Here is a 138759-nt window from a genome sequence, read left to right as displayed (position 1 = left end):
CCCCAGAGCTCCCCAGGACCCGGCCACCCCTCCCGTCACCCCGGAGCCCCCCAGGACCCGGCCACCCTCCCGTCACCCCGGAGCCCCCCAGGACCCCAGAGCTCCCCAGGACCCGGCCACCCTCCTGTCACCCCAGAGCTCCCCAGGACCCGGCCACCCTCCTGTCACCCCAGAGCTCCCCAGGACCCGGCCACCCTCCCGTCACCCCAGAGCTCCCCAGGACCCGGCCACCCTCCTGTCACCCCAGAGCTCCCCAGGACCCGGCCACCCTCCTGTCACCCCAGAGCTCCCCAGGACCCGGCCACCCTCCCGTCACCCCGGAGGCTGCCCCGAGGCCGGGGTCGGGACTGGACGGGATGGGCTCGGGTCTGGGGGGCCGGGCTCCCCACGCTCCTACCCAGAGGCCGAGGGTTCGAGTCCCCGGGGTGCAGGGAGCCCTGGCGAGCCCCCCACCCCCTGCCTGCCTCCCGGGTGACTTGGAGGAGGAGGGGGAGGGGGAGGAGGGGGAGGGGGAGGATCACGACGGGATCGCCCTGCCCCCCGCGCGCTCCCGACACGCGCGCGCCCGGCGGTATTTTTAGAAACCTCTCCTGGGGGGGCGGGGGAGGGGGAGGGGGAGGAGGAGGACGGGGAGGAGGGGGGAGGAGGAGGGGAGGGGGATGAGGAGGAGGGGGAGCTGGAGGAGCAGTGGGTCTGAAATCCAGACCCCGGGCAGAATGGCCGGCAGCTCCGGGAGGGGGGCGGAGAACAGGGGGGGGAGGACAGGGGGGGAGGACAGGGGGGGAGGACAGGGGGAGCCCGCCGGCCCCCGCTCCGCCGCCCCCGCCGCCCCCGCCGCCCCCCTCCGCCCCCCGCCGCCCGTGGGAGCCGCCGGCTGTGAAGAGGCCCGCGTGGGTTCTCGGGGTCCGCGGGGTCCCCGGCGCCCCCGCCCGGCCCCGGCGGCGGAGTCGGGGGGGAGGGGAGGATCCCGGATCGGGGGCTCCGGGGTGGAGGACGGGGTGGAGGTCGGGCCCGGCTCCCCCGCTCACCTCGGCGCCGTCGGCCGCGCTCTCCCGCCATCTTCCTCCGCAGCAGCAGGCAGCGGGACGAGTGCCTCATGCCCATAAGACCGGCGGGACGGGGACGGGGACGGGGACGGGGAGGAGGAGGGCAGGACGGGGATGGGGAGGACGAGCGGAGGACCGGGGGGAGGACGGTGACCCCGCGCTCGCCCCCCTCGCTCCGGCCCGGCGCCCCCCGCCCGCCCGCCCGCCCCCGAGGGCGCCCGGACCCCGCGGCCGGCAGCAACCCGCGGGCCGGGGCAGCGCGGGCGCCCGCTCGCCGCCGCCGCCGCCGCCTCCTCCTCCCGGTCTTCCTCCTCCCCTCCTCCTCCTCCCTGTCTTCCTCCTCCTCCTCCTCCTCCTCCTCTCCGCTCCTCTCTCGCCTCGTCTCGCTCTCTGTCAACTTCTGCGCTCGCCGGCTGCGCCTCCCTCCTCCCCTCCCTCCTCCCCTCCCCCCTCCCTCTCCCTCCTCCCCTCCCTCCTCCCCTCCCCCCTCCCTCTCCCTCCTCCCCTCCCTCCTCCCTCTCCCTCTCCCTCGGTGGGATGGGACGGGGGGCGGAGGTTCGGGGAGCGGCGGGCGCGCGGCGGCGCGGGCCCAGGGCCGAGGTCGGGGGTCGGCGTGGGGTGTGGGGTCGTGGGGTCGTGGGGTCGGGGGTCGTGGGATCGTGGGGTCGGGGGTCGTGGGGTCGTGGGGTCGGGGGTCGTGGGGTCGGGGGTCGGGGGTCGTGGGGTCGTGGGGTCGGGGGTCGTGGGGTCGGGGGTCGTGGGGTCGTGGGGTCGGGGGTCGGGGGGTCGGGGGCTCCCGCGGGGATGCGGAGGCCGGCGTCGTCGACGTGGACCGGGCCGGGGCCGCGGCGGGGGGGGGGGGGGGGGGGGGGGCGGAGGTCAGAGGTGATCCAGACGCCGCCCCGCGAGCAGAGCCCAGCCGCCCCCCCCCCCCCCCCCCCCCGGCCTCTTGGGCTCCGGCCTGGCGCTGCCCGCAGAGCACAGCTCGGCGCCCCCAGCTCCTCAGTGGTTCATGTGTGCGCATGTGCGTGCGTGCGTGCGCACGTGTGTGCCTGTGTGCGCATGTGCGTGCCTGTGTGCGCATGTGCGTGCGTGCGTGCGCACGTGTGTGCCTGTGTGCGCATGTGCGTGCGTGCGTGCGTGCGTGCGTGCGCACGTGCGTGCCTGTGTGCGCATGTGCGTGCGTGCGTGCGCACGTGTGTGCCTGTGTGCGCATGTGCGTGCGTGCGTGCGCACGTGTGTGCCTGTGTGCGCATGTGCGTGCGTGTGCACGTGTGTGCGCGTGCGTGTCTGTGTGCTCGTGTGTGCGCGTGTGCACGCGTGCGTGCTCGTGCCCGTGTGCTCGTGTGTGCACGCGTGCGTGTCGGTGTGCGTGCTCGTGTCCGTGTGCTCGTGCCCGTGTGCTCGTGTGTGCACGCGTGCGTGTCGGCGTGCGCGCCCCGGCCCAGCTCTTGGGCTCTGCGGGGGCCCGCGGCGTCCAGGGCCCGCTGCACCGCCGGCCCGGCCGCCCACCCCGCGCCCCGGGCGCCCGGGGGAAGCAGCGCGAGGCCGGGCGCGGTGCAGCGCCAGCCTTCGAGACCCGGGCCAGGCGTTCGGCGGCGTGGAGGACGGGGCCTCCGACGCCCTTCACCGCCGCGCGGCGCGGCCGGTGGAGGCTCGCAGGGCTCCTCCCGGGTCTGAGCTCCGTCCACCCGCCTCAGGGCCGGGCCAGGGCGCGGCGGTGACACGCGGGCCTTGAATGGAGGCAGGGAGGGAGCCTGGGGGGACAGAGGGGCCCTGTGACTGCCCCTCTCAGGGCCTGCAAACCCGGCTCTCCCTCCTCACCTCCCCGCCCCCCCACCCTGCGCAGGCTGGGCGCTGGCCTTGCTTTCTGCATTTCACACCAGCTAACACCAGGTTGGGCTCTGAACCCTTCCCACCCCCCCCACACCCTGGGACCCTTTCCTTTTGTCTGTGACTCAGGTAGGCACTGTTTGGCCACTTGTGTTGCACGTGCACAGCCCCCCCCTCAGGAAGGCCCCGGGACCCTTGCACGTCCACTCACCAAGGGCTTCTCCGTCGAGAGCTCTCCCCGGTCAACGGCCGAAAGCCTAGAGCTCGTCCTGCTGACGCCACTGGAGTCCCGGGGGTGCAGGCGTGCGCCCCCCAACAACCCCACAGGGCCTCCTCTTCTCTTCCCTCCTTGCCCAAACTCTTTCCTCTTCGGGATGGGGCAGCCACCTCTCTTCCCGAGCCACGACGCCCACTTTGCACAGCACATGCTGACCTGGCGTCGCCAAAGACCCCTCGAGGCTGCCCCGGCCCCTGCCTGGGACTTGGTGAACGTCACTTCTAGGTCATGGACCCTCCAGGTGTCAAAAGAATGAATCTCTAATGGTGGAAGGCCAGGCGCCCGGGGCCCCCCTGAGCTTCACCGTTTGAAATCCCATTCTACCAAGGTGCAATTCTAACCACACCACCCCGTCACCCCCAAATTTGCTCCCTTTGCGAACGAGAAGAAATGAAGAGCCCCGGGGCCCGTGGGTCCACCTCAGAATTCCCCTGTCTGCGCACACCGCGTTGGGCCACGGCTTGCAGGCTTGTCACGTGTGGCTGGGGGAGGCAGGGCCCGCACCCGTGCGCGTGGAAGGGCGTGGTGGGGTGGCAGGGACGGATTCTCCGGGTGTCTTGTTTTGCAGCAGAAGCCAGTTCCCCCTCCGGGCCTCCCCGTCCACTGCCCTCAGCCATCAATTTCTTCTGGAAGCCCAGAGGCTTTTGTCTAAGGAGGCAGAGAGCCCTGGCAGGCCACGCACGCAGGCCACGCACACAGGCCACGCACGCAGGCCACACACGCAGGCCACAGCAGGCTCCTGAAGCAGAGAGGCCTCCTGTGCTCTGGGTAGAGGTAGAAGGAGGCCTTTCTTGGGGTTCCCCCCGATCCCAGATCTGCTGACACAGAACCTTTCATGGTCAAAACAAGAGATATGGCAAGGACCCTCCATGACCTAACCTCGGGTCCCTTCCCCAGCCGCAGGCCGGCTTTCCTCCTAATGTCATCTCCTCCGCCCCCTCCCCTCCTCTCCCCCTTCCCTCCCTCCCGGTCTCCCTCAGCTCAGCAGAGCACTGGACAACCTAAGCTTGGCCAGCCTTGTTCCCTTTGAGCAGATTTCCTCCATGGTGGCTTTCTCTGTGGCTTCTCAGCAGGCGACGCCGACAGGACCCTGGGGATCGTTTCATCTTGCTCGGGGGGGGGGGCCTCATCTCCTCCCTGTGGGATGGGGGTGTCCGCATGACCTGGCCAGCGCCCGGGCTCACCCTCTGGCTTCGCCCCACGCCCCCTGTGACTCTGAGTTTTCTTGTGCATGTATTTAGTTCCGGCCCCTCTCTCTGCTTCCCCCTCCCCCTCCCCAGTTCCTTGTCCTGGGTTCTGTTTCCTGCACATTCCTGGGGAGTCCTCCGTGTCCCCCCCCACACCATTGCCCCCCCCCGTCGTTTCTACGTCAGGCCATCTCCGGGCACCCCCAGCCACGGGCGCTGTCTTGGGGCGCTGCCGGCCGTGGCTTCCCGAGTTGGAGGGCCTGGCACGGGGGCCCCCGGGGTCTTCTGGGGGAGACCGTGGGTCACCGGCCAGGCCTCTCCAGGATCCACCTTGCCTGGACCCCTCCTGGCTCTCGTGTGCCAAGGCCGCTCGGCCTGGGCCCTGGCAGCACTGCTTCCGGGAGGGGGCCCGGGCCATTGTCACTTAATCCTCAGAGGTCCTGTCCCGCACTCCAGGCATTCCTGCTGCAGGGAGGGCCTCCTCTGGTCACCCGCCGGGGGGCTTTCCATTTTAAATTCTTCTACACTTGCGCAATGGCTGTCGCCTCATTCACTTAGCAGCCCTGGCTGGGCACTCGCCATTCGAGGGAATGCAGAACTTCGTAGGGTCTTAGGGACCCCCTCGACCCCCTCCCTGGGCTGGCCGGGGAGAGCAGGCAGACCCGCCCGTGCCCGCCTTCGGGGAGACTCCGAGGTGCGGGTGAAGAGGCCATCTTGCTTTACCACCCCTGGGGGTGAAACAAGGTTTTCAGAGATTCTGCCACTCGGCTTCATCCAACAAATCAAAATCAAAACAGAATTAAAAACCCACCCTGACTGGCTTTCTGCAGCCTAGGGGACCCTGAATGGCTCCTCGGGTGGGGCGGGCTGGCACCCAGGGAGGGATGGAGACACGGACGGACCCACGGACACGAGGGGGCCAGGAACAGAGACCTCAGTGCAACAACCACAAAGAATGGGATTCTACCAGCGGGTGCGAGTCAAAAAAGGAATACACACACACACAGACACACACACACACACACACACACACACACAGACACACACACAGACACACACACACACACACACACACACACAGAGCGCCCTTCCTGTCCACTCAGCCAGACCCAAATCCATCCTCCAGCCAACAAAATTAGAGGGACGAGCCCCCCCCCCCAAATGCACATGGAAACGTCGGGAGTGGGGGCACCCTTGGTGGGTAGCCCCAACATCCGCCAGAGACCACAGCAAAACCCAGAAGGGGCCACGCCGTGCCACCTGAGCAGCGTGGCCCCGTGGCCTGGCAAGCCCCGTCCCCTCTGCTGCCAGGAAAATTCAGGGGAGGAGAGGACAGTCTGTTCAACAAATGGCTGGGCTGCCGGATGCCCCTCTGCCAAGGGGTGGGTTTGATAACCTGGCCTCACCGCCATGCACCCCAAAATCAAATCAAGCTGGGGAGCCAAGTGTGAACCCAGGAACTAAAAATGGCGATGCTGGCCACGAGGAGGCCTCCCGTCCCGAGTTCCCGAGCAGGAGTCTACAAGAAAGAAACTCGAGCTTCTCCCGCCGTCACAATCCATTCTTTGTGTTCTCCGAGGGCACAACCAAAGAAAATGACCCAATAGACGGGAGGGAAAGGGCTGGAAGCCTTTGTTGTCTAGTCAGGGAATCATCCAAGAAAAACATCACTTTTAAAACGAGACTTGGGGCGGGGGGGACCCCCCAATTCTCAGGAGGCATGTCTGTTAAGAAGAAAAAGCAGGCGTGCACGACCAAGAAAATACAGGTATTTCCGTCGTTCGGAGCATGCCTGTGTGATGGGTCCAGTCGCGTTTCAGAGGTACAACGACAGCCAGCAACAATGTGGGGGAGCTGCGAGGCTCTCTTATGAGTGCTGACAGGAGCGCAGAGGGCGTACCCCGCTTAGGGGAAGAGAGGTGGGGCAGGAGAAGTCAAAACGAGTTGGATAAGTTTCTCAAAATAAAGTTGCCTCCACTCAAGAGAAATGAAAATATGGGTTCTGCGTCCCATCTGCCATCTAATAGCAAAAGCAAATGGCAACGCCCCCTCCCCTCAAAAGTGCTGTTTAAAAAAAGAAAGAAAGGTGACAACGACGAGGAAGGACATTTAAAAAAAAATTAAAATAGCATCAAAAAGAATGATCAGTATCCTGGCACAGATAAACCTTGAAAACATTACACTAAGTGAGGGGACGCGCGACAGAACCTGCAGACACACAGGTCTATAGGAATGTGTATGTATGAATGAATGAAGCATGGAGAACCGACCTGGCACTCGCCAGGAAAACCACGACGCGCGCGCGTGCGTGTGTGTGTGTGTGTGTGCACGCGCGTGTGTGTGTGTGTGAGTGTGTGTGTGCTTCTCAGCCATAGGACTCTTCTAATGCTGCACCACTCTTTCCGTCACTCACCCCCCCCTTCCTGGCCCCGAGGTCCAATCACATTTCATTCTGTGGTTGGAGGCGTGGCTATGGTGGTATAGAATACCAGCCAATGAGCAGAAGCATCAGATACCAAGTTCGAGTCCCAGTGTCTTCCCTGTCAGATCTTGGATTGGGGGGGGCGTGGAGATGGGGGGGGGGACCCACGCCTGTCATTTATGTTGACATCTCATATCGTCCCACCTTCTGCCTCAAGCCGGCTGGGTGCACAGAGCAAGGCACGGGGGCAGGCAGATGGGTCGCGGTTAGGAAGGGCGGGCAGTTGGGTTCTCCGTTCTTTGGCTCGGCTGCCCCGACTATTTCCCGTCTGTGAGAAATAAACGCCCAGGCACCAGAAGAAAATGAACAAAACCCGAGTGGCACCGCAAACAAACGAGGTGTGTCCCCCCCCCCCCCACACACACACACAATTTCGGTTTTCTCACATACGAAGAGACTGGTTTCTTCTAAAGGTCTCCGAAAAACATTCCAGTAAAAATGAAGGTGAAGACGCGAGAAAGTCTTCTGTGGGGACTCAGGCCTGGCGTCTGAGTCAAGGTAAATGAAGCAAAATGAACCCCCCCATACCCCCCAATCCTGCACTCCCTGCCCTCTGCCTGGTCCCTTCCTGTCCCCTCGTGGGCAGCGCCATAGCTTTTATGTCATTTCTCTCTCAAGGCCCAGCCAGTGGTGTAGCTCCCAGGAGCTTCTTACACTGGTTAAATACACGAATGAATGATTGGATGAATGAGGGAATGAATGAATGAGTGAGTGAGCAAAGGGACAGGTCCTTGCCTCCCGTGCCTTTCTTTCACTGTTCCAGGCAGGTAAACGGGTCTGGATGGACAGCGGAGCTTTCTAGAAGGCCAGGGCTCGCAGAGCGTCCCAGGGAGAGGCGTTCTCGCTTGCGAGAAGTGCCTGGCTGACTGGCAAGGCTGCGGGCGTCTGCGGCCCTGGTGGCACAGCCTGAGGCCAGCGTCCCCTTCTGAGAGGGGTCGGGCGCCTCACTGACACCTCCCTAGTTCACTGTTTATGTTTAAGTCCCAGCTGGTCGCCAAGCTTCCTTCAAGTGCAGGCTCAGACTCCTTGAGAGACCCAGGAGCTGCCATGGTTCAATGGAAGGCGGACGGGGGGCGGGCTGCAGGCTCAGCCCCCTTTCTTCCGGACACCCCAATAGGAATCGCCCCAGACACGCACCTTAGGGCCTGAAGACACCCAAGCCAAATGTCGACGGCTCATCGGCCATCCGTGCCGGGCCCCCAAGCCTCTCACGATGTTTGAGTATCAAGTGGACCCTGGGGATGGCGGGGAACCCCATTTTAACCCCCCCCCAGCTTCTCACCCTCAACACCGGCAAATGCGTCTTCCCACCCCATTTCTTAGCAAAGTAGGAGATGACTTTAAATCTCTGGCCTAAAGAAACCAAATCCATCATGCCGGCACCCCCGCCCCCCCGACGGACAGACAGACAGACAGAGACACACACACACACACACACACTCCGGGAGCCCACAGGGCCCAGAACAGAGTGAGCATAACCAACAAGAGTGTTCTGGGGCACTGGGCCAGCGGCCTGCCCACCCCCTGCTCCCCAAGATTCAGCATTTTGCTCCGGCCGGGAGCAGAGCCCCCTTCCCAGGTCTCAGAGCCCACCCAGGGCCCTCCATGGGGGACCAAGACAAGATGAAGACCCAAGGCCCCGCCAGTGACCCCCGAGGGACAGAGGTGCTGTCCTCTGTACGTATTGGGGTGCCCTGGCATTGGGGTGGGACTTTGAATCCCAGGGGAGGCCTGACACTCTGTGCTCCAAAGAGAAGCAGAAAAAAATACACAAGAGACGTGTCCCCCACGGCGCCGGGCTCGGGGATACAAAGGTAAATAAGACATGACCCTGGCTCTCGAGACACCCCAGGCAGGGACGGGCACCGGAGATGCCCGCTGGGCGTGTGGGGGGGGCCCGGGGTGGGCGGGCTTTGGGCAGCATGGAGTGGGGGTGGGCAGTGGCTGGGTGGTGACACTGGGGGTGGGGGGAGCCCTGGAGAAGACAACGCCATCCATGTTTTCCAGAACCTTCTCTGGAAAGGCAGCTCGGGGCGGGGGTGGGGGGTCCCCAGGCTGCAGAGTCTGGGGGTGGCCGAGGGTGGATGAAAGGGTCAGAGAGCCAGAAGTGTGTTTAGAGGCCTGTGGGGCAGGGGTGAGGAGGGGCGAGGGGAGGGGGCGCTGCCGCGGGCCCCCCACCCCATGGGAAGCTGCACCTGTGCAGCCCTCGGCCAGGGCCCCATCGGGAGCCAAGAAGGGGCCCTGAGTGGGGCCTGGGGGCAGTGGAGGAGCGGGAAGAGGGGGCGCTGTCAAGATTAAGGCACCCCAGCTGGGGGGGGAGGGCGGGCCTTGACACCCCCTTCTCCTGCCCAGCTCCCCCTGGCATCCAGCCCCACGCCGGCTCTTGGACCTCCCTGCCTCTTGGCTTTCTGACCCACACACTTGGACTCTGACAGTGAGCCTTCGTGGACGGGGGGGGGGGAGTTCGGGGCGCCTCTCTCAGGACGGAGGCTTTGAATCCGCCTCCTCCCCCAAGGCCTCCTCCCATCCCAGCTCTGGTCAGTGCGGCATTCCTACCTCCCCGTGTGGGGTCGTTGGGGGGGGGCAGTCCCCCTCCCCCACAGCCACGGGGGTGGGGGGGTCCCCACAGGACCCGGGCTCCCTCGATGGCCTGGACCCCCGCCACCCTCCCCAAGAGGGCACTGCCCTGATTTTACAGCTGAGAAAAGGGAGGCCCCCCGGGGTCCTCTCCCATGGTCCCCAAGGGACTGGGGCCGGGAGCTCGCGTTGTCATTCATTCATTCGCTCATTCATTCCCGGGCCTCGGGGCGTGCGCGTGGAGAGGGTGGCGGGGAGGGGGGAGCAGGCTGCTTACAACCTCACTTGTGGAATTGTAACCTCCGTACAACCACCTGGCACCGAGAACCAGCGCCTGGCATGGCGCGTCCTGCTTCTACGTGGGGAGGAGGATGGAGGGAAGGAACGCTTGCCTTCGTGCTCTCCAGTGCCAGCAAGGAGAAGAGGAAGAGCGAGCGGGGGGGACCCCCCCGGCAGGCCCTGTCCCACGAGCGTGTCCGTGGTTGCCAGCCCCGTGGAGGGAACCGTGTATCTGTGGACTCGGCTTGCTCATTTCCAGACCCATCCTTGCCCCCAAATAAACCCCCTTTCAACTAAGGCACCCCAACGAGGGCCTCTGCACCCCCAAGAAGAACATGACAATGTGGGGGGGCCGAGGGCAGGGGTGGTGGCCCCCCCCTCAGAGCTCTTCACATTTCTGTTCTGCTCTACCCTGCTTCTCCCTGACAAGAGTTCAAAGCCAGCGTGGGCTGCAGGCCCAGGCTGGCCAAGGCCCCCGCCAGGGCCCCATGGCGACCTCTTCCTTCTCTAGAAAGAAAGCGGCGTAGTTTTCCCCAGCCCAGGGCCCAGGAACCCGTCCCCCGTGGGGGCCCCGCCGGCCCGCATCCCATCGGGCAGCCCCGTCCACGTCCTAGCTCCAAAAATGGTGATTGAAAAAAAGTACACACAACCCCGAGCCCCCCCACTTTCCTGTCCCAAAGCCTGCCTCCGGGGTCAGGGCTAGCCGCCCCCCCAAGTCTCCAGGGCCGCCCCCCCACCCAGAGCCACCCTCTCACCTGGAGGGGATACACCAGCACCCCCTGAGCCCCCCCTTTCCGTAGGAGGCCTGTGGGGTCTCTTGGAGAAAGAAAGAAAAGAAGGTCACAGGGCTGTCTGTGCAGCATCCTGGAGACGGGAGCCTTGAACACACAGCCGCTCGGCTAAGCTGGGGGCGTCTGGGGGGGCGCAGGAGAGGGGCTTTGTCGGTCTGCTCCCCCCCACCCGCACCCCATCATCCCGTTTCCAGCTGGCATCAGAGAGGGGTTCTATCTCCTTCAAATTCTCTTCTCCATTGCTTCCGCCCCAGGCCCGCCTCCAGCCTGGCCAGGTCTGGTGGGTAGAGCCCGGGGTGGGGGGCTCACTGGGTGTTTGGGGGGGGAAGGGAACCATGTCCTAATCCACTTTGCGTCCTTCTGAGCCCCCAGAAGGAGAAGCGGGGCGGGGGGCTTTGCTTGTAGACAGAAGCCCCTCGTCCCGGGACGGTTCCCCACAAATAACATCAAATATCACCTACACCCTGTTTACTCTTTGAAAAAAATATCGCACTCAGGAACCGTTTCTTCCCCTCTCCCTCCCACCCGGACGGAGGTGGGGGGTGTATAGATTTGGGTTTTTTTTTCCCAAATCTATTTTGTTTTTCCTCATCACCCTTCTTCCCTATTTCAAGGTCCCATCTGGACCCCAAAACGAACCGTATGATTCAGGAGCCATGCTTCCCTGGGCGCCTGGGGTTCTGACGGGCGTAGACAATCTCACTGGGCCTCAGCATTGCACGTCTGTGCTTTTGGGCCCCGTGGAGGAAACGGAGGTCCCCCTGAGAGCTAGCTGGAACCCATCACGGTTTAAATTTTATTTGTAAGTGGGGAGGAACTCATGGGAAGCCTGTGTCTACCCTTTCTGGGAGCCACGTTTGAAGTGAGCTGACTTTTCACCTGCCCACCCGCGTCTATTTTTCCTCATTTATTTTGGGGGGGTAGTGGTGTTGAACTCGGGGCCCCAAGCCTGCTGGAGTGCCAGCCTTGTGGGCAGAGGGTCTGGGGGAGAGTGGCCTGGCCCTGAGTTCAAGCTCTACCGCCAGCACACAAAGGAGGAATTTCACGACAACTTGGGTGGGTTTTGTGTTTCGTTTTGTGCACATTATACACAATCACTTTTCTTTTTTTTTAATCCATTGGAAAAAGCAAACTCCGCTTGGGGGGGGGGCCGGTAAAGGTCTTAGCGGATGACAAGACGGGTTAAAACTTGCCAGGTTGTACGGCTTTTTTCTTGTTTACGACTTGAAGTGGATACTGCTTCCATGACTTATTTAAGGACCATGTAGAAATATAAAGCTATCTTGGGCTCGCGGGTGTGGGGGGGCTACAGCTCTCCTCTCCCATTCTCTCCCCTCCCCACCCCGCCCTTTAGGTCCTTGAAGAAGAAGAAAAAAATTAATTGCAGACCAAAACTACTTCTTGCTGTTCCCATGGGGGGAACAGCCTCTGTGCCCGGAATAAAAGACACCAGCCCGTGATGCTTTCTTTCAAGCGCCTCAGTTTATCATTGAGGTTGTTTCCAGAGACTGATTATTAAAAAAAAAAATGCACACGGATCTATAAGTGTCATTGCTTGATATGTCTGTCCGGGTTTTTCAATGCCACTCTACAGATAGTGCCAAGACAGAGAAGTCAATCATTTGTCCTGCCATAAAAGAGCCACACAAGGTGGTAGCCCACAAGAAGCCACGTTAAGATGAGCCCCCCCCCCAAGAGGCCAGTCACGCAGGGCCAGCCACAAGAGGTCACGCAGGGCCAGCCACAAGAGGCCACGAAAGGCTGGCCAGAAGAGGCCACGTTCCGTGGGAAATGCAGGAGGCCAGCCACAGGCTTTGGCCGAGCCTTCAACCGTCATCAAGAGCTAGATGGCCCGAGACTAACTGCGTCTCCCGCCCCCCACCCAGCACACACAGACACAGGTAGACTTTTTGTTTCACCTGGCCAGCAGGGAACATCTTTACCTGGAAAGCATTTATGTATCTTTCAGAAGAGTAAAGAGCCGGTGAGAGGGTTCACCCACGGCCAGGCCTGGTGACTGATTCACGGGCTGGACTTCTGAGCCCATCAGCGACCTCACTCAGGCCCCCGACGGCCAGAGAGCCCCCACCCCTCACCCCGGGGGGGGGGGAACCACCTGAGAGTCAGCCTAAACTCTCAAGTTTTCAGGGAGGAGGAAGAAGGTCTGAAAAAGGGAAAGTGACTTGTTCAAGGTCACACAGCAAATTAGTGGCAATGTCCATGTCTGGGTCCCCTGCAGGCAGCCTGCCTGACCTCTCCGAGCACCCCTCTGTCCACTGTCCCCTGCCCCTGGGGAGAGCCCCTTTCTGCATAGGCAGGGCCAGCCCCTTATGGGGAAGAAAATGTCTTCCCTGGGGCACTTGAATTAAATTGCCAGTGTCTCTTCTGGCCCAGAAAATGGATGGCGGACAACCTGAAGCATTTGCGTTTGGCCCCAGCCAAGAGACACAGGGTAAATGGAGGATTTTTTTTGGGGGGATGGGGGACCGTTAGCCTGAACACCCACAGCTGAGACGGGACATTCCTCTGCACGATCTTTCAGGAGCCACGGCCACCGGGCCCCTCTGCCACCCCGAAAGCCTTTTGGCCTTGAAAACTATCAATAGAAAAAAAGAGAACAACCAAGTAGCAAGATTCTCAAGTCAGTACTCAAGGCCGCCCTCTGGGATCGGGGGGGGGGGGGGCTGCCCCAGCCTCAGGTGACCAATTTTGTAAGCCCATGTGGTCAGACTCTAGAAAGCACTGCTCCCCCTTTTCTGTCCCTCCTTAGCTCAAATCTGCTACTTTTCTCTCCACCCCGGCCCACGGCCCACTTGAAATCCACGGTGCAGACAGAAGGGTTGGTTTGTTCATTTTTTAAAACTCCACACCCCCCCCCAACACACACAAATGACGTCTACCCTCCGCTGCGGGGCGTCTGGGAAGAATCAAGTACTACAGAAGAGAAAATAGCTGATGTTTGGGGGGGGGGTCAGCCTGGGAAGTGGGGGGAGCGGGGGGGGTGATGGATGGATGGAAAGATGGCCTCAAGTGAACCCAAGCTGGAAAACTCAAATGGCAGACGAGGACAAACCCGACGCCACCTCTTCTGCTTGGAGGGTTGGGGAATGGGGAGCCTCTCAAGTACCCACTCGTGTGCATGGCTCCCTCCCACGGTGCCTCAGGTAGAAAAAGTGGTAGCCCCCCTCATCTTTCTCCTACCACGAAGGCTCTATGACGGCTGAGGGGACGGGGTCAACTGTACTTCTCCTGGGAGGGTTGGGGAGGGGGGGTCCCCAGGATCCCCCCCACTCCGGGCGGGGGTTGCAGGCAGGACTCGTGTGTCAGAGACACAGACAATCCTGGAGACAGGAGCTAGCTCTAGACAGGATCAAAGGACCCGGAAAATAATGCTTCCACCCAAGCAGAGTTTTGTCCCCCCCCTTCTTCGTTCTCCCTCTCTCAGCCACCAAAAGAGTCAAGAGTAAAAGAAACATAAAGCTTTCCAAGGGACCAGCTTTCCAAACAAAAGAAAGTAAAATAAAAAATATATATATTTGTCAGGGGACGAAAAGAGAATTTTTTTTATCCAAGCCCAAGTGCTCAACTCAAAGCAACTATAACCTTCCTTGATATTTTCCTCTACTAACAACCTCCATTCAGCCCAGACCCACAGCCAGACGGGGCCTGCCTGCCACGAGAGACCAAGGCTTCATCTTCTTCCAGGCAGTCACCATCTGGAAAAAACTCTCACGGCGGCTTCATCACCAGCACCATCACAAAGCCACCAGGGTGTGATCAATCTGTCACCATAACCCTAAAAGCTGGTCTTCATCTCTTTTGTTTTTAAACCCCTTTCCCTGGACTTGTACCCCCAAAAGGAACGGTTTCCTGCAGTTGTGGCATTCTTTCTCATCTTCTCCCACCTCACCTGCAGCTACAACTGGAAGAATCCGGGAGAAAGGCCGGACCAGGTCTGTCTAATATAGGGATGTGTTTGACTGAAAAATAGCGACGACCATGCTCCCCCCAGAGTCCCAGCTTCCCCCTGTCTGCTCCCCCTCTCCCTCTCTTGCTCTCTGTCTTTATTCCTCACCATACTAGTCAATCTGCACACTCAGCCCCAGATAAAGTCAATGGCTCCGAAGAGGGGAATAATCAGGTCGTTTGAGCTTTGAACTTCCACGCCAAGCGCCCCGGGCTGTGGCCACAGAGGAGAACCCGGGACCCCCATCCGTGACCTCAGCCCCGGGAGGGGGGGCCGTTAATTCCGTTGGGAGGGACAGTTGATGGGAGGTGCAGCAGAGGATGCTGGGAGGGTTTTTCAGGCCAGCAAACTGTCCCTTCGGGACCCTGGCCCTGACTTGAGGGGCTCCGAGGATGGGGAGACCCAGGGGTGTTGGCCAAGAACGCCAAAACTTCTTGTTAGTCTTTGGTTTCCACATCCTTCTCCCCCCTCACCCCCCAAAATCACTCTTTAATAGTAGAGCAATCTAACTTTTCTTCCGTTTGTGTCTCCCCCCCCCCGCCACTCCCAATTCCTTCCTGGGGAGGGGGTAGAGAAGGATTCACGGAGAAGAAGTGGCGTAGAGAAACTTCAGGGGTGACTTTGTGGGGTTTGGGGGGGTCCTCACATTTCTCGGCGGGATGTCTCGGGCAGGCGCATTCTCCATCCAGACGGGGCAAGGCAATATTCGTGAGCCAATCTCAATAGCTGAATGCTTTCCTTTAAAACCCCAAAACCATGTGTACACATATTCTGGAAGATTCCTTCCCCGGCGGCCAGCTTCAGAGGCCCTGAAACTCAGCATTCTAGGGGACGATTTCAATCTCCGCCTAGTAAAAAGGAGGTGAGATAAAACCAGCCCTGCCTGGGGATCCCCCTCCCTCCCCGACAGCCTCCTCACCTTCCTTCTTGTTTCTCTTCCACTTGGGGATGAAAATCCCCATCCTCGTGGCAGGAAAAGAGGGGGTGTCACTGCTGTGACTCTTGAGATGCTTTCTGGGGTGCCTTGGCTTTTTCCGCTGAGAGCGGGGCGGGTGTTTGACTCTCCGGGTTCCCCCCATTTCTTCCTAGACGTGAGACTTTGGACAAATTACTTAACCTCTCTAAACCTCAATTTCCTTGGTCTGTAAAATGTGGGTCTTGTCGGATCCAAGCACCAAAATGCAGTGTCCGGAATGGACTGGAGGCTCAGTGAAATGGGTTGAATGGCGTCCTCCCGGCTCACCGTGCTCCCCCCGCTCCTCCCCGCCAACCCTGTGTCCCTACAACCCCAAACTTTCAGAGCATTGTCAGGAACGACTGGGGAGCAGAAAGACATCCCCCAAAAAATAAACCTGTACCGTAGTGGACAGATCTCTTAAGAGCAGGCCCTACGGCTCGACCTGCTGCCTGGCCTTTTGAGAAGCAAACAAGGAAAAATGGCGGTGTGGGGGGGACCCGGCAGCCCGTGCGATTTCCTGGAGAAGGGCAGGGGTGGGGACTCAACTGGGGACCCTCTAAAAGACAAGGATTTTCAGCCGGCCAGTGTGTGGGCCGTCCACAGTGGTCTCCCGTTGAGTGGGGGGGGGTCTCCCAGAGCGGGGGCTGTGACCCCCCCAGCACAGGCAGGGAGACCACGAGGCCACCAAAGGCGACTGTGATTGTCTGACTTGGGGTTGGAAGGATCCTAAGGGAAAAAAAAAATTAAAAGACACACACACACTCAGACAAGTAATGTAAAATGTCATGGCTTGGCCTGGGGGGGAGGGGTCAGAGGACTTGGGGGAGGGGGCGGGGCCCCCCTCTCAAACTCATCATCAACACCCTCTGCAATGTCGTGTGTGCCTCACCCCAGCTCCCACCGTGTCTCTCTCTCTCTCTCTCTCTCTCTCTCTCTCTCTCTCTCTCTCTCTCTCTCTCTCTCAAGATGGGGGAAGGTGGACAGTGGGCTTTGTTTCCCCCCTCCCCCCACCCTCCTTCTCTATTTAAACCTAAAGCTCATGTCATAATCTGGAGGGGGGCTGAGTGTCTCCCCTCCTTCCGCTGGCATCAGGGGGCTCCATAAATCGCTTTTCTCTACCCTTCTACCACTGAAACCTCTTCAAGTGGGCGTTCGGGGGGTGCAGGGGGCCAGGGGTGGCAGGTTGGCTCTCCCTACCAGGCAGACCTGTAGCCAGTGGACTCACGACATCTTCTCGACATTTTATTTTTTGCATCAGGCTGTAGCGGCCGGGGTGGACGGGGGTGATTACCATTCTGTAAGGAGACCCCCCGACCCCAGGCCAAGGCGGAGGGGGGCGGTGTGTGGACAAGGCCCTTCACCAGCCTGGGCAAAAAGTTAGTGAGAGCCTCCCCTCAACCACTGAGGGGGCCGCCCGAAGCCCAGAGAGGAGGAGGATTGGGGTCCAGGCCAGGGAGGGAAATGTAAAAAATTTAAATAAAAAGCAAGCAAGACCCTGTCCCAAAAATAACTAAAGGAGAAAAGGGCTAAAGGCGGTGCGGGGCCTCCCTGCCAGCGCCAGGCCCAGCAAGGTGCCCACCGCCCCTGCACAGGGCCCCGGGGTTTGACTTGCCTGGCCAAGCTGGGCCCGGGGCCCGGGGTCGGGGGTCAGGGGATGGTGGGGGGCTGCCCTATTTTATCCAGGAAGGCCAAGGCTGCCTCTGACCCCAAAGGTCAATGTCAAACAGGTGTCTAAGGGAGACTGGAAAAGGGCTGGCACCGAGGCCCCTGCTGGGTCCCCAAGCCCTCCGGGGCCCTAATTCTCAGGGTGCATCAGGGCCACAGTCCCAGGGGGGGTCATGTAAGGATCCTCGCCACCGAGGTAGTTTTCTCAACAGAAGACGGAGAGACATCTCCAGGTTGGAAGAGTTTTTCTCCTGTCTAAGCTTGGGCCTCCCTCCCTGCTCCCCTCCAGTGTGGGCCGGAGGTGTGGGGAGGGCCAGCGATGGCTGGCCAGGGGCTGCCAGGACCCCCCAAGACGGCTCTGTTATAAGTGGATCAAAGCTCAAAGCAGTGGCGTTTCTCATCATTAGGAGATACCCTCCCCCCCAGACAAGTGGGGGACAGGGAGGGGCTGCGGGGTTCACCCACCCCCATTGCTGATTCAGCTCCCTCTCCTTCCCCCCCCCCGCTGGGGTCCCTGGGGGGGGGGGAGGTTCGATCCCTTCTCAGCTGAACCTTACTGTTCTTTAGTCTGCCCCCCTCCCTCATCCACCCCTGGGGTACCCCACGAAGGCCTGGGACTCCCCCTCCACCCCACTCCCCTTTCTGGAACATTCTGAAGAGGCATGAATGGGGGGGATGCCGTCCTTTGCTTTATTATATCTTTTCACGTCGAAAATGGGTGTGTGATCTACCAAGAGATTCAATACATTTTTATCAGAGGGCTCTGCCCCCTGTATCGTCACCCCAGCAGGCACGGTGGTGGGGAGGGAGGGGGAGGGGAGGGGGAGGGCAGGAGAGGGGGGCTGGGATTGGGGCAGTAGTGTTTATTACACTCATTTTACAGATGAGAAAGTAGGTTCAGAGAAGTTAAGAATTCCCGGGGGGGCAGCCCCCCCATCCTGTCCCAGGCCCCCCCGCAACCCCTCCATCTCCTGTGTCACTGATTGGAGGAGGAGGGGGGACCCCCAGGGTCTGCTATCTTCAAAGTGGAAATGCTGTCCTCCCCTCCCGCCCCGCCTGGCGGCCCTGTCGAGCCAGTGTGAGGGGCTGGGGGGGGGGTCGGGGTCACCGTCACACCCAGCAGAGGCCCTGCCCCTCCCCCTGAGCCCCCGCCCCCCACCTCTGTGGCCAGCGCTGGAGGCCAACAGGCAGATGCAGGGAGAAGGGGATGGAGGCGGAAATGAGGGCTGCCGGGACCAGCGCCCCCTTATCCAAGGCTTCTATGGGAACCAGAGGACCCCGACAGCTCCCGGGGTGGGGGGCAGATGAGGAATCTCCGTGCTGCTCTGTGGAAAGCTGAGCACAGTCCCCCCACCCCCCCATGAGACGTGGATAAATGCTGTTAGCCTGGCTGCCTCTGCACCCCCCACCAGGCTTGGTGTGAATCTCCCCCCACCCCGCCCTGGCCCCCAGGCCCAGGTTGCCATGCTCTGTACACTGTGGCACCATCAGGCTGGTACCCAGGCCCACAGCAGCCACTGTGAGGCCTGACAGCAGAGTCGGGCCACGACCCACACCCAGGGCCCCAGACACAGCCAAGCCGCAAAGAGAAGCTCGCCAGCCAAAGAAAACCCCCCAAAACCCCACTGCGGAGCCAGGCGTGGGCTGGCTGGCAGGAGCCGGCCACCAGAGGGGCGGGGGGGGCTCTGGACCCCCCCCAGTCTCTTCACAAGTCCTGACAATAAGCCCCCTGTGACCCACACACCCTAATTTTTCTTCGCCGTCTGTTATTACCCATAAAGGGCACACACCGGGTGGCCAGGAGGGAGCTAGAGGCCCAAACTGCATTCTGCCACAGACCAGAGGCCACGGGCCACGCCGAGCAAGGCATGGCGTCTGTCCAGGCCCCGAGGGGGCCCACGCCCTCCACCTGGGCGGCCTCCCTGCCACCACCACCCTCCCGTTCTTGGCTCAAAGATATTCCCCCCCCCGAGGCCCCAGCAAAGCCACCTGGGCTTGCATGTCGTGTCAGGACACCCCCCGTGGAAAGCAAGACCTCGGAGATCAGAAAACACGTCCCCCGCCTCCTCAGAGCCCCAGAGCGGAGACTCCAAATGACCTTTGAGGTCCCTTACTCTGTAGCCTGTCTGGTGTCTCCATCCATGACCTACCCAGTACCTGTCTGGTGGCCTGTCCAGTGGGCCAGCCAGTGGCCTGTTCAGTAGCCTATTCTGTAGCCTGTCCGTGGCCTGGCGGGTGGCTCTACCCAGTACCTGTCTGGTGGCCTGTCTCTAGTGGCCTGTCCAGTGGCCTGTCGGTGGCCTGTAGGGTGGCTCTACCCAGTGGCCTGTCTGGTGAGCCATCCCGTGGCCTGTCTGGTGGCCTGTCCATGGCCTGTCTACATGCCCAGCTGGCCCTTGCAAAATGCTGCTCTTCAGGTTCTGCCAGCGAATTAATTAGTGGCCACTGAGGCTGGAGGGCTGGGGAGGGGGGCCTGGAGCTTTTGAAGGGAGTGAGGCCCGTGGAACAGAGCTAGAGGAGGCAACGTGAGAGCCAGGCCAAGGGGCAGGCTGTGGACCCCCGCCCCGGCTCAGTTTACCTCCCTCGGCGTCCACCCTCCTCCCACCGGGCCACTTGAGGCAAACACCCCAGAGTGGCCGTCCACGCCAGCCGGGCCAAGGTTCTCCTGTTTCTCTCCAACGGGACTGGAAGCCAGGGCCGGCCCGTGGGAGCGTTCCTCTCCTCCAGCCCCACCCGCTCCGTCCCAGCAGGCCCCAGTCCTTCCAGGACACGTCTCCCATGATGACCCTGCAGAAACCACGGGGGAAGGCGGGACACGCCCGATGGATTCCCAAGCCGTTTAATCTCAGGAGCATGGGGCCCCCGTGCGTGGTGTGACGTCCACGCCCTCTTCAGCCCTCTCCATCCTGGGTGGAAACAACCCCGCGGCAACTCCCAGTGGGGTTCTGAGCCACCTTGCAGACCCCAAAGTCCTCTTGTGGGGGTCAGCACGGCCAAAACTATTTTCATAATAAAGCGGAGATGCCCCAGCCTGGGCCACCAAGCTGACACGGCAGTGTGGGGCAGGAAATGTGGCTGAGTGGCACTCCGGTGGCCCGGCACACGCAGGGAGCCGCTGAGCTCCCAGGGCCCTGGCCACGGAATACCCAGCCTTGTCCTTGAACAATGTCTAGTCTCTGATTCTGCAGACTTTGGTATTTGGTAGTCATTTTCTCAAAAGCGAGCGAGCGAGCAGCGACGGGGTGGGGGGGCCTCGTTCAAGCGTTGCTGTTTGACTCTTTTTGTTGTTGTTGTTTTTGCCCTTGATAAAAACCCAAGCTTGCAAACACAAATTCAAATTTGGAAAAGTGGGCCTTGCCCCCCCCCCACCCACCCCCGGCGGCCGCCAAAGGTCGGAGAAGCGAGACAGGACCAGTGCATGAGGTCGACAAACGTCCACAAAAAGAGGCGGGGGTGGGGGTGAGAGATCCAGCTCCAGTCCAAGAGCCCCTGCCCGGCGTGCCGCGGACGGGCGGGGGGAAGAAGCCACAGCCTGCACGTGGCCGCCATCACTCGCCACGGGCCACTGCGTGGCCACTGGAGCAGGGCTGAAATGTCACCCTGAGCGGCAGGCCCCACGCACACCACAGGCGGGAGCCCCCCCCTTCTCCCTCCACCCCCCTACCCCACTTTGTCCACTCACAACCAGGGAAAAAGCGGGGGGGGGGAGGAAAGGGGGTGCCACAGGCGGCGGGCGCAGGAAAGCCAGCTGCGGAAGAGACCGCTCTCCTCACTTTAATTCTTGTTTCAAGGAAGAAGAAGACGAAGGAGGAGGAGGAGGAGGAGGAGGAGGGGGGGGGAGCAAAAGGGCCCTTGAGTGCCTGCAGGCCTGCCAGGGAGACTAACACTACCCTCAAATCAAGGAATCGTTGCTTCATGTTGGCATGAAAGACACTCACAGAAGGCCTTGCTGGGTACGACGGCAGCCATGAATGGGTACAATCCATCCAAACAAAAGCTTCCTGGCGTCCTCCGGAGCCGCCTGCCTCTGTAAAGGGTTCCAAGACCAACGGGCTCAGCGAGACCCCACGGGGCGTGGACCAGCCCTGCCTGTACACACACACAGCGCTGGGAGACGGGGTGTGGGGGGGGCTGGGTGCCAGAGGTGCCAACCCCGCCATGGCTAAAAACAACAACAAAAAGATCAGGTGTCCTTTCCAAACAGCTTACTGTCTAGAAGGGAAGAGAGACATGGTCGGAGCTGCCGTTCAAACATGAGTACAAAGGATGGGTCCAGGCAGAGGGGGCTCTGAGCTGGGGGAGGGGGTGCAGGAGGGATTTGGGGGGCTCATGGGACAGAGAAAGCCACCCCTGAGCTGTGTCTTGAAGGATGAGTAGGGATTTTGTCACCCAGCACAAGGGACACGGACAGGGCAGCCGTGGCCACCATGTGGCCTAATTTGGAGGTGGAGCCACGGGGACACTGTGGGGGGGGCGTGTGGGTCTGTTCACGCCTGCACCAAAGCTGTCTGCCGTCTCTAGGAACAAGGGAAGAAACACAGGAGGGAGGGCCTGGCCTTGAAGCAGAGTCGAGCGAGTTCAGAACCCCGGGCCTCTCCTGGCCTGCTCTTTCTCTGATTCCCAGGCATATTGGTTGTGTGGCTGCTGGATCTTCCGGGTCCTTCCTTTCTGGGGGGGGTAGATTTTCCCCCCCTCCATGCCTTGCAGCCCCCCCTCCCCCGGGCTCACAGGCCCTGCCCGCTGTGAGGGCGCTGGCAGGGCGGAAGGCTCTTTCCGTGGCACGAAAGCGGAAAGGGGGCAGAGAAAAGGCCATTCTCCTAACCTGACAGACAGCCTGGTGGCAGAGACTGCCCGTCTGTCTGTCTGTCTGACCCACAGCTGGGGCCTCTCATTCCAGGGGAAGGGGGACGATTACAAGTGGGTGATTTCACGGACAGGAGAGGATGATGGGGGAGGGGGGCCAAGCATGCAGGGCCAGGTGGCCTGTCCCAGCCTGTCCTCCGGGTCCCTGGGCAGGCAGGCAGAGCCCAGAGGCCGGCCATATGTCCCCTCGAGGGCTGGGGCCAGCAGCGAGCACACGCGGGGGGGGGGGGGGGTCTCCTTGGCCTCGCAGCCCGAACCCACAAATCACCACCGATGGTGTAACAGATGGACCTTGCACTCCCCCCCCCCGGGACCAAAGGCCATACGTGGGTGCCATGGTTGCCCATGGTGTCTGAGCCCTAGACACGGGGGGGTGCCCACCGGCAGCGCCTCCCAACCCTCCCAACCCCTCCTGGCACCCCCAGGAGCTGGCCAGAGAACAGCACCCAGAGGGCTGGCCTGGTCAGCAGCGGCTGAGCCCATCCGGGATAAATACCCAGGGATTGGGGTTCTTCCCACGCCAGACCCACGCCGTGGGCGCGGGCTGAGTCAGGAGCTGTTTGATGGGGAGAGGCCGGGCCCAGGGGCTCCCTCAGGCCCCCTCGCCCCAAGAGAAGCCCCTTGTGCTTAGCTGGGGGTCCCACGCCGACACCCCCACCGCAGCGTCCACTGCACCCCCAGGTTGTGTGGTGGCCCAGGGGTGCCAGCTCCGCTCCTGGCATCAGACAGAGGCTCCCTTCCTGGCACTCACCCTCTACAATCTCTCTTCCACCAAGACGCCTGCACTGCGCACAATAAAAATAAATCCTGAAAAGCCCGGGCTGGGAAGCCCGGCTCCGTCCAAACACTCAGAGGACGCCTGGGCCTCCTTTACCCAGGGCCAAGCACGGGTTCTTTCCGGGCCATCCGGCCCCCTGATGGGGGGCGGCAGGGCTTTGCAGCTAGGACAGAAGTGTTCCCTGGAGTAAGACGGGAAGCCCTCTGATAAGAAAGGAAATGGATCTGAGTGTGTGATCACACCCCCTGAGGGGAGCAGCGTGAAAACCCACAGGCCTCTCTGAAGGCTGAAGCAGTGCCTGGCATGGTACAGCGCGGGGCGGGGGGGGGGGGTTCCCCGCGTGGACGGGACCAGGAGGGACCGTGGGGGCCCAGGGGCCGCCGAGGCCCGGCCTCCCTCCCCCGAGGGCAGGTGGGGAATGAAGAGCAGAAATGTAAAGAAGCCCCTGAAGAGGAGTGGGGTGAGGGGCAGGACAAGGGGGGCTTATTTAGAGGTGATCTCGACCGGGCGGGAGTGGCTCTACAGGGAAAGGAAGTGGAGGATTCAGGGAGCTGGGGGGGGGGGGGAAGGGGGAGTCTTGAAGTGGAGAAGAGAAGCAAGGCAAATGTGGGGGTCAGGACAACGAAGCCCACTGAGGATCGTGGCGGGCTGGGGATCCAGGGACAGTGGCTTGGCCTTTGGCGTAGTTTGTTTTTTTTTTTTAAGCTCTCCTCCCTGGGGAGCCTCTGCCCCCAGCACAGGGCCGCAGGCTCTAGGTCACCTGGGATGAGGGGTGACCAATGGGTGGCCTCACGTGACGCCTGTGAGGGACTCGCAGACGAGTCTGTCCAGCTCGAATCTGTCCTTTTGCCTCTCAGAAAGAAACAAAAGGAAAGAAAAAGTAAAAAAAAAAAGCATTGTATTTCTCGGTAGCTATGGGCAGAGCAGAGTGAAAACACGGCCTCCAGGCCCGGCACTCTCAGCACAGGAACCCCAGCCCCCCCTTTCCCCATCCCACCCTCTGTGGAAGGAGGGGGAGGGAGAGGACGGGGTGGAGGGAGGACCACGGGGCAATCAGCCCCCCCCATCCGACTGGATTTTTAGATCCTGGCTCCAGGTGCAGGGTCCAGGGCAGACGGGATGGATGGAGGGACGGATGGACGGAGGGACGGATGGACGGAGGGACGGAGGGAGGCAGGGACGGGCGCTGCCCCTGCCCTGCTGTTTTCTTGTCATTTCACAGTTGTAACTATCTCCACCGGCCTGTTTGGGGACAGGTTGAAGTCCCAGGCCTGGGCCTTGTGGAGGAGACAGGCAGGGCATTGCCCCGGGCCGGTCAGCTGGGGGCCAGGAAGGCCCGAGGGGGGCAACTCCAGGAGGGGAGGGGGGAGGCAGCAAAGGGGTGGCCCAGAGGGGCTCCCCGGGGGGGAGGAGTGGCATTACAGAAGAGTGACCGCCCTGGGTACCCCGACACTGCCCCAGGCCGCCTGGCCACGCGAGGGCAGGAAACCCAAAGGAGGAGAAGCAGGTAATGGAAGACTCAGGGAAGGCCAGGCCGGGGGCGGGGCCAGGCCGCGGCGGGGCGGGGCCAGGCGGGGGCGGGGCTCTGGCCCGTGGGGCGGGGCTCCGGTATAGGAGCATGCTCTTGGAGGTGGGCGTGGCTTGAGCGCCGGGGCGTGGTTCTGGCCCGTGGGGCGTGGCTTAAGCACCGGGGCGTGGCTCTGGCGCGAGGAGGCGTGGCTCTGGCGCGGACGTGCCCGCCGTGTGGGCGTGGCTTGCCCTCTGGGGCGTGGTTTAAGGGGTAAGGGGCGTGCCTCGAGTGACGGGGCCCTGAGCTCAAGCCCCAGGGCCGCCCCCCACCCACGCGACCGGCGCTGAAATGTAGAATGGAGGTGGATGCGGAGGGCGGCGCCCGGGGCCTGAGCGCTGGTGGGAATGGACCTGCGAAGGAAGAAAACCAGCGTTCTCTTGCTCTTCTTCCACGACGGCGGCCCTGGCTCGGCGACCCTCGTCGGGTCCCTTGCCAGCCTCAGGGTACGGCGGGATCCCGGTGCCCGGGACACAGGCCACAGGGCCGGGCTGGAGCGGGGCCGGAGCCGGGCTCGGCGGAGGTGCCGGCCCGTCAGCCCTCCGCCCTCCCGGGTGAGCGAGCGCCCTCGAAGGGGCTCACCGCGCACGCGCACGCAGCATGGAGGGGGGTGGCTGAGAGGCGGGCGGGGCTCGGGGAGCCGGTATAGGCGTGGCTAAGGGTGGGGCGTGGCTAAGGAAGGGGTGTGGATCGCCGGGTGGGCGTGGCTCGGGAGGCGGTCTGGCTAAAGGGGTGGGGCGTGGCTTGGCGTGGGTGTGGCCGAGGAGGCGAGCGCGGGTGGGTTGGCGGGTGTGGCTCGGTGGGCGTGGCTACGGCAGGGGGGTCGGGTCGGCGGGCGGGGCGGGGCTTTGCTGGGTGGGCGTGGCCTGCGGGGCTGACCTCGGCACCGGGCAGGCGGGCGGGCGGGCGGGCGGTCCCGGGCGGCCCCGGCTCTCCCCTCCCCTACAAAGGCTCGTCCTCACCCCAGGACCGTCCCCGCACCGCCCGGGCCGGCGGCAACCGGTGTAAAGCGGCCGGTGAGGCGGCCGGGGGCCCAGGTCGGGGCCTGCGGAAGGAAGGAGCCCGGCACGGTGCCCCCTCCCAGCCCAGCGGCCCCCCAAACCCGGGCCGCCCGCCCCACGCCAGGAGGGGCAGCGGGGGCCGTGGGAAGCTGAGCCGCCTGTCCGTCTCAGAGGCGGCCCATGTCAGAGACCAAGGAGTTAAATGGAACAAAACAAAGACCCTCTAGCCTTGAGCAAATCGCATCTGGTTGAGTCATCTGCACAAAATACTTCTCGGAATAACCGCAGGTGGTTGCTTGGGTTAGCACAACGGCCAAAAGAGCAGCCTGACCCACCCCTAACCTTGAGACTTCTCCTTCTTGTTATCACAGAAACTCTCCATCCCCCCCCCCTCTATACTCCCTTCCTTACACTCAGGGTATATAAACCCTGCTTTACTTTTAATAAATGAGACCTTGACGCGACTCAGATTGTCTCTGTCTTTCTTTATGCGCCTGGTCTCCTTCCTCTCTTTCCCCCATTGGTTTTCTTCTTTCAGGAGGTGCCTCTTCGAGCCGCATGAATAGCTGAACCCGCGGGTCGGGAGAAGTGGCGCCCAACGTGGGGCTCGAAGCACGGTGACCTACCGGACGGCGTGGAGAACAGGGGACCCCGATTATATTAAGGTAGAGACGCCCACACCGCATCGCTCGTGCACCGTGGGAGAGTCTTGAGGTAAGTTCTGCCGTCCCATCAACCATGAGCAAAGCGTTATCAAAAGAGGTTTTATTTATAAAAAGAAATGAAAGGATCACTTAGGGAGAGAGGAATAAGAGTTAAAAAGAAAGATTTGGTAAAATTCTTTTGTTTTGTTGAAAGAAAAATATGTCACTAAAACCTTATAAAAATATTTATCCTATTATTCCTAAGACTTCTCCTGATAATGGCAGGCTCAACCCCCCCTCTGAGGTGGAGCTAGAGGAGGAGGCAGCGCATTATGAGGAAGAAAGATATGGCCCTTTTCCTCTTCCCCAAGTTTCTGCAGCTACACAGACTCCAGAGATAAGGGCCCTTCACTGGCCCACCCCTCCCCCCTATCCAGACACCTCTCTCCCGTCAGCCCCACCATAGGAAATGGTGAGATCATTCTCTGTTCCTCCGGAGGTGCAAGGTCTCCTTAAATCCAAAGACTCTCTCTTGAAACAAGTGACAGAATTAAAAAACGTGCTTCATTTAAAAAGAGAGTTAAGGGACCTCACTTTGCAAATTCATGATTTACAAATGGATCTTATTGGGGAAGCCATGACTACCCCCCATGCCTCGGGTAACAAGTCCGCTAAAACACCCTCGGCCTCAAAGAGCCGCAATAGTAGACTCAGATCCGGGGCGCAAACTGTTTCCTTCTCCTTCCCCGTAATTACTCGCTCTAACACTCAACCTCGGGAACAAGAGGGGGAGGGAGGAGAAGCGGGAGAGGAGGAGGCAGACACCACCAGAAGGCAGGAGGAGGGACAAAACCTAGATTCCTCTGCCTCCGAGGAGGAAGGGGGTGATCAGGAGGAGGCAAGGAGAAATTCTCAAATTACATATAGGAGACTGACGTTTAAACAAATTAAAGAATTGCATTCGGCTGTTAAGAATTATGGAATTAACGCCCCTTTTACTTTAACAGTACTGGAGGGCCTCGGGGGTGAGGGACATTTATTGCCTCTTGAGTGGCACAAGATTGTACAGTCTGTTTTAACCAGGAGTCAATATCTAACCTGGAAAGCTAAATTTATAAATAGGGCAAAAAATCAAGCTATTACCAATAAAAAACATACACAAATGGCTTCATGGTCTTCTGATAAAATTTCAGGAAGGGGCAAATTTGCCTCAGAGGAAAAACAACAAAAACTCCCTACAGGAATATTAACCCAGACTGCTCAGGCTGCCCTGGCCGCCTGGAGAGCAGTGCCTGCTGCAGGAGCGGTTACTACCTCTCTTTCCAGGGTAGTACAAGGCAATAATGAACCATATTCTCAATTCGGTGCCAGACTGTTAGAAGCAGCTGAAAGAATATTAGGTGAGGTAGATACAGATGATATTATAGTTAGACAGTTGGCCATAGAAAATGCTAATGCAGCCTGTAAAGCTGCTTTAAGAGACAAAACAAAGACCCTAGATTTAAATGGTATGATTAAAATTTACAATGATGTGGATTCCTTTAAACATAAAATGTCTAAATCTATTAATTTGGCCATTGGAGCCATACTCCAAAACCAGACTCCACCTTCAGGAAAACTAGGACAAATATCTAGCCCTAAAAACTGTTTTAAATGTGGACAAATTGGACATTTTGCTAGAGAATGCCCTGGAACTATTAAACAACCCAACGTTCCTGGGACGATTCCCCTCTCCCTTCCCCCTGGCCTTTGTCCTAAATGCAAAAGAGGCCGTCACTGGGCTAGAGAGTGCCGGTCCAAGACCGATATAAATGGCCAGCCTTTATCTGTGGTCTCGGGAAACGGGCTACGGGCCCCAGTAGGGGGCCCTACCTACCCACCACGACAACCAATGACCCCTCCCGCCCAAAATCTGCCTCTGATGCAAACATCGCTGACTCAGACTTGTTCCGAGCCACTGCAGGCAGCGCAGGACTGGACCTCTGTTCCTCCACCACCAGAATTATAACTCCAGAAAAAGGAACAGTTGTTATAAACTCTGGAAGGTTCGGGCCTCCCCCGCCAGAAATGTTTTTTCTTATTATAGGCCGAGCTTCAAGCTCACTGCAAGGACTCTCTGTCATTCCCTCGGTGGTTGACACTGATTATTCAGGCGAATTAAAAATTTTAGTTCATGCCTCTCAAGGCCCTCTTGCCATATCGGCAGGCCAACGCATTGCACAAGCCCTCCCTCTGCCCATAACAGGACAGTTCCCATATAAGCATCCCCAGCGTGGCAATTCTACCCCAGGATCAACAGATATATTTTGGGTACATCAATTGACAGAATCTCGACCAACTTTAAAACTTTTTTTGGAAGGAAAACAATTCCTGGGTCTTTTAAATACAGGGGCCGATGCTACTGTCATTGCAAAACAACATTGGCCTATCTCTTGGCCTCTGGAACCCACCGCTACCCATCTAAAAGGTATTGGGCAGACTCAAAATACACTCCAGAGTTCTAAAATATTAACATGGACAGACCCAAAGGGAAACATTGGGACAGTTAAACCTTTTGTGGTGGACGGACTCCCTGTAAATCTATGGGGAAGAGATATAATGACCCAAATGGGAGTTATCATGTTCAGTCCTAATAAGACTGTGACTAACATGATGCTCAAGTCTGGATATTTGCCAAAAAAAGGGCTGGAAAAGCATGAACAAGGAATTAGTCACCCAATTATACCCACCCCTAAATGGGATAGAAAAGGTCTTGGGACCGACCTTTTTTCCTAAAGACCACTGCTCCCCCTGCACTCCAAGCCGATAAAATAACTTGGAAATCTGACAATCCAGTTTGGATAGACCAGTGGTCCATGCCTCAAAAAAAGGTTCAGGCTGCTCTTCAGTTGGTGCAAAAACAATTAGAGCAGGGACATCTTAAACCTTCTACCTCTCCCTGAAATACTCCCATATTTGTTATAAAAAAGAAAAATGGGAGTTGGAGGTTACTGCAGGATCTAAGGAAAATTAATAAAACCATGGCACCCATGGGAGCCCTACAACCTGGACTGCCCTCTCCCACAGCTATCCCTAAAGAATATTTTAAAATTGTAATAGATATAAAAGACTGTTTTTTCTCCATTCCCCTCAATCCTGGAGATTGTAAAAGATTTGCCTTTTCCATACCCATGATAAACCATAAAGGCCCTAATCCCCGCTTTCAATGGCGAGTGTTGCCACAGGGTATGGCTAATTCTCCCACTCTTTGTCAAAAATTTGTGGCTCAATCCATAGACCCAATTCGTGTTCAATACCCTCATATATATATTATACATTATATGAATGACCTATTAATTACTGCCAAACTAGAAATGGAGGCACATCAAGTGACTCAAAAAATAGTTATTGCTTTACAAGACAGAGGACTTTTTATCTCCCCAGAAAAAATTCAAACTTGCTATCCCTTCTTGTTCCTGGGTTTTCAATTAGAACCCTCTTTAATATATGCTCAAAAAATTCAAATCAAAAGAAATAAGCTAAATTGTCTAAATGATTTCCAAAAACTCCTTGGAGACATTAATTGGCTACGTCCTCACCTTAAATTAACCACAGGAGATCTCAAACCCCTGTTTAATATTCTACAGGGAGATTCTGACCCTTCCTCCCCCAGAAAACTTACGCCCGAAGCTGAAAAAGCCCTAATAAAGTTAGAGGAGGCCATTACACAACAAAATATAGGTTACTTCAACCCCTCCTTGACCCTTTATTTAATCATTTTTGCCACAGAATTTACACCCACCGGTTTATTATGGCAAAAAAACGTGCCCCTGTTATGGATTCATGCCTCCGCCTCTCAGTCCAAGGTACTCCCCTCCTACCCCTCTTTGGTCTCCCAACTTATTTTTCTGGGGCTCAAGACTTCTGTCAGATATTTTGGCAAGGATCCTGATATCATAATCACCCCTTACTCTAAGGAACAAATTAATTGGTTACAACAAAGACAAGATGATTGGACTGTTTTATGCACTGGGTTCCAGGGTAGCTTTGATACTCACATGCCCAGCGACAGACTTATTCAATTCCTTAATATCACTCCTTTCGTTTTTCTAAAAAATACCTTGATAAAGCCCATTCCCAATACTTTGAGCATCTTTATTGATGGTTCAAAAAATGGAAAAGCTTCATATGTTATTAATAATGTTTCCCACTTTGTAAATACTTCCTTTAAATCTGCTCAGTTAGTAGAATTATTTGCTGCGCTTTGTGTTTTTCGGTTATTAAAGACCCACCCTTTTAATCTGTTTTCGGATAGCCATTATGTTGTTAGAGCTTTACAAGTTTTAGAAATGGTTCCGGTTATTCAGCCTACTACACCTACTTTTCAATTATTTTTTGAATTGCAAAAACTTATTAGACAACGTTCGTACCCTTTCTTTGTAGGACATATTCGTGCTCATTCTGGCCTACCTGGGCCACTAACCCGGGGCAATGAATTAGCTGACTTGGCAACCCAAATAGTTACCTTATCTCAAACAGTTAATCCGGTGACCCTTGCACAAGAGGCCCATGCTGTTCACCACCTTAATGCTCATACCCTGCGCTTAAAATTTAAAATTACTAGAGAACAGGCAAGACAAATTGTTAAAAACCGCAGAAATTGCCTAACCCTGCTCCCTGAACCCCATGTAGGTGTAAACCCTAGAGGGCTCATACCTGGACAACTTTGGCAAATGGATGTTACTCATGTCCCCTCCTTTGGAAGGTTAAAATATGTACATGTTACCATTGATACCTTTAGTGGATTTATTTGTGCCTCTACTCATTTAGGGGAGGCCACAAAAGATGTTATAAACCATCTCCTATATGTTTTTTCTGTCATGGGACAACCCCAAACTATAAAGACGGACAATGGGCCCGGATATACCAGTCAAAAGTTCAAACAATTTTGCTCCCAAATGAGCATAAAACATATTACTGGAATCCCCTACAACCCCCAAGGACAAGGAATAGTGGAAAGGGCTCATCAGACTTTAAAAAACACCCTCTTTAAACTTGCCTCACAAGAAACATTATATTCCCTTAAAGGAAACTATAAGACTTTGCTATTACATGCTCTCTTTGTTTTAAACTTTTTAACCCTTGACGCTGATGGCAAATCTGCCGCAGAACGCCTTTGGCATCCCACCACACAAACAGACTACGCCCAGGCCCTATGGAAAGACCCACTGACGGGAATATGGAATGGCCCTGACCCACCATTATCTGGGGAAAAGAATCAGCTTGCATTTATAATTCTAAAGAAGGGGGAGCTAGATGGTTGCCTGAAAGATTAATAAAACCATATAATAAACAATAAAGCCATATAATTAATTCCAGGGTGGCGCCTGAGAACAAAAATATTTTTCTTTTACAGGTCAACTGCCGCAGACCGACTCAGCGGGAATGCGGAGAGACCAAGTCTGGATTCACAGGTCAGGAAAGGATTCGGCGATGACAGACAGACACAAACGCAAGGGAGGTTTGAAATCTGCTGCGAAGTTTTACTTGTTGAATGTGAGATTATATACAGTCAAAGTAGGAGTAGTTTCTTTCAGTTGGCATAAGGTCAAAAGATTACAATCACGTTTAAGAATGGTTACAGGGTACATTTTTCTGAGTAGAAAAGAAACTTCTCCCTTCATTCTAAGAAGCCATGGTTAATAAGTCAGACATTATGGTTAGGCGTCATCCGCCTTGGCATTAATCACTATTAGCTTTGTTTACCATCTGTTTTCTAGTTCTTCCTATGATTCTGTTTCTAAGTTAGTAATTATTACCCTGTGCCAGGAATTGTAAAACCTTAAACCTAAGAGTCCATTGTTGCTGTTCAGTTAGAGCACACCACGGTGCTCTAGCCCTTCTAATCCTTTCCCATGTGATTCATTAGGTACTTGTGACATTTACACAAGTAATGCAGACGCATTAAAGGCATATTCAGGTAAACTAACATTTATTACTAATTCAGAGATCATGTTTTCCGTTTAGTTTCTAATTCTGTCTTATTATTAATAGAATGCATTGAGGTCATCAAGGCTGCTGTGGGTATGTCTTGCGCCAGAGTAGCCAGGCATGCACTTTTAGTTCCTGGAGCATCTAGTCGCTCAATTAATTGTTTAGGCCAGTAGCTGGCACAGAATATTACTGCCATACCATCAACTATCAGAAATGAAAAGAGTGATAAAAGAATCCCAGCACCCAGCATTATGAGCATTCCACGCATATGCCCCGGTCTCTGCCAGGAACCTCCAGGAGGCCTGATCACCATTGGTGCGAACCTCAGGACTGGCAGCCATTCAAGCTCTTTCTGCTCCATGCTGCACAGACTCCACTGGAGTGGGTGTGGCAGTTCCCCGTTTTTTATTTTTTAAGTGATATGCGTAGAAGTCACGTTCAATGGTGTGCAGGGAAGTTAAAATAATTCTGAAGATAATAGGAAATATTAATAAAATGATGATTAGGACAGTAATACCTACACCAAGAAAAATAAAATATTGAATCCAATCCAAGGGATTCAAGTCTTTAAGATAAAGTTGTGGAGAGAGTAGAAATGTCCCAGGACTCCAAGTGCTGTTGACTCATGGCTGTAATTTGCTGCTGTAAGGTAACCATATCATAGGTAAGATTTGTATTTTTCCAGACACTTAATAAATGAGACGCCCATACGGAGTTATGCCTTTTAAAGTAAAACAAATAGGTAAAGTATTAGACCTCCCCTCATAATTGACGTAAGAGGAGGTATTATGGCCAAAATGAAAAGTTGGAGATTCCTCCAAGATGTCAGAAACATTAATTATAACCTTAATATATTCTGAGTTTTCCCAGCCTACTGGATGTAAAGGCAGAGGCTTTGGAATATAAGTCCAGTAACTTTGTGCTGAGGTCACCGGGGAGTTCACAGTAAGGAGAGATAATAATGCTAAAAGGAGAGTTAATGCAGTCTTTGGCTGATGGGTTGTTTTTAGTAATGTTTCCGCTTCATGTAGAAGATGATGAAGATCTTTTGGAGGGCGAGGTGTGCTCTGCTGCGGTTGGAGTGAGAGACGGGCCATCCACGCATTCGGCGGAAGAGTTGCTTCTGCTTTCGTTTTTGTCTTCGGGACATTTTTAGTCGCTGCGGGCTGGATGAGTCTGTCTGGAATCCAGATGGGAGTCTCGGCATCCTGGGCTGCAGACATCCCGGACCCGGTGTGTCTGTCTCTCTTCTATTTTTTCTTAGTTCTTGCCCCCTATTTCAGGAACCCCAATCTGCGAACCCTGGTTTGTTGCCGGCTGGCCCTGGCAACTGGCACCTGAACAGGGACTTTGCTTTGTCCGGGCAGGCTCAAAGTTGCGGCTATTAGATTAATGAGTCCTACAAAAGGCCATGTTACTCCAATTAAAGCAACAAGGTGGTCAACTCAGAAATAGTCTAAGTATGATCTTACCTGGAACCTGGTAAGAGCCAAAATTACATTTGAATAAGGGTTTCTGACCTTCTCCATGGGCCTGCTGGAGATTGCTATAAAGTAATTTACAAGAGTAAGTTGAAATAGCAATTAAGTAACCATTTTGATAGTCCTAATTTTCCTTGTTTCTTTTTTTTTTTTTTTTTTTTTTTTTTTTAACCAAAACTTTAGGACAACTTTACTTTTAAATTTTGTTCAGAAACCATTTCTACTTTTCTTTAACTTTTACACTTTGTAACTTAAACTCTTAACACTTTGGTCTTTATTTGCATTTGAAAAACATTTAAGGCTAAAGGAATTCCCTTTGCCTCCAGGCCCCCTAGGGCCCAGGTCACTCCCTTTGCCTTTAGAAGAGGCTTTTTGTTTTATTCTGCAGTTTAGATTATTACTGCCTAGAACTCCATCAACAGTTTAAACTCAAATGACAGTTTTTCCCTAATGCAAGAATTACAAACATCAGTGCACCAAAAGTTATCATCAGACTTCCAGTGTCAGTCTGCAAGAAAAGACAGATAGGCAAAGTTTCTGACATTAATGAACAATTTTACATTTAAATTTCTAATACATGTCTCCAAACTTTAAAGGTAATAAATCCCAAATTCCCTAATACCTCTGGCTTAAACAGGATACAATGTTTACAATGTAAACAGCTCTAAGTATTACAAAACCAGATTTTTTTTTTTTCTCCAGGTCTTTAGAAAAGTACTTTTTACCAATTTCTCTTTAAACCAATGTAATAATCCTTTGAGACATTGTAAAACATTCAAACCTAATATTTTTTTTTGAAGTTTTAAGTTTAGATTTACCCAATTGTCTTTGTGTTTAAGTATAAATTTATCCATTGTTTTATACAGCATGCTGACAATTTAACCTTGAACATGTTCACTCACTCATTCACATACATTCATACTCAAAAATCATAAAGCGCGCAAAAATAATATCGGCCGTTCATTTTCCGGAAGTTTGTGTCAAGAGAGTTTTGCTAATTTTACTCTTACAGGTGAGAACCAGGTTCAAAACAAAACTTTTTGCAAGGCAACTTAGCTGGAATTTATTTTTCCAGGGCTTGTTACAACTGCAGACATGGGGGAGCGGCCATGCTAGGCCCAGAAATGTTCAAATAAATAACAAGGATGTGTGCTTGAGTATGCACAGAAAAACCATAAGGATCCATACTTAAAAATGGTACCAATTTTAAAGACAAAACTGGACAAGGAAGAATATGTGACACGAACAAGACAGAGAAACGGAGACTTTTAAATAATCAGACATTGACATATAACAAGAAAATTGGACTCAATCAGATACACTTAACACAAAAAACATGAGCTCAAATGAATGTTTTCACCAAACAGTTATTTTTAGATTTAGACATGTCTTACTGGTGGGACTCTCAGGTATGCCTTGTTATTGACAAGAAACTCAGAAGGGGAGGGGGGGGTCAAGGCGTCCCTTGACCACCCAGGCCTCTGTTTTAGGCCCACAGTGCAGCTGCTTTATTAAGGGCTCGAGGAGAATTAGGGGCAGAATCACCCTGTAACAATTCAAAGAGTGGCTTTAATTCTCCAGTAGATAATTTTAGTTGAGGTCTTATCCAATTGATATTTCCTAAAACCTTTTGTAAGTCATTTAGTGTAAGTAGAGAATCCCTGCAAATCTGTAATTTTTGTGACGTTATTTTTTGTTCATGAATAACATGCCCTAGATATTTTATAGGTAACTGGTATTGAATTTTGTCAGGAGTGACAACTAGTCCATTATTCTGCAATGATTCTAATAATAAAATTAAAGACTCCTGTAATTCCCCATAAATTTTTGCTGCAAGTAAAATATTATCCATATAATGAATTAGATAAACATTAGGAAATTGTTGTCTTACTGGTTCAATAGCATTGGCCACAAATTTTTGACATAACGTAGGACTATTTTTCATTCCTTGAGGTAACACTTTCCATTGATATCTTTTGTAGGGTCTTATAAAATTTACTGATGGTACACTGAATGCAAATTTCTTACAATTCTCAGGATGTAATTTTATTGTAAAGAAGTAGTCTTGTAAATTTATAACTGTAATTTTCCAATCTTTTGGAATTGTTACTGGATTTGGCAGCCCTGGTTGCAATGCGCCCATGTCATGCATGGTTGCATTTACTGCTCTTAAATCTTGTAATAATTTCCATTTACCAGATTTCTTTTTTATGGCAAAGATAGGAGTATTCCAGGGACTAGTAGTCTCCTCCAAATGTCCTGAGTTTAACTGTTTTTGAACAATAGTTTCTATGGCCTGTATTTTTTCTAGGGTAAGGGGCCATTGATTAAGCCATACAGGCTCTTCAGATTTCCAAGATATTTGATCTGCAAATAATGTAGCCTCAATGGCCCCTATGAAAAATATTGTTCATCAATGTCTGAATCTGTAAATAGCTTAACATTCATTTCTGTCATTATGTCTCTTCCCCATAAGGAGAAGGGCAATGAGGGAATGTCATAAGGATGGATGGTTCCCTTTTTCCCATCCACTTCCCAGCGTAGGAGTTCTGCACTTTTTGCTACATTAGAAGCCATTCCCAATCCCTGTAATGAAGAGGAAGTTTTTATTACTGGCCAAGCTTGAGGCCAATCTTTTCCTGCAATACAAGTCTTATCTGCTCCTGTATCTAAAATACCCTTAAAAGTTTTTCCATTGATTTTTACAGACAGAAAAGGCCTATCCTTTCCTATTTCCATAACCCAAGCTACTGTATTAGTTGACCCGAAAGAGCCCTGACCTCTTTCCTTTGACAACTCTGGATTAGGTAATTTTAAATAAGGAAGCAAAAGTAATTGTGCTATTCTTTGTCCTTTTCTTAGGACTACTGTTCCTTTAACAGTTTTAGCCATGATTTTAATTTCTCCAGTAAAGTCAGAATTGATCACTCCGGGAAGCACTTCAATCCCCAATTTAAAGTTAGAACTTCGTCCCAGTAACAATCCTGTAATTCCTGAGGGTAGAGTTCCTTGAACCTAAGTAGGCACCAATTGAACCCCATCTTCCACAGACAGGATTACATCCTTGCCTACCACTACATCTAAGCCTGCACTTCCTGGACTGGCTCTAGGCAAATTATGTATTGTGAATTCTGGAGCCTCTGGGTTAAGGGCCTGACTGTTGGCCTTGCCCTCCTTTTCCTCTCTTGTATCGGGGCTGAGAGGCTGCCCCTTTTCTAGTTTTTTGATTCCTTGACTTCTTCTTCTACTTTACTTCCGTATTTGCAGAATTTTGATTTACATTTATTTTTCCAATGCCTTCCTCTCTGGCATTGGGGACATATTCCTGGAGGATTCTTTTTGTATGTTCCTCCCTGTTTTTTGCTAGAGCAATCCTTTTTCATATGTCCTGATTCTCCACATTCAAAACAAGTAGGTTGAGGCCCTTTCTTAGATCCTCCACCCCCATATGTCTGCTTGACATATGAATGAAACGTTTGACCTTTCATAGCTGCCGCGTAGGCCATTCCTTGCACTACCGCGGGTGAGGCGTCAGCACATGCTTTTACATAGTCTTGCAATGAACCTGTTTTCCTTAAAGGACGAATGAGGTCTTGGCAGAGTGTGTAAAATTCTCTGCCTGTAGCACCCGAGACTTTTAGACCTCGTTCTGTTAACATGTGCTTGAGAACTGAAACAAAAAGTTTCTGTCCTTTAGTTCCTGATCGCCCCATGGTTAATCTTACTCACCCTTCACCAGTCTCCCTTGTTTTACTGGCGGGACTGCAGTTCCCTTGGTGAGAGCCTATCCACTCCTTGGAAAAAGAGAAAAGAAAGGATAAAGTGTTACCTGTCCAGTCAGGTCCCTGTTCGGGCGCCACTTGCCGCAGACCGACTCAGCGGGAATGCGGAGAGACCAAGTCTGGATTCACAGGTCAGGAATGGATTCGGCGATGACAGACAGACACAAACGCAAGGGAGGTTCGAAATCTGCTGCGAAGTTTTACTTGTTGAATGTGAGATTATATACAGTCAAAGTAGGAGTAGTTTCTTTCAGTTGGCATAAGGTCAAAAGATTACAATCACGTTTAAGAATGGTTACAGGGTACATTTTTCTGAGTAGAAAAGAAACTTCTCCCTTCATTCTAAGAAGCCATGGTTAATAAGTCAGACATTATGGTTAGGCGTCATCCGCCTTGGCATTAATCACTATTAGCTTTGTTTACCATCTGTTTTCTAGTTCTTCCTATGATTCTGTTTCTAAGTTAGTAATTATTACCCTGTGCCAGGAATTGTAAAACCTTAAACCTAAGAGTCCATTGTTGCTGTTCAGTTAGAGCACACCACGGTGCTCTAGCCCTTCTAATCCTTTCCCATGTGATTCATTAGGTACTTGTGACATTTACACAAGTAATGCAGACGCATTAAAGGCATATTCAGGTAAACTAACATTTATTACTAATTCAGAGATCATGTTTTCCGTTTAGTTTCTAATTCTGTCTTATTATTAATAGAATGCATTGAGGTCATTAAGGCTGCTGTGGGTATGTCTTGCGCCAGAGTAGCCGGGCATGCACTTTTAGTTCCTGGAGCATCTAGTCGCTCAATTAATTGTTTAGGCCAGTAGCTGGCACAGAATATTACTGCCATACCATCAACTATCAGAAATGAAAAGAGTGATAAAAGAATCCCAGCACCCAGCATTATGAGCATTCCACGCATATGTCCCGGTCTCTGCCAGGGACCTCCAGGAGGCCTGATCACCATTGGTGCGAACCTCAGGACTGGCAGCCATTCAAGCTCTTTCTGCTCCATGCTGCACAGACTCCACTGGAGTGGGTGTGGCAGTCAACAACCATGATGATGAGGCCTTCCCCGTCATCACTCCGCATGATGCTATTGACGGTGATGCTCTCTGGCAGAAGTTGTCCTCCAAAATCGACGAGGATTAGACTTACTTTTTCTACAGCAAGGAGGCTTATGCGCGGCTTTAAAGGAAAAATGCTGCGTATTTGTAGATAGAACAGGACTTGTTAAGGATAGCTTAGAAAAAATTACAGCTAGCCTAGAAAAGCGAAAAAGAGAAAGGGAAAAACAAGAATCTTGGTATCAAAATTGGTTCTCCACATCTCCCTGGCTATCAACTCTTTTACCCTCCCTCTTGGGCCCCCTTGTGGGACTTCTCCTCCTAATTTCTTTTGGCCCTTGGGCTTTTCAGCGCCTTACGCGATTTATAAAAAATCAAATTGATTCTGCCTTTTCCAAAAACTCAATCTCGGTGCATTATCATCGCTTAGAGGCTCAGGATGACCCTGTAGGGTCCGAAACAAGCACTCCCGAAAGAGGGCTCCAGTTTCATACACTTCTTGGCTGATAAACCCCAAGCGGCTAGAGAGCATCCAATGACGGGATTATTATGGAGCTTACCCTGGGTGGCACAACATACAGAGGCCGTCGAGGCCGGCTCAACAAGGCATGTTGCCAGGAGTAAGGGTCCCTCCATATAGCCTAAGACAGGGTGTTCTCTCCACCTATAAAGACCTTGTTCTTTAAAGGAAAGGGGGAATTGTCAGAGACCAAGGAGTTAAATGGAACAAAACAAAGACCCTCTAGCCTTGAGCAAATCGCATCTGGTTGAGTCATCTGCACAAAATATTTCTCGGAATAACCGCAGGTGGTTGCTTGGGTTAGCACAATGGCCAAAAGAGCAGCCTGACCCACCCCTAACCTTGAGACTTCTCCTTCTTGTTATCACAGAAACTCTCCATCCCCCCCCCCCCTATACTCCCTTCCTTACACTCAGGGTATATAAACCCTGCTTTACTTTTAATAAATGAGACCTTGACGCGACTCAGATTGTCTCTGTCTTTCTTTATGCGCCTGGTCTCCTTCCTCTCTTTCCCCCATTGGTTTTCTTCTTTCAGGAGGTGCCTCTTCCAGCCGCATGAATAGCTGAACCCGCGGGTCAGGAGAGGCCCAGACCCCGAGCCCATCCAGGAAGCAAGAGGGACGACGAGGCCAGAGAGAGGAGATGGCGAGGGTGGGGTGCACAGTGGGGACCCCCACCGGGAGGCTGAGACCTGAGGATGTCAGTTCACAGCCAGCCTGGCAGGAAGAGCCGGGAGTGGACGGCGCCCGGCCCGGTGCGGGCCCAGGTCAGGACTGCACCAGAGAACTCGATAGAGCCCAGGCGGCAGAACAGGCTGGAAGAGGCTGGCAGGCCTGCGACACCGAGGCAGGCGGGCTGGGAACTACAGCGGCCTGCTGAGACCCTGCTGGACCACCGGCTGGCATGGCCTCCCCTTGGGGTCTCCACCCCACTGCGGGTGCCGCACATTACACAAGTGCGGTGAACCACAGGAGGAAGACAATCATTAACTCACTTCTGAATGGAAGAGGAGTTGTGGGAATGGATGGAGGATGGATGGGTGGATGGGTACATGGATGGATGGATGGACAGACGGACGGATGGATGGATGGATGGATGGATATATGGATGGTTGGATGGATAGATACATGGATAGATACATGGTGGATGGCTAGATGGCTAGCTGGCTGGCTGGCTGGATGGATGGATGGTTGGATACATGGATGGATGCATGGATGAATGGATGAATGGATGGATGGATAGATCGATTGGCTGATTGATTGTTGATAGATGAGCAAACAAAAGAATGGAGGTCAGTTCTGTTATAAATAATTTAAGAAGCAAAATAAAAAGCTCCCTAGAATTCCTCTACACTGGCAGTTTTGGTTCCTGGAAGAGTTACACAGACAAAAAGAGCTTTAAATGCCTGGAATGACTAAAAAAATATATAAAAGAATATTAAAAAAAAGACAAAGCCAAGCTTAGTTATGGGATAACTGAAAACAGTATTTGAGTGAGGCAACTTACATTCATTGCCCAATATTTTAATTTTTCTCTAATCATATCTTTTCCTCGATAGTATATAGCCTAGGTTATAATTAAGACATAGCCCAGTACTTAAAGTGTTGATCTAATAAAGAGTTTTCTCCTCAGGAGAAGGGAAACACCGAGGCTGAATCACGCCTTTGGCTTCTCACCATCCCCATGTACACTCATCTCCGCTGAAATTGAGTTCCCTCTGAGGGGGGCCACCCTGGCCCTGAACCCCGCTTCTGTGATCTCCCAGAACAGGACACAGTGCTGTCCTGTTGTCTCTTTAAAAGATAAACAACTCTAACTAAATCCAGTGCTGGGAGCGTGGCCCAGTGGTAGAGTTGCTGGCCTAGCATGCAGGAAGCCCTGGGCTCAAGTCCTCGGTGCCACAGACACGGAAAAAGTGAGAAGTGGCACAGTGGCTCAGGTGGTAGAGTGCTAGCCTTGAGAAAGCTCAAGAGCCCTGAGTTCAAGCGCCAGGACTGGGAAAAAAAAAAAAACCAACTAAATACAGATGAAAGGTCTGGGGACATGGTCCAGCATCCCATCTGCCTAAGGCCTCGAACCCTGGGAAAGTAGAGATCACATGAGCTGCCTTGCAAAGAACCCTCTTCCAGCCTGAATGCGTCCAGACTGACATTTCCACTCTACCCTCCATCCCTGCAGGCCTGGCCTCCCCCCCGCCCGCTCCCTCCCCCTCCCTCCGCAGGCCTGGCCTCCCCCCCTCTTCCTCCCCCTCCCTCCGCAGTCCCTGGATGGCTTGCTGGAGCGGAGCTGTGGACATGTGTTTGCAATTGGAGAGCCTTAACGACCTGGGTTTCGGGAAATGTGGGGTTGGGGAGCCAGCCAGGTCCCCTGGCAGCCCGGCTGGGCTGGGGGGAGACGGGGAGGGGGCTCCCCTCAGGAGAAGGTTCTAGGCTGGGGCTTCACCACATCAGAAGGCCAGGCACGACTTCTCTGTTTCTGCTTCTCTTATGTGGGCTCGAGAGAGACAACGCCCCAAGTGCCCTGGTCCTGGTCCCCCCAGGTCCCCCCACACCCTCCCTCCTCCTCCTCTTCCTCCCCTCCCTACTCCCTCCTGCACTGAGGTTTGAACTCAGGGCTGGCACTTGTTAGCCAGGTGATCTGAGCCAGGCCTCCGGCCTGTCTTATTGCTCATTATTTTTCAGCTAGAGTGTTTTGTTGTTGTTGTTGTTTGTGGTTCTTTATGGTCAGGGGCTGGCTTTAACAGCTGGCCTCCTCCCTTCCCCTCTCTTTCCCCCCTCCCCCCTCCCCTCCCCTCCCCTCCCCTCCCCCTCCTTCCCCTCCCCTCCCCCTCCTTCCCCTCCCTCCCCCTCCTTCCCTTCCCCTGCCCTCTCCTCTCCTCTCTCCCCTCCCCTCTCCTTCCTCCCTTCCCAAACCTCCTTCCCCTCCTCTGCCCTCCCCTCCCCAAAAGCTCCCCCACCCTCAGCATTTCTCCAGCACCAGGGAGGAGCTGAGGGGAGGTCTGAGGGGGGCAGGGCTGGCCCCCCTCCTGTCCCACGCCCCCTCCAGCCCCACCAGGCTCACAGGTCCCAGCCAGCCGGCAGGATCGGGGCTGTGCTGGGCTCCACCTCCCAGAAACTCCAGACAAAGAGCAGCCAGCGGAAAGTGGGGCGCCCACGGGAAAGTGGGGCTCAGAGGCCGCCTCCCCACCTGGGCTCCCCCCACACCCCACGTCCTCCCCTTCCACCCTGGTGAGTGCCTCGGGGCCGGGTCCTCTGCTGTGGCCTTGGGGACAGACCCCCCCCCATGCCCCAGCTGCTGTGGTCAGCCTTGGCCTGGGGTGCAGGGCTGCACCCCTCCTCCCAAATCCGCCCTCTGTGCGGCTGGGGGGGCGGCGGGGGAGCGTGGGGTGTGCAGCCCGGAGAAGCCGAAGCCGCTGGCCAGGTTCCCTGAGGTTCAGGGTGCAGGGATGGAGGCAGCGGGCCTGCCTGCCTGTCTGTCTGTCCAAGCTGACTGTCCCTCTGTCCCAGAGCCCCTGATGTTCTGGGGTGCAGAATTAGAGGCCCAGGTTGGCCTGCCTGTCCATCTGTCTGCCTGTTTGCCTGCTGTCTGTCTGTCTGGGCTGGCTGTCCCTCTGTCCCTGAGGTTCTGGGGTACAGGATTGAGGTAGTGGGTCTTTCTGTCTTTCTGTCCGTCCATCCTGTGTCCTGAGCCCCTGTGTTTTTGGGGTACGTGCTGGACAGCCCTGGCACCCTCGTGCAGTGTGGAAGGTTCATGGACGGGGGCCCCCGTGTGGCCTGGTCCGGGGAGGGGCAGGGGGTTCCCGGGGGGGCAGCGAGCTGGGAGGGGTTGTGGGAAGACGGGGAAGTTTCTGGAAAGCCAAGTGTGGAGGCGGAGGGGCGGCCATGCGGTCTGCGTCCAGTCGTGGGTGGCCCGGGCGGCTCCTGCTGGTCTCCTGGGCTCAGGGGCTCTGCGTGCCGGCTGGGCACTGCTCTGCTGGGGGGGGGGGGCTGTGCTGATTTGGGGGGCGGGGGGCAGGCGGTGGTTTGGTCTGTCTGTGTTTGAGGAGGGGACTCAGCTGCTCCTCCTTCCTGGGATACAGCTGTCTGTCCGTCCATCTCCCTGGTCTGTCCATCTGTCTCTCTGTCCACCTGTCTGTCTGTGGCAGGTCTGTGGGTGTGGAATCCACGCCCAAGCCTGTGTGTCTTCGGGGTGTCTGTGTGGAGGGCCCTGGCCACCCAGCTTTGCGGGGACCCCGCTGGGCCCCACAGGTTTGGGGGGGTCCAGCCGCCCTCCCGCCCTCAGGGACAGGAGGGATTGGCTCTGAAGGAGCCGGGCCAGGCACTGGGGTCCCAGGCTGAAAGTCGGGGTGCTTGGGGTTCTGAAGTCTGGGGGCCTCAGGCCTTGGTCGGGGGCCAGGAGGCCACAAGGCGATGGGCAGCCAGGCGGGGGGACCATGCGTGCGTGACAGTGACCCCGGGGACCGTGCGTGACTCCCGCTAGGGAGGGTCTCTGGCCAGCTGGGAACCCCTGGGGCGCCTGCCCTCCTCCCGCCTCCACCCAAGAACAACTCCCCTTCCCCACCCCTCCCCCCGTCCCCCGCCATCCTGGGCCAAGGGAGCTCTGGGGCCCCCGCCGGAGGGAATCTCCATCCTGTCACCCGTGTGGCCGGCTGTCTGGGGGGGTTGTTCTTCGGGGCTTTCCTGTGCCTGTGTGGCGCTGGCCTTTCCTGGCCTCCTGCCCTGCTCTCGCTGCAGGCAGGAGGGCTCCTCGGCCTGGGCCGGCCTCCAGCCCAGATCCTCCCTTCTCAGCCTCCCTCGGAGTGGGCGGCAGCAGCCCTGGCTCCCCGAGAGTTCTCCAGAACGCCCGCTGGTGAGCTTGATCTTTGAGAAAAGGCAGAATTCAGCGTTGATGACCATGTATGCATTAAGTGGAGTCAGGTGGCCAGGTGCCTTCATTTGCATACATGCATATGCATGAGGTGCTCCTTGAATATGCTAATAAGGGGCCCGGGAGCAGGAATCAGGGGCCCGGCTCTGTGCTCCTGTCCACCAGTCCCGGGGCTTGAACTCAGGGCTGGCCCTGTCCCCTCTCCACCATAGGGCCCGGTGGGTGAGGCCCTGGGTCCCCGAATCCCCCCCCCCCCCGCGGGACTGCACTGAGCGGCCTGTCCTCCGCAGGCCTTGCCACCATGGTGCCCTCCAAGGCCCCTCAGGACGACTGGCCCAGAGTCTACCTGAAGTCCCTGCTCTTCCTCTTCAACTTCTTCTTCTGGGTAGGTGGCTGCTGGAAACCCGGCCAGTCAGGAGCACTGGGCCCGGAGTCCAGGCCGGTCCTGGACACGGCCCGAGGGCCAGGACAGGGAGGGGCGGGAGCCGAGGTGCTGCACACCAACGCTCTCCCATGATCCTTTAGAAGTTCCTTGCCCAACTTTGGCTGTGCCCCCTACCCCGCCCTAACCCCCTGGGGCTGCACTTGAAGACTGAGCCCCCAGGCCATAAGGAGGTTAGCTGAGATCTAAGAGTGGGGCCTAACCTTGAGCTGGGGGCGGGGGAGGGACAGGGAAGGGGAGGGAGAAGAGCGAGATGGAGACACTCAGCCGGGATCTGCAGCTCACGAGGTCTGAGGATCAAGGTTTGGAGACCTTGCCCTGGCTTCCTGAAAAGCAGGCCCTCCACGCCTTTGAGCAGTGCCTCCAGCCCCTCGCCTGGGGCCCAGACCTGTGGGGCTTTGCTTTATGTTTATTAACCTAGTGCGCGTGGCAGGCGCTCTGCCACCTGAGCCACAGCTCCTCTTCCGGTTTTCTGGAGGTTCATGGGAGATCAGAATCTCCTGGACTTTCCTGCCCAGGCTGGCTTTGAACCTCGATCCTCAGATCTCAGCCTCCTGAGGGGCTGGGGTGACAGGCGGGAGGCACCGTCGCTGTCTGCCTGGGCTTAATGAAAGAGGAGCCGTTAATTCTTCCTTCGTCCCTGGCACAGGCCAGGCCAGACCCTCCTGGAAGGTTCTCTGGAGGCCAGGCACGCGCGTGGCAGGCAGCTGCGGACTGACCCGTGTCCCCGTGTCCCTGCAGGTGGCAGGGGCCGTGGTCCTGGCAGTGGGCGTGTGGACGCTGCTGGAGAGAAGCAGCTACCTCGGGGCCCTGGCTTCTGGCACTTTCTCCGCCTCGGCCTACATCCTCATCCTGGCGGGCTCCCTGGTGCTGGCGGCCGGCTTCCTGGGTTTCGGGGCGATCACCCGGGAGCAGAGGAGCTGCCTGTCCACCGTGAGTCACCCCCAGGCCCCAGAGGGGCTCCCCAGAAATGAGACGGGCATCAAGGGCACGGAGGAAGGCTTAGGATCCCAGCGCCCCGGCTCCCCAAAGGGCCAGGGTGGAAAGGAAGGGGAGGCGGGGAGAACCTTGCTGGGCTTAGCAAGGAGGCTACAGCACCCCAAGTCTCTAGGAAAAGTCGAGCTGTCCCACTTCACCCCCACCTTCCAGCATACACCGCCCATTCACAGCAGGGCCTTGCACCCGTCCGGGGGGTTGGGGGGGCCGGGAGGGGGAAACAGGGGACCTAGGCTTGGCCCAGCCCGGCCCCCTCTCCCCAGCGCGACCCAGTTTTCTGCCCTGGATAGAAGAGCTGCGCACGCACATGCAGGGCTGTAATTATGTCCGGAGGGAGCTGGGGGGACGGGACAGCGGGAAGCTGGGTCCTGGGGGCCGCCAGGCACAGAGATGGGCTCAGGGGCCTCGCAGGGGCTCTGGATCTTCACATGAGAAGGCAGCATAGTTTCCACAGACGTCATCCGTTTGCGGGGCTCTCCAGTGTTTAGTTATTTACCCAGTCCCGGGACTTGAACTCAGGGCCTGGACGCTGTCCCTGAGCCTCCTTTTGCTCCAGTCTAGTGCTCTACCTCCTGAGCCACAGCGCCACTTTGGCTTTTTGGTGGTTCACTGGAGATCAGTCGCATGCGCTTTCCCGCCCCGGGCTGACTTTGAACCCCGATCCTTAGATCTCAGCCTCCTGAGCAGTTGGGGTGACAGGCGGGGGCGTCCGTGGCCCCCTGATGGGCTATTTTTTTGGAGCGTGGAATTCAGGCCGGACAGAGATGGAGATGGAGGCTCCGCACAAAAGTGGGTCTGCGGGAAGCCGTTCTCTTTCTTTTTATATAAACCATGTATTTTTAGGGGACCGGTACCCTAGAAACCTGCTTTCTGCTGGGGAGGAAGAGGCCGTTCACCCTGGCGCTTGTGTCGGAGGACACTGCAGGCGGGGAGCCGTCGGGGCGGCCTTGTCCCTGTCCCCGGGACCCTGTCCCCGGGACCCTGTCCCTGTCATGGCCAGCTGGGTGCGGGTTGGGGTTGGGGCGTCCCTCGCAGGGCTGGCCGTGAGCCGCGGTGGCCCTGGGCTCTGCGTCCTCGGGAGGAGCTGGGGTGACGGCGAGGCCTGGCTGGGCTCTGGCGCTGACCGCCAGCCCCGTCCCGCCTCCCCAGTACCTGTGCCTGCTCCTGGTGGTCTTCCTGGTGGAGCTGGTGGCCGGGGTCCTGGCCCACGTGTACTACCAGAGGGTGAGTGGGAGAGCGCGGCCCTGGAAATCCCCACGCCCTGGACCCCCTCCCCCCGGAACCCCTGAATCCCCGCACCCCTGACCCCCCGACCCCCCTGATCCCCAACCCCCCTGATCCCCAACCCCTCGACCCCCTGACCCCCCTGATCCCTGACCCCCCGACCCCTTGACCCCCTGACCCCCCTGAACCCCCGGCCCCCTGACCCCCGGACCCCCTGATCCCCAACCCCTCGACCCCCTGACCCCCTGACCCCCCTGATCCCCAATCCCCCGACCCCCTGACCCCCTGAACCCCCTGATCCCTGACCCCCCCGACCCCCTGATCCCCCCGACCCCCTGACCCCCGACCCTGATCCCCAACCCCCCTGACCCCCTGACCCCCCTGACCCCCGATCCCCCTGACCCTCCTGACCCCCGACCCTTGACCCCCTGACCCCCGACCCACCTGACCTCCCGCGTCCCCCGCAGCTGAGTGAGGAGCTGAAGCAGCGCCTGAGCCTCGCCCTGGCCCAGGACTACGGGCAACCGCGGGCCTCGGCCCTGACGGCCTCCGTGGACCGCCTGCAGCAGGACGTGAGCCCCGCGGGCCTCCCGGCCACGCCCCTCCCCGGCCACGCCCCCACCACTGGACACGCCCCTCCCCGGCCGCGCCCAGGCCCTACACACCCTTCCCCGACCACTCCCACAAACGGCCACGCCCCTCAGCACCGCTGGCCACGCCCAGGCCCTACATACCCTCCAGACCACGCCCACAACGGACCACGCCCCTCCCGGGCACGTCCACAGCCGGCCACGCCCACAACACATTTACGCCCAGGCCCCACCCCTTCCCCTGGACCGCTCCTTCCATGGCTCTGCCCCCACCAGGCCACGCCCCTCCCAGGCCCCGCCCCGGCCCCGCCCCCGCCGTGGCCAGAGCCTCCTCCCCTCAGTCTCCATCACCCCAGCCCCTTCCTCTCCCTCCAGTTCAAGTGCTGCGGGAGTGACAGCTGGGTGGACTGGCAGCACAGCGCCTACATCCTGTCAGCAGAGGCTGAGGGCCGCGGGGTGCCTGACAGCTGCTGCAAGACGGTGGTGGGGGGCTGCGGCCGGCGCCTGCACCCCTCCAACATCTACAGCGTGGAGGTGAGGGTCCGTGGGGGGGGCAAGGCAGAGCCCAGGCCCCGGAGGCCGCGTGCCCTCGGCCCAGGGGCAGCTGGGGTGTCTGGGGACCCCCCCTCCCCGGGGACACCCCTCCCGGGGCACCCGAGACCCCCGCCCCGGTGCAGGCCCACCAGGTAGCCCCCGCCTCTCTCTGCAGGGAGGCTGCAAGGCCAAACTGGAGCAGTTCCTGGCCGACCACCTGCTGCTCGTGGGGGCCGTGGGCATCGGGGTGGCCTGTCTGCAGGTGAGTGGGGTTCGGGGTGCCTCCCCTGAGCTGACGCCCCCGTCCCGGACCGCACTGACTTGACCCAGCAGGAGAAGCCCCGCCAGTGCTCACCGGCTCTGCCCACCACCCCTCAGACTCAAATCCCCGGGGCTGAGAGCTGAGGATGGCGGTTGGAGGCCAGCCTGGGCGGGAAGGCCCATGAGACTGTGATGGCCAGTCAACCACCAGAAAATGGGAAGCGGGGCTGTGGCTCGAGTGGTAGAGCGCCAGCCCCGAGCGAAAGAGCTCAGGGATGGCGAGCGCCCAGGCCATGAGTTCAAGACCCAACGACATCAGCAGCGACAAATCCCCAGGGCGCTGTGGCCTGTGCCGCCTGCCCAGGCGGGCTCTGAACCTCAGCCTCCTCAGTTTTCTTGTTTCCGCCCCTGTGGCCATGCCTGGGGCGGGAGTGCCCTCTGCCGGCCAGCGCTGGGCACGGGCGGCCCAGCCCAGGACCTGCAGGGATCCTGCCTGAGCTTCCTCTTCCTGGTTTTTTTTCGGGGCATGCAGCAGGGCTGGGGCTGGAACTCAGGGCTTTGCCTTCTGGCTTGCCCAGGGCTGGCGCTCTGCCATTCCAGTTGCGTCTCCACCTCTGGCTTTCTGCTGGTTGAGTGACTTGGTGTCAGCCCCTGGGGCTGGCTTTGAACCGCGGTCCTCAGATCTCAGCCTCCTGAGCAGGCGTGAGCTGCCAGCTGTTCCCAGCTTCACTTACGATTTAGTATATTCTTCTTTCTGCCCATCATGGGTCTTGAACTCGGGGCCGAGGTGCTGTCCCTGAGCTCTTTCACTCAGGGCTGGCGCTCTAGCAGGCTGAGCCGCAGCCCCACTTCCCATTTTCTGGAGGTTGACTGGCCATCGGAGCCTCACGGACTTTCCCGCCCAGGCTGGCTTTGAACCGCGATCCTGGGCTCTCATGGCTGGGAGGAGAGGCGAGAGACCCTGGGCCAGGAGGAGGGGTCTCTGTCGATGCAGAGTGACCCCCGGGCCACACAGCCACGGCGCCCGGCTGGGGTCCCCCGTGGACTCGGTGGCCGCGCTGACCCGCTGTCCCCGCAGGTGTGCGGGATGATCCTCGCGTGCTGCCTGCACCGCCAGCTGCAGCCGCCCTCCTGCTGACCCGGCCCACACCCCGCGTCCCTGCACCCCAACTCCACCGTGCGCCCCACTCCTCCATCCTGAGATCTCAGGATCCCAAATCCAGCTCCCAGCCCCCCTGGGTCCCCTCGGCAGGGCACGAAGGTGCTCAAGGCTGGAGCTCTACCACTTGAGCCACAGCCCCCGCTCCTGGCTTTGTGCCGGTTTCTTGGAGACAGGCACCTCGCAGACCTATCTAGCTGGGCTGGCTTCGAACTGTCACCCCAGTGACTTGAGAGGCTGAGATGTGAGGATCGCAGTTCCCAGCCAGCCCGGGCAGGAAAGTCCAGGAGACTCTGATCTCCAGTTATCCACCAGAAAACCAGACACGGCGCCGTGGCTCAAGTGGTAGAGCGCCAGCCTGGAGTTGAAGAGCTCAGGGACGGCGCCCGGGCCCCCAGTTCAAGCCCCACAACTGACAAAAGGAAGACGAAGGGCTTTTTTTCCCCCCCCGTGTTTTTATTCCTGCTTGTCAGTGTTATTCAGGGTCCAATGAGGAATTGAACGTTAAATTGTCCTAGAAGCTAGAAAAAAGTTTTTTTTCAAGATTTGGACTGAGAGAATGAGGGGTGAGATTATCTAAAAAGAAATGTTATGTAACTGTAACCCTCTGTACATATGCTTTATAATAACAATAAAACCATATATATACATATATTACTTTGAGGACGGTAAGAAAATTAGACTAAGGAACCCTTTTGGGGAAATTGAACTATTTGTGAATGTATGGATGGGAATCTGACTGCTTTATCTTCGTTTCAGAGCTGCGATCAGGAAGTTTCTATCTTAGTATCATCCATGGCACTGTCTCTGCCTCTGTCTCTTGTCTCTGTCTCTGACAAGGGGCTCCTCGGGTGTCTCAGTAATTTACCTCAGTCGTCTGTGGGGGACAGGGTGGGGACCCCCACACTGGACATTGAGTCCACGAATTCCCAGAATCCTGGAATCCCCCCCCCAAAAAAAACTGGGTCCCAAGTATTCACCCCAGGACCCAAACACCATGTCAGCATGGGTCTGAAGAATGTGTGTGTGTGTGTGTGTGTGTGAAAGAGGGGGGAGAGGGAGAGATCTTAGAGCTCTAGACAATCTCAAGCTGTGATTAAACTCAGCCAGATCTGATGGCTCAATCAAGCTCAGAGTGGCTCAGACCTCCCTCCCCACCCTACCCCCAGCCCCTCCCCACTGAGCCATGGACGAAACACCACCAGGAGACACTGGCTTTGTGCTCTGAACACGTTATCCGTTTTTATTGAAAAACATGCTAAAAACAGAGTATTGGATAAAGCCAGGGTTGGGTTGGGGAGTGGTGGGCCGGGCGTGGCAAGCAGAAAGTGCATCGGAAACCAACAGGGAGAGGGGGCAATGGGGGGGGAGAGGAGGGTGGGCGGCCCCCCTCCTGACTGTTAGCACCTCCACCAGTAGGTGGGCAGGGCGGGAGGGGGCCTCAGTTTCCCCAAGGCCAAGATGCAGACCCAGCCTGGCGGGGAGAAGCCTGTGATGCTCTGGGTCACAGGGGTGGGGGGTGGGGAGGCTCGGGAGAGCCTGGCACCCCCAATTCCTGCTGCTGTCACCCAGGGGCAGTGCTCAGGCCAACGGCTGTGGGAAATGCCCACCCGGAAGTCAGCAGTGAGCCCTGCTTCTCGGGTCACACATCAGCATGCAGCCTCACCTGGTGGGATTCGAACCCGGGGAGGTGGGGCGGGGCCTGAGCCACCCCCCTGGTGAGGCAAGACGGGGTGGGTGCCTTCTTGGACACCCCAGAAACTCAGGACTGGCAGGGAGGGAGGCCGGGGCGCCCTGCCCCACCCCACACCCTGAGCTTTTGCTGTTGACATTTGTAAGCATTTAACAACTGCAGCACAACTCTGCACACCCCAGCTGCGCCCTGCACCCCACCCAGGCCTGTGCCCCGAGTGTGACCCATCCTTCTCACCCCTGACGGCCTCCGCCCCCAACCCAAGCCAGAGAGCACTCCTGGCTGGACTTAGGGCAGATGGCAGAGGGACCGGCGGAAGGGCTGTCTGGGAAGATGGAGGCCCAGGAGCCCCTGGGCAGCTGGGCTTTCCCTTCCCTCCTCCACGCCAACCCCTGCCTCTTCCCTGCCAGGACCTGGGCCCACGGAGACACCAGAGGCCCCGAACGTGCAGCCCCTTCCGGAACCTGGGGTCCCGGGGAGGGAGAAGCCCGGGAGTACCAGAGCCCAGGAATGTGTGAGGAGCCCGGCCGACGCCTGCACAGGGGTTGGGGGGGTGGGGGGTGTCTGGAAGTCACTGGACGGCGGGGGGCGGGGGGCAGAGGGCAGCGCCACAGCAGCTCAGGCCGTGCTCCTGGAAGGCATTTCGCCGGCCCCCCTATCCCCAAGGACCCCCCCCCCCACTGGGCCTGGCTGTGCCCCTTCCCCCTGGGAGCCCCGCATGGGCTCAGGGGACCCCGCCCTCCCCTGCCCTCCCCCACAGGGGAAGGAACCAGCGACAGATGAGAAAGTCACCTACGTGTCAGAACATTCCTGAAGCCCCGAGTCAGGGGAAGTTTAGAAAACACAAACGCAGCCGAGTCCCGGTCAGGCGGGAGAGGCCCCGGCGGGTCGGTGTCTCCAGCACGGGTGGAGGACGGCCGCGGGCAGGGGCAGGGCTGGCCCGGGCCGAGCTCACCCAGCGTCTTTGGCAAGTGTGCAGATGCGAGAGCCGGGAAGCCCCGATGCCCGGCCTCCTCCCGAGCCTCCAGCCTCCGAGGCCCGGGCCGGGCAGCTCTGGCGTCTCCCAGGCGCCGCGGGCAGGGCCGGCGCTCAGGCGTCGTACTTCTTCCCGGTGCGGCGGGTGTGCTGGAACAGCGTCATGGAGAAGGCCATGCCGAGGACCTGGAGGGCCAGGGGCGGCTCAGGGAGGAGGGGCCCGGGCCCCGAATCCGAGTCCCGCCAGCCTCGAGGACCCCGGTGAGTCCTGAAGTCCCCCCAGCCCTGGGGACCCCGGTGAGTCCTGAAGTCCCCCCAGCCCCGGGGACCCCGGTGAATCCTGAAGTCCCTCCAGCCCCGGGGACCCCGGTGAGTCCTGAAGTCCCTCCAGCCCCGGGGACCCCGGTGAGTCCTGAAGTCCCTCCAGCCCCGGGGACCCCGGTGAGTCCTGAAGTCCCTCCAGCCCTGGGGACCCCGGTGAGTCCTGAAGTCCCCCCAGCCCCGGGGACCCCGGTGAGTCCTGAAGTCCCCCCAGCCCCGGGGACCCCGGTGAATCCTGAAGTCCCTCCAGCCCCGGGGACCCCGGTGAGTCCTGAAGTCCCTCCAGCCCCGGGGACCTCGGTGAGTCCTGAAGTCCCCCCAGCCCCGGGGACCCCGGTGAGTCCTGAAGTCCCCCCAGCCCCGGGGACCCCGGTGAGTCCTCCCTGGGGCCTGGGCCCGGGCCTGGCCCCCCGGCGGGGCCTCACCTGCAGGATGAGCACGCACATGCCCACGGCCCCCAGCGCGTGCCGGTTGTCCTCAAACCACAGCTTCATCTTCTCGTAGCAGCCCTGGGAGGAAGCCAGGCCGAGGTCCTGGGTGAGGGCGGGCCCCGCACCGGGCCGGCGTGTGGAGGGGGCGGGGGGGGGCGGAGGGGGAGCGGGGGGGGGGGCCCTCACCGTCCTCCACAGCGGCGTGGTGGCGTTGCGCCCGCAGCCCTGGGCGTTCTCCACGCAGCAGCGGTCGGGGACCGTGTTCTCCCCGAGCACCGGGAACCAGTCCGTGTGGTCCGAGACGCCGCAGCAGCGCATCTGCGGGGACAGGGACGGGGACAGCGGGTGGTGAGGTGGGGCGGGCTGGGGGCCAGCGCCGGGGACCAGCGCTGGGGACCAGACCCGCGGCCCTGCCGGGCCCCGCCCCTCCCGCCGGCCCCGCCCCCACCTCGGCCTGGATGATGTTCCAGGCGTTCCGGAGCCCCGCCCCTCCCAGGCCCCGCCCCTCCCGCGGAGCCCCGCCCCCACCTCGGCCTGGATGATGTTCCAGGCGTTCCGGAGCCCCGCCCCTCCCCTCCAGGCCCCGCCCCTCCCCTCCAGGCCCCGCCCCCACCTCGGCCTGGATGATGTTCCAGGCGTTCCGGAGCCCCACGTTGTTGTCCGTGTTGTAGAGCATCAGCCCTTCCTTCAGGTCCTGCTTGGCGTTCTCGCTCACCTGGCGGGCAGGTCCAGCGTGAGCCGGGGAGGCCTCTGGGGTGTGTGTGTGGGGGGTCGCCCCCCGCCTCGGGATCCTCCCCCCCGCCCCGGATCCCCCTACCCCACAGGGATTCCCCCCTGCTTGGGGATCCCCCCTCCCCCCTGGATTCCCCTCTCCCCCATGATCTCCCCCCCCCCCCGGCCGCCCTCCCCGCCTCACCTTGTCCATGTAGACGAAGAAGAGGATGAGCAGGATGAGCTCCGCCAGGAGGACCACCAACAGGACGATGAAAAACTGTCGAGAACACGTCCCGTGTGGGCCGGGATGACCGGACCCGGGACACCCCCCCCCCCCCGGGCACCAGAGACCCCTCACTAGCCGAGGCCTGAGGACCAACTTGGGGCAGGTGCTGGCCGGGCCTGGCCGGCCGGGGGGCGGTGGGGGACGGGGTCCCGCGTGGGGTCCACTCACGCTGAGCAGCAGGCACTTGTTCTCCTTGATGGCCCCCAGGCAGCCCAGGAAGCCGGTCACCATGACGACAGTGCCCAGGAGGATGACCAGGTTGGCCGCGGAGAGCGAGGGGAAGCTGGGCGAGAAGGTGGCGAAGTTGCCCTGGGACACCGAGAGCCAGATGCCAACTCCCAGCAGCCCGCAGCCGCAGAGCTGGGGGAGGAGAAAGAGGAGGGGGAGAGGAGGGGGGTCAGGTCACCACCAGGCCGGCACAGCCCCCACCCCAGCCTGAGGCGCAGAAGAGGGGGGGACCTCACTCTGCAAGATCAGAGCGAGAACCACGCGACCATCCCTGCGCCGCAGCGGAGCTGAGGATCCAGGTTCAAAGCCAGCCCCGGGGCCTGCGAGAAAGCCCATCACAGCCTCAGCTCCAACGAACCAACCCAGACAGACAGAAGTGGGGCTGTGGCTCAAGGGGTCCAGCCTGGAGTCCTGAGTTCAAGCCCCAGGACCAGCGCCCCCCGCCCCCCAGACTCGCCTGCCCTTCCCGGGCCATGCCCTGGCTGCGACAGTCCACACGCAGGATCTCACACGCACACACACACGCCCGCCGCCCCGGTCTGGGCATCTGCAGGCTCTGTGCCCATTCCCAGCCCTGGCCCTGTCCAGCTCCTGGGGGCCCGGGTGTCACCCCGGAGGGAGCCGCTAGATGGCACTCTGGCCGCACGTTCTCCATGCACGAACTCCCAGCCCGGCTGACCACGGGACTTTCTCCACCCGGCCAGTCCCGGGCTGCTGCCGAGTCAATTTCCCTTTCATTAATCACGCCGGGAAGTCCACTGAAGGTTGATTGCTCTAAAAAGCCAGACCCTGGAGTGAGGACCCGGAAAAGGCGCTGGCAGTCTCTGGAGTGGGCACTATGGGGGGGTGGAGAGGAGTTGTGAGTCCCCCCTCCACCTCCCTCCATCACCCTCCCAGGAAGGCCAGGGGCGCCTCTGAGGGTGGCAGGGCTAGCCGCTTCTCCCACCTGGCACTCCAGGCCCCACGCCACCCAGATGTCAGCCAGTGCCCTGCCCCAATCCTGTGTCCACCTGGGCATCCTGATTCCCCAGGGGGGCCACACCTCCTCTCCACGCTGCAGGGCACAGTGGGGGACCCTGGGACCCCCCCTCCCCCGCTGTCTCTAAAGCTATGGAAGCTGGTGGGGTGGCCCTGCTCCCAGCCCTCTGCCCATAGCACTCCCTGCCGTCTAGGCCTGTGGCTCAGTGGCATTTCATGAAGTAGTGGATATGGGAGATAAAAGAGCAAAATCCAAACATCCCAGCCTGACACGCCGGCTGTGAGCTCGCCTGGCCCCGGGAGACTGAGGACAGCGCAGGACACTGGGGTGGCCACCCTGCCCCAAGGGTCCCCCCGACCCTCGGGGAGGGACGGCTGGTGGCGTCTCCTAATCTAGCCTAGACCCCAGCAATGTTCTCAGTCAGTTTGTGCAGGATTTAAAGCTGAATGCCATGAGTCCTTGGGGTCATTTTGGGGGGTTCCTGTGTCTATTGGGTGATTGCTCTACTACTGGGGGGGGGGCCAGCCCTGTTGCTTTCACTTGTTTCTCAGTGAGGGTCTTGTGTTTCTCCAAAGCTGGCCTGGGAAGCAGATCCTTCCGTCTCAGCCTTCGGAGCCGGGATTACAGGCGTGTATCACCACACCCCTGGCCCTTCTTTATTGGAATCTTTCCTTTTTTTCCCCTCAAGTTTCTTCACAACTCCACTTGGCAGTCTCAACACCCTGACTTTATAGGTGACAGGAATATCACACCCCCATTTCAGGGGCCCCATTTGCCTCCAAATAAACATTACATAACACAATCTGCATATCAACAACCTAGTTACATTTTGATGATGATTCGGGAAGGGGGAGGTGGTTCTAAGACAATCCTTACACTCTGCCACACACAACACAGGAGATACGTCTGGAGGCTGCACTTAACACACACGCTTACCTCACCCCTTTGCACATTGCCTTTATAATATTTTTTTTAAATTACAGCTCACGCCTGTCATCCCAGCTACTCAGGAGGCTGAGATCTGGGGATCAAGGTTCAAAGCCAGCCTGGGCACAAAAGGACCTGAGACTCTTCTCTCCAATTAACCTCTAGAAAACGGGAAGTGGGACTTGGCTCAAGGGTAGGGCGGTAGCTTGAGCTGAAGGGCTCAGGGACAGCGTCCAGGCCCAGAGTTCAAGTCCCACAATCAACCAAAAAAAAAGAGAGAGCAAAATGTAAAATAAAAGCACCGGATTTAGGAGATTCTTCTGGCCACTGCCCAGGCCAGCAGGGAGGACTGAGCTGGGGTGGGTGTGGAGGAAGGACCTCTGGCCGGCGGAATCCTTTGCCTCCGAGTACCTGTGTCATTGTGCACCTGCATCTTTTCTGGGTATGTGGTACTTCATATGCCTGCTAGGCAAGGAAGGGCTTCACCGTGGAGCCTCCTTCCCCGCCCCTGGTGTTTGCATTTCTGCGGTGGATTTAATGGTGCCCACCCCCTATGGCTCTCATCAGAATTAAATGAGATTTGGGAAAATAAAACTACCCAGCAGTGTGCCTTGTGTAAAGCTGAGTGCGAGAATGGATTTTGGCGCCGGCCCCCCAGCCATCTCTCAGGAGGTGGTGGAGTGGGGGGGGGGGTGAGGCAGAGCCAGGAGTGGCAGCAGGGGCACAGGGGTCCCATGCTAGGCCACCCACCACGCCCCGTGGCCGCCCTGCCCCTTTCCCCCCCCCCCACGTGAGTCCTCACAGCACGCTGTGGTCCCCAGCCGCCCATCTCCGGGAGATGGCTCTGCTTTCCCGACTTGTAACGAGCTTTCTTTTGGCAGGGAGCCGCAGCTGTCTGCGCTCTGGACTGTAAAACAAGTTTTCATCAATAAATTAAGATAAGCGGAAAGCCGGCTCCGGAGGAGGCGGGCCGGGGCGGGCCAGGCCCATCGGTGACCCAGGACCCTGGCCGAGTCCAAAGTTAGGTCGGCCCTCCAGGGGCTGGAAAGTGTCCTGACTGCTCCAGTCCCCCCCCCCCCCCGTGGCGGGGTAGTAGGCCCCCGGGTCCCCCATAACCATCGCGCTGCAGCGGATGAGCCAAATTCACCCAGCCACTTGTCTAGCCAATTCCTGGATCTACAAAACCTCCTCCAAAAATAAAAACAGAGAGCCGGCCATTCACGCCTGTCTTCTCAGCTACCCAGGAGACTGAAATCTGAGGCTCCAGGTTCAAAACCAGCCCAGACAGTAAAAGTCCGTGAGACTCTCCAACAAACCACTAAAGAAAAGGCAGACGTGGAGCTGTGACTCAAGTGGCCCAGCCTTGAGTGAAAAAGCTCAGGGCCAGCAGCCAGGCCCCAAGTTCAAGTCCCAGGACCCCCCCCATTAAAGAATAACCCCACAGAGAGCCTGCTCTTCAGCCTGAACCCCAAACACATCTGCCTACCATGCTCACACACACACACACACACACACACACACACACACACACACACACACACAGATCAGAAGACCGAGGACGTTCAGGGCCCAGTGACATAAAATCAAGATTACTAATTATCCTCCAACCTGGCTGTGAGTGGGATTGATTTTGTGCTGGGGCGGGTGGAGGCCTCTGGGCTCAGTCCGAGAGGAAGCTGAGTGGGGTTCAGAAACACTGATAAGAGCAAAAACCAAAAATAAAATAAAATAAAAAACAATGGCTACACGTTTTCATATGAGAACCAGGAATACATTTGCACTTGTTTTGCTTATTCCACAGAAACCAGGGGAAAGAGAGGGAGAGAGGAGTGCAGGGGGAGAGGTGGGGGGCCAGTGCAGAGCAGAATGCAGACACTAGCATTTTGTGGCTAGTCTCTCAGAAGCACTTTTTGTTTTGTGTGTGTGTGTGTGTGTGTGTGTGTGTGTGCACTGGAGATCTGGGCACTGTCCTTGAGCTTTTTTACTCAGGGCTGGTACTCAACCACTTGAGTCACAGCTTCACTTTGGACTTTTTGCTGGCTGGTTGGAGATAAAGGTCTCATGGACGTTTGTGCCCAAACTGGCTTTGAACCGTGATCCTTAGATCTCAGCCTCCCGAGCAACTGATAGCACAGGTGTGAACATATGTGCCCAGCTCAAAACAACATTTGTAAGCAGAGAAACGGGGTACGGACTCCAGGACACCCACAAAAGAGGCGTGTGGCCCATCCAGGGGCAGCGTGGCGTCTACAGAACCGATGTGATCCTGCAGGTGCCCAGAGAGCCACCGGTGTGGGCCCCGTGTGTGGTGGACGCCAGGACCCCCTGGAACTGGCCTAGTCTCTGACTCCCTCCTGGATTCCCTTCTCCAGAAAAACAGACAATGGGAGTGGCCTGTCATGATCCGAGGACCGAGGTTCAAAGCCAGCCCTGGCAGGGAAGTCCGTGAGACTCTGATCTCCAGAAAACCACACGTGGTGCTGTGGCTCGAAGTGACAGAGAGCCAGCCTTGAGCTGAAGAGCTCGGGGACGGCGGTGCGCACGCCCCGAGTTCAAGCCCCACCGACGACAAAAAAGAAAGAAGTTGGATATGGGGTACAACCTCCCTGCAGCCTTGGGAGGGGTTCAGAGGAAAAAGCCAGGACAGGTCCCAGGGCCTGGGAGAATGGAGGAGCCAAGGCCCAGCCAGGCCAGCTTTTGGCTGTGGATTGCAGGGGGCCAGGGAAGGCATGGAGGACCTCTGGGGCCTCTGTGGCCTTAGGTGACACAGAGGAGTCTGCAGAGCGCAGAGTGGGGGCGCTGTGGGCATGCCAACCACGCTGGGCCTGGCCCTGGCCAGGGCACTCTCGAAACGGCCGGCTCCCGGAGGCCGCCCTCCTGCCCTGTCATCCGCTATTTATACACACCACCAGGGCTCCCTGTGGCCTCGCGGGCTCGGCCCCACCACTGCGCCTGCGCCAGGTGCCAGGTGCCATCCCGGGCCTGGGTAAGCCACAGCATGGCTGTGCCGAGCTGTCCTGTGCGGGCAGCGCCCTCAGAACACCTGGGCTCCATCCCAGCTACTCAGGAGGCTGAGATGTCAGGATTGCAGGTTCCAAGCCAGCCTGGGAAGTTTGTAAGACTCATCTCCAATGAAGCAGCAAAAAAAAAGAAAAAAAAAAAAGGCAGAAGTGGGGGCTATGTTCAAGTGGTAGAGCACCAGCCGTGAGCAAGAAAGTTCAGGGACAGAGCCCAGGCGGAATTCCAGCCTCGGTACCAGGGAGGGAGAGACGGAGACGGAGAGAACGATTCTTCCATTCGGCCTGAACCCAGGGCCTGGGCGCTGTCCCTCAGCTTCTCTCTGCTCAAGGCTAGCTCCACTTCCGGCCTTTTCTGAGGCCCTCACTGGAGATAGGAATCTCACCGACCTTCCTGTCCAGGCTGGCTTTGAACTGTGATCCTCAGCTCTCAGCCTCCCGCAGTGAGTTTGTTCCGAGCACTGGTCAGACGCCACCGGGACTGACCAAGGAGTCCTACCCTCCTCGTCACTTTTCTTTTGGGGTAGCCAGAGAGGTGACGTCACAAAAATGGTGATTAGGAGAAGGAGCGAGTGGCTGAGAAGCGTTTAATAATAGAGCCGGGCGGGGCACAGCTCCGTTTCTTTTGCAGTTGCCCGCTGCCAGTCAGCTGCTGGTTCAAATCCAGATCGGCCCCGGGCGGCGTCTCCTCAGGTCAGCTCCTGCGTGGCCACCACTACCGTGGGGTGAGGCCCCCACCCCCATGGCCTCTATGAAAAGCCCAGCGCATGCCCCATTTCTGGCTGTTCTGCTGACTGCAGGCTCAGAGCCTGGGCGCTGTCCCTGAGCTCCTTTTGCTCAAGGCTGACACTTTACCATTTTTTTTTTCTTTGCCAGTCCTGGGACTTGAACTCAGGGCCTGAGCGCTGGCCTTGGACTTTTCTCAAGGCTAGAGCTCTACCACTTGAGCCGCAGCACCACTTCTGGCTTTTGTTTTTTAATGTATGTGGTCCTGAGGAATCAAACCCAGGTCTTTGTGAATGCTAGGCCAGCACTCTACCACTAGGCCACGCTCCCGGCCCCTCTACCATTTTTTGAGCCACAGCTCCACTTCTACTTTTCTGGGGGTTCATTGGAGGTCAGAGTCCCACAGGCTTTCCTGCCGGGCTGGCTTTGAACCCTGATCCTCAGTAGCTGGGGTGACAGGCCAGAGCTTCTTTTCCTTTTTCTTGGCTAGCACTGAGGCTTGAACTCGGGGTCTCGCTCGCCCTTCTCCCTCACAGCTGGGTACATTACCACTTGAGCCATGCCTCTTGTTCTAGCTTTTTGCTCGTTCACTCGTTTTCCTCTCTATGGGGCCAGGTGTCCCTCGGGGGCCAGCTCAGTGTGGACCCACTTTTCGGATGGCAAGAACCCACAGGGCGGTGGGGGGAGGGCTCTCACTGGGTCTCAGAGTCCCAGGACAGCCCCTGGCCCACCCGAGACGGGCCTCCGTGAGCCCCCTGCTCTGCCTGCTCTGCTCCAGGAGGGTGTGTTAAGTAGGCCACGGGAAACCTGCCAAGCCCTAACACCCTGGGCTTACATTTCTGGCTGCGTACCATAGAGCCCTGGCTGGGGGAAGGATTCCCAACCGACAGCTGACTCCAGCTGTGGTGGGGACGGGGCCAGCCCTGGGCATGCAGGAGGCTATAAAAGGGCATGGGCGGGGGGGGGGGGGGGGGGGGGGAAGGAGGGATGATCGGGGGAGGGGGAGCACGGGTGGGGGGCCCTGTGGAGGGGCGGGGCTTCCGCTGGCTCCGTGGGAACCCTTACACCACAGGCATGCCAGCACCTGCCGGATAAACATTCCTGCCGGCCGATTCCAGGTCCAGGTCCCAGGCCTGGACCCCGCCAGCCACACTTCCCCAGCTGGCCCGAGGGGCCGCCCGGAGGCAGAGGCAGGCACTAAGGGCGGCTCTGCAGGGCGGATGTGAGGATGGACCGGAGGACACAGAGCCACGCCTCGATGCCGGTCCCCCCGCCCTGCGCCAGGCCCTCGGCCGGCCGTGGTCCCCACCACGTCCCGCTCCCCCTGCCCCCCCATCCACGGCAAGTGAGCACGGAGGGGCCGCCCTGGACTCTCCTCAACCTGCACCGCGCGCCCGGCCCTGCGAGGCCACGGGGACTGCGGACACTGCCCTGGGTCCCTCTGTCCTCAAAGCCAAAGGTGACCTTGGCCACGGCACCACCAATACCACCAATACCACCACCACCAATACCAACAATATCACCACCACCAACAATACTACCAACAACACCAATACCACCACCACCACCAACACCAACAATATCACACTACCACCAATACCAACACCACCAACACCTATACGAACATCACCACCAATACCAACACCAACACCACCAATATCACACTACCACCAATACCAACACCACCAACACCTATACGAACATCACCACCAATACCAACACCAACATTACCAACAATATCACCACCAACAACACTACCACCACCACCAACACCAATACCAACAATATCACCACCACTACCACCACCACCATCACCACCACCACCATCAACAACAACCCTGCCCCAGGAGGGGTGCGTGGGCCCCTTGGGAGGAGAGGGGGGGCGCTGGGTTTCAGTTCCACTGTCTCTGCACCCCTCTGCTCGTCCCGTGGCCGCCGCTGATGACCCGCTAGCTCCATAGCCACAAACACACTGGTCTTTAGAAGAACCAGCTTCCTGCCCGGAATTCCAGCTGCTCACAAGGTGGTGCCAGAGCCCTGCCTGCCTCCAGCACACATCCCCGCAGGGAGAAAGCCCGTGCCCGTGGCCTGCCCGTGGCCTGCTGCGGCTGGCACTGCTGGCTTCTGAGACCGGCTGGAACGTGGGAGCAGGGTGGCTTCCTGTGTGTCCATTGCCCGTCCATCAGGAGGGGTCAGGGTCCCATCCTCAGGGCACCCCACATAATCCCAATGGCAGGTGGAAAGGTGAGGGGTCACTCAGCGCTCCTCACCACACGCAGCGCTCGTGGCCACGATAGGGAGGGGTGGGGAATGAGCGCCACAGAACCAGCGGGGGGCCCCGGGGGCCCGTGGGGTGGAGGGGTGCGCAAGCCTCCGCGGCCCCAGCTCCCACAGAGGGGATCCTGACACACCGACCTTGCGGGGCTGGGCTGCGGGAGGCCCGTGAAGCCACGCCGCTCAGCCCGGCCCGGGCCACCGCGTGGAATTCAGCCCATAATGGCCTAAACGCGGGCACCTGCCAACATTCCAGGCGGAGCAGGGCTCCCCACGCCCGCGGATTCAAATGAAGACGTCCAGCCTGGCACCCGCCTGGCACCCCAGCTACTCAAGAGGCTGAGATCCGAGGATCAAGGTTCAAAGCCAGCCCGAGGGCAGGACGGTCCCTGAGCCACTCTGATCTCCAATCATAACCAGCCAGGAGTGGAGCCAGGGCTCAAAGCCGCACAGCGCCACGCTTGAACACAGGAGCTTGGGGGACACCAAGTCCAGGACCGGCCACGCAGGCTCACACAAAGACACAAGGCGGAGGAGGGACGAGAAATGTCAGCTACAGGGACCCAGCAAGCTGAGGACCCGGGCGAGGCAGACACAGAGGCCCAACACGGCATGGCAGAGGCCAAAGAGCAGAGCCGTGTTTCCACCAAGGGCCCCGGGGCGCCCGTCAGCCTGCCAGTGTCCACCCAGGAGGAGGGGCTCCTGCAGGTCAGGACGCCGTGGGTCCCTGCCCCGACTCCCCCCACACGCACATACCTTGGGCCCGTCTCTGCCTGGCACGGCCAGGGAAGGGTGCCAAAGGGATTTTCTCAGTGGCCCAGGGATTTCCTCTCTCTGACCCTGCCTTGCCCAGCAGAGTGGGGTTCAGCCTCAGCTCAGGGCCTGTCCCCCGGCTCAGGGCCTGTCTTCCACAAACCAGTGGCCTGCAATGGAAGCCAATCATTGCCTCTGCTCCTGGGCAGGTCCTCGTGGGTTGACAGCAGCTGCCAGTCCAGCCCCGGTGCCCAGGAGTGGAGCAGGGCAGGACAGATGCGTGGACAGAGTCCCGAGCCCCACCAACACTACTTCCTCTGCAGGCGTGGGCTGCAGAGCTGTGACCCCTGGCACTGATAAGACAGCTGGACTTCTTGGAGTCCCATTCCTGGGAAGTCCTGCCAGATGTCTGCCCACCTGCTTCCTCCCAAGGTAAACGAAGCTCCGGCCCCGTCCTGCTGCAGGTGACCGTGGCAGCTCACGGCAGCCAGGCCACGCAGGGAACAAGGTCACCTCAAGGACAAAGCCTCACCAAGCCTCACTCCGCCACCCAGGACAGCAAACCCAGAAAGCAGTCCCAGATATCCTTCCTGCCCCCCCCCCACTGCACCTCCAAACATCCTTCCTGCCCCCCCCACACACACACTGGGCACCTCCCTCTGGCAGAGCACGGAGAGCGGAAACCGGGCTGGCACCTCCCCGGGCCTCTCGTAGTGCAGGAAACGTGCGCTGGTCCAGGCACCTGCTCGGCTGCTTGGCTGCCCGGGTCGGAGGGCTGAGCGCGGTCCAGAACCAAGTTCTGCCAGCGGGAACCCGGACGGGCCAGCGCAGCCAGGGGGGGACTGTGGGCCTCTGGGGACTCTCTGCTTCCCAAAAGGCCTTCTCACTGCCTCCCCCCGCACCCCCGCCTGGCAGCCTCGGGATCTGGCTCCCCTACCCCCTCTCCCACCATGACGAAGGAGGCCCTCTGGTCCCCTTCGCTAGGTCGCTAGGTCGGGTCGCCATCTGGCCAGGCCATCCCCACATCCCTCCCCGCCCCAGGGCAGGGACCCAGCAGGGCAGGGGTGGGGCCGGCTCAGGAGCAAGCAGCAAGGCCCAGCCTCCAGCCCCTCACCTTCTGCCATAGTGTAGAGAAATAACAGGATGGATTATCTCCAGGCCTTGGTGGGGGGGTAAGAGGGGGTCCAGTTCGCTTCTCCAGGGGGTACCTGCATGAATGACAACCCCCCATGAAAAGATGGGAGTCTTGCCCGGCGCCTGAAATCCCAGCCACTCAGGAGGCTGAGATCTGAGGGTTGTAGTTCGAGGCCAGGCTGGACAGGAGAGTCCGAGAGTCTCCGATCTCCAATGAACCACCAGAAATCCGGAAGTGGAGCTGTGGCTCACGTGGTGAAGCGCCGGCCTTGGGTGAAAGGACAGCGCCCGGGCCCTGAGTTCGATCCCCACAGCCGACAACCACAGCCTAGGCTTCCAGAGGGCAGGGCTAGCGGGCACAGGGGACAGGGGTGGCCAGGCAGAGATGGCACCAGCCCCAAATGGCCCCGAGCCCTGTCACCTGTGCCCTGGCTGCTGGCCGGACTGGACGGCCCGCCTCTGAGATCACAGGAAATCAATGGGTCTTCAGTGGCTCCCCCCCCCCCCCCCCGTCAGCACGGGCCAAGCCCGCTCGTGCAGGGGCCCGGGAGGACGGCAGAGGCAGGCCTGGCCCCACTCCCCTGAGCGGTGCCAGGCAGGCCAGGGGTTCGATGGCAAAGGAGAAAACACCCTGTCCACCGCGGAGTCTGGCCTCCCCTAAGCTTTGTCCAGGACTCCCGAGGGCACCAGGGAAGCTTCCAGATGCAACTTGGCCTTTGGGGGACAATCACTGATCCCCAGGAGCTAGGGAGTCCTGAGGGGGGGGGGAGCTTGGGACCCCAGAGGTGGTGGGGAGGAGGAAGAAGAGGGCAGAGTCTCCTTTCCCTGGGTAGCTGCCGGCTCCACCCAGGAGAGGAGGAAGGAATGGTCAGATATTCAGAGAAACTTCCAGGGCTCACCTGCTTGACCCCCCTCCACACACAAGGGACAGTGGGGAGGGGGCGGGGAGGGGGAGCTCTACCCTCCACAGACTTCAGCTTGCCAGCCAGGCCTTGGCACGGCCAGAAACATTCCATTCTATACTAAGCCAATGACTTATGCCACGCTGCCATGCCAGAGTGCCAGGCTGGCAGAACCCTGCCACCTCCCCCGGGGCCCCTGGGCACAAGGTCCAGGGCCTGTGGCGTACCCACCAGTGACCCCAGCTGGAGCCTGGACTCAGAATGTCAGCAACCTCACCCGCAGACAGGGCCGGAGCCGGAGGCTGGTCAGCCCGACCATCTTTTAGCCAGGCACATTTAGGGCTCACAGCCTCAAATCTTGCCTGCTTAGGGGGTGGAGATCTGGAAAACCTCAGTCTGAAAAGCCAGGGCAGGCAGAAAAGCCCGGTAAAAAGAAACAATGAGTTGGGCCTAGTGGTAGAGTGCTTGCTTGTCTAGCATTCCTCAGTGCCACAGACACAGAAAAAGCCAGAAATGGTGCTGTGGCTCAAGTGGTAGAACACCAGCTAAGCAAATAAGCAACTTGAGCAAAAAGCACAAGGCCCCGAGTTCCAATCCCAGAACAAGCCAAAACATAAGAGATGTTTTTGTTTTTGTTTTTTTTTTAAATCAGGAACATGAATAAAACCCCAACGCTTTGCACAAGTAACAAACGCTTTTATCGTTCGAAGCCAGCCGAGGCAGACAGATCCGTGACTCATCTCCAATGAACTAGCAAAAAGCCAAAAGCAGAGGTGTGGCTCACATGGTAGAAAACCAGCTGAGCAAGCACGAGGCCTCGCGTCTACACAGCACAGCAGCGCTGCCAAAACATAAAAATAAAAATGACAGAGAAAGTAATGAGTACACTGTGACTGGGAAGCAAGGGCATGCCAAGAATGTCACGCTTGGTGACGGAAGGCACAGGGCGAGACTCACACACCCTGCCTCGGACAGATACCAGCCCGCCTGCCTGCTGCCCCTCTCAGGCCCGCGGTGACCACATCCCCCCCACCCTTCTCTCTGCTCATTCTCTTTTCTGGTGCCGATCCCAGGACTTGGATCGGGCCCTGGGCTCTGTCCCCGAGCTTCTAGAGTCTCCAGAACTCTCGACACGCACCTGCCCCCGCTCTCTGCTCCCGTGCCCGAGTGAACGGTGCCAGCCATCGGCCTTCAGACCCTCGCCGTGCCACCCAGCCAAAGCTGTTTAGACACCCGAGCTTCCCAGAGACACAGGTTCTAGCCTATTCTATTTACTTGTATTTAATTTTATTTCTTGTACCAGTCCTGTGGCTTGAACTCAAGGCCTGAGTGCTCTCCCTGCGTTTTGTCACTCAAGGCTGGCACTCTACTGTATGAGCCACCGCTTGAACTCAGGGCCTGGGCACTGTCCCTGGACTTTCTCAAGGCTTGTGCTCTAACACGGCACCACTTCTGACTTTTTCTGTGTGTGTGGTACCAAGGAATCAAACCCACTGGGCCACGCTCCTGGCCCCCTGCTTTTCTTTTCCCTGCTTTGGTAGTTCACTGGAGGTGAGTCTCCTGGACTTTCCTGCCTCAGCCGGCTTTGAACCCCGATCCTCGGATCTCAGCTCCTGAGTAGCAGAGATGGCAGGCCGAGCCCCAGCTCAGTTTAACCTGGCACAGGACTTCAGCCCGTTCCCTCAGCGCGGGGTGAACTGTAGTGGCCAGGTACATGTTGTGAATTAAGGCTGGCATGGGTGGGATCGCCGCTACAGAGCCCCCAAATCACACAAGAGTGGGAGCCAAAGCCCTGCCCTGGAGGGGTGTGGGAGTGAGGACAGAGCAGCCAGAATCGGGGGACCAGTGACCCCCCCTGCTCCGTCACCCACCACACTCCGGACCCAAGTGCACTGGCCAGATCAGAGGGCAGGCCGGGGGCCCGCAGGTGGGGGGGGCACAGGCACCCCTCAGACCCTCGACGCCCCAGGATGGGATCTAAATGTCAATTTCCCAGCTCCGGCAGGGCCTCCCTTCCCCTCCTCCCCCATCTTGGCTAAACAGTTCATCTTTTTTTATAGGCCCTTGGCAGAGGCTTGGGGATGAGACGGTAGCTGGGTAGGTTGGGTTTGTGAGGACATCCCAACTCATGACACAAGCGCACACACACACACACACACACACACACACACACACACACACACACACACACACACACACACACACACACACACACACACACACACACACACACACACACACACACACACACACACACACACACACCAGCCAGCCACTGCTGCTTCCTGAGCTGCAGCTCCAGGCCTCCAGGCTGGGGACAGTGTGAGGACATCCCAACTCATGACACAAGCGCACACACACACACACACACACACACACACACACACACACACACACACACACACACCAGCCAGCCACTGCTGCTTCCTGAGCTGCAGCTCCAGGCCTCCAGGCTGGGGACAGGGGCCTCACGGACTCGAGGGAATGAAGCAAAGACTGCATCCTGCACCATCATGAAGATTTTCACCCGAGCCCAGCCTGTTGCTCAACGCCTGGAACCCCTAGTTAGTCCGGAGGCTGAGATCTGTGGATCGCAGGTTAAAGCTAGCCCGGGCAGAAAGATCTTCAAGGCTCTCATCTCCAGTGGACTAACGAAAAGCCAGAGGCAGGGTGCCAGCCTTGAGCAAAAGGGCCTCGTGAGAGCACGAGTTCCTGAGTTCAAGATCCACAGCACACAAACACCAGAGAAAATAGATGCTAATACAGCTCAAAAGCAAGTCAATGTGTAGAAAGAGCCATTATACAAGGAAATAGAGGAGTGCTAACATTACCAAAAAAGGCCAAAGACTGGTAGAATGAGAGAGAGAGAGAGAGAGAGAGAGAGAGAGAGAGAGAGAGAGAGAGAGAGAGAGAGAGAGAGAGAGAGAGAGAGCGCGCGCAAGCGCCCACCCCAGCCCTGCAGTGACAATCCCTTGCTGTGGGGTGGGGCTGGGATCTGGTCTCCTGTCTTTCTCCTAACCCACTGGCACCCTTGTCTTTATCAGATGCCACCTGAGTAATCAATCACTTGCCATGCTTGCTAATTTACCAAATGAGTAATCAAAGCTGACTGAGGAGGCCCGGAACTCGGGGAGGGAGCCCGTGGTCGGCTGCCAGGAGGAACGGATGCAGGATGGTGGAGGGGGAGAGCAGACACAGCTCTGGGCCACCACGACGTGGACTCCCAGGGCCTGGTGGATGTGGAAAGCATGCACAGGGTGGAGGGCCGGTGGCCTGGGTGTCAGGGCCCTGTCTCTGTGGTTGTATCCCCTAGTACCCCCACCCCCGCTCCGGGCAGGGGTCCACCCACAGACCTTCCGGGATCGGGGTCCAGAAAGGGCCCGGGGATCTTCTGGAGGGTTCAGACAGAAAGCCCCAGTGGTTAGGTCCACAGGGAGAGGAAGGTGTGTGGCACACAGGCCGCTGAGCCCCCTGGACCCCACGCCCCTGGGTCTGAAATAGACCCAACTACAGGCCTGGCACAGCCCAGACCAGGCCCAGCCCGGGGGACACCCCCACCTCCGGCCACATGTGGGCTTGAGGCCACGAGCAGAGACTCGCCGACTCCTGTGCTGGCCTTGTGCTGCATTTCATCTGCTCCCTACCGAACCACCCTCAGCCTTGCCCCACTGTGGCCTCTGTTTCCCCCGCCAGCATGCAGGGCTTGCAGGCAGAGGCCGGAAGCTGGGGTTCGATGTTGGCCTCGGGGTGCCTGCCCAGCGGAACGCATCACCACAGCCCCAATCATAGCATACGCAGTTGGGGGCGGGGGGGCTTCCCTTGTGTTTCTGTAGACTGCAGGCAATTGCTGCTGAGGGAGGGAGGGAGAGAGGGAGGGAGGGAGGGGGGAAGGGGGGGCACAGGAAGGGGGGCTGGAAAACAGGCGTGAGTCAGGTGCGAGCAAGCTGGGCAGCATTGCTCATCTCCCCACAATGGGGGGGGGCAGGCCACCCTCCCACAGGGACCAGTCTTGGCTCTGGCTGTCTGGACACTAGGCCCCCAGCTCTGCAGCTGCACAGAAAACCTGCCTTCTTCCATGGAAGGGGCTGCACCTTGCGTGGGGCCCGTGGTCTCTGCTGCAGGGGCGTGGCTGGCCTCCACGTCCCCCGTGAGTGAGATGGGGGGGGCGTCCCGTCCCCCAGATGCCCTCACCTCCACTCTTCCCTGGCCAGGAAAAGCAAGCCACAGCCCCTAACCCGACACCCAGCACCAAACTGGGTGCCTTCCTGGCCCCCCTGCTCACTTCAGACGCAGCTTATGAGGTGACCGGCTGGGGTCTGAGTCCCGTCCCAAGAGCTCACACGCCCTGTGAGAGGAAAGAGAGAGGTGCGGGGAAGCAGTGCTCACACCACGACGGGGAATGAATGGTGGTAAATGAGCGGTGGGGGACGAATGCAAGAACGTGGCGAGTGAGTAAATGGAGGTGAAGGAATGTAAAAGACACCGGTCCTGGGGTTTGGGCGTGGGCTTTCCCTGTGTGGATGAGGACCGGGGCCCATGCCCCACGTGTGCAAATGTCACCCGCGATAACTCCACATCCTGGGTAGAGCCAACCTGGCAGAAAAAGCAGCTCCTAATTTGTAAGCAACACTGGGTGACATAAATCACACGACCAGAGGCGACGCCACGGTCGCATGCTAATGGACGGTTAATAGACAACGGAGGGTGGCGGGGGCGCGGGGGCCCTGCAAGCCATCACCAGACCTTCCATGGCCTTTGTGGCAGTGCCATGAAAACAGGGTGGCCTCACCGTATGGCACACCTAAGACACCAGGCTGGAAGTGCACTGGGAAAAGCCCAGGAAAGGTCAGCTGTCGCCTGCCTCGGTGTCCCCTGCCTCGGTGACGATGCCACCTGGGCAGGGGTCGAGCTGCTGGCTGACAGTGCACGTTCAGATCCTGCGCTTGCACAGAGCCATCTGTGGGGACACATGTCACAGTCACCATCCACAAGAGAAGACAGACAGGACCCGGGGAGTCAGAACGCATCTGCTGGGCACAAACCGCAGTTCGAGGCTCACAGCCACCATTGGGGGCCCCCAGACCCTACATGTGGCTCCCCCCGCCATGACACAATGCTGTGCCACACATCGTAGGCCACCAGACACCCGACTGAGGCTCCATGAAGCCTTGACGCCTGCAGGCCCGGGGCCTCTATGCCTGACCCCGTCTGGGGTTTCCAGACGGACTGCCGGAGGGGTGGGGAGAGGGATACCCAGAGATTTCTTTTTTTTTTTTTTTTGCAATGACCTAAATTCTAACCAGAAGCCCTTGTTAGTGGCAGGAGAGCTGAAAACGCAGCAGCTGGCGAGGTCTTAATCAGCAAGGAGAGTGGCCCGGGGCAGAGCCAGGGCCATCTGAGGGGGGCCCCCCTCCCTGCCCCCCTGCACCCTCTGGGACCCACTTTTATCTTCTCCTCCATCCCACCCTTTCGGGGCGCCAGTCTTTCTGCAGCCCCCCTCGGAAGGCCAGGTGAGGATTCAGGGCCCTGGCAGCCGTGACCATGCATGGTCAGAACTGGCTAATGTGGGCTGTCACTCAGAGGGCTCGGGGAGAAGTTTCCAGGCTGTTTTGATGTGCAGCCTGCCTTACGCTTACAGGCATGCACGTGTGCGCACACACACACACACGCACACAGAGCTGCAAAGTCCAAGCACTGGGCAGCCGGCCAAGCTGTGAGCTCAGCTCTCCTCCCACCCCTCTTCCGTCCCTGCCTGGAGGAAGCTGGGAAGGGGTGGGAGGTCCGGCGTAAACTCATCCTTGGAACAGAGCGCCAAAGCACAGCCCGGCGAAAACAAGCGCCCCAAGGAGGGAGTGGGGGGCTGAGGACGGAAAGCAGGCACCCACATGAGGCCTGCCCTGCCAGCCAGGGGCGTGCCACCCACCCTGGCCCCGTGTTCGGCCCCTGTGGGACTCCCCGACCAGCACACCCATCCATCAGATGCCACAGACAGCTGGCTGGGCACAGCCTCTTCACGCCGGCTCCTGTGGGCAAGGCGACAGCCCTGGCCGAACCTCACCCACGGGGGGTAGCTCGGGGACCTCCTGACTCCATGACAGCTGGGCACGGTGCCATCTGGACACTGGACTCTGTAACTCCGTTTCCATAAAGTCAAAGGCCACCCCTGGGGAGGGCGGGGGGCTGGCCTCCGTGTCCACTCTGCCCAGCAAGCACCCCGGGGAGGGCTGGTTTCCTCATCTCTGGGGGAATCCAGAGAAGAGGACCCACGAAAAGCTGGTCCACAGCAAGGCCTGCTCGCCTGGCCCTCGGGACTCACTCCCCACAGCCACGCCCACTGCACCTGCTAGCCCCGCCCTGTGCCCTGCCCATCATACCATAAGCCTTCTAGCCCCGCCCATGCCACATAACCCACATGCTCTGCCCCCAGGGTCTGCGAGGCACACCCCCCCCCACAGCCCCCAGCCCTCTCGCACACCTCGGCTGCTGAATCAGAAGCCATCACCGCCTGCCAGTTTCCAGTGTCCCCAGGGCAGATAAACTCAAGCAAGCAAATTTGCGCCAATGCCTGTCGATGCAAGCGCCTGAAACCATGGCGGGGAGACGAGCCCTGGGGCTGAATGGGGTCAGGGATGCCCTGATGAGACTGAGGGGGTCTCCCAGGCCCCCTTGAGGGGACACTAGGGCCCACCAGAGCCCCCTGTGCATGTCTGAGCTGCCCAGGAGTGGGGGTTCCCAGAGATGCTGAACTTCAGGGGCGCCTCTGCAGACAGCTGCCGTGGGGCAGCGGCCACGTTTGGGGGGGGGCTTGGCAAAGCCACTTCTTCCTCCCACCCCTCTTGCCAAAATTCCACATCAAGCTGCCATCCAAGCGATTAAGGTGTTAACTGCTACATGAAATCCCCTCAGACCGGGGCTTCGGGCTGTGTCACAGTGACCAGAGGCACGCCTGTGGTCACACTACGCAGGGACCCCTCAGAAGACCCAGCCAGAGCACAGGTAGAGCGGCATACGACCAAACGGCACACACTGGACCCCTCCTTTCCCGGTGACCCTCGAAAGGGGAGCTCAGGAGGTCAGGGGCCAGTCCTGGAGAGTCCTCCCTCCTCCTCCTCCTCCTCTGGGGACAGAAGAGAAACAAGCCCGGTCCCTCACGCACATGGATAGAATGTGCTGGGACATCTGTCCTCTCTCTCACTCTTGCCAGGAGCAGACTGAAGCCACCTTGGCAATGTCAGGGTTGGGGGGGGGGTGGACCGACCCCCCTCCTGCTCAAGTGCCTCCCCCCCCACCATCCTCGTCACAAAAAGGGGCCAGGCAACCTTGAACTTGAAGCTGGGAGTTGAGCAGAGATGTTGGTGGGGTTGGCTGGTTTGCTTTTTTTTTTCCAGCAGGGTGGCACAGCCTGGGACAGGAGATGAGGGGGGAGGGGAGGGGGGGCGGGAGGCAGGGCAGAGGAGGGAGAGAAGGTGATGGAAGAATCCTGAGGAGGATTTGGGAAAGGGGCTGGCGTCCCACAAGGCAGCCCCCCCCGCCATCACCAGCTCCCCGGAAGTGACAGCCCCCCCTCGACCCCGCCATGGGAGGGGGTGTGGTGGTCAAGGTTCTGCTTCCTACAGACCTGAGGTGACAAATTCTCCCTACACAGTGTCTCGCCAGGGGACGCTGGGGTCCCCAAGTCATGGAGATGTATCTAAATGTAAGCCAGGCGAGGAGCCAGTCCTGTCTGGGGGTGGGGGAGAGGCCTCCTCACCCCAGGCCTCAGTGTCCCCCCCCCCCGCCCCGTGAGACAGGAATCACCATTGGTCCAGGACCTGCTGAGCGGCCAAGACAGAAGGAAACATCTGTCACCCCAGCCACTCGGGAGGCCGAGATCTGAGGGTCACAGTTCAAAGCCAGCCGTGGGAAGGAAAGTGTGTGATACTCTCATGCCCCATCATCAAAAATAAATAAATAAATAACTGGAAGTGGAGCAGTGGCTCAAGTGGTAGGGCACCAGCCTGAAGCAAAAACAAACAAAAGCTCGAGGGCAGTGTCCAGGCCCTGAGTTCAAGTTCAAGTCCCAAGACTGGTACAAGACTATGGCTAAACAAGACCTCGGCCACAAACAGAGCCCCAGGCTGGACAGGGACTTGCCATGCAGCCAGCCTGCAGCATGCCCAGGACACATGCGGTGGGTGGGGGGGTCCACATGGACCCTGGCCCTCTCCAGGCAACGGGGGGGGGGGGCAGGCCCCGCCCTCGCCCCACAGGCGGGGAAGAGATGGGGACTCATTGGTGGGGTTGCATCTTGTCAATCTTCCACCCACAGCTCCCGATTCAGACAGGCAGTCCCACGGGAAGCTTTTCCGTGGCATCTCAGACCCCTCCTTCTGGCAGGGATGGGGAGGGAGAGAGGGGGGAGGGAGGGGGGAGCCCACCCCGCGCTCTGAGGCTGCCATAAATGGTAATGCACGGTGCCCCTCTAGGGAAGCACTGCCTCCCTCCCCTCCTCCCTGCCCCCTCCCCACCGCCCCCTCCAGAACCCCAGGGACAGTCACACTGCGCCCTAAATGGCTGAGACGCTGCAGAGCTCAGCCCAGGTCTTACCGCCCGCAAGCTAGCACTCCTGACTTGGGGGTCACACCAGGCCTCGAAGAGCCAAGACCTGAGGGCTCGAGGCCTCACCCCAGTTTCCCGAGGGACCCCTGGAAACAGGCTGAGCCCTCCCCTACAGCCCGCAAGGTGCCCGTCCACCACCAAGCAGGTTTGACCAGGCCACTCAAACACGCACATTTTCACATTTCCTCCCCCCAGGCGTGGAGACGTGGCGCTCTGAGCCGGGCACGACAGCTCACACCCACAATCCCAGCTACTCAGGAGGCTGAGAGCTGAGGGTTGAGGTTCAAAGCCAGCCCGCGCACGAAACGTCCGTGGGATTCTGATCTCGGACGAGCCAGCGAGAAGCCAGAGTGGAGCTGTGGTTCAGCGTGGTAGGACGCTAGCTTTGGAACCTCAGGGACCCCGAGTTCAAACCCCAGGATTGGCACAGGCACGTGTGTGCGTGCAACACACACTCTACCCACGCTCAGCAGGACGTGACCCGAATCCCCGGAAGGCACCAGAGCACACGCAATCATGCCACAGAACACAGCTGGCCACTGACAATGACGCGGGCACGGGTGGTGAGTGGGTCAGAAAAACCTAATGTGGAATCCACTACCGTCTTTACTCGCTTCCTGCCTGCATGCGGGGCCTTGCACTTGACAGGCCAGCTGTCCACCCCCCGGGACACACAGTGTCTCCCAGATGTGGGAACTCGGCCTGTCACCCCAGCAACTCAGCAGTCCCTGCGTGGCCCTGACTGTCGTGGACCACAAACTGGGCAGCTGGCTGGGTGAGAAGTGACTTCAGCTCCCCGAGTCACCCAGGGCTGGTGTGGGGGGGGGTACGGGGGGGTCCTTCATTCTCCACCTCGGTGCAGACCATCTGCTTAGCTCTGGACTCTGGCCGCCCCTGCCAGCCCCCCACCCACCCCTGCCACTTCTGCCGAGAGATTAGCTTTCAAATGTGAGCTGGGACAAAGCTGGCTCAGGGGACTTAACTCTGCCCAGAGGGTTTAGCCCAGCTTCAAAGCTTCCTAACTGGAAGCAAACAAGCAGGCATATCAAAGTGGGAAGGGAGAGGCCGGAAGGAGGGGGGAGGATAACCAGGGGGACAGGCTACCACACAAACAAGACCTGCCACTGCAGTCACCCACCAGAGAAAACCCGAGCCCTTTCCCAGACCCTCGGGCCACCTCCCCCCCACACACACTGCCTCCAGAATGACTTGTTTTCTATCTCCTCCCCCCAGTTCTCTCACCTGCTCTCCTAGTCACATCTAATCACACACTCCTATGCATCCGTCAAAGCCCCAGGGCCACCTGCCCACTGGGGTATCTCCGTATGGGGTCTCTATGGAGCAGATTCATTACACCTGCAGGCTGGAACAGTTGTGAACCTTGAGCAGCTGAATGGCATGGCTCACGGACCACCAGGACGCCCAGTCTGGGTCTGCAATGGAATGCTGGCCCCTCTCCTAGCAGTTCAGTGTTCAAATGTCGGGCACAGGATGGGGCAGGTCAGATGACCTGTCCGTTCCGTGACTTCCTGGCTTTGGAAAGCTGACCGGCTCCTGCCTGTCCTCACCAACTGGCGGCTCTGTGCACACACAGCGGGCATTCAGCAAATAGCTGGGGCGTGAGGGAATGGGCTCGATTCGGGCCCCGTCACCCCAGGAAGCTGCACAGGGCCCAGGACGCCCAGCCCGAGGCCAAGTTCAGCCAAGGGCGGCCAGGCTGGGGCCGAGGAGGTGGGGGCAAGGTGCTCTGGGGGGCCTCCTGGGTCAGGCCCCAGGGGCCGGGTCTCCCCTCCTCCTCCTCCCGCCTCCAGACTGACACCCACGCCAGCTCCGACACGATTTAAAAATAGACAGACGAGGAAGTTTAATTTTTAATGGTTTGGGAAGGAAGTGAGCACAGGGCTGGCGTTCTCGTATGGCCATGTTCCAGGGGGGTCTCGGGCGGGGGGGTCGCCTGGGCCTTACTCTTGTCCCTGAACAGACAGATCCTACACCTATACACACACACACCAGGGAGCCAGCCTGCACCCCCACAGCACTCGGGGAAAGCCCCAGGCCCGGTTCACCTGGACCCCAACTCATCACCAAAGACACTCACAGACTCCAGGGTGGCCCAGCCAGAATGATCGCGATTTGGGGTCCGGAGAAAAGCCCCCCCTTACAGCACACCCCGATACACAACCTGCTCTCTCAGCCAAGGGTGCTGAGCCCCCTTGGCCTTGATGGGAACACACGGCTACATGTCCTGCCCCCCCCACCCCCAGAATCCCAGCCCCACCAAGGCCCTGGGCAGAGCTGGGGAAGCAGGGGATGGGTGAAGGTCCCCACGATGTTTCCACTGGAGGGGAAATGGCTGAGACGGGTTTGGCTGGTGGAAACTCTGTGTGTGTGTGTGTGTGTGCTGGTTCTAGGGCTTGAACTCAGGGCCTGGGTGCTGTCCCTGAGGGTTTGTGGGGGGGGTTGGGGAGGTCAGGGGAGTTGCCAGTCCTGTCCTCTAGGCTCCATTTAGTGCTCTATTACTTGGAGCCACAGAGCCCCTTCCGGCTTTTTCTGTGATTGCCTGGAGATCAGCGTCTCACAGACTCTCCTGCCCGGGCTGGCTTTGAACCTCGATCCTCAGATCTCGGCCTCCTGAGTAGCTGGGATGACGGGCGTGAGGCACTGTGCCTGGCTCCCTGGAGCTTTTTTACTCAAGACTCGTGCTCTTCCACTGGAGCCAGGGCTCCATTTCTGGGTATTTTTGGTGCTGGACTGGGTATAGGAGCCCCAGGGTCTTCCCAGCCTGAGATCCCTGGCTCTTGGCCTCCTGAGGTGCTTGGGTCCCGGGAGCCTGGCGGCAGGGGAAAGCGCTATCCCAATTCAGGCCTCCTGCCTCTGTCCTCCAAGAAGCCAGCTCCACCTGCCTCTGACCCTGAGATGAGGATGCAGGGGACAGACAGGAGGGCGCTGGGCCGGGAGTAACCACCGACACCATCCCCAGCAGGCCTGAGGACAGGCAGCCCTCTCTGGGCCCCAGCTCCCACGGTGCACTGCCGGCAGGGCCCGTGCCAGCCTGAGCAGACCTGGACCCCTACCAGCAGGCAGGCCGGCGCCCAGAAGCCTGGAGGCACCTGCCCTTTTCCAGTGAGGAGGAGGAGGAGGAGGAGGAGCGTTGGCATCCTGGCTCCGCCTTCCGGCCGGCCTCTGCTGACGTCACCCAGGCCCTGACCAATGCCAGGACCCCTGAGGCTCCGCCCAGCGGCCAGGAGGCAGGCGCTGGCCGGGCTGCCTTGAAGGCTGCAGTCTGAGGTCTGCAGCGCCCAGGGGATCTGTGCCCACCCTCCCACCCCTGCCCCTGCTCCAGCAGGCAGGGGGTGTGGCAGGAGCCCTGGGGCTTAGAGGATTAGCCAGGTCAGGCAGATTGCCTACTGACTGCAGGTCTCAAGTTCAACCCAAGGCCTCAGAAAGGCCTCCTTTGGGGATCAGGACTGACGATGGCTCCTGACCCCACCTCCTCATTTCTGCTCAGTAGGCTCCTCCCTGGTCCCCTTCCTGCACCCCAGGCTGATGAGTACCTGCCTGGGGTGGGGGGGTACAGAGCCACACCTCCCACCAAATCCTGGCTAGCACCTGGCTGCCTCTGCCCCTCCGCCACCCAGCCAGCGCTCAAAAGCCAGTGTGCGTCTTTCTCTGGCCGCTGCCCGTGGTGGCCAGGGCCCACGTGCTGCCACACCTCGAGATGGCTGCCACCGGCAGGCTCCCGGCCTTCCCGGCCCCTATAGGATCGGGACAGTTAGGGATCAACTCCTCCGCTGACAGCCCAGCTGGCGCCTTATACGAGGACAGACCGCAGAGGAAAAGCCTCTCGGCCCCTCGCTCCTGAGACCAGAGGCTCTGTGTCTTTGTCACAGGCGCTTTCACAGCTGGCACGCCCCGTTGTTCTGGGGACTCGAGTTCGGAACCCCCTACCCACCACACCGCACCGCACGGACTCGCGGCCCTAACCCCACGCATCCACCCGCAGCAGACACACGACCGTAGGCCCGGGCAGCGAGCAGGGCACAGCCACCTGCCCCAGTGCCTAGCAGGTCCCCTCCACGCTGGAGCCACCTGGGGGCTCCGGGCAGTCGTTCCACCTGAGGCCAGCAGGGGGCGGGGTGGGGGTGGGGAGAGCGCCCCCCTCCACCCCAGTCACTGAGGCAGGCAGGACAAGGAGCAGACCCTGGGGTCCCCGTACTGACAGGAGGTGGGGAGTGGAGCCAAGAAGAAAGGGGGGGGGGACAAACACTGCAACTACAGAAAAAGGTCAGAGAAGAGGCCGCATGCATCAGAGCGCCAGCATCCACGTGGCCCCGGGCACAGGGAAGGCGACACCGCTGACAGATGCTGGCGCAGGAGTGGTGGGGCGGAAGCCACAAAACCATTCTTGTCATTCCTAGAGAGCTCCCCGGTCTTCCTCGCCCCCCCCCCAAAGCCCCAGCCCACCGCAGGGCACAGCCTCACAGCAGCGGCCTGGCCTGCCAGGGCCGACGCTCCACTCATCCCGGCCACAAACTCTTTGGAAGAGATAAGAGGCACACCCAGCTATGGCGGTGAGGGGGGGTCCCCTCTCAGCCCGGCTGTACATTGCAGAGCCCCAAACTTAAGTAACCCAAGGTCACACAAGAGTCTAATTCAGACCACACAGACCGGCTTCCTCTGTCTCACCAAGGGGTGGGGGAAATATCTCCTTTTACGGGAAGGTCACCCCTCTTCTACACACCCGGGCACCCCCAAAAGTTTCTCAGGGAAAGTGTCCAGATGCACACAAAAGCCCGACACGAGTGCACACGGTTTTCGGGCTAGCAGTGTGTCCTGCTCGCCCCCCCCCGCCCCCGGGGCCAGGCGTGGAGAGCTGGCCAGCCTCCAGCGGCAGGACAGACCCGAGGGGCCGCGCCAGACATCTGCGCTGACCCATCTGGGCAGGGACCCCCAGAGAGATGATGGCTCCAACCAACTTTTCCATCCCATTTCCCTAAGCGCCTCTTGTGCGAGCCTCCAGACCCCACCCCGGGGAGGAGGTGCATACTCCGGGATTCCTCAGTCTTTCCTCTAGGAAGATGACGGGAGAGACAAAAAACTAGCTCAGCAAGGACGAGGCTTGCTGCCCCGTCCACTGCAATCCCTCAAACGCAGCGAGGCCGTCACCGGATGGGGAGGCCTGGCCCCCTCCACTCCCCTCCTCATGTGCCCCCAGCCCCGGTGCAGCCCCAGGACACCAGAGGCCCCCGTGCCCACTGCTGCAGAGCCCCGGGCCGGGCACCTGCGCGTGGGTTTCCCTATGCGGGCAAACTTTGCTGGGCTCCTGAGAGGCTTCCCGCGAGAAATCTTCCCCCAAGGAGTGTGCACGGGGTGGGAGGGGAGGAGGAGGAGGAGGGGAGGAGGAAGAGGAGGAAGAAGGGAGGAGGAGGAGGATGGGGAAGAGGGGGAGGAGGAGGAGGGAAGAGGAGGAGAAGGAGGAGAGGGAGGAGGAGGGGAGGAGGAAGGAGGGAGAGGAGGAGGAGAGGGGAGAGAAGGAGGAGGAGAGGGAAGAGGAAGAGGAGGAGGAGGAGGAGGAGGAGAAGGAGGAAGAAGGAAGAGGAGGAGGAGGAGAGGAAGGAGGAGGGGGAGAAGAGGAGGAAGAGGAGGAGGAGGAGGAGGAGGAGGAGGAGGAGGAGTAGGGGAGGAGGAGGAGGAGGAGGAGTAGGGGAGGAAGAGGACCAGGAGGAGGAGGAGGGGGAGGAGGAGAGGAAGAAGAGGAGGAGGACCAGGAGGAGGAGCAGGGGGAGGAGGAGGAGGGGGAGGAGGAGGAGGAGGGGGAGGAGGAGCAGGAGGAGGAGGAGGGGAGGGGGAAGAGGAGCGGATGAGGAGGGAGAGGAGGAGCAGGGGGAGGAGGAGGAGGGGAGGAGGAGGGAGAGGAGGAGGAGGGGATGAGGAGGGGGAGGAGGAAGAGGGGATGAGGAGGGGGAGGAGGAGGAGGGGATGAGGAGGGAGAGGAGGAGCAGGAGGAGGAGGAGGGGATGAGGAGGGGATGAGGAGGAGCAGGAGGAGGAGGAGGAGAGGATGAGGAGGGGATGAGGAGGAGGAGGGGAGGGGGAGGAGCAGGAGAAGGAGCAGGGGGAGGGGGAGGAGGGGATGAGGAGGGGATGAGGAGGGAGAGGAGGAGCAGGGGGAGGAGGAGGGGAAGAGGAGGGGATGAGGAGGGGATGAGGAGGGAGAGGAGGAGCAGGAGGAGGAGGGGATGAGGAGGGGATGAGGAGGGAGAGGAGGAGCAGGAGGATGAGGAGGGGATGAGGAGGGGATGAGGAGGGGATGAGGAAGGAGAGGAGGAGCAGGAGGAGGGGGGGATGAGGAGGGGATGAGGAGGGAGAGGAGGAGCAGGAGGATGAGGAGGGGATGAGGAGGGGATGAGGAGGAGCAGGAGGAGGAGGAGGAGAGGATGAGGAGGGGATGAGGAGGAGGAGGGGAGGGGGAGGAGCAGGAGAAGGAGCAGGGGGAGGGGGAGGAGGGGATGAGGAGGGGATGAGGAGGGAGAGGAGGAGCAGGGGGAGGAGGAGGGGAAGAGGAGGGGATGAGGAGGGGATGAGGAGGGAGAGGAGGAGCAGGAGGAGGAGGGGATGAGGAGGGGATGAGGAGGGAGAGGAGGAGCAGGAGGATGAGGAGGGGATGAGGAGGGGATGAGGAGGGGATGAGGAAGGAGAGGAGGAGCAGGAGGAGGGGGGGATGAGGAGGGGATGAGGAGGGAGAGGAGGAGCAGGAGGATGAGGAGGGGATGAGGAGGGGATGAGGAGGAGCAGGAGGAGGAGGAGAGGATGAGGAGGGGATGAGGAGGAACAGGAGGAGGAGGATGAGGAGGGGATGAGGAGGGGATGAGGAGGGAGAGGAGGAGCAGGAGGAGCAGGAGCAGGAGGAGCAGGGGGAGGAGGAGGAGGGGATGAGGAGGGAGAGGAGGAGGAGGAGGGGAGGAGCAGGGGGAGGATGAGGAGGGGATGAGGAGGGGATGAGAGGATGAGCAGGGGGAGCAGGGGGAGGAAGAGGAGGAGGAGCAGGAGGAGGAGGAGCAGGGGAGGATGAGGAGGGGATGGAGGAGGAGGGGGCGCAGGGGGAGGCCCGGCGGCGGCGGCGGCGCGCACTCACCCAGAAGGCCAGGTTGAAGAGGAACATCGCGTACTTGAGGCAGCAGAGGCAGCCCCGCGCCATGCTGCACTTCTTGAATTCTAGGAGGAACACAAAGGACAGGTCCAGGTAAAACACCACGTACTTGCCGCGGCCTCCGCCGCCGCCGCCCGCCGGGCCCGGGGCGGCCGCGGCTCCGGGGCGGCCGGGGCCCCGCGCGCCCGCCGAGCCGTAGAAGGCGCCGGCGCTGAAGCCGCGGCCGGCGGGGCGGCCCGGGCCCGACGGCGCGGCCGCCTCCGAGTCCTTGCTGTCCAGCGACGGGCTGCGGCGGATCGAGTCCTCGCTACTCGACTTCTCCATGCTCGCCGCGGGCCGGGGCGGCGCGGGGGCCGGGGGGCATCGCTCCCGGGCCGGGCGGCGGGGCGGCGGGGCGGCGGGGCGCGCGGCTCGCCCGGGCGCGCCTGCTCCTCCTCCTCCTCCTCCTCCTCCTCCTCGGCTCGGCGGGAGGACGGGCGGGCGGGCGGGCGGCGGGGCGGGAGAGCCGCGGACCGGCGGCGACGGCACCGCGGGGCTCGCGCTGTGAGAAATCCCGCCCGGCCCCGCCGGGGCCGCCGGCCGGCCTGGCCCCGCCCCCGGCCCCGCCCCCCGAGGCCCCGCCCCCGGCCGCGGCCGCCAATGGGCGCGCGGGGTGCGCGGCGCGGGCTCCGCCCCTCCCGCCCCGCCCCGCCCCCTCCGCGTCTTTCCCAGGATCCGGGCCTCGCGCCCGGCAAATGTCAAGGGCTCCGGGCCGGGGGGGCGGGGCGGGGCGGGAGGGGCGGGGCGCGGAAGGACGCCGCGCACGAGGGTCCCGCGGAGGCCCCGCCCCCTCCCCGCAGCGCCCACGGCGCACGCGCGGCCCCGCAGGCCAGCGGCCCGGGGTCCCCGGGGTCCCCGGGGTGGCCCCGACCCCCTGCCCGGCCCTCCCGCAGGGCTGAGCTCCCCCCTCCACCTCCGGGCGGACCAGGACCTCGGGCCCCAGCCGGGCCGGGACACCGCAGGGCGCAGGTGACCGGGCCCGGGAGCGGGGGGCGGGGGCCCAGGCGGGGCCCGGCCTGGCTTCACCCCCGGAGCCCCTTCCCGGCTCAGGGCCCACCCGAGACCGCAGCCCCTGGGAACGGTCCCGGTGGGCTCCGAGGTCCTCCGCAGACGGAGGCCGGGGGAGGGGTTTCCGCCGCAGCGCCAGGTCCCCCCTGACTCCGGGTCCCTGGGCCTCAAGGCCCCCCCCTGACTCCGGGTCCCTGGGCCTCAAGGCCCCCCCCTGACTCCGGGGTCCCTGGGCCTCAAGGCCCCCCCCTGACTCCGGGTCCCTGGGCCTCAAGGCCCCCCCCTGACTCCGGGGTCCCTGGGCCTCAAGGCCCCCCCCTGACTCCGGGGTCCCTGGGCCTCAAGGCCCCCCTCCTGACTCCGGGGTCCCTGGGCCTCAAGGCCCCCCCCTGACTCCGGGGTCCCTGGGCCTCAAGGCCCCCCTCCTGACTCCGGGGTCCCTGGGCCTCAAGGCCCCCCCCTGACTCCGGGGTCCCTGGGCCTCAAGGCCCCCCCCTGACTCCGGGTCCCTGGACCTCAAGGCCCCCCCCTGACTCCGGGTCCCTGGGCCTCAAGGCCCCCCCCCCCCTGACTCCGGGTCCCTGGGTCCCTGGGCCTCAAGGCCCCCCCCTGACTCCGGGTCCCTGGACCTCAAGGCCCCCCCCTGACTCCGGGTCCCTGGGCCTCAAGGCCCCCCTCCTGACTCTGGGTCCCTGGACCTCAAGGCCCCCCCCCCTGACTCCGGGTCCCTGGGTCCCTGGGCCTCAAGGCCCCCCCCTGACTCCGGGGTCCCTGGGCCTCAAGGCCCCCCCCTGACTCCGGGTCCCTGGACCTCAAGGCCCTCCCTCCTGACTCCGGGTCCCTGGGTCCCTGGACCTCAAGGCCCCCCTCCTGACTCCGGGGTCCCTGGGCCTCAAGGCCCTCCCTCCTGACTCCCGGTCCCTGGGTCCCTGGGCCTCAAGGCCCCCCCCTGACTCCGGGGTCCCTGGGCCTCAAGGCCCCCCCCTGACTCCGGGGTCCCTGGGCCTCAAGGCCCCCCTCCTGACTCCGGGTCCCTGGACCTCAAGGCCCCCCCCTGACTCCGGGTCCCTGGGCCTCAAGGCCCCCCTCCTGACTCTGGGTCCCTGGACCTCAAGGCCCCCCCCCCCTGACTCCGGGTCCCTGGGTCCCTGGGCCTCAAGGCCCCCCCCTGACTCCGGGGTCCCTGGGCCTCAAGGCCCCCCCCTGACTCCGGGTCCCTGGACCTCAAGGCCCCCCCCCTGACTCCGGGTCCCTGGGTCCCTGGGCCTCAAGGCCCCCCCCTGACTCCGGGGTCCCTGGGCCTCAAGGCCCCCCTCCTGACTCCGGGGTCCCTGGGCCTCAAGGCCCCCCCCCTGACTCCGGGTCCCTGGACCTCAAGGCCCCCCCCTGACTCCGGGTCCCTGGGCCTCAAGGCCCCCCTCCTGACTCTGGGTCCCTGGACCTCAAGGCCCCCCCCCCCTGACTCCGGGTCCCTGGGTCCCTGGGCCTCAAGGCCCCCCCCTGACTCCGGGGTCCCTGGGCCTCAAGGCCCCCCCCTGACTCCGGGTCCCTGGACCTCAAAGCCCCCCTCCTGACTCCGGGGTCCCTGGGCCTCAAGGCCCCCCCTAATGACTCCAGGGTCCCTGAACCTCGGCTTCTGGGGGGGGGGGCTGAGATCTGAGGATCATGGTTCAAAGCCAAGCCTGGGCAAGAAAGTCTCTTCCCTTCAACTAACCAGCCAAAAGCCAGAAAGGAGAAAAAGCTCAAGGATAACGCCCCAGGATCAGCACAAAATGAATTAATTTCCCAACCACCCCCTAGACATAGGAATGGCCGTTTTGGGTCATTTGTCTCCCTTGGGAATCTTCCAGTCCGATGGAGTCGTTTTTGGAGGGTGGGGGGTACTGGGATTTGAACTCAAGGTCTCCGGTCTGCTGAGCGGTGTTGGACAGCCACGCCCGGGTCCTGGTCTAACACCCTCTCAGGGTGCCAGGCACCGTGGGGAGCAGGGCGCACGCCCGTCCTGTTTCAGGACTTGGACACTGGGAAGCTGGGGGCACCCCAGGGTGTGTGTGTGACACAGCCCCCCACCTCCTCAGGCCTGCCTCCCCTGCCCCTCTCCCTTGGAGGTGAACAAAGCTAGCAGGCACCAGAGGGGAGCCCCGCACCCCCTCACCCCACCCCACGGGTCCTGACTCTCCAGGAAGTGCTTCCACTGCTCATGAACAGGGCGGGGGGGGGGGGTCCCTGGCTAGAGGAGCAGGGGGACACCTGGAAAACACTCATGAAGTCTAGCTAGGCAGGGCGGCAGGGAAAGAGCTGCGGGTAAGCACATGGCTTAGGGGCTGCTCCTGACCTGGGGTTTGCTTCCGTGGAGGAGGTGCAGGGGTGAGGGTATGTGGCAAAGGGAGGGGGGCTTCCTCCAGGGAAGAGGGAGGAAGGAAGAAGGGGAGAAAGGGGGGAGGGAGGGAGAAAGAAGGGAAAAAGGGAGGGAGGAAGAAGGAAGGAAGGCAGGAGAGAGGGGGGAAGGAGGGAGGGAGGGAGGGAGGGAGGGAAGGAAGGACTTCCAGTCCTGCAGGAAAAGAATCTCTTCATGGGGCTTGAGTGCGAGTGGCCCCAGGAGCTGGGCCCTAGATAGAGGTGTGGTTTGAACCTGCCGCCCCCAGCCCCGCATCCCAAATCCCCAAGTAGCCCCATCTTTCCTCCTCAGGGCGGTGAGGGGGCCTGAGCATGGGAGGCGCAGTGGGGGACGGTGGGCCCGGGAGGAGAAGGGAGGCATTTGTCGCGGTACTTATCTGGGAGGGCAGGTGGCTGGCGGAGGGCGAGATAAGGCAGAGGGTGACAGAGCAGGCGGTTTATTGCTATGCACCAGCGGAAATGTACTGACCCAGCAAATCCAATCTTCGTGAGGCGCCGTGGAGGATGCAGGCCAGGCCCACGATGCACGCCAGCTGACCCAGCATCCAGCCGGCCTCAGGCCGGGGCCCTTCTCCTGCCTGCCCGTCCCCTCCCAGTCCACCCGGCCTGGAAGCTACGGGGGCGGGGGGAAGGGGGGGAGGAAGAGGAGGAGGAAGAAAAGGTCATAAGGCGACTAAAGCAGTGATGTCTACAGTTAAGGAGGGGGAGATGCTGGGCACCGTGGCTCCCGCCTGGCATCCCAGCCACTCGGGAGGCTGAGCACATCAAAGTCCAGCTTGGCCACCTGGGCAGGAGACTTGTGGTTGTTTGAGCCCAGGACACAGGACACAGGAGCTGACTGAATGGATACACGGACAAGTGGATGAACAAATGAATACGCACAGAATGAATGAATGCACGCACGTAGAATGAATGAATGCAGGAATGAATGAATGAATGATACATCCTCCACCAGAAGACCGTGTTCAAACCCACCATCTCACAGGCCCTGTGGATTTCCACAGTGCTCACCCAGGCCCGTCGGGCCTCTGGGGGGATTCTTAGGAGTAGAAAAGCCAGGATCGGGGCGGCACTGCCCATGGCCAAGAGAATTCACTGTGTGTGCGTGTGCGTGTGCGTGTCTCAGTACTAAGGGTTAAACTCCAGGGCCTGAGTGCTTGCCGTCTCTTTTCCTCTCAAGGCTGGTGTTCTACCGTTTGAACCATCCATAACTCCACTTGCGACTTTTTGCTGCCCAAGTGGATGTAAGAACCCCACAGACTTTCCTGTCCCGGCTGGCTCTGGGCGGCGAGCCTGGGATCTCAGCTTCCCCAGGAGCTGGGACGGCAGGCGTGAGCGCTGGCGCCCAGCCTACTCCATACATCTTGAAGGCACAGATGAATGAATGAGGTGTCGGGGCGCTCTGGGCCCCGGCGTCCAGGGTCAGCAGGGCCGGGCCGGCCCCTGCGTTCACGGAGGCCAGCTCACACTGCTATTTTAAGCCCTGCGGGCCGGGCAGGAGTACAGAGCAGGCCAGTGGCCCGGGTAGGAAGGAGAGAAGCTGATTCACTATGGAATCTGACCTGGGGAGCCCCCGGTGGGTGATGGGTCACCCCACTGCTGGCCCTGCTCTGCAGGGCCCGGAAACTGCCAGTTCACACCCTTCCAGCCACCGCCGTCGCCGCCGCCGCCACCCCCACCACAGATGGGAAAAGCCCACCAGATTCCATTTCTGAATGTGACACCCCCGTCCCCCCAGGGTCCACAGCAAAGTGGACACCTAGCCCCAGCCGGCCAGCCCTGGACCCTCCAGTGAGAGCCCACAGAATCCTTCCTTACTCTCCAGGTGCCCCATGACAGAATGCACGCTGAGGAGGGGGTCCGTTCTGGCCACTGAGTCCCGTCCCCTCCCCCACATACACACCCAGCACTGACTGGTTTCACAGCCACACTTCACGGCCAGGCATGGATGTCCACGCCTGTCGTCCCAGCTACTCAGGAGGCTGAGAGCCGAGCATTCAAGCCCTAGGACCAGCGTCCAAAAATAAAGAGCCATTTGGCCATGAGCTAGCCTCATGAGTTGTCGCCGTGGCTACGTTTCTGTTGACATCACTGGACACCAAAACTGAGACTGAAGAGCGGAGAATGGAGAGGCCCGCGGGGGCAGCGGCCACGAGCTTCTGTGCAGCCAGTTCCAGACTAGTTGAGGATCTGAGGACCGTGCATTCAAAGCCCATGGGACTCTTACCTCCAATGAGCTCCTCAGAAAAGGCCAGACGTGGCGCTGGCGCTCAAAATGGTAGAGCACAAAGAGGCTCAGGGACAGTGCTCAGGCCCTGAGTTCAAGCCCCTGGACCGATGACAAGCCAAAAAAAAAAAAGAAAACGAAGAAAAGAAAAAGTAGATTCTCCACTGCACTGCACGGCAGTCCTCGCACATACGTGTACAGACGCATGCTCTGGTGTGTCTGTGAACTTTGGCTCTACCACCTTGAGCCACAGTACCAGTTCCGGTTTTTTGGTGGTACACAGATTTTCCTGCCTAGGCTGGCTTTGAACCACGATCCTCAGCCCCCAGTTGTCCCTATCCTACCTGCAGAAGGGGATGTCAGCACTCACAAAGGAGCCTAATGAAGAGAAATGAGGGGGTAGAGAGAGGGAAGGCACCACTTTGGGAGCCTTCTAGAGCCTTCTCTCCATCCCGGGCAGGTGAGTGGAGCACGGACCGTCCAGACTCTGCCTCTGTCTGCTCTCCGGTTCGCGCTAATAACCCTGCAGAGCCCAGGGCAGGAGGTGCCTGCCAGGCCCAGTGCCAGCCCCCCTCTCCTCCACGTCCTCTGTCCACCAAGCCCGTCCTCTCCACTCCTGACTGGCTGTCGCAGCCCCCGGGATGGTGCCTGGCTCTCTGCTCAGCTCTCCTCCTGCCCTATCCTAGGCTTCAATTAGCTTGTGCTCCCGGGCACAGAGGCTCCTCAGGCAACTGGCCCAGTTTCAGATCCACCAGGCCAGAGGCTCCCTCCAGCCCTCTCCTCCGGAAGCCCCTGCCCCAGGGACGCACCAGATCCATCCCAACAGCACCCTTGGACACCTTTTGTCTTGGCATGCAGATGCAGACCCGTGAGCCACATGGAACAGGGCTCACGTCAAGTCTCCCTCAGCCTGGGCCTGCTACTCAGTAAGCCCAGCAGGGTAGGTAGGTGGATGGGTGGAGAGATGGATGGATACATGGGTGGACAGGTGGATGAACGGGGTGAGGGGGTGGATGTGTAAGTAGATGGATAGATGGATGGATGGATTGGTAGATGGATGATAAATGGGTAGACAGGTGGGTGGATGGATCAATGGGTGGACAGGTAGATGAATGGGTGGGTGGATGGGTGGAGAGATGGATGGATAAATGGATGGACAGGAGATGAATGGGTGGGTGGATGGGTAGGTAGATGGATGAGTAGAGAGATGGATGGATGAATGAGTGGACAGGAGGAAGAATGGGTGGGTGGATGGGTAGGTGGATGGATGAGTAGAGAGATGGATAAACGGGTGGACAGGTGGATGGATGGGTGGGTGGATGTGTAGGTAGATGGATGGATGGATGGATGGATGGGTGGAGAGATGGATGGATAAATGGATAGATAGGAGGATGGATGGGTGGATGGATGTTGGATAGATGGATGGATGGATGGATGGATGGATGGATGGATAAATGGGTAGACAGGTGGATGGATGGGTGGGTGGATGTGTAGGTGGGTGGATGGATGGATGGAGAGATGGATGGATGGATGGAGAGATGGATGGATAAATGGATAGATAGGAGGATGGATGGGTGGATGGATGTTGGATGGATGGATGGATGGATGGATGGATAAATGGGTAGACAGGTGGATGGATGGGTGGGTGGATGTGTAGGTAGATGAATGGATGGAGAGATGGATGGATGGAGAGATGGATGGATGGATGGAGAGATGGATGGATATATGGATGGATGGATGGAGAGATGGATGGATAAATGGGTGGGCAGGTGGATGGATGGGTGGGTGGATGTGTAGGGAGATGGATGGATGGATGGAGAGATGGATGGATAAATGGGTGGGCAGGTGGATGGATGGGTGGGTGGATGTGTAGGTAGATGGATGGAGAGATGGATGGATAAATGGGTGGGCAGGTGGATGGATGGATGGATGGGTGGGTAGGTGGGTAGATGGGTGGATAGATCAATGAATGCATGGGTGGGTGGATTTGGTAGATGGGGTGATGGATGGATGGATGGATGGATGGATGGATGGGTGGATGGGTGGATGGGTGGAAAGCTAGCACAAGCATCCACTGCTGGGATCCAGTGCAAACAGGAGAATGAGAGAAGAGAGACAGGAGAGAAAGAGTTCACTCACGTGCTACTAAAACTAAAGGGGTTCCAAGAAAGTTAATGGCCTAAGCGCCAACATGGTTCTGCACATTGGAGGCCTACAGAGACTTCTTGGACCCTTTCTGCTCCCTGTGCCCACAGAACAGGCCACCAGGGGACCCCAGGCCTCTCCACCCTCCTTCTCTCCCACAACCACATTTGATCCCACAATTATCTTTCCAAAATATACGTGATTTTGTTTCCCCAACTTAAACAAACAAACAAAAACAACCAGTCGGGTGTTATTCTAAACTCCTTCCAAGGTCCTTCGGAACAAAACCTGTCTACATTTGTCAAGTTCTTCCACTCAAACTCTTACACATCCGGCAAAACCCAAGTCAAACCTCACCTCCTCACTGACTTCCTCTCCTCCTAGCTTCCTTCCTAGGCTCGCAGGCAACTCTGGAGCAGCTTTTTCCAGGCTTGAACCCCTTGAGGGCAGGGCACCCACCTTTCTCAGCCTCTGAGTAGCTGGGATGGCTGGCATGCGCCACCGGGGTGCACCCAGCGGGAGAGACACCCATCTCCCAACTCCAGCCCTGGGTCACGGATACACCTAATCGCTCGATTTGCTAACTGGCTCAACCTCAAAGCACTTACTGAACGATGCTGAGCAAATTAGGGAGCTCATAAACCAGGGCTCTGATGAGCATTTTATCAGGAAGAATAACCTTCTATTAACCCAAGACAAGACCCCACGTTCCGAGGAAAGATCCGGGAAGACCCGGCTGGCTCCAGAGCGGCCCGGTCCAATCACAGAGCACCTGGCTGAAGCCCCTGCTGGCTCAGGGGGTGTCAGCAACCAGGAAAAAGTGGGGGCCAGCTCCAGAACTAAAGAACCTGGTCACAGGAGAGTGTCTCTGCCTTGGGGAATCCCTCCACTGGCGTTTCCATTGGCTCTGGCCTCCCACACCCACTGTGGGTTGCGATCCACCCGTGGGTTGTGAAATAGGCTCAGTGGGTCAAGAGAACATGCTTTAAAAATAGAAGAAATTGGGCCAGGAGTTTGGCCTAGTGGTAGAATGCTTGCCTAGCATGCACGAAGACCCGGGTTCAATTCCTCGGTACCACATACATAGAAAAAAGGCAGAAGTGGTGCTGAGGCTCAAGAGGTAGAGCTCCAGCCTTGAGAAAGTCCAAGGACAGTGCTCAGGTCCTGAGTTCAAGCCCAGGACTGGAAAAAAAAATAGAAATGACAAGTCAAGACCTAAGGAACAAAATGCTCATAGTATCCTTAATAGTATCCAAAGAGTACAAGAGCAAGGACTCAATATTTGCATACTCAATGCTATGGACATGGTAATGAAAATGTAAACATGACTTTATAGACATAAAAACCTATGATTATATAGACATAATGTTCTATTTCATAAATTAATATGTTTCTATGGCATACAAACCCTTAGCCTAATTTGGATTAAGTTCTAAGAACTAAGTCCCAGTGATTGTAAATAGAGATTCCCTCTTGAACACTTGCTTGTTAAACTTGTCATTTGAAATATGATGTAAAAATCAATGTTAATAAATTCTTTAATAAAAAAAATTCTGCTGGAAAAAAAAATAGAAGAAATGCACAAATCTGGCCTGAAGGCAGGGGCTGGGGAGGGAGAGAAAGGGAGGGAAGGAGGAGAGGGGAGAAAACGTGTGGCTTTGTGACACAGACAGACCTGGATGCAGCGCTGTGGTGAGTCACACCTGGAAGGGTGGCCCCCCCACATCTGTAGGGGTGACATGCAGCACTCACAAGAGGGCTGGAACCTGGGCTGCTGGACCCAGGAACAAAGCTCTCTCCAGGCACGCAACCTGTCGCTCCCTGAAGGCTGGCACCTGGCTTAGATATCCACTACTTATCGATGGCTGAACGCCATCCATGTTGGCTTTAAAAAGTAAAAACTCGCCTGGTGTGAGTCTGGCACAGAATGATCTGATCCGTTCGATCGAAGAAAAATCAATTCCCCAGTGCAACAATCATTTTATCCATTAACAGAATTCTTCCCCCGCCAGCAGCCTCCGCCTTCCCTACGGCCGCCGTGCTGCCTCGTGTATCTGAAGGCCCCGAGCTGCAGTGCAGGGCCTGGGCCCCAGTTTCCCTTCAGAGGGACCTCGAATTCCACAGGAAGCCCGCAGAAGAGAGCTGTTAGCGACAGAGACAGGTGAGGCAAGCAGGTGCGGGGCCTTACGGGGCAGGGGTCACCGAGGCCAGGCGTCGGGGGCATGGACACAGTCCCTTCCTTCCTAGATGACTTTGTGAGGTGCCTGTCTGTCTGTGGCATCTCTGGGTCCAGGAGGAAGGCAGGATGGTGGCTGTGGGGTTGCCACAAACAATCAAATCCCCCCAGGCCTCCCCAAGTCCTATTTCCAGCTCCCAGAGTTCCTGTCTAAAGCCACTGTCCCTCGGGAGAGGAATGCGGGGCACGCTGGGCCCGGCCGCGCTCAAATCACACATTCCTCAGTGGAAAAACCTAGCGAATAACTCTCATTCCTCCACGCTCCCAGGAAAAACCACATCAGAGAAGCAGCAGCCACACCTCCTCAGAGCAGGGGGGACAGAAGAGACTGGAGGTGGGGGTCGTCCCTGTCACTCTCCATCAGGACCTGGGACCGCCCCCTCCATAGCCAGAGGCCTACAGCAAAGGGGAGAAGCCGAATGTCACCTGTCCCCCCCCCCTCCCTGGCCTCTGGGACACATCTCTTCCTTGTATTGGGATGGGGACTTGAACTCATGGCCTTGGGTTCTCACTTGGCTTTTTGCTCAAGGCTGGCATTCTACCATGTGAGTCACAGCTCCACTTAAAATACCCCTCTCTCTTTCTCCACCCCCCCGCCCCGCCCCAGCCTCTCGTGATAATCCTGGGGCTTGAACTCAGGGCCTGGGTGCTGCCCCTGAGCTCTGGTACCTGAAGATGTGAGGGCTATTCTTTCTAGACAGATCTGTGTCAGATCTCCCAAAGGCCTAGAACATTCCCAGGACTAATTCACGATTGTGAATAAACGCTGAACTGGCTTACACAGCAACTTTCGTGGCTTCGGCTGCCGTGGACTCAACCGAGGTGACAGGCCTGAGTGCAGTGGCTCACGCCAGTGATCATTGGGAGGCAGAGATGGAGAGGCTCGTGGCTGGAGGCCAGGCTGGGCACACAAGTTGAGGAGACCCTTCCTCCCACACAGTAGAAAGCTGGACCCCATATTGAGGGCTACTTGAGAGGGGTCAAGCCTCAACCTGGGACACACAAGACTACTTGAGAAACAAGAGAAGAATGAAAGGGCTGGGGTGCCTGGGCTTCAGCGACGGAGGTGCCTGTTCACGAGTTCAAATCCCAAATCCCAGTGCCATCAAAAGAAAGGATTTGAAATGAAAAAGTGCGTGTGAGCGGAATCACTAGGGCCTTTTCTCCTCCTTATCCCCTAGAGGACACAGCTCACGGCTCCGTCGCCCGCCTTCCCACCGGCGGAGGCCGTGGCGTCTGGAGGTGACTGAGAGCGCCACTCAGATGCCAGCGTTCCCCGAGGGGGCGCCCAGACCCCGCTCCTGGTACCGTGAAATGCTGATCAATGGTCTAGCAAGGAGCCCCAAGGCCAGGAGGGGACGGAGCCACCTGCCCTGACATGAGTGCTGAGCTGAGGGGTCCCCACAGCCCACACCCAGAGATCCACCCAACTCCACGTCCTTGCCAGCACCGCCATTTCCACATGAGGGTCTGGAGGGAAGGAGCTGGGAACGTTCCTTGGTAAACGATGTGTCTGGAGTCTGAAGAGGATCCCCCCACACCCCTCCTTGCCCCCTAAGAATGCGCTATATGGAGATTGCAACCTGGACACACCTGTCAGTCTGTCTTTCCACGTCCAGCTGGCCGGAAATGGAAAACGTTGCAACGCCCGTCTCCGTGGGAAACACTGAGACCTGGGGAGGAGGGCCTGAGTGGGTCAGGAGCTCTGGAACATTCCTTGGCAGCTCCAGGAATGAGATGGACGGGACGAGGCGGCTTCGGGGTCGGGGTGAGGGGTGATGCGCCCTTTTTACTTGCCATCTGCGCTGGTGCACAGGGCTGGGAGCTAATCCCCCCACATGGGGGAGGAAAACTAGGGAGAGGCCTTGTTCAAGACCTCAGCAGATACCCCCTGATACCCTGGATCCTCCCCGGTACCCCCAAAATGCCCCCAGAAACCCCTGGGCACCTCTGACCCCTAACCTGTAGCTCCCTCTGCCATGTGGAGGGGTGTGGCCTACCGGGAGGAAGTTAGGCCACATGGGGGGGCCAAGCCCAGTGGGAAGGAGTACGTACACGGTCCTTCCCTGCCGTCCACCCCCCCACCCCAGCCCTCTCCCAGACAAAGGGACAGACGGAGCCCTACCCAAACCCCGCTTGCCCGTCCACAGCACGTGCTTCCCATCACTCAAGAGAGGCGATGAGACGATCTCTGAGGAATGGACGGGGCTAGGCTTTTGATCCTATTCTTAGTCAAACCTCATTAATCAGTAATAAGAAATCCTTCCCAAATTAGTGGGAGCTGCAAAATGGGAAGCGTGTGTGTGTGTGTGTGTGTGTGTGTGTGTGTGGTGTGTGTGTGTGAAAAAGACAGTGTGGCCGCTTTCAAGGCCCGAGCACGTGACAAATTAAAATCTCAATGTCTCCTACATTGAAGTTTAATGGAAATCATAATTTTAAAAAAAAAGCACATTATGCTTCAGGCTGCGGCTGAGATGGCTGGAATTGGATTGAACGCCAAGGCCTGCCCAGGCGAAGATGGCTGGATGCTTCAGAGACCTGGAGCCCCCCTCGAGCTGATTCCTGGAGCCTGGGGGGGGGGGAGGGACTCCTTGAGGGTCACAATTGACACAGGTCACTTAGACGCCCCTGAAGTCAGACCCCACCAATGGCAGTGACCGCCAACCCACCCAGAGATGGGAATTCTGGATGTCCTCATAAAGAAAACCTCTGCTCAATTCAGGGCGCCGGTGTCTTCCGCCTGTCCTCCCTCCCAGCAACTCAGGAGGCTGAGATCTGAGGATCATGGTTCAAAGCCAGCCCAGGCAGAAAAGTCTGTGACTCTTACATCCAATGAACCAGCAAAAAACAAAACAAAACAAAAAGAATCTGGCAGTGGAGGTGTGGTACAAGTGGCAGAATGCCAGCCTTCAGCAAAAGAGCTCAGGGACAGAATCTAGGCCCTGAGTTCAAGTTCGAGGACTGGCACACACAAAGCCTGGGCCCTCCCCTCCCCCACTCCCCACCCTCTGTGACCCGACAGCACAAGGCAGAGCGGCCAGGAACTTGGCTGGGGAAAGTCTGTTCCACTAGGTGTAGTCTCCATATACGAGGCCTCTACAGGCTTAGTGCCCATCGGTGGAGGACAGAGAGGAGGGGCGAGGCCCCACCGGAGTCCAGGCCTCAAGGGGGCCCCACACCCCCCTCCAGCCCTGCCAGCTGTCCCTGCACCAAAAACGATCACCGCACACAAGTATTTCCTGAGTTCTGGGAGCCCGCTGACCCGGGTGGGGCGGGGAGGGGGGTCCCTAATCCTGCAGCTCCATCCGGCCTCCCTACGAGGGGATGGTGGAACCTGAGAACTCTGGACGCCACTGCTCCCCAAGCCACCAGCACGCCACACTGCATGCACCCCACTCCGGACATCTCCAGGCTACATTCCTCCACTGCAGGCTCACAGCAGGGGCAGAGCAGGAGCCCAGCGAAGCTATCAAGTGAGGAAGAGAAGAAACAGGATCGGGGGTGGAGACCGGACAGAACTAGGAACAAAGTCCAGCAAACACGGCGTCTAGGTCAGATGGGCTGCCACTCAATGTTGGACACGAGTATGTCAAACGCCCGCCAACCAGGCCCGTGATCCCAGCCACTCAGGAGACAGAGTTCAGACAGATGGAAGTTCAAAGCCAGAGCAGGCCACAAATGAAGCGAAACAAGGTATCAAGACCTCATCTCAATCAATCAGAGGGATGTGGTGGCCAGTTACTGTGGTCCCCCAAGATAACTAAATCCCAAAAGGCCGAGGGCCTGACTTGGGAAGGAGAAAGCCAGAAGCCTGAATTCAAACTCCCTATCACAGACAGCTCCATCCTGGCACGGCAACCAACTGCTGCTGCTCCTTCTTTTCGGCCGTGGGTCGCCTCCCAGTCAGGTTAGTGGGGTACACTTGTAACCTCAGCCTCTAGTAACAGCCACTTCCAAGAGGATCTCAAGTTTAAAACCCGTCTGGGCTACACAGGAAAACCACATCACAAAGACCTGGAGTGTGGCCTAGTGGTGGAGTGCTTGCCTAGCATGCACGAAGACCCAGGTTCAATTCCTCAGTGCCACATACATAGAATAAACTGGAAAGTGGCGCTGTGGCTCAAGTGGTAGAGCACTAACCTTGAGAAAGTCCAGGGACGGCGCTCAGGCCCTGAATTCAAACCCTGGGACTGGCAAATGCATGCACGCACACACGCCACGCATAGCAAGCAGCACGCACTCGTAATCCCTGAACTCAGGAGACAGCGATGGAGGCAGAAAAATCACAAGGCCAAACCTGGACTATGTAGTAAGATCATGCAGATCACAAGATCCAAGTTCAAAGCCAGCTTGACAGAATGAAGTCCCTCTAGACTCCATCTCCTATATAACAGCAAAATGTCAGGCTGGAAGCCTGGCTCAAGTGGTAGAGCCATAAATCTATGGTGAGAGCACAAGGCTCTGAGTTGGAGTCAAAGGGGGGGGAGGGGTGATTCGTATGCCACTAACAGCACCCCTTCTGACAGGTGGGGACTGGGGGGCCCAGGCCAGGGGGGTTTTGCCGACCAGTCTCCCCTACGTCTACACTCATCCCACCACCCCCCCCCCCCCCGCTGCCCTCAGTGCGGAGCCAGGATCAGATGGGGAAAGTCAGAAACTTTACACTTAAAAATGCCAGAGAACTTAGATCACGTGCGATTAAAGCGTGAACGGGGGACAGGAGGGCAGACAGCGCGGCTCAGAGGCGGCTCTGGAAGAGCCCCAGGTGGCCGGGAGCGGGCAGAGCTGGCACTGCAGCCAGCAGCACCAGGACCTGTTCTTTGAGCAAAGGGGGCGGGGGAGGCGTCTTTTGACCCGAGGCACAGGGGCAGGTGCCTTGCAGGCCCCATGGGTTGAGCCCAGCTGGGCAGGCTCAACCAAGCCAGGCCCTGCAAGCCAAGCCCCTTAGAAGCTCAGCCTGGATCGGAGGCTCAAGGAGGGAGAAGCCCCCCAACCCCCACAGCAGTGGACAGGAGGCAGGGGTGCGGGGAGCCCTGTTTCCGGGGTGGGTTCACTCCAGCTTGTCTTAATTAGGAAGAACACCCCCCACCCCCCACCCCGCCTCTCCTGCTCTGGGCTGACAGCCCCGGCTTCCATTTTTCTATTTCTCTGAGGTGGGGGGAGGGGCGGCCAGCACAAAGCAGGTCCGCCTGCACCCCAGAATCATGCAGGTGGGGGACCATGGGCCTGAAGGCACCCCAGAGCTCCAGCGTGGGAAGGGACAGGGCCGAAGGGGACCTCGGGGTCTCTGGGGTCTTGGGTTCTTGTGTGCCCTGATGTAAATTACCCAGCGTCCACCACGTGCCCAGAGTCATGGTAGCTACGTTCCAGACTTTTTCCAAATTGAAACTGGGGGGTCAGAGGTTAAAAGGCCACCAGTCACTCCAGCTGTTTTTTGTCAGTTGTGGGGCTTGAACTCATGGCCTGGGGTGCTGCCCCTGAGCTCTTCCGCTCAAGGCTACCATCCTACTCCTGGAGCCACAGCCCTACTTCCGGTGTTCTGGTTAATTGGGCTGGCTTTGAACCGGGAGCCTCAGATCTCAGCCTCCCTGAGTAGCTGGGATGACAGGCGTGAGCCACCCCGCCCGGCTACTCCAGCTTTTTAAACACACATTCCTCCCTGCGCCATGCTCACTGGAAGAGAGGAGGAGAGGCCAGGCTGCAGGGCAAGGCCTGGCCCTTTGTCTCCCACCGTCCAGTGGGCCTCGCCTCTCGCGTGCCCAGGCTGGGCTGCCCACTCGAGGGAGAGGGTCCTGCATGCTGCTGCTCGGAGCCAGGGGAGAGGGGACACGGATGCTGACAGCACCCCAACTTGTCTGCGTGTTTACTGAAAACAAAGAGAATCGTGTTTCCCATTTGGGCTTAAGCACAGGCTCCTCTTGGCTTGGCCAAATATTTGCGATTCTGTTTCCAAGGTTGCTGGGGGTAAAACAGAAGGTGGAGGGGGAGAAGGCAGGGGAGGAGAGGGGGAAGAGGAGGGAGGAGGGAGGAGGGAGGGGGAAGAAAGGGGAAGGGAGGAGGAAGAGGAGGAGGAGGGGGGAGAGGAGGGGGAGAGGAAGAGGAAGAATGGAGGCTGGGGCAGGACGTGAACTGCAGGAGTGATTCCGGGGGGATCTCTAACCCCCTCCCACAGGCACCTGGCATTCTCAGCCTGTGACCCCCAACGGCCAAGGGCAGCGTATACGGGCAGACCTGCACCGGGCCCGGAGCCCAGCTAAATCCGGGACTGCCGGCCGGCACCTGACTTCCGGATGGCGTCCACCACAGAGGTCAAGGGCTGTCCTAGAGGAGGCGGGGGGGCCCTTGTGTGGCCCCCTGTGGCTCAAGTGGCAGAGCACCAGCGTTGAGCCAAAAGAGCCGATCAAGAGGGCACGGTCCCGGGTTCAAGCCCCACTACTGCTAGGTATGCATGAGCACATATGAGCACGCACGCACACGCACGCACACACACTCAGCATCACCATCTTAAAACAGGCAGTGCAGGAACCAAGTGGCAGCCCTCCCTCGCCCCCAGCAGCAGATGTGGGGGCTTGGAGGCAGGCCCACCTGCCCCCCACTGGCTCCCCACTATGGCAGGAGCCCAGCAATCCCCTCACCACCCTCCCAGTGCCAGATCCTCTACAGCTCTGTAACAGGGGCGACCCCAGAGCCCCTTTCTTGGGGTGTTATTATAGGAAGACAGCCCCGGGCTGACGGAGCAACTTACCCAAGGGGGCACGGTGCTGTCCTGACACCCCCAAACAGATGTCCGTACATGAGGTGCCTGTGTCAATGTGCACGGCTGTACACACACACACACACACACACACACACACACACACACACAGAAGCCTCTATCTACACGGGTGTCTGTATGAACGCACACTTAGCTGGATGCCTCCACGCTTGTGCAAGCCACGTGAGTATAGATTCACACCTGTGTGAGCGTGCACACCTCTGCCGTGTGTCTTTGTGCGTTGGTGCATGTACACGCACACGCGTTCTGCGGGTGTGGGAGAGCCCGCCACAAACCCCAGGGACCGGCGGCCAAGGCACTCGTGCATGCTCGCAGCTGGCCTGCAAAGACACGCCAACTGTGTCCCGGGCTGGACGGGCTGGAGAGCGGCCTGCGCTGGGGAGGAAGAACTTCACTGGGAAAAAATGTGGACGGGGTTTCGTGTGAGCGGAAGGAAGGACGGACTGACAGGGCCCGGGCCCAGAGGCTTTCTGAGGAGGCAGGCGTGCTGTGCAGGGAGTATTGAGTGAAAGGCTCCCGCAGAGCCCAAGTCTTGGCACGGCAAAAGGGGGCCCCCAGCTAGGAAGGGCTGAGAGCCCCGAACACATCAGGTCCTCTCTCACGGCGTGGCTGAGCCCCCACGCTGCACACACGAGACCCGAGACTGTGAACAAAACCACCTGCCGTCGCGAGGCCTCACCACGGGGCTCAAGGCCAGACTCACACCAGGCACCCCAAAATAAGCCTTCCCCCGCCCCTCAGGAAAACAAACCAAAACAACTAGCAAAAATGCTATCCAGATGCAGGGGACTCACGCCTGTCACCCCAGCTCCTCTAGACTGAGACCTGAGGACGGAGGTGACAGGGCAGCCGGAGGAAGGAAAGCCCAGGAGATTCTCATCTCCAACCAACCAACCAAAAGCCAAAAGCGGAGCTGTGGCTCAACTGGTTGAGCACAGAAGCAGCATCCAGGTCCCGAGTTCAAGCCCCAGTACCGGCACCAAGAGAAACAATCATCAACCAAGCCCCTAGCTTGTGAGGTGGCCTTAGCCAGGGTCTTCTCAGGGCCGGGAGCCCCTATAATATTCAGCTGCCCAGCACCCCACTTTCTGTCTCTGTCTTCCGTGTCCCCCCCCACACCCAGCTGGCGTCTACCTCAGGCCTGGCTGCAGCTGCGCCTGCACCCTCAGACACTGTCAGCGGCAGGCTGAATGAAGGATGGATAGTCCAGTAAATGAATGACGTCTTCCTCAGAGAGAAGCATGTTTGGAAGGAAGTGTTCAAGGAAGTCTGCTCGCCAGGGACAGGACTCCAAGCCCGGGCACCCCTCCCCTCCGCCCCTTCCAAACCCAGAAAACACAGATTCCTGCGCCCATTCCCTGAAATTCAGATCCAGAGGATCCGGGATGGGGGCCCAAGAATCTGAATTATTCAAAAGCTTTCCAGATGTGTGCAGCGCAAAGCCACGTCTGGACCACTCATGTCTGTGACTCTCGGCCAGGCTCAGTCCTGCACCGGGCGAGACAGCGCTCGGAAGAAAGGACAATGGAGAAAGCGCCCAACTTCAGACCCAGGAAGCTGCTGGACGGATGGACAGATGGATGGATGGACGGACAGACGGACGGACGGACGGATGGATGGATGGATGGACAGGTGGCTGTGCATAGCCTGATCTGTGGGCCACGCCAGCGAAGGACTTCGGTTCCATCCCGTCCGGGAGCTCAAGCTCCTTAGAGTACCAGCAAGGAGCCTGGACTTTCAGACGCGCTACCCAGAGCCAGGACAAAACCTGCCCTACTGTAGATCACACCCAAGGCCCTCCAACATCAAACCAGCAGGCCAGAAGGAGTGGAGGCGCAGCCTCTTCCTGCTGGCCTGCCCTCGTCCCGGGCTGGAATCGGTGAGGGATTTCATGGATTCATTCATAGAAATGATGACAGACAGTGGGGCTAAGCCAGGCCAAGCGCCCGGCACAGGGGAGGGAATCAACCATTCAGAGAGCGGCTGAATCACCCTTGCGCTCCCCTTCCCCCCTAACCAGAGGCAGGGGGCCTCTCTCCTCCTCCCATCACCCCTTCCTCCCAACCTCGGGGAGATTGATGGAGCCAGGACAGCTGCAGCTGGGGGGAGGGCTGGGGGACACAACAGCTGTATGGGGGGGTAGAGACTCCGGGCTGCGATGGAGAAGGAGGAAGTCCTGCCTCTGGCCTCAGCCACACACTTCTCCTCCAGGTCCTGCTCTGACCTGGACCTCGGTCCATCTGCTTCCTGAAGGCACATGGGTGTCTCTGGGGTTCACACATGGGGAATCCCCAGGTGGTAGGACCCCGGGATCCAGGCCCACCACCCCCGGGCGGACCAGAGCCCCACTCTCCACAACCCAGCCAACATCGTGCCCTCCAGTTTGACAGCCGAAAGAACATATAAAAATTCGGCTGTAGCCAGCCTGGCGGCTCGCACCTCTCATCCCAGCCAGCTACTCAGGAGGCTGAGATCTGAGGATCGCAGTTCAAAGCCAGCCCAGGGCAGAAAAGCCCATGAGACACGTACCTCGAGTGAGCCACCAGAAAACCACAAGTGGTGCTGTCGTTTACACGTACCTCTAGTGAGCCACCAGAAAACCACAAGTGGTGCTGTCGTTCACAGTGCTAGAGCACCAGCCTTGAGAGAAAGAGCTCAGGGACGGTGTCCAGGCCCTGAGTTCAAGTCCCACAACTGACCAAATAACATTAGGTCTTGGGTGTGCTGGCCACCGAGTCTGACAGCCGCTGGGCTCTGTGTCAGGGTCCACCCGGACAGGAGAGAGCAGAAAGCCCCGATGGGGGTGGGGCTGCCAGGTGCCCTGTGGGGAGAGGGGACAGAGAGGAGCCCTGGAGCCAGCCCCTGTGGGCCACCAACGTGGCTCTCCCCTGGGAGAGTCCCCCAGGCCTGCCTGCAGGACGGGGCAGCGGCAGCTGTCACGCAGGCTCCATTTCTGGAATGTTCCAGATGCTTGTCATTTCTTGGCTGCCTCCTGGCCTTTCCTGACTCAAGGTCAGCACCCTGTCCAGGACTCGAAGCACTGACCTCTGCAGCCCAGCAACTCCCTGGCCCTGCCTGGCTGCCCAGCAGAACCGACACAGGCCGGGGCCCCCTGCCTCCAGCCTGAACCCCAAGATCACCCGCATAGGAGCCCGAATCTCAGGGGAGCTCAGGCCACATATGCCCTCTCCATGGGGTCTCCCTGACCAGGGCTCCCTGAGGGGAGGGCTCTGGGATCCCCCTCCCCCTCCCCCGCCATCCCAGGGCCCGCCCAACCCCACCAAGGGCACCTCACAATCGCCTCCCCTTTCACAGATGGTAAGACTGAGGCCAGGCGGGGTGGGTTTGCCGGGAGGGGCACAGACGCAGGGCCTGGGCGTGGGGAGAAGGTTTCCATGCCTGTGCCTGTGGGGGCCCAAGGTCACAGCCAAGACCTGGGCGCCCGGTGGCTCGTTCACAGGACCAGGCTGGAGTGGGCAGTCCATCTGTGCCCTCAGCCTGCCAAGAGCCCCCCCTGCCATGCGTGGTAATGAAGCATGAAGCATGGCACAGGACGGGGACAGGCTCAGGCACCGGCCTTTCATTTCCGATGTCCCAGCCTTGCAGCTCCAGTGGCCTGGACCCTTTCTTCCCCGAACCCCAGGCGGCCATCCGTCATCTTGGCTGAGGCTGGCCTTCCCCCTCCCCCCACCAGCCATCTGGACAGAGCATGGAGGGGAGAGGACAGGATGGCGCTGGCAGGGCCTGCCCGTGGGCACAGCGCCCAGGGCTAGCTCCTCTCCCGGACCCCTGGAATGGAGGGGAAAAGCGCACCCTGAAAGGGCGGGCACCTGGTGGGACAGTGGAGTGAGCACGCTGACACAACAAGGACCAGCTGCCACGAGGGGGTCTGGCCCGGGCGGTTCCAGTGGAATCCGGTGGGGAGCCATGGCTGTGCCAGCCGTCAGGGGGCCAGAGCGCTGTGCGTGTGAGGCAATGAGCGTGGGGTGTGTGAGTGTGTGGAGGGCGTGCATGGAGTGTGCTCATGTGGGTATGCAAGTGCATGCATGGGGGCGGGGTGTGTGGATGCGTGGGGGGGAGGGAGGGAGGGAGGGGGGGGAGGGAGGGAGGGAGGGGGGGGAGGGAGGGAGGGGGAAGCAGGCAGAGGAGCAGCGCGCTTGCCACATCTCCTTTGTTGGCAATTAGTTTCTGGAGTGGGTAACAATGAAGATAATTAGTGAGGGGGGAGGAGACGGCTCAGAGATGGAGGACGTGGGACTCACAGCACACCATGCAGCAGCCACCTCCGAGGGCCAGCTCCACGTGGCCACAGCCTGACGAGTGGCTGGACACGCCACGGACCTCACAGCCAGCACGGCGGACGGGCACAGGGGGGGGACACAGAGGCCGATGGTCCCTCCATGGGGACCCCCAGGCAGGCGGCATGGAAGCGAGGCCCAGGGTCAGTGGTAGAGCGCCAAGCCTTGAGCAAATGGAAGCTCGGGGACAGCGCCCAGGCCCTGAGTTCAAACCCCAGGACTGACCCAAAAGAAAAGTATGTGAGGCGCATGGCACCCCCATGTGTGAACACGCATGTGTGCCCAGGCTCACGTTTCCCAAGCCGGCAGAGGCGAGGGCAGGGTGTGGGGGGGACCGGGCCCTGCCCCGTGTAAGCCGAGCCTGGGACCCGATTCTCACGGAGGGATTACTACGTTACATTCTTTCCCACGGGCAGCTGGCCCTGTCACATAAATAATCACGGCCCTCCACTAGTGTCACCTGCTGCCCCACAGCCCCGCCGCCGACCCCCAGGAAGGGAGGGAGGCAGCAGCAGGGAGGGGTGGCCCCCAGGGGCCAGCCTGAACCCACCCAATGCCTGGCACAGCAGAGGAAGGGGTGCCTGGCTACTCGCAGGGGATTCTGGGGCACAGGGCAGCGTGGGATGGAGGTCTGAGGATTGGGGGTCAGAGCCAGCTAGATCGTCCAGGAGCCTCTCATCTCCAATGAACCACGCAGGCGCTGTGGATCAAGTGGTGAAGCGCCAGCCCTGAGCACAAAGAGGCTCAGGGACAGCGCCCAGGCCCTGGCACACGATCTTCTCAGTGTCGCCTCCCTTTCCTCTTGGGGACAGTTCTGAGTGCACCGGGGTCCCTGGGCAGCCCTTCCTGGCTGGCCTGTGGTAAGCCAAGCTCCGAGAGACCAACGGCAGGAGCGTGTTTCCTCTCCCACGAGGAAGCTGGACAGGACGAATGCTACAGGACCATCGGCGTCCACACACGGGAGACCAGAGCAGGAGGCCCTCAGGGAGGGACAGACACAGCCGGGGACACAACATGGAAAATGACCTCCACAGCTTGAGGGTGGGGATGGGAGGAAAAAGGGAGGGGACACTGTCGAAAAAGAAGGAGATACCCTCATGACCTGACGGGTGGAACCGTCACCCCTCTGTCCATCCCATTTACAAGGATAATTTAAAATCAGAGGGGGATAAAAAACATTTCCCACATCACACCGCACAACTTCCCACGAGACGCACTCACTACACACCTGCCTGGAGCCCTGTGCCACCAGACCACAGAAGAAAAAGAACGACTTCCAAGATGGAGGGGGGGGAGGGGAGGGGGAGGGGGGGGAAGGTGTGGACAGAAGAGAGAGGGACAGTGAGAGCTGGCTGCTGCAGCCACCTGTGCAGGGCCCTCACAAGCCCTGAGCAGGCAGACAAAGGCAGGGGACCCAACGTGGAGCCCCCAGACCTCCCCCCCTCCCCAGAACAGAAAGGCACTGGCTGGCGACGCTGAAACCTGAGCGGGATGGCAGCGCTGAGATTTACATCTGGGAAAGCGGAGGCCTCCTGCCAGATGTGGGCCTGGCTCTGTGTGCGGACAGCACAGGCGGCAGCAGGGTCTAGGCCGCCCCCCCAATCCGGGACCCAGGCAGAGGCTTGGGGGAGGGGAGGCCCCACGGGGGAGGACTCCCCACCCTGGTGACCAGCCCTCAGCAACAAGGAGCCTGTCACCCTAGCAGGTGACACCCCCAGCTCCAGCCACAGGGGACCCCACGAACCACCCGCTGCCGGGTCCTGAGGGGAAGGACGCCCAAAGAAGGGGCGGGGGTCACCCCCTCTTGAGCAGCACAGCCAGCACCAGATACCAGACCCCAGCTCCGAGCTCTGAGGGCCCCCTGGACCCCACCCCCACCCCCACCCCCACCCCCACAGCTCGGGGCTGCACCTTGGAGGGGCCGAGGGCTGGGGAAGGGGGCGGGAAGGAAACGGAGCCCCTGAAGAACCCACGATGTAATCCGAAATCCATGTGACAGAAAGTGAAATGATTTCCCTTGAAAACAAAGTAAATAATAACAATAACAATAATAATAATAATAAAGCCATCCCTCCCTCTCCAGCCCTCACGGCCAGAAGCTGAGGGGAGAGAAGCTGGAGGGGAGAGGAGGGGAGCCCCCACCCCCCCACACCCCCGCCCAGCAAGCTCCCTGCCTGATCACACCAGGAGGTACAGCTGGAGCCAGATGCTGGAGCCGGGACCGAGGAGGACAGAGGGGGTCAGGTTGCCAAGGAGAAGCCTCCCGATGGTGACAGGACGGCGAGGGGGTGAGGTAAAGCTCAGGGCCCACATGGCTCCTGTGAGAAGCAGCAATGGGGGCCCCACCTCCTGACTAGGCCAGGCCCACCCAGGGGTCAGCAGTTCTGGGCAGGACCCACTGGAACTCGGAACCACCAGGACACCCAGTGTTTGATTTGGGGGACACATGGGTGGGGTGCCCGGAGGATGAGGGGACAACAGGTTGACCCCTTCTTCCCTCCATCCCTCTTTATCAGGCCACAGTCCTCTGAGGCCTGGGCGCCTTGTGTGTGTGCAGGCCGGGGGTCCTCAGAGACACTGGGTCTCCCCGTTCCTGTCTCTTGTGAACTAGAACCAGCCAGGGACAAGCGCTGCGCCTCGGGGATCCAGCTCTGTGAAGAGGATCGGGCCGTGCTCAGCCCCGCAGGGTCGACTCCCACCCTGGGGAAGCTCCGGAGAGCTGGGGCCTGCCGGGTGTGGGACCTGAACTCCCCAAGCGGCCAGGGGCACACCTGAAGCCCAGGGGGTCCCCCAGAAGGAACCACAGACAAGGGCAAGTGACACGTTCCCACTGCCATCTAGTGGCCGACGTGGAGAAGAGCAGGCAACGTGCTGGTGGCCCTGGAGTCTCTCAGAAACACAAGCCCCTTCCCAGCCAGGCCTGTCCTCCAGGGATGTGCAGAGAGTAGAGGTAGCTGCCAGGGGGTTCGGGGACGGGGTTGCATGGCCAGTGGCCCTGCTCACAGCCACGGCCTCTCCCACAGTGGCCAACGGGCAGGGCAGAGCCAGGAGGGCCTGCACCCCACCTGACTGGCTGTGACGTCTCCAGCCTGTTTCTCTTTTCTTTCCATGACCCTGGCTCTCAGGACTCCAGCCTCGATTTCCCTCCGGGTTGGTGCGTGCGTGTTTTACATGTGTGCACGCCAGTCCTGGGAGCTGTCCTTTAGCTTTTCCACACAAGGCTGGCCCTCTACCATTTGAGCCCCTGCTCCACTTCTGTCTTCTTGCTGGTTGAACTTTTCTGCCAGGCCTGGCTTTGAACCTCCACCCTCAGCTCTCAGCCTCCTGAGCAAGCTGGGATCACAGGCGTGAACCACCCCAGCTCATGCTGGTAATCCTTAGGAGACTGGGAATCTGAGGACCAAGGTTCAAAGCCAGCCCAGGCAGGAGTCCAAGAGACTCTCATCTCCATCGGACCAGCAAAAAGCTGGACGTGGAGCTGTGGCTCAAGTGGTAGAGCACCAGCCTTGAGTAGAAAAAGCTTAGGGGCGGAGGGCGGGCCGCGGACTCTCCATGTCCAACAGGACCAGTGTCCCACAACACAGGCGCAAAGGAGAGCCCCAGTACAACCTAAAGTTGTGCAGCCAGGAGGCTCCCAGCCCCAGGCCACCTGGCCCCCCTCCAACCCAGCGTCCGGAGGCCATCCAGGGCCGAGCAGAAACGTCTTCTGTCTGACAGAAACCACCTGAACTATGGGGTGGGGTGCCGGAGGGGAAGGAAATTGGGGGTCCCTGGGGTAGGAAGGGGCTGGGATGAAGGTTTTCATTCCAAGGGAGAAAATCTAACATACGTCTCTTGTCACAGGACTTGAGAAACATAGCCAAAAAAATACATTCATGTTTAAAAAACAAAAAACAAAACTGTCCTTTGGTGGAAATTTTACATCCGATTAAGAGAGAAGAGTGAGCTCGAAAAGGCGCTGGAGGCAGGAGCAGTCTGCGGAGTGGGGAGAGCAGACGTCTGGCGGGGGCTCACCCTGGCCCCTCCGAGGGAGGATCGGGGGGGACGGGGGGGGACAGGGCACCTCCCCCGGGAGAGGCCCACAGGATTAATGAGCTAATGAATGGCCTGGAATGAAGTAACCATGACAGGAGCCTGGAAAGCACTCCAGCAACGCCCGCCTCGGGTGAGAGGAGGATAATAAGCCACGGTAACAAACCCACCAAAAAATCAGCTAATCCTGCAGCACTAGAGGAGATTACGCACGCACACAGCTGCCTCTGCCACCGCCGAGGGCCGGAGCCTGGACCTCAGGCCCAGCCACAGAGAGCTGGCGAGCTGGGCAGGGCACGGCCCCTGCTCCTGGTTCACCCTCGACAGATCTGCCACTGGCCCCGCTGCCGTGGAGCTGAGTCACGCAGGCATTGTCCTATCCGCAGGAAACAAACGGACAGGCCAAGGCCAAGGGCAGGAAACCCCAACCTCCCTCAGCTGACCACCAGGACCCTGCCCTCCAGACTGGGGGTGGGGGAGCGCCCAAGTGCCTGGGGAAGAATGCAAGCGATTGGCCTGGCACCACCATGGTAACTCTGGGGGCAGAGCTGTGCTCGCCTGCCTGCCATCTGGCCCCCAGAGCCCCCTTCACTTGAGACAACTACTGTGTACAGAAAGGAACACACGCACACACGTGCACACACACACACACACACTGCCCCTCCTGGCCAGCTGCCCTCGGCCTGGCTGCCTGCCGGGGCCTCACTCACTCGACTGTGACCTCAGGACCTCAGCGTCTCACTCTGCACCCGGCCTGCTCCCCGGGGCAAGGCTGTGAACTGGCTGGGGGGTGGACAGTGTGTGCAGGGGGGGGGGTGGGAAGAGTGGACAAGGGTGCCAACCCAAGGCAGGTCGAGCCTGTCCAGCTGGCGTGATGCAGGCTTAGGGGACCACAGAGTGAGATCCCCTCAGGCTCCGGGTGACCTGAGTCCAGGCTGCCCTTTGCTCATACTCAGCCCAAGATGGCACCAGAAAGTGAAGGCCAGGGGCCACCAGGCAGCCTGAAGGGTGGACAGTGGACTGGACAGTCACCCCTGGCTTCTCTGGCGTAGTGGGGGGAGAGCATTCCTCCAGACTCCACATCTGCTCCTTAGACTGGCCCTGGCCCAGGGAAGCCATGAAGGCCCCGACCTGGCCTGTCCACGCCCCTCCCGGCCCTGTGGGGGGGTACCTCTGCCCAGGGGTTGAGAATGAGTCAATTCCCAAGCTCTTCCTGGAGCCTTGATTTTTTTATTGGCTTTCCATTCTGGTCAATTCTCAACTTCCAGAGAGCTGGCTCGGGCCCACTGCACCCTAAATAATTCCACCTGCGCCCCTGAGGCTCCCCGCGAGCTGCCCGGGTGGGGGACACGGCTAGGAGCCAGATTGCTGGGTGCCACAGGTGAGGTGGGGGGGCAACAATGGCCTCCTCTCCCCCACAGGCTCTGTGCCTTCCTGAGACAGCAGGACCTGCAGCACTGGGGCTCTGACCACCCCACAAATGAGTGACCTAACACAGGGGCAGCTCAACATGGAGCATGGGCTGGGGGGGTGGGACTTCCATCCGCTCCTCTGCGGGGTCCTGCCTGGCCTGGGACGTGAGTGGCTGGCACTGGGCAGAGAGCTCCGGAGAGCTGCTCACACAGCTACACTGCCACCACCCCGACTACCCAGGGGACCCAACCCATGACAGCGGCCTCCACAGCTAAGGGGGGGAGGAGGAAGGAGGGAAGGGGGAGGAGGAAGGGGAGAAAGGAGGAGGGGAGGAGGAAGGAATGGGAGGGGGAGGAGGGGAAGAGGAGGGAAAGGAAGGAGAGGAGGAAGGAGAGAAGGGGGAGGAGGAGGGGGAGGAGGAGGGGGAGGAGGAGGTGGTGCGGCCAGGCCCGCAGGCTGTGCTGAGATGCACAGTGCTCCCACACTGAGTCTTTCCACAGAACACCTCTTTTTCCTAGGGACGCCATGGCAGTGCCAAGAGGAAACATGGCACGAAAAGCTGGACTTTGCACAACCCGCCTGCGCTCCCGTCCCTGCAGGGAGGTCTGGTGAGAGCGCAGGAGCGCAGAGCTGGGAGAGCTCTCCTCCCAGGCAAGGCCCTCAGTCCCCTAAGCCACTGTGTCACCCCTGCCCACCCCGGCCACCAGCGACACTTCCCAGGTTCTCCATGCACTCAGAGGTCATGGGGGGGGGACACGTGGACACGTCCACCGCTGCACGCGAGGACTCACTTGTTCAGAGATGGCTACCTTCGGGGGGCAGGGTGACCCCACAGGGGGAACCTGGATGAGGGTCTCTGTGGGGCTGGTCCCGGGGTACCACCCAGGCCACCCCAACAGCCCTCGAGCCACACGAGGTCCAAGCCTGGGTAGCGACCTTGCTCCAGGGGGAGAGAAGGGGACAGCGGTGGACAGAGTTCCGGGGTGTCTGTGCCCCGAGACCCCAGTCCCTACTACACACGGCCCTGCTCCCCTTCCTGGCAAGCCTCCCCACCCTCCCCCCCGCCAGGCCCCTCCATCATCCTCCAGGCAGGCCTACCTCCCCCCCCATCCAAGCTTAGCCTCAGGGCACCCCTAGTGACTCATGTAGGAGCTGGGGTCCATCTTGCCATCGGACTGCACACCTTCCCGGGGCATGGGGGCGAGCGGGGGGGGGTGCTCAGGTGTACACCCCACATGAGTCTCCCGGGACAGATGCCAGCCTGGGCGCCACCACACGCCCACTAGGGCCTGCTAGGGCACGAGCGGGCGCCATCACCTGCAGAGCCTAACACCAGCTCCCCATGAGAACCCACGAGGCCGCAGGCAGTGAGTGGGGGTAGGAGGGGTCCCCAGAGTGGTCATCATTCCTAGAATGACGTGATGCAGCCCTGAGGGACCCCCCCCCCCGCATCAGACAGGCTGAGCTCCTGCGGGCCCCATTGCCCTTCCCCTTGTCTCCCAGGCTCCACACTGATGCCAGAGCAGAGCCGCCTGGCTGGAGGAGGTTCCAGGTCGGGGGAAGGGGGCATCTGTCACCCCAAGGACGCCAACCCCACCAAGCTCAGCCTGGCTGAGCCCCGGGCCAGGCCCCACGAGGCTGTGACACACCGGACGGCCATTCTTTTGTCCTGGGGTGCTTCCGTCTCTGGTCTGTGCCCCAGACCTGCAGTGGGCAGCCGTCCAGTTCCAGGCCGGGCAGCAGAGCGAAGCACAGGCACCACTCCAAATTCCCAGTGAAAGCAGACACCAGGGGGCCGGGAGAGGGAGGAGGGCTTAAAAATGGGAGCTCTCTTCCCAGCAGTGGGCAGGCTCCCTGGGGGTCCCCACCACTGAGGTGGAGCCCCTAGTTTGCATCTCAATCCCACATTGCCCTAGAGAGGGCCCAGGCTGCAGGAAAATGGGGAGTTCAAGGACATCCGGACAATAAATTCCCCATGGACGTTCCCAAAAGGGGTAAAACTGAGCTGACTCAGGTGACCGGGAAGACTGACAACCCACGTGAGGCTTTCTAGGCCACTAAGTAAGTCCTGGGGTGACTTGGATAGAATCTGTGGGTGACACAGCCCCTGAGCCAGCCAGACAGGCCCCTTGCCTGCCTTCTGCAGCGGCACCGTGGGTTCGGCATGGGCAAGGAGGAAGCCACAGGACAAAATACACACCAACGAAAACCTAAACAAAGCCAGCTTGCACCTGTCCTAACTACTCAATCGTTTCCTGAGATCTGAGGATCCCAGTTCAAAGCCAGCCAGGACAGGTCAATCTAGGAGACAATTATCTCCAAAAAAATGACTAAACAGTCACAAATGGGACTCACAGCGACAGAGGGCTGAGTAAAACAGTTCAGGACTACACCAGGTTCCTGTGCTGAAGTCCCAGGACTGGTGTGGGAACGTTTGTGGGCACACTCACACAGACTCACCAATCAAAGAAGGCCCAGCTCCCAGGATGGCCTCATCCACTCACCAGCTGCCAGCAGCTCCCACTCTCTATTCTACACCAGTGGCACAGGCTGAACACGAGGCTGGCCAGGGCCTGCCTGGCTCCCGGCCTCTTGGTAGGAGATTGGGAAGCAAAGGGTTACCAGGTCCCAGGGCCCCCACACCTCCGGGGTGACCCACAAAGAGCCTTGGGTACCAGCAGAGGACAATCAAGCAGTGCCAGTCAGGTGCTGTGGCCCAGGCCTGTAGTACCGGCTACCTGGGTGGTGGAGAGCCAGAGGACCTAGGTTCAAGGCCAGTCCCAGCAAAGAGACAGATGTGAGACCCCATCTCGACCTCTGGCTGGCTGTGGAGGGATATAATGCCATCCCAGCCAACGGCCAGGCTCCACCCACCATGCCTGACCACACCTGGAAGAAGGACGGGCAGGAAGGTGTCTAGGCCTGTCCACTCAGGCCCCAGCCCCAGAAGTAACCAACAGGGAAGGAACTGTCTCCTGACCCCCGACGCTCAGTTCTAAGACCTTCTAGCTTCAGAGTCACCAGTTAAAGGCTGACATGGGATGGGGAATTCCTGCCCAGCTCGGCTGCTCTCCACAAGGCAGCTGCCTCCCACCAAGAACCAGCTCATCCAACAACCTGCCTAGGCCAGAAAAGGCACACGGGTCTCGGCACGGTGGTGCTGGCTCCCTTCAGCTGCTGGTAAGTCGGGGCTCAGCAGGAAGGAGAGCTGCAATCGATTAGTGAGGCCTGCTCTGAACACAGCTGCAGCCAATTAGTGATGTCTGCTCTGGGCAGCAAGACGACCATCCAAAGTGACCACTGGCCGGAAGTGCAGAGATATGTGGAACTGGGGGCTGGGGGAGTGGAGGCAGAGCACAAGCTGGAGCCTGAAAGGGCAAAGGTCCCCGGAGACTCTGAGGGGTCCTCACTGGACCAGGTCTGTGCCTCTCACACAGAGATGGATGGCAGAGGGGACAGTTGGGGTACGGCAGGGGCCTCTCATGTCCTCAGGGAACTTAAAAGTGAGCCATCAGGGACATGTGAATCCACAGATGTGGGCATACATGTGTATAACCCCCTGGTACCCCCCAAACCAAGCCAAACACACAGTAGGAGCTTAATAAACACACCACACAGAATGCAGAATGGAGGCTGGCAGGGCCTGGGTTTAATGGAGATGGTTTCCATTTTCCAGGAGGACAAGTTCTAGTTCCATAATATGAATCCATTAATGCCACTGCCCCAGGCACTGAAGAGAGAGTTAAGATGGTAAATCATAGCCAGGCACCGGTGGCTCACATCTATAATCCTAGTCACTCAGGAGAGGGTGAGACCTGAGGATGGAAGTTCAAAGCCAGCTAGGGTAGGAAAAAGTCCATGAGACCCTGATCTAGAATGAATCACCAAAACCAAGCTGGAAGTGGAGCTGTGGTTCAAGTGGCAGAGTGCCAGCCTTGAGTATGAAAAGCTCAGGATAGCGCCCAGGCCCTGAATTCAAGCCCTAGGACCAGCACACGGAAATGAATTAAAAAAAAAAAAAGTTTAAAACAAATGGTACACGGTGCTTTGCTATTTTTGCTAACCACAACTGGAAACCTAAAAGTAAAACATACACTCTTGTGAATTAATGTGAAACCAGAAGAAGCCCTAGCAAACGCTGAAATCCAGCAGCCTTCCAAACACAGAGAGCAGGAAGGGTTAACTCAGCCGGGACTGGGCAGGTCACAGCTAGGACAGGCCCAGGGGAGCCCTGGAAGGAGGGCCCTGAAGCTGTGGAGTCCACTTTTGCTTCTTTCTGAATGAGTTTTGTGGCTATAACCATATTTATTGGCCAAGGATGGTGACTTCCACTTGTAATCCAAGCTACTCAAGAGGCAGAGGCTGGGAGGCTCAAGGCTGGAGGCCAGCTAGGGCTAAAGGTTATAGAGACCCCTGCCATCTCAACAAAAACTAGACAGGACGTACATGGCTGTCATACCAGCTACAAGGAAGGAAGGCGAGTATAGTTCAGGCTGATCCAGATCAAAAATAAGAAAACAAACAAAAAGCATGAGACCCTCACTTGGGTCTCATAACCAAAGCAAAAAAAAAAAAAAAAAGACACGTGGATTACATGGTAAAGCACCTGCCTTGCAAGCACGAGGTCCTGGATTCAATCCCTGGTACTGTCGAAAGAAGAGGAGATGCATTCTGAGTCACATTTTGCTAGCCTCTAAGAAAACAATGAAAAGCAACACGGTTCTCGAGAGTATGTGTGAGTGAAATAAAATTACATTCAGCTTGAGAGTGGTACATACTGGCTATCAATTATAAATAATAATCACCTTTAATAACACCAAATTGCTCTTCAGGGATTTCAAGAGCCTACCGGAGACTCGAAACCAATTTAACCCAGGTGCTGGTGGCTCCCTCGCTGAGGGCTGTGGTTCAAAGCCAGCCTGGGCAGGAAAGCCCTGTGAGACTCTGATCTCCAGTTACTACCCCCAAAAAGCCGAAGTGGAGCGGTGACTCAAATGGTAGAGTTCAAGCCTTGAGTATAAAAGCTCCGGATCGTACCCAGGCCCTAAATTCAAGCTCCAGGACTGGCACAGAAAAAGGAGGGGAGGAGGGAAACCCACACTCACTTCTGCAAGAGTCTCAGCTGTTCTTTAAGGAGTGACCAGACCCAGATGCACCTCGTGTTTTATCTACCTCCTCCCCCTCCTCTTCCTTCTCACCCCAGCCCAGGGCCCAGCTGGACTGACCAGGCCCTTCCAGGGTAGGAAGCTGGGGTGACTGGGGCCTCTCGGACTGCATTCCTCAGCTAAATATAAATGATTTGCCCTGTCCATTGTTTGAAATGATCCATCACGCTCTCCTCCCTTCCGTTCCTCAGGACACACGGACAGCCTGGGACGGAAGGTCTGTGAACGAACCAACACCCTTAGAACCTTCTCTAAAGCTATTATGGGTGGAGATTGTGGGGGGGGGCTGGGAGGAGGTCAGAACGTGGGTTTCAGGTTTGTCCCCAGCCCTGGAAGGCTTCCTGGAAGAGGCTTTCACTGGGATCTGTCACCCCAGGAAAGGGGGGATGGTCAGAACAGCCCTGGGGTCCCTGAACCCAAGGAGGGGAGAGGTCTGGGGTGCTGCTTCTCTACCCCAGTTTGGAGGGGATGGGATGGGGAGGAGAGGACAACTTGTAGAACCTCCAGTGCAGACGCCCCCCAGGGCCTCCGGGCACAGGGGAGGGGGTGTGCACAGCACCCCAGGGCAGACGCCCCCTGGGGCCTCCGGGCACAGGGGAGGAGGTGGGCACAGCACCCAGGGCAGACGCCCCCCGGGCTCCGGGCTCAGGAGAGGGGGCAGCCGGTCGGCCCCCACCCCGGGTTCCCCAAACAACAGCTCCTCAGAAGTTTGGAGGGCCGGGCGGGCGGAGCGCGCGCTGGGCGGCGCCCGGGCCCCGCTCACCCCGAGCCCCGCGGGCCGGGGGCGGCGCGGGGCGCGCAGGCCGCGTCCAGCCGGGCCCCCGAGGCCGGGCGCGCCCTCCCCGGGCCCCGCCTCAGAGGCCCCCGCGGCCCCCGGCCGGCCGCCCGCCTCACCGCCTCCCGGAGCTCGGCCCCCCGGCGCCCCGAGCCCCCCACCCGCGCCCCGGGCCCCGCCCCGCCCCGCCCGGCCGCGCTCACTCACCGCGTCCGCCGGAAGGTGCGGCCCGGCTCCCGCACCACAGCCACCGCCGCTGCCGCCGCGCCGCCACCGCCAGCGGAAACAGGGGGCGGGGCCTGGTCCGGACGGCCGGGGGCGGGGCCGGGAGACCAGGGGCGGGGCCGGGACGGCGAGGGGCGGAGCCTGGTCTGGATGGCCGGGGGCGGGGCCGGGAGACCAGGGGCGGGGCCGGGACGGCGAGGGGCGGAGCCTGGTCCGGACGGCCGGGGGCGGGGCCGGGACGGCCAGGGGCGTGACCTGACCTAGACCTTGAGGAACGAGCCCTGGTGGGAAACCTATTTGTGGGCGGAGCCAGCTCCGGGGCGTGGTCTGTCTCGGGGAGGAGCCGTAGGGCGCGGCTGACGAGATGGGACTTAGGAGGGGCGGGGCCTGCTGGGAGGGCGGGGCCTGACCAGCGGGCAGGGGCGGAGCAAGCAGGAGGGGCACTTGGTGATCGCCCCTCCCCCCTCCCAGCCTTAGCTGGAAAAACAGGCTTGCGGCCCTCGGGATTCCCCTGCGCACCCCTCCTGGTAGCCCCCTCTCCTCCTAGCTGCCTTCCAGGGGTCACCCCAGCTGCCCTGTGGGCCAGGCCCCGCCCCGGTATTCGGGCAAGGGGTGCTGACCTCCCTCCACTCTGCCCTGAGGCCTCCAGGTGTCCGCTCAGCCCCTCCTCGCCCATCATGGAGAATGGAGCCTGGGCTGCATGGGGGCGGTCATCGATCTTGACCTGGGGCATGGGCGCTGCTTTGCTCCAGGCTGGTGCTCTACCACTTGAACCACAGCGCCACTTCCGGCTTTTTGGTGACTAAATGGAGGTCAGAGTCTCATGGACTTTCCTGCCCAGGCTGGCTCTGATCCTCAACCCTCTGGATCTCAGCCTCCTGAGTAGCTGGGACTGCAGACCCAGGCCGCTAGGGCTTAGCTCAAAACAAGTTTTTCAGAGGTCACTCTAAAGGTCTCCTTGCTTGGCCCTGATTACACTGGAAGTTTCCACTGGGCCCCTCCCCTGACGGGCAAAGTGTCCTGTCCACCCCTTTCAGACTCCCCCTTCCCATTAAGGGACAGCACAAAGGGCCAAGGGTCAGGCCTTACCGGATAATGACCCTCTGCGATTGCGAAATCTAATCCAATCCCACACACTAGCCCCATGAGCATAAGGCTGGCCGCTCTGCCCACCTTCCCGGGCCCAGAGAGGGAAAGAGAGCCATCCACAAGGTCCACAGGAGAGAAAATATGTCATCAGGAGGCATTACAGTTTGAACCAGGTGCCAGTGGCTTCACCCCCGCCATCCTAGGTACAAAGAGGGCTGAGATCCAGAGGACAGAGGTTCAAAGCCAGCCTGGGCAGGAAAGTCCATGAGCCTCTTACCTCTCTGAAGAACCACCAAAAAGCTGAAAATGGAGCTGTGACCCAAGTGGTAGAGCGCTAGCCTTGAGTGGAAACGCTCAGGGACAGTGCCCAGGCCCTAAGTTCCAGCCCCAGCACTGGAACCAAAAAGGAAAAAAAAAAAATTAAATATGAGTTTGGGTTTGACAATGAAATTATCTGCCCCTTTAGCTGTGACCAAGTGCACTATTCCAAGCAGCTCCTGCCAGCACTGGATGCCACACTCTGATGGAATTTCTGGATCCCCCAAGGATTTGGGTCGGTTTATCCCCTTGAAATTGCCAAATCAAATCAGAAATGATAATAAGCGAGCTTCAAGGGGGGTAAGGGAGGGAGGGGAGAGGCTGGTGCATGGATGTCCCTGGTGGCGAGCTGAGGAACTGCAGGAGGGCCAGTCTGGAAAAATGTTCTTGGGCTGGGCCCAGGGTCCAGTCTCCTTGTAAAGCCAAACAGTAGTCAGGTAACTTGTGCGACTGGTCTGTCTCCTTCCATCTGTCTGTCTAGTGGAGGGCAAACTTCGTCTATTAAAAAGTCAGATAGGCTGAAGGCCACCAGCAGCTCACGCCTGTCACCACTGAGATCTGAAGATCCCGGTTCAAAGCCAGCTGGGGGCAGGAAAATGCATAAGACTCTTTATCTCCAATAAACCACTCGGGGGAAAAAAAATCAGAACTGGTAGAGTGCTAGCCTGAGGCTGAAGAGCTCAGGGACAGCACCCAGGCCCTGAGTTCAAGCCACCACTGACCACAAAAAAAACCAAGTTTGGACTATCCATCTTTTTCGGACCCCAGACCAGACAAGGCCGCTGGAGGACATAGTATCAGAAGAGGGTTAGATCAGAGGAGTGACTGGATCAGAGGACTGATAGACAAAAACCCAAGGCCCCAGGGCTATGGGGATGGGGGGGGGAGAAGGAGAGCAGCTGCCACTCCAGGGCTAGCAGCCATGGAAATCAAAGCGGAGGAGCTGGGCCAGTGGACAGACTGGGTGGAGAAGGTTGGGTCTCCCCAGGCAGGCATGCAAGGCTCGCTTTAATGTGCCTCCAGGGCCTAGCTGAGATTAAAGGGGACCACAGGCGGGTTGGACAGATGCTATTTTCCAGGGTTCTTCATCCCCTCCCAGCTGAACCTCCTCTTTGAAACCATGTGGCCTGCCAGCTGAACTATCTGCTCAAGGCTGGTGCTTAAGTTTGAGCCACACCTTCACTGCTTGGCTTTTTTTGGGGGGGTGATAAATTGGGGAGATAAGAGTCTCACAGACTTTCCTTCCCCAGGGGTTGGTTTTGAAGCAGCATCCTCAGATCTGTCTCCTGAGAAGCCGGGATTGCAGGCATGAGCAGCAGTGCCCCGTCTAACGAGTTTCTTAAAAGTCGCTTCACTTTGGCTTATTTCTACAGACTGGCCCAGAGCAGCCACCATGGCTGTTCACCGGGCACTGCAAACGTGCCAGCTGCCAAGAGCTACGGGCATGGAACTGGCTCTGAAGCAGGAGGGGCTAGTACTCGAGGAAGAAGACTGCGCTGTCTGGTGAAAGGTCTGTGGGGCCGGACACCAGTGGCTCACACCTGTGATCCCAGCTAGTCATGAGGCTAAGATGTGAGGATCGCAGTTCAAAGCCAGCTTGGAAAGTCTGTGAGACTCTTACCTCCAAAGAACCGCCAGAAAACCAGCAGAAGTGGAGCCGTGGTTCAAGTGGTAGAGCGCCAGCCTCGAGCACAAAAGCTGGACGACAGGGCCCATGTATTGAGTTAAAGCACCAGGAACCACACACACACACACACACACACACACACAGAGTCACAGAGCTTGTTCACTGGAACTTACCCGAGTACAGTACCCGAGTACAGCAGCCTATAGGCTCTGAGTTGCTGCCCCGGGTGGTGAGTGATTCCTGTCACTCTGCTGGCAGGTGGAGACCCCAGGATTCCCACACAAAGAAATCACTGGCACCAGAGTGTCGTGTGTGGAACAGGCTTTACTGGGGGTGCTGGAGGGATGGTGGGGCATTTACACAGAACATGAAACCAAAACCCAGGCCCCTGTCCCTGCCCCTGGCACAGGCACCTGGCCTCCTGGCCCCTTCCAGAGGAAATGAACGAAAGCCCGACCCCAATCTTAACTCAGGTCCTTGCACTCGGGTGGTCACTCTGAAAATGAGAGACCCTTTTAAGCGAGCCCAGGGGACAAAAGACAGGAGAGCGTTCTCGTGCGTGCATGCGTGTCTGTGGGGTTCTCTCACACATTCACCAAGGCCCACGTCACCTTTCCTCTGCCCACCAGCAATCGTTAGCTAGATCCCTTTTTGCCCAGTTTCTTTTCTTTTTGCTGGTCCCGGGGCTTGAACTCAGGGCTTCTCTGGGCTCAAGGCTGGTGCTCTGCCACTTGAGCCATGGTACCACTTCCCATATGCAGGCTGGGGTTAGATGTTGGCCTGAAGTCCAAGCCCGTGGGGACTACGGGGGGGAACTGGGCATGAGAGGCTGACCGCACCCCAGAATTCACGAGCGGGTTGCAGCAGGGCCAAGCAGAGCCTGCGATAAAGCATTCCTTGTTTCTCCTGAGAGCAGAGCAAAGGAAAGAGTCACTGAATACCCAGAACCTGCCATGGCAGATGCCGAGGCCTCCCTGTCGGCAGGGGGCGTCCACCCAGGTCACCCCAAATCCACTCCTAAGTCTACCGCTCCCCATTCTCCCCTCCTCCTTTGAATCAGCTTCACTCAGGCTGGCTGCCTCCTCCTCCTCCTCCTCCTCCTCCTCCTCCTCCTCCTCCTCCTCCTCCTCCCCCCTTCCCACAACCTGCGGGTCTCTCTCCTACTTCTTGTCCTCCTGCCTCAGAGAATGTAAGCAGAGGATTGGGGATGCCTGCACCCCAGTTGTCTCCTGACACATCCCCTGCCAATGAATGAGCAGGGCCGAAGCCGAGCGTTCCCCAAGCAAGTGGCTAAAAGTCACCCAAGCACATCAGCCCGGTTCGATGCAGATTCTTTCCTCAGCTCTAAAAAACAGGCCTGGCCCTAGCATGGTAGGAAACACCTGTAGTCCCGGCTACTCAGGGGTCAGAGGCAGGAGGTTCATTCGAACCCAGGGGATGGAACTGGCCACAGGATCATGATCAGCAGTGCTAGATGCTTCTCAGCTGGAACTAGCAAGTGTCATCTCTGGCGAGCCCCCGAAGAATGCGGGTGACTCTCTTTTCTTCCTTCTGCAGGACTGGGGATGAAACCCAGGGACTTGAACCCGCGAAGCCAGGGTTCCAGCACCGAGCTCCAGGCCCTGCAAGTAGATGAGCTTGAATGTGTCCTGGGCGCTGTCCCTGAGCTCTTCAGCTCAAGGCTACCACCCCTACCCTTGAGCCAAGCCCCACTTCTCACTTTCTAGAGGTTAATTGGAATTAAGAGTCTCAGGTTCTTTTGTGTCCGGGCTGGCTCTGAACCTTGATCCTCAAATCTCAGCCTCCTGAGTAGCTAGGATGACAAGCGTGAGCCACCGTGCCTGCTTTGACTTTATTTTGCTGCCACTGGAGCTTGAACTGGGGGCCATGAGCTCTTACTTGTTTTTCTTGCTCCTGGCTGGGGCCCTATCACTTGAGTCATGCCTCCAGCCTGGCTTTTGGGTAGAGAGTCTCAAGGACTTTTTTTTTCCAATCTGGTCTAGTTTCAAATCCAGTCCTCCGGGTCTCAGCCTCCTGAGTAACTAGGATTTCAGGAATAAGCCACCGTGGTCTGGCTGTGAGACTGGTTTTTTTCTTTCTTTTTTGTTGGTCATGGGCTTGGATGCTGTCGCTGTATTTTGTTTTTTGTTTTTTCTTCCCTCAAGGCTAGCACTGTGCCACCAATTTGAGCCACAGTGCCACTTCCAGTTTTCTCGTGGTTCATTAGCGGTAAGTCTCACAGACTTTCCTGCCCTGGGCTGGCTTTGAACTGTGATCCTCAGATCTCAGCTTCCTGAGTAGCTATGAGCACCACTATCCGGCTGTAATATTGCTTTTTGAGGAAAAGAGAACAGGCTGGGTTGTGGGCAGAGGGCAGACAGGGCATCTTGTTTCTCCTCCCTGCCCCGGCACCAGCCCAGCCGCTGCTCTCTGCTGCTCTATTTGCTGTATCTCAGGGTCACAGCCCTGAGTCCCAGATCCAGTGCAGCAGATGAAAATAAATTAAATAAATAAATCTATCCCCTCCCCGAGGATGCCAGGTGCTTCCGGGGCTTCTGCAGCTGATAATGCTTTGGGCGTGAGGTAGGTCCATGTCACTGTGCCCAGTTCACAGAGGGGAGATCCGACACTTGGGGGGTCCAGTTAATTCACCCCAAAGCTACCCTGACCTCACCTCCTCCTGGCCTTCCTACAACACTGTCCCCTGCCCAGTGCCCGCCCACTGCGCCATGGGCGAACCAAAGGGCCAGTAGGTGGCAGCAGACAGCCAGGACAGGCACTGATGTGGTGCCAGAGGTCAGGCACTAGACAGCCGTCCTCTCCTCCGCCCCTGCCCCAGGGCCAATCTGGCTGGCCTACAGCCGACCAAAGGCGGCCCTCAGCTGGCAGGGACTGGAGGTGAGTCCTCCCCCCAACCCCGAGGCTTCGGGATGGCCGGGGACATGTCGGGGTACACACCAGCCATTCCTTCCACCTGCCCCTTCCTGAGCTCCCCCACCAAACCCAGGCCTGGGGAAAGGCACATAGCGTGGGTTTATTGGGGGGTGGGCAGAGCTTGAGTGGCAGCTCTAGTGGGAGGAGCCAGGGCCATGCCCCTCCCCTCAGAGGGCAGCCCCCCCACCCCCTGCACGCACACACACACCCATACACACACAGGGTCCCCTGACTCTGTCATCCCCCCCTGCACCCCAAGTCTCATTCCTTCACCAGCCGGTAGATGTGGTGCTGGGTTCCGTGCTCGCTGGCCGACACCTCGAACACGTAGGCTACGCATAGCAGGGTCTCCTGTGTGTCTCTGTTGCTGACCACCTGGGGGCCGAGACGGATGGGGATGGGGGGGGAGGTCAGGGAGGAGGTGGGGAGGGCGTGGAAGCCCAGTGTCCCTGGCCCGTGCCCTCAGCCCCCAGCTGTCCCCAGGCCCCTGTCCCCAGCCCTGTGTCCCCGTGTCCTCAGCCCCCAGCTGTCCCGGGCCCCCCGCATGCCCGCCCCGCGGCACCTGCAGCACGGTGAAGTTCTCCAGCACGCTGTTCATCATGTAGGGCTCGGGCAGGTGCTTGAGCTTGTGGATGAAGTTGATCATGTACTCGCACAGCGGCGAGCGCTGGATGCGGTACAGGTAGCGGCCGCCCTCATAGCACCCGTACTCCGTCTGTGGGGACCCCCAGGGCGGGCGGGGGGGGGAGAGGGGTCAGCACCCCGCAAACCAGGCCTCCCTCCCTTCTGACTGTGCGCTGGAATGGCCCAGGGCTGAAAGCCAGGAGGCCCGAGGCCTCCCGCCGCCAGGGGGCGCTCTCCCCACCACCACCCCGGGCCTCGCACCTCCACTTTCTCCACCACCTGCTTGCCGAAGGAGCAGACTTTGGTGGAGCAGGTGATGATCATGTTCTCTGCGCTCTGGTACTGGCTGGACACCCCGTAGAAGCAGCTGCCTTCGTCTTCCACGCTGGTGTTGAGGTCTGCCTGTGGGGAGACACGGAGGGCCCGGGCCTGGTGGGTCGGCTGAGAGGGACAGGCCGGGAGTAAAGGGGGGATCACAGACGGCTCAGAGGAACAGGGCTCGCCTGGCTCACACGTGGGAAGCCACAAGGGGAGGCAGAGATCTGAGGATGGAGGTCTGAAGCCAGCCTGGGCAGGAAAAGACCCAAAGACTTCTCTTCCAATCAACGACCAAAAAGCCTAAAGTAGAGCTGTGGCTCAAATGGTAAAGCACCAACAAACAACAAACAAACAAAACCAACTCAGGAACAGCACCCAGAGGTTGCCGCCTCTCCAACCTCACCCAGCGGTTCAACTCTCTCTGCTGGGCGGGGTGGGCCTGTCCCCAGTCAGGGAAGGGGGGGCCTAGTGAGATGGCGTGGATAAGGCCGGCACAGGGCAGAGGGGCCGGTGAGCAGGCCAGACAGTGTGGAGGACAAATGGATACAGTCTGACCTGTGTGTTGTTTTGGTGCCGGTCCTGGGGCTTGAACTCAGGGCCTAGGTTCCTGAGCTTGTTTTTCTTCCTCACAGCCGGCGCTTTACTACTTGAGCCACAGCTCTCTACTATTGGCTTTTGTGTTGTTTATTGGAGAGGAGAGTCTCAGGGACCCTGAGACCAGAACTGTGTTTCAGAAGTCCTTAGCGCCTCAGGGGTCTCCATCCTTAGAATTTACCCCCATCTGAGCCCAGGATGCTGCCCCAGAAGGGGTGGGGGGAAAGCCCAGATGATAAAAGGTTGACAGCCCCGGCACTAAAGAATTAAAGGACTGGAGACTCTTATCTCCAATTAGCCACTAGAAAACGGGAAGTGGCACTGTGGCTCCAGGGTAGGGTAATAGCTTTAAGCTGAAGAGCTCAGGGACAGTGCCCAGGCCAGAGTTCAAGCCCTATGACCCCAAATAAATAAATAAATAAATCAGCCCAGCCAGGCACTGGTGGCTCACACCTGTAATCTCACTTATTCAGGAGACTGAGATCTGAGGATCACGGTTCAAAGCCAGCCTGGGCACAAAAGTCCGTGTGTCTCTGATCTCCAACAAACTTGGTCAAAAAAGCCACAAGTGGCTGTGTGGCACAAGTGGTAGAGCCCTGTCCTTAAGCACGAAAGCTCAGGGACAGAACAATGCCTACATCCTGGCCTGTGCTCTCACGGCCTGCGGGTGGGGGGGTCCTGGGGAGTGGAGCCCCCCCCACAACTGTATTTGCAGGCCACATGCTGCAGTTCTGAGCACCACCTCCAGGTGGCACTGTGTGAACAGCCAGGAGCGTCCAAGGGTAGGGGAATTTATTTACGGGGCGTACCCCAGCCTTGAGCCCCCCCAGCTCTGCCTGGCTGGGTCCTCTGGGTCCCAGCCCGGCACTGCTATAGATAGGGAAGGCAGAAAGAGGTGGAGCTGCTGTTTCTGCTCTCAAGGAATCTAACTGGGGAAGGGGAGTAGAATGGGGTGCTGGGAGCTGATTGGGGGGGGTCTCACAAGTGAGAGCATTAGTACCCCAGGACCTGCCTTATGGTGGCACATGGACTCAGGCCACGTGACCAGGGTCACGGGCAGCCCCTCCTCTGCGGGGGGAACCCCAGTGCCCCCCACCAGGCCTCCCCAAACCGTCTTGCTTTTGGGCTTTCTCAGGCATGGAAGGAGGAAGGCTACCCCCCTCCCAGCCCCCCCTTCCCCGGCGTCCTATTCATAGCTGGGCCAGCGTGAGGGTGGGCAGCTCATAAGCTGGGCTGAACAGGTGTGAGGACAGGCGTCGGGTGACGGGCAGATGGCAGGGCCAGCTGAGGGGGAGGGGGGCCTGGGGGCGTCCGGCTCATTGTCACACACTGGTATGTAAACCTAGTGTTTCCAGTGGGCTCTGCTTCCAGGGGCCTAGGGGTGGGAGTTGGGGGGTGAGTTCTCCATCCCCCACACCCCCCAAGCACTCAGTAGGCAGAGTCCCCTGTCAGCTGCACCCCTCATTCCCCTCCTGGGCACAGAGGCCATTTCCTGGCTGGCCACCCACTAGTGAGAACGGTGGCCAGGCGCGGTGTTCACGCCTGCAATCCCAGCTCTCAGGAGGCTGAGATCGAAGGGAAGTGGGCAAAGTCCATGAGATTCTGTATCTGGACAGTGACAGGTCTCCGCCCTCACCTGCCCCCACCTCCACCAGGCTGCCAAGATCCACCCCCAATCAAGAACTGACTATGTTTTGTTTTCCTGTGTGTGTGCGGGGGGGGGGGGGGGGGGGGGAGGGGGGGCTTCCTAGGGCTTCAACTCAGGGCCTGGTCACTGTTTCTTAGCTTTTTCACTCAAGGTTCAACATCTACCACGTGAGCCACAGCCCCTGAGCTTTTGTTTTTGTTTTTGGGTTTTTTTTTTTTAATAATTTATTGGATGAACGGGAGTCTGGCCTAGTGGTAGAGTGCTTGCCTACCATGCACAAAGACTCGGGTTCAATTCCTCAGTACCACACACATAGACAAAACCAGAAGTGGTGCTGAGGCACAAGTGATAGATCTCTAGCCTTGAGAAAACCCAAGAAAAGTGCTCAGGCCCTGAGTTCAAAAAAAGAAAAAATCTCAGCCTCCAGAGAAGCTGGGATGACAGGGGTGGCTCTAGTTCATCACCGTCACCATCATCATCACCATCATCATCATCACGCTCTCATACACACCACACTGATCACACGTCCCGGGGGCCAATACAGCTTGGACGGTGAGGCCTCCTGGGGGGTGAGGGCTGGGAGGACCCAGAGACTCACCCAGAACTTGACGAGGAAGAAGGCGTCGGGGGGCCCGCGCTGGAAGAGCTCCTTCAGGCCCCCCTTCTTGTCGGGGAACTTGTCGTAAATCTGCCGGATGTCCACGGCTTCGAGGTAGGGGTCGCTGTAGCTGGGGCTGCACTGGCCGACGTGAACAAACAGGTGCTTGTTGTACTAGGGGGAGGGGGGCGGGGGTCTCAGAGGGGCCGGAAGAAACAGAGCAGACCTTCCCCCCCCACCCCTCCCCGTCGTCCCACAGGCCCATCACCACAGGTGAGTCACCTCTCCCCAGGCCTCAGTTTCCCCACCGCACAGGTGTGGCCGCGAGAGACAGAGGGAGCTGCCGGACAGTCACCATGCAGTCCCGGGGCTATACACAGGACATGGGACAGCTGGGGGGGGGGGCAAGCAGGGAGGGGAGGGAGGAAGGAAAAGGGGGGGGACCGGGAGGAAAGCCAAAAAGGAACCAGGGAAGCGGGGCGGGGGGAGGGTGGGGGGCTCAGGCCTGGGGGGCTGGGCCCCTACCGTGTCTGGGTCCCGCTGGTGTTCTAGGAAGGCAGAGAACTCCAACATCCAGAGCTTGGAGCTTGCCACCCTGCGGCCCTGCCATGGGGGAGCCGGGGGGACAGCAGGGGACGGGGCGGGCCCTGCAGGAGACTCAAACCCTGCACGTGGAAGGAGAGGGGCATGGGACCTGCTCACAAGAGCCTTGAGCACCCAGCCCCCCCCCCCCAGCCCAGTGAGAGCCAGGCAGCTTGCAGGGGTGCAGGCCTCCCCCTCCCCCCCTCGACCCCCTCCCCCACCAAGGGACAGAACCCAACACAGTCCCAGCCCCAGCCCTGGACTCTCAGAACCCAACTCAAAGGAGACTCATTGGAGATCTAATGGCAGGACGCTCTTGTCCCCAAGCAACAAAGATCCCAGCCTGGCCACACCTGGCTCCAGCTCTGTCATATGTAATGGGCTGGTGGCTCAGGCCCTGTCATCCTAGCTACTCGGGAAGCTGAGATCTGAGGCTGATGGTTCAAAGCCAGCCTGGGCAGAAAGCCCGTGAGACTCTTATCTCACTGCTGGCCAATTTGAGGATGGAGGAAGACCGCAAGATGGCGGAGCTGAGTTCCGGAATGTCATTAGCAGCCACCCTCCAGGCCAGGGTTTACATCCAAGCCTGGCCTGCCTGTGGAAGGTTCTAGAACAGTCTCCTGAAACGAGGATCCCATGTGGCCCAGCCCAACCCTACCCCAGGGTGGTCACCTCTGGCCTCCCCCTCTGAGGGCGCACACACACACACACACACACACTACGAGAGCCACGCTCACCTACCTGGCAGAGGCAGAGGGGGGTGGACAGGGTACGTGTGCTGAGAGAAAGGTTTCACACTGGGAGAGAGAAGGAGAAGGGGCATTAGGTGTTCAGGGGGTCCCGGATACCAGATGCAATCTGGCCATGAATGACTTGTCTGAGGATCCCGGTTCAAAGCCAGCTCAGCCCAGAGAGCCATTATTGTCAATCAACTACTCAGAAAAAGCCAGAGGTAGTGGCGGCATTGTGGCTTAAGCACAAAGAAGCTCAGGGACAGCGCCCAGGCCCTGAGTGCAAATCCTGGGACCTGGCTGAATTACCCGACTCACTGCGGCCCCCCTCCCACCTGGGGGCCGGGCTGTGCTACTGAATGGAAACGTTCATGTTGGCTTCAGGCGGGGATCGGAAGCAGAAAATAAGCCATATACTCACTCGTGGGCAGTTCCAGGCGGGGCTGGCAAATCTTGCCAAAACTGCCAAGGTAAAAATGACAGTTAGCTCAGCTCTTTGTGTATGAGGTGTCGGGGCGGGGGTGGGGGGAGTCTCAGGCACATGAGTGGGGAAAGACTGCTGCTCCGGGGAGAAACATATCATCCAGGCTCGATGCACGCCAGTGGCTCACGCCTGTCAGCCTAGCTATTCGGGAGGCTGAGATCTGAGGATCGTGGTTCAAAGCCAGCCTGGGCACTAAAGTCTGTGAGACTCTGATCACCAATGAACCACCAGAAAGTCAGAAATGGACCTGTGGCTCGAGTGGTAGAGCAACAGCCTTGAACAAAAGAGCTCAGGGACAGCGCCCAGGCCCTGAGTTCAAGCCCCATGACCACCAACAACGAAAAGCCTACTGGAAGCCAAGGGTGATTCTGGATGGCCTGGGTCCCGTGTCCTCTCCCTCTCTGGTGCCACCACCAGAGGAATTGGGACTGGTCAATGCTCCTGGCCAAGAAGGAATGGAGGCCTCACTCACCCCTGAGACCACGGGGTATCCTGGACCGCGGGCGAGCGCCATCTTGCTGTGGAAAGCTGTGGCGGAGACAATCTGGGCGGAAGACAAGGTAGCCATGCTCTCTAAGGCCTTGTCCTTAGCTGCCTGGTCCTGGGGAGACAGTAGACAATGGGGGGACCTCACCCAGGCTCCCCGGAGCCAGCATGTGGCTCTAGACACAGGGCTGGGGGAACCAGGTCGGAAGTACACAGCACGACTCATTCTTGGGGGACTCAGTATGTCACCCCCTCTGATGGGGCCAACACCGTCAGGTGGGAGGTAGATGCTGTACCGCCTCCTGCAGGCGCTGGGAACAAACCCGGCCACCAAGGCCCCTGCTCCACCTTTGAACCCCTACCCCAGCTAGGGTGAACTTGCAAAACTGGAAACATTCCCTAGATACCAGTGGCTCCCGCCTGTCACCCCAGCTACTCAGATCTGAGGACCATGGTTCAAAGCCAGCCCAGGTTATCTCCAATTAACCGTCCCTGTCATCTCCGATTAAATAAATCCAAAGTGGAGCTGTGCTAGCGCTCTAGCTTTGAGCAGGAAAGCTCAGGAAAAGCACCCAGGCTGTAAGTTCAAGCCCCAGGACAGGCACAGAAAGAAAGAAAGAGAGGAAGAAGAGGGTAGGCAGAACTAGCTCACTTACTCCGTCTCCCTCTGATAAGGCAGCTCAGACAGCCTTACCAGGCCCATATCCTCAGGCCTCCCAGACCCCAGATCTGAGAGGTGAAGGTGTCCCTGGACACTGTCCTCCAGTTTCTGTGCTCAGGGCTAAGGCTGGGCCTCTACCACTTGAGCCACAGCTCCGCTTCCGGAGATAAAAGAGTCTTACAGACACCACTGCCCTGGCTGGCTTTGAACCGGGACCCTCTGAATTCAGCCTCCTGAATAGGTAGGGTGACAGGTATGGGCTCAATGTTTGTCTTTCCATGCTAGGAGATCAAACCCAGGGCCTTGCATGCGCCAGGCAGGGGCGCTGCAGACTTTATAGCAGGTTCCATGCTTCCCCTTTCAGCAGTGCTGGGACAGAACCAGGAGCCTTGGGCGGGCCAGACAAGCACTCCACCAGACACCCTGGCTTATTTTCAGTGATGGGGTGAAGCAGGCTGATCTGGAAGCAGGGGCTCAGTTCAGCCTCTTGAGTATAGCTGGGGCTACAGGCGTATGCCACGGCGCCCGACCTCATCCTGTCTCAGTGAGCTCTTTTGCGGTAGCCGTAGGAAAATTACTTAAGACAATCTAGAAGGCAGGGAGAGTCAGGCTGGCAGTAAGTAAGTACAGGAGGGTCTTTCTCACTGTGTCCCTCCACGCTGTCCCCTCTGGGGTCACACGTGGGCCCTGCTCTTGGAACCCGGGGTGTGCCCCTCTGTGGGGACACACCAGGGTCCTGGAAGAAAAACCAGCCCCAGCCTCTTCTGGGAGAGGCGGGGGGGAGGAGGGGGGGAGGCGGAGGGAACGGCGCACCCTCCAGAGCCAACCCCACAATCCCCATCCCTAATCTAAACAGATGACCTGGCCTCAGGAAACGGAGGCCAAGCTGGGGAGGAAGCAGAAAAGGGCGTTGCTGGGGTAACAGTAAACATGGCCTTGTCTGACCACGTGCCCTCTGACCCTGCTGCTACTTCATGGAAGAGGAAACCCGGCCTCTTGCCTGCGTGTCATCAGCCATAGAGCAAGACAGGCAAGAACTCATCCCAAGGTCTTCGCTGTGTAAACCCAGCAACCAGGGGCTTGGGGTCACAGACCCAGGAAAACGGAGGCACAGGAAGACACGCACACCTGAGATGCCAGCGAGGCCTGACAGTCCCCCTGTGAGTCTGACTAGACTCTCGAGGGCCAGGACACACGTGATTCCTTGAAACGAACACACATTCCCTTGAACACCTCAAGCATAACCTGGGGAAGCCAGACGCATCTGTATGCTTGCACAATCCTGTCACCCCGGCTACTCAGGACTGAGACTGAGGTGTGAGGATCCGGGTTCTGAGCCAGGCGGGGCAGGAAAGTCTGTGAGGAACAGGAAGAGTCTCGGGGGGCTAGGAGGGGGTTGGGGAGAACTTCACACCTGCAGCCAGGCCAGCTGTCCAGGGACAGAGGAGCAGACACACCTTGGGCTCCATGGGCTCAGTCTGCTGTGCCAACTCCAGGCCAGAGGGGTCTTTAGAGGTCATTTAAAGGTCAGAGTTTGATACTGGGTTCCCGTGGGGCTTTAGAACCTCAGTGCAGAAGAGAAAGTCAGTAGGGGGTGAAGGGTTTTGTCTAAGAAAATAAAAGTGACTTTGGATGTTATTGTCTTGTTGTCAGTCGTGGGGCTTGAACTCAGGGCCCATGCGCTATCCCTGAGCTCTTTTTGCTCAAGGCTGGTGCTTTCCTGCTTTAGCCACAGCTCCGTTTCTGATTTTCCTGGTGGTTTTTTTGGAGACAAGAGGCTCATGGACTTTTCTACCTGGACTGGCTCGCCTAGGAGTCACCAAAATACCAGGGTTCAGAGACCCCCCCCGAGGCCTAACTTCCCGAGGGGTCACCCAAGAGCACCCCACCAAGCAAGCCTCAGGTCAGCCAAGGCCAATGGGTGGATAAGAGAATGGGTGGATAAGAGAGCGGCAAGAGCCTCCAGCCCCAAGCCAGGGCCCTAGAAAACACACAGCTCAGGAGGCTGAGCGCTGAGGATTCCTGGTCAAAGCCAGCCTGGGATGGAAAAATCCAAACGACTCCTCTCCATGGACTGGCAAAAGGCCGGGCGTGGAGCCTTGGCTCAAGGAGTAGAGCACCAACCCAACAAAAGCAAGAGGCCACGAATGTGAACCCCAGTTCCCACACAAAACAAAAACAAACCTCTCCATCCCAGAAAGCAGAAGGCAAGGAGCTCCTGTCACCTGCTACCCCGCCAGCCAGCCTAAGTCACCCGGGGGGGAGGGGATGGGGGAGGCCCGTGTGGCTGTTCTGAGCCAGGGTGGCGTAGGCTGGGGTGTGAGAGATCTCCGACAGTCCCCCAACCCCACTGGAGAGACTTCCCCACTGGAAAACGAGCCCCAAGTTCCAGGAAACTGGTCCTGCTCGGGCACCGTCCAGCCAGAAGCCTCCCTCTTACCTTAAGCTTGGCTTGGATCTCACGAGCCTTGCGTCGGGCGAGCACCTGGATGTGACTGGAGACCTGGGGCCAGGGAAGAGAGAGGAGGGCTGGGGCTCAGCCTTTCCTTCCCCCCACAACCCGTGCTCCCCGACTCCCGGCCTCCACCCACCCCTGTTTTTCCCATCTGGCCTCACTACTGCCTCATCTGAAATCTTAGGGAGCCGCTGATCCCCTGTAAGATGTGAGGACGGGGCCTCAGGGGAGGCGGGAGGTGTCTGAGATAGCCCCCCATCCCCTGCCCCAGTAGCTGGGGTACCGGGGCGGCCCCCCACCCCTCCTGAGCACACCCACCTGCTTCCGTGTGCGTGTCTTCCCTGTCCGCAGCTTGATGTAGCGTGCAATCAGCTCGTTCCGTCCTGCAGGGACACCCACGGCCTCAGTGTGGGGGCGGGGGTGAGGACAGGAAAGACCCCCCCTCCCTGCCCACCCTGGGTGGGACATGGCACTGGGTCTGCGGGTACTCCTTTACCCTCCATGTGCCACGGAGAGTCTCCTGGCCCCAAGAAGGGGCTTGAGTGCCGGGGGGCTCACGGCTGTCACCCCAGCTCCTTGGAAGGCTGCGATCTGAGGATCGTGGTTCAAATCCAGCCTGGGCAGGAAAAGTCCTTGAGACTCTCGTGGCCAATAAACGAATCAGAAAAAAACGGAAATGACCTTAGAAGAATTGAGGGAGGCGCTCCAGAGAGGAATACAAGGTGAAGACCTGGGCGCCGCTGATTGTACAAAAAATGGGAACAAGATGCTTTTACTTCGCTGCTGCTTTTGTGTCCTTTGCTTTTTATCTTGGGTGTTGGTGTCTCTGTCTTTGGGGAGGGTGTGGGGGGCACAGACATGGAGGGACAGAGAGGAATCAGAGGCAGCTGGGGTCACCACTGGACATGGAAAGTGAACTCCACAGCTTATGGGGGGAGCGGACAGGAGGAGAAAAACGGAGAGAGTGAGGGGAGGGAGGGGACACTGGACTGTCCAAAAAGAAATGTTCTCGTGACCTGACTTATGGAACTGTCAAGCTGAGCTGGGCCCCAGTGGATCCTACCTGTAACCCTAGCTACTCAGGAGGCTGAGACCTCGCTATACATTGCCTTTGTCATAACAATTTTTTTAAACTTAATTGTTAAATCAATTAAAAAGCCAGGGCCAAGAGTGTAGACTAGTAGCAGAGTGCTTGTCTAGCATGTATGAAGACCCAGGTTCGATCCCTTGGTGCAGAAAGTGGCACTGTGCTCAAATTGTAGAGCTCTAGCCTTGAACAATCCTAAGGACAGCGCCCAGGCCCTGAGTTCAAGCCCCAGGACTGGATAAAAAAAAATAAATAAAAAGCCAGAGGGGCCAGGAGTGTGGCTTAGTTGATAGAGGACTTGCCTAGTGTGCACGAGGCCCTGGGTTCAATTCCTCAGTACCACATACACAGAATAAGCCAGAAGTGGTGTTGTGGCTCATATGTTAGAGTGCCAGCCCTGAGCAAAAGAAGCTCAAGGATAGCACTCAGGCCCTGAGTTCAAGCCCCAGGAGTGGCAAAAAATAAAAAAAAAGATGAAGAAGGAGAAGAAGGAGGAGGAGGAGGTGGAGGAGGAGGACAAAGAAGAGGAGGAGGAGAAGGAGGAGGAGAAGACAATCCATGAACAGCCTCACACCTGTCATCCTAGCTACTCAGGAGGCTGAGATCTGAGGATCAAGGTTCAAAGCCAGCCTGGGCACAAAAGGACCTGAGACTCTCATCTCGAATTAACCTCTAGAAAATGAGAAGTGGGATTTGGCTCAAGGGTAGGGCAGAGCTCAGGGACAACACCCAGGCCCAGAATTCAAACCCCCATGACCGACAAAAAAAAAAAAGGAGGGGGATGGGGGGACAGCTGGCCTTCTCTGGCCCATGGCTCAGAACTGGGTGGGCTTGGAGAGGAAGCTGTGGGGAGCAGGCCACATGCCACCTGGGCTGTAACCAGAGCATGGCTGGCCCCACAGCTGACCTTTCCACACTGCCAAGGCTGAATTAAGAGGCCACCTTCAACAGACCCTGTCTGCCAGAAACCCTCACTGCCATGAGGACACCGACAGACCAGTCCGTGTCGGAGGAAGCGGGGAGAGGAGCAAATGTATTTCGACAGGTTCCTCAGTGGTTCTGGGAATGTCCAATAGTTCTCCTCTGTGTCTAGCTGGAGTTGCTCATGCTGCAGCTATGACAATACAAGGTCAAAACCATTGCCTGAGGTTATAGAAAAGGGGTTCATACAAGTAAAGGGACCGGAGCCAAGCTACATCTTACAACTTCTCAAGGGAGCCTAATCTCCCTGTCTCCCTGTGAGCCTGTGAGTGCGAGGTCTTCATCCCCGGTGAGACCCAGAGTTGGCAGGAGCCAGCTTGCCCAGGGAAGAGCCTGTCTGGGGAATCCCGCAGTGTGTGTGTGTGTGTGTGTGTGTGTGTGTGTGTGTGTGTGTCCTGCCGGGCTCTGCTTGGGTGGGCGTGCACCCCGCCCTGCAGGGTTCACAGGCCAGGGGAAGAGGGCAGCTGGGCATTGCAATATGGCAGGTGGCTGCTGCCCGCCCCAGAGGGGGCCTGGGTGGGGCTGGGAAAGACGCCCCCACTCATCTCAGCCACAGGGTGGGCGCATCTGCTACGGACAGGTGTCCACCAGCCCCTGTCGGCAGCCCGGCCCACCAGGGGCAGGGCAGGCAGGGAGGGAGGGGAACCTGGGCCTGACCACAGACTGACCGGTGGAGAACGCCTGATACTGGGTCCACAGAGCTCAACTCCCATCTTCTCCTGACCCCACCCTCCCCGGCTCCTTCTCAGTCACACATTTCTACTAGAAATTCTTTCCTTGTGTATGCCGGTCCTGGGACTTGAACTCAGGGCCTGGGCGCTGTCCCTTTACTCTTTCACTCAAGGCTGGTGGCTCTACCACAGAAGCCACATGGCTCCCTTTCCTGCTAGGGGCTGGTTCATTGGAGATGAGAGTCTCAGACTTTTCCTGCCCGGGCTGGCTTCGAACCATGATCCTCTGATCTTAGCCTTCTAGGCAGCTGGGATTTTGCTGAAAAGGAACTGGAAGGACACAGACAGAGAGAAAGCCCACATTGACCTGCCATCTGTAGTGAGGCTGGGCTGCCCTCAGACCACCTAACTCGGATCAATTTTATGCAGTGTCTATTTTTCTCAGAAAAATAAATCCAGGAGCACAGATGGCTCCCGCCTGCCATCCCAGCTCCTCGGGAGGCTGAGATCTGAGGATCACGGTTCAAAGCCAGCTGGAGCAGAAAAGTCTGTGAGATTCTAATCCCCAATGAACCAGCAAAAAGCCAGACGCGGAGTTGTGGCTCAAGTCCTAGAGCACACCAGCTTTGAGCAAAAAAAGCTCAGGGATAGCACTCAGGCCCTGAGTTCAAGTCCCATAAGAGACAAAAAAAAAATCAATCAATCAATTAACCCAGGAAACCAAAGCCCAAAGCTAACAACACAATTATCACTGTTTTCCAAACCAGGAGAAAGCATTCAGTTGCAATATGGAGAGAAGCTGGGCTCCAGGCAGGCCCCAGAAGCAGGAAATGAGGGTAGAGAGCCATAAAGGGAGCATGGAAGGATCTAGAAGCCCACCGGGTGACAAGGCCAAACATGGGACAGGCAGAAGGCTCGGGAGAGGCTCCCCTCCCTAGGGAATAGAACCCACCTGCTTCTAGCCCCAGATAGCCAGACCCTAGGATTCTACCAGTCCTGGGACTTGAACCCAGAGCCTGGGCATTATATCCCTGAGCTGTTTTTATGGAATGCCAGTGCTCTATCACTTGAGCCACAGCGCCACTTCCAGCTTTTTTCTGTGTACGTGGTACTGAGGGATGGAACCCAGGGCTTCGTGCATGCCAAGTGAGCTCTCTCCACCAGGCCACGCTCCCAGTCCACAACCAGGCTTTGTGAAGATGCTCCAGTGCACCCCCTAAATCTCCCTGCAAAGACCTGCCTGGGAGCTGCTGTGATGCCCTCTCCTCTCTTTCCAAAGACCTCCACGATCGGCTACAGCTCTCTGGGGTGCCAGCTGCCTTCCAAGGGTGTCTCTTTCTTCCTTGGCACATGCAGTTATGGGGAGCAGAGAGGCCCCCCTCCCCCTTGAGCCCTCAGCCCGTCTGATTCAGGGGTGGCCTCTTCCTCTCCGGCTTTCCTCCCTCCTGGGACTGTGACCCAGACCCGGGACCCAGGCGTGAAGATGTGGTGGGGCTTGGAACACAGAACAAGACCAGAGAGACGCAGCCATAGCCCCCCAAGGCCAGCGTAGACAGTGCCCGTGGGCATGGCATAGTGAGAGCGCAGAAAAGGAAGGTGGCCAGGAGTGGCAGAGGCTGGCAAGCGCCCAGGCCTAAGCCACCACCGCAAAGAGGTAAGAGGAGTGGAGGCCAGAGCCAGCGAGTGTGGGTAACCGGACTCAGAAATAACAGGTGTTAATCTGGGCTGACTCTTCAGGTCATCTGCATGTCTGTCTGGCCCTGGTCAGTCATCCTGCTCTGTCGCCTGGGCCAGGCCCCAGCTCCGTTCCTGTCCTGAAGGGACCAAAGCCCCATCCCGAGCCTGTTCTCAGCTCAGCATGGCCTGGCCTGCTTGCAAAATGACCGGCTTTGAGGATGGTGGCCGCTAGCTGTGGGCTCAGGATGAGCTGGAGGAGTGGACAGGCGCACGCGCGCGCGCGCACACACACACACACACACACACACACACACACACACACACACACACACACACACTGGGGTGAGTTCACAGCTATCTATATCCCCCTCTCCCCGTCCCGTCCCATCACCCCCGGCGGTGTGGCCTGGCTCGGCCCCCACTGGTAAGAAGAGACGGAGCTAAGCCAGGACCTGGCTGGCTGCAGCGCCTCCGTTCCCACAGCCCAGGTGAGTCATGAGACGCAGAGGGCGGACGCGGGTCCCCTGCCCACAGCCTGACCTTCCCTGAGCTGGGGCCAAGCTGAGGACGGGCAAGGAGGGGGGCCTAGGGGGCCATTCAGGGGAAGATGGGGTGACACACACACAGCTGGGGGCAAGTGGGGCAAACTCCCAAGCTTCTCTGCACATCTGCAAGGAAAATGGTACATGTGGTCAGGCACGGGCGTTCACGCCTGCCATCACAGCTGCTTGGGGAGGCTGTGAGGACCCTGGTTCAAAGGCAGCCAGGGCAGCCATATCCAGGAGAGATCATCTCTCCCAACGAACCACCAAAAAGTTGAAAGCGTTGGCCCCAGTAGCAGAGCGCTAGCCTCGCACCTAAAGCTCAGGGACAGCGTCCAAGCCCTGAGTTCAAGCCCCAAAATGGACAAAAAAAAGGGGGGGGGAGTTTCAAGATCTGAAGGGGCCAATGACCACATGGGGCCCTGGGCTTGTTCATAAGACCCCCAAACCTCTGCCTGCCTGATTCCCCTTCCCTCTCTCCCCCAGCCGGCCAAAAGCAGGAGTCCAACATGACCATCCAAAGATTGTTCCCACAGGCCACTGCTTCCCTCCTGCCACAGGCCCCAGAAACCCACCGCGTGGCAGTCACCGTGGCCTGCCCACCACACATGAACTCACGCCATCCCAACGGCTTCCTCCGTGAAGTCAGAAGTAAAATAAGCCAACCCGTCCTGACTCAGACTATACATTGGCTCAGAACATGGCACCCGCATGCCACGGGGTCTGAGCCCCCCTATAACGACGACGACACGGGCTGGGGTCATGAAATCACCCACGGAATGCGGAGCTCAGGAGCGTTTCACGGGCAAGTTGGATAGATGTGGCGCCAGGAATGTGGTCGGTGACCAGAGATGGGAGGCTGGCCTCAAACTCAGATCCTCCAATCCTCAGCCTCCTCACACCACACAGACAGACCTACAGACAGACAGACAGACAGACAGGCCCCTTACCGTACATCTTCCCTTCATCCGACAGGATGATCTTGCGCCGGCCACAGGGCGGGTAGATACCCAGGGCCTCCTGGAAACTCTGCTCGATGTCCGGGCTCCATACGCCCTCGGCGTCATTGTCGATGGGTTTGTCCAGCGCCTGGCTGCCCCCAGAGACGCTGCTGCCCTCGGGGGAATTGGGACAAATCCACTCGTTGGAAGTAATTGTGCTGGCCGTGTCCTCCAGGGCTCGGCTTGGAGTGGGACCTGCTGGGGACGAGAGGGTGGTATGTGAGGATTCCCCACACACACACACCCCCGTGTCCACGGCCTCTGACCACAGCTGTAGGAATGGAGGTGAGCCGGGAGGGAGGATCTGACACTACTACATAGGTACTAAGCACACGGGGAGTTGAGTGCATGGATGGAAAATCGAACCCCTGAAGAGGCTTCAGTCTCTCAAACAATACAGCACTGCTGGCTCGCTCACTCCTGTCACCCCAGTTATTGGGCTAGGAAGCATAGTTCAAAGCTAGCATGAGCAGGAACAACAACAAAAAAGTTCAATTAGCCACCAAAAACCACAAGTGGTGCATTGGTGGCTCAAGTGGTAGAATGCTAGCCTTGAATGAAAGCAGTGCCCATGTCCCTGAGTTCAAACCCCAGGACTGACCAAGAATGAAATATAAAAAAAGGAAGTTACATGCCCCAGGAGGAGACGGCTGGTTACTTTGGAGATGGAATCCTCCTGCACGTTTCTGCTGGAGCTGGCTTTCAACCTCAGTCCTCCAGACCTCAGCCTCCTGAGCGGCCGGGATTGCAGGCGTGAACCATGGATACACCTACGTCCTCTTCAGTGCTGGCTGCAGCCTGAGTTTCCTACTTTAGCCTGACAATGCACGGGGGAGGTCAGGCTCCTAGAAGGGAGGAGAGGGAGGGGGAGAGGGGGAGGGAAGAACCAGAGATGCCTTTTTGAGGCTTTTTGAGGGCTGGCACTCTGTGTCCTGGAGACATGAGGGACACAGATTCATTACTGAAACCAATCACCACTGGTGTGCCACCCCACCCTCACTGCCCATGGCCCAGGGCCTGACCGCCTCTGTCCCTCAGCAGGCTACCCTGCCCCAGGTCCAAGGCAGCTACTCCAGCTCCTCCCCGCCTGCTCCTCCGTGACCCTCGAGGCCTGCCAGGAGGAGCTGCCCAGACCTTGTGCCACGAACAGAGGGATAAAAATAATCCCTGACCTGGCTCTCAGGGCTTGCCCCACCCCAGACCCACCCAAAGGCGAGCAGATGGCCTGCCCAGGCCCAGAGGACACACCCCTCCACCCCCGGGGTGCCGGGCTCTCAGTCCTCAGCTCAATCAGGGACTCCACAAGAGTCCAGAGACCGCCAGGAGAGGCAGCAGAGCTGACTCCCAGGGGAGGAGGAAACTGAGGCTGGGGGAGGACAGAGCAAGGCCCTAAGAGTGGTAAGGAGAGGTCTCGGTGCTGGGTGGTATCCCAAGGTAGGGGGCTTGCCCAGCAGGCTTGCACTTGCACACACACACACACACACACACACACACACACGCACGCACGCATGTGCATACATACCCATACCATATACCCATACAGCTCCAAAAATTAACCAGCCAAAAAGCTGGACTGCAGCTAGGCTCGTCTTCTCAACCACTCAGGAGGCTGAGATCAGAGGATCGCAGCTCCAAGGCAGCCCGGGTGAAGGAAAGTCCATAAGATTCTTTATCTCCCATGAGCCACCGAAATGCTAGAACTGTCACTCAAGTGGTGAGGGAGCTAGCCATGAGCACAAAAGCTCAGGGATGGCATCCAGACCAAGCCCCAGAACTGGCAAAATAAAGACAAATATTGAACCAAGCTGAGCTCGGTGGCTCATGTCTGTCATCTTAGCTCCTAGCTACTCAGGAGGCTGAGATTTCAGGATGGCAGTTCAAAGCCAGCCTGGGCACTAAAGTCTGGGAAACTTTTTTTTTTTTTTAAATGGGTCATGGGGCTTGAACTTGGCCTGGGCGCTGTCCCTGAGCTCTTCAGCTCAAGGTTACCGACCCAAGAGCCAAGCCCCACTTCCCATTTTCTAGAGGTTAATTGGAGATAAGAGTCTCAGGTCCTTTTGTGCCCCAGCAGGCTTTGAATCTACTACTGACACCCACACCCACCATCTTCCATACTTGGAAGGATTGGCGTTCAAGGCCAACCCAAGCACAAAGCTCGTGAGACCCTTCTTACCAATTTAAAACAAAAAGCTCAGCCAGGAGCTTGGCCTAGTGGTAGACTGCTCACCTAGCATGCATGAAGACCTGGGTTCAATTCCTGGGTACCACATACAGAGAAAAAGCCGGGAGTGGAGCTGTGGTTCAAGTAGTAGAGCTCTAGCCTTGAGAAAGCTCAAGGACAGTGATCAGGCCCTGAGTTCAAACCCCAGGACTGGCCAAAAAATAAAAGGGTGGGAGGCTAGTAAGGGTAAAGCCTGGAAGTTCCAATCTCAGTCTGATAAACAAATACGCATACTGTCAAGCAGTGCTCAGCTGTAATCTCAGCCCTCAGGAGGAGGAAGGAACCCCAGTCACTCAAAGCTCTACCAGCTAGAGCTGCCACCTAAACCCAGCCTTAAAAGATAATTTAAAAGGGGGGAAAAAGAGGGGGAGGGAGGAAGTACAAACAAAAACCACAAGTGCTGAGATTACGCCTCCTTCCTCCAGTTCACTAAGGCTCCCTAAATAGGGTGTGACAAGAAGCACGGTAATCTCAGCTCTCCTGGAGGATGGAGAGTTCAAAGCCAGCCCAGACAAAACACCTACACAACACAAAAAGGCTCTCTTCAAGATGAAAGATAGGAGGAACTCAAGAAACCATACTGGAACCCCAACACTGGGGCGTGGGTGGGGGAGTCCCCAGAGATGAGGAGGGAAGGGTGGACAGAGAAGCAGGCTGGGCTGGGCTGGGCTGGACCAGGTAACTCAGCCAGGAAAAACTGACCTGGAGTGACTGTAAGATTAGGGTTGGGCGAGTGTTTGCTGGAAACCAAAACAACAACACAAGCATAAGACCTAGGCTGGGCTTGGCCCCCAAGCTACAGGACTTGCCAACTGTGCCTAAGGCCCTGGGTTCTCATGTCAGCCCCTCTGAGGTTTCCTCAGAGCCTTCAACAGCTTTAGAGTTAAAAATCTAGTGCTTAAGCCAAAGGCCCGTGGCTCACGCCTATAATCCTAGCTACTCAGGAGGTTGAGATCTGAGGATCAAGGTTCAAAGCCAGCCTGGGCACAAAAGGACCTGGGACTCTTATCTCCAATGAACCTCTAGAAAAAGGCAAGTGGGGCTTGGCTCAAGGGTAGGGCGGTAGCCTGGAGCTGAAGAGCTCAGGGACAAGGCCCAGGCCAAGTTCAAGCCCCATGACCCACAATTAAAAAAAAGCTCAGATGGCTGGGAGTTTGGCCTAGTGGTTAAAGTGCTTGCCTAGCATGCATGAAGACCCCGGTTCGATTCCTCAGTACCACATACATAGAAAAAAGCCGGAAGTGGTGCTGAGGCTCAAGTGGTAGTGCTCTAGCCTTGAGAAAGTCCAAGGACAGTGCTCAGGCCCTGAGCTCAAGCCCAGGACTGGCAAAAAAAAAAAAAAAAAAAAAAAAAAAAAGCTCAGGACCCAGATTTCAAGCCTCAAAACCAACACCAAAAACAAACAAACAAACAAACAAAAGGAGGCATCAGGAGTTTGGCCTAGTGGTAGAGTGCTTGCCTAGCACACACAAAGACCAGGGTTCTATTCCTTGGTTACCACAAACATAGAAAAAGCTGGAAGTGGTGCTGTGGCTCAAGTGGTAGAGCTCTAGCCTTGAGAAAGCCCAAGGACAGTGCTCAGGCCCTCAGGAAGAAAAAAAAACCCTAATCTGAGCATTGGTGGCTCCCGCCTGTCATCCAGCTCCTCAGGAGGCTGAGATCTGAGGATCAAGGTTCAAAGCCAGCCTGGGCAGGAAAGGCCGTGAGACTCTCATCTCCAACGAACCACCAGAAAAATCAGATGTGGCGCTGTGGTTCAGTTGGTAGAGTGCCAGCCTTGAACTGAAGAGCTCAGGGTCAGCGCCCAGGCCCAGAGTTCACACACACACACACACACACACACACACAAAACTGACCCCCCCCAAACAACAACAACAACAACAACAACACTACCACTTACCTGCAACAGATGTTAACTCCAACTACACCTCAACTTCTAAGAACTAAGGCTCCACCCCCAGCACAGGCTCCACCCCCAGCCTTGAGATTGGCTCAACCCAGGCCCCATCACACACACACACACACACACACACACACACACACACACACAGAGAAAATGGGAAGTGGGGCTTGGTTCAAGGGTACAGTGGTAGCCTTAAGCTGAAGAGCACAGGGAGAAGGCCCAGGCTCAGAGTTTAGGACCTGCGACCCCCGAAAGAAAGAAGGAAAGGCCAGTCTAAAAGGGCAGCAGTCAGTGTGAGTCCAGCTCTATGACATTCTAGAAATGGAAGATGAGGCCAGGAACAGTGACTCACGCCTGTCATCCTAGCTACTCAGGAGGCTGAGATCTGAGGATCAGGGTTCAAAGCCAGCCAGGGCACGAAAGACCATGAGACTCAGCTGTGAGTTTGGCCTAGTAGCGGAGTGCTTCCCTTGAAGAAAGCCAAACTCTTATCTCCAATCTCCAATTAATCACTAGAAACTGAGAAGTGGGGCAGTGGCTCAGGGGCAGGGAGGTAGCCTTGAGCTGAAGAGCTCAAGGTCAGCACCCAGGCCCAAGGGTAGGGTGGAAGCCTTGAGCTGAAGAGCTCAGGGACAGTGCCCAGGCCAGAGTTCAAGCCCCATGACCCACAAACAACAACAAAAAAAGGGCCAGGAATTTGGCTAATGGTACAGAGCTTGCCTACCATGCACAAAGCCCTGGGTTCGATTCCTCGGTACCACATGCACAGAAAAAGCCGGAAGTGGTGCTGTGGCTCAAGTGGTAGCATGCTAGCCTTGAGAAAGCTCAAGGGCAGGGCCTAGATCCTGAGTTCAAACCCCAGGACTGGCAAAAAAA

The 138759-nt window shown here is 58.7% G+C and overlaps 4 protein-coding genes across 6 annotated transcripts in view; 1 reads left to right on the top strand and 3 right to left on the bottom strand.

Annotated features, from left to right (window-relative positions):
- Prmt8 (protein arginine methyltransferase 8) overlaps positions 1–1137 on the bottom strand; it is a 16901-nt gene extending 15764 nt beyond the window's left edge. Inside the window, 2 exon segments of the mRNA XM_090325232.1 lie at positions 1029–1052; positions 1054–1137. Of these exon segments, the coding sequence (XP_090181358.1) occupies positions 1029–1052; positions 1054–1104 (75 nt within the window). The 5' untranslated portion in view covers positions 1105–1137.
- Positions 1138–41770: 40633 nt separating this feature from the next.
- Tspan11 (tetraspanin 11) lies at positions 41771–47774 on the top strand. The gene is made up of 7 exons (XM_090325154.1): positions 41771–41964; positions 43894–43988; positions 44787–44978; positions 46191–46265; positions 46733–46837; positions 47231–47389; positions 47565–47774. Exons 2-7 carry the CDS (start codon positions 43905–43907, stop codon positions 47712–47714), a joined length of 765 nt encoding a protein of 254 aa, XP_090181280.1. The 5' UTR covers positions 41771–41964; positions 43894–43904; the 3' UTR covers positions 47715–47774.
- Positions 47775–51313: 3539 nt separating this feature from the next.
- On the bottom strand, positions 51314–112654 carry Tspan9 (tetraspanin 9). 3 transcript variants are annotated; one of them, XM_090325343.1, is made up of 8 exons: positions 112634–112654; positions 79902–79981; positions 53398–53589; positions 53146–53220; positions 52843–52944; positions 52416–52547; positions 52224–52307; positions 51314–51663 (listed from the first exon to the last, which is right to left on the bottom strand). In XM_090325343.1, the coding sequence occupies exons 2-8, from the start codon at positions 79962–79964 to the stop codon at positions 51592–51594; spliced, it is 720 nt and encodes a 239-aa protein (XP_090181469.1). In that variant the 5' UTR covers positions 79965–79981; positions 112634–112654; the 3' UTR covers positions 51314–51591. The 3 variants fall into 3 exon arrangements, with proteins under 3 accessions (XP_090181469.1, XP_090181470.1, XP_090181468.1); XM_090325344.1 differs by lacking the exon at positions 112634–112654 and adding an exon at positions 91562–91625; XM_090325342.1 differs by lacking the exon at positions 112634–112654 and having other exon boundaries at positions 79902–80304.
- A 3337-nt stretch (positions 112655–115991) lies between these two features.
- Tead4 (TEA domain transcription factor 4) lies at positions 115992–134109 on the bottom strand. The gene is made up of 12 exons (XM_090325173.1): positions 134085–134109; positions 133709–133954; positions 128119–128183; positions 127786–127848; positions 124671–124799; positions 124136–124176; positions 123725–123780; positions 122927–123066; positions 122402–122575; positions 119505–119645; positions 119182–119334; positions 115992–118994 (listed from the first exon to the last, which is right to left on the bottom strand). The coding sequence occupies exons 1-12, from the start codon at positions 134107–134109 to the stop codon at positions 118881–118883; spliced, it is 1347 nt and encodes a 448-aa protein (XP_090181299.1). The 3' UTR covers positions 115992–118880.
- Between the last annotated feature and the right edge of the window lie 4650 nt (positions 134110–138759).

This window comes from Megascapheus bottae, chromosome 37 (assembly GCF_031878675.1).
Source record: "Megascapheus bottae isolate mThoBot1 chromosome 37, mThoBot2.hap1, whole genome shotgun sequence".
NCBI classification, from domain to species: Eukaryota; Metazoa; Chordata; class Mammalia; order Rodentia; family Geomyidae; genus Megascapheus; species Megascapheus bottae.
Note: the sequence above shows the minus strand (reverse complement) of the source record. Positions and strands in the feature narration are given on the sequence as shown.

Coding starts and splice junctions, on each gene's coding strand:
- Tspan11 (XM_090325154.1), top strand. CDS start 43,905: ATGGTGCCCTCCAAGGCCCCTCAGGACGACTGGCCCAGAGTCTACCTG. Junction 43,989..44,786: donor TCTTCAACTTCTTCTTCTGG/GTAGGTGGCTGC, acceptor GTGTCCCTGCAG/GTGGCAGGGGCCGTGGTCCT. Junction 46,266..46,732: donor CCCACGTGTACTACCAGAGG/GTGAGTGGGAGA, acceptor CGTCCCCCGCAG/CTGAGTGAGGAGCTGAAGCA.
- Tspan9 (XM_090325342.1), bottom strand. CDS start 80,240: ATGGAGAAGTCGAGTAGCGAGGACTCGATCCGCCGCAGCCCGTCGCTG. Junction 53,590..79,901: donor TCTTCAACCTGGCCTTCTGG/GTGAGTGCGCGC, acceptor CTCCTCCCCCAG/CTCTGCGGCTGCGGGCTGCT. Junction 51,664..52,223: donor TGTGCGTGCTCATCCTGCAG/GTGAGGCCCCGC, acceptor CTGGCCCTCCAG/GTCCTCGGCATGGCCTTCTC.
- Tead4 (XM_090325173.1), bottom strand. CDS start 134,109: ATGCACTCAACTCCCCGTGTGCTTA. Junction 128,184..133,708: donor GGATGAAGGGAAGATGTACG/GTAAGGGGCCTG, acceptor GTGTCCCTGCAG/GACGGAACGAGCTGATTGCA. Junction 118,995..119,181: donor AGAACTTCACCGTGCTGCAG/GTGCCGCGGGGC, acceptor CTCGGCCCCCAG/GTGGTCAGCAACAGAGACAC.